Source organism: Diadema antillarum, unplaced genomic scaffold (genome assembly GCF_040938485.1).
Source record: "Diadema antillarum isolate AM-2024a unplaced genomic scaffold, OU_Dant_1.0 seq00000550_RagTag, whole genome shotgun sequence".
Lineage (NCBI taxonomy): Eukaryota > Metazoa > Echinodermata > Echinoidea > Diadematoida > Diadematidae > Diadema > Diadema antillarum.
The window spans coordinates 2,948,037-3,092,215 of record NW_027271495.1 but is presented as its reverse complement, the minus strand read 5'-3'; positions in this window follow the sequence as shown (position 1 = coordinate 3,092,215).

Genomic DNA, 144,179 nt, shown 5'->3' with positions numbered 1-144,179 from the left:
ATCTTTTCCATAATGTCGTGTTTTGCTGCACTTGGATGAACAGATGGAGACATGGATTTTTATTTATTTTTTTTTAGTCAACCGTCAGCACACAAGCCTCAATTGATAACAGTGCTATCACAGTTTTTATACTATTTTTCATACTGTCCATGTAGATCCTATCTCGAACACGTTACTCACAATCATGACCGTCGGATACATAAAATCAATGTGTATGCAAGCCTTGATCAAACGCGTAACCTTCTTTAATGGATTACCTGTATGTCGCTTCTTTCAATGTCTTTGTGCTACAAATGAAGTGTGTAATTCAATTGGTGAAATAGAAACCAATAAATCAAGTCAAGTAACATAGCGAGAGACAAGTAAAACTTTGCATTTATTTCAGTGTGGCCAAAGACTTCCAGGAAGACAACGTGAGATAGAGGAGAAGAAGGTGAGAGAGTGGGCGGGAAAGCAGACAGACAATGATAAGAGTTAGGAAACAAAAACAACTACAGTTATCGAAGCAACTTCACACGAGACGTTGGTAAGAATGTCGCCAAAATGTCGCAACTTAATAATAATAATAATAATAATAATAATAATAATAATAATAATAATAATAATAATGATAATAATAATAATAATAATAATAATAATAATAATAATAATAAGGTCTTATTTACCAAGGGTAGCCTCTTCAGTGTTGCCACTGCTCTACCAGAGGGCCCTGCTATTATTATCACCCTAGCGTCGCCAGGTACCCATTTATACACCTGGGTCGAGAGGGACATTGTGGGTAAAAACATCTTGTCCAAGGATGTAAGCACTGGGCGGGATTCGAACTCACGGTCCTCCGTTCGGGAATCGGAAGTCTTATCCACTATGCCACAGCGCCCCCACAGTCAATCAATATGGACTCCGTGTGTGGAGTATGGAAACCAATCAATATGGACTCCGGGTAGGGTGACACAACGTCTGCATTTTATTAAATTGCTATTTTGAATATTACATAAACATGGAAAAGTAAACAACTTCGCCCAGCTTCTTTTTTTTTAAAATAATCTGGATGTGTAAATCGTGTCATCCTTTCAACAATGCAGTGTACATCCGTTATAATGAAGACGGATAGGTCTACAACGAAATTATCGTTGCAACGAAGTCATTTTCTTTTTGTCCCAAAATAATCGCATATGATATATGTGTATACAATTATCTAAATTCAGCTACATGTATTGCGAAATTTCGATTTAAAGAAAACTGCCCATGAATGACGTGACCACTTTAATAACATCAATAATTACATTTTCTCTTCGTCTTTCTCATGACAGAATGAATAACAAAAGATGACACAGAAAAGATTTGTTATTCACGTTACATTGGTGACTCTGCATCACAAAACCATCAGTAGGCCTATTCCCTAGATATGGATTTTAAGTTACTGACACATTTTGCAAGAGCAGACTCCAAGCTGTGAAATGATGTATAACTCATTAGCTTTCGTAACCTGTCTAAATAATGAACAGAAAGTACATGCTCTAAAAAAGTTCGTACAGAAAAAAAGAGGCTTTGACAGTGAAGATTTATTTATTTATTATTTATTTCTTTCTTTCTTTCCAGCAATAGGGTGGATAGCCCTTTCAGCACAGCTGATTTTCAAAGGGGTCCACTTGACATACATGTACATATAAAATTCATATAAAAAACAACAACAGCGATAAATACACATTTTAACTTGTACAACGTGGGTATGAAATCATTGTAAAAAATTTAAAAATGTGACTTACAGTCGACTAATTAATAAATTCATCAAAATTATTTCAGTGGCAAGTAGAAAAAGATATGCACACAATGACTCACAGTCGACATGTTAATATCATATATTGAAATAATGGCAGTAATAGAAATAGCCGGACAAAAACGATAAAAATATGCTCTGAGAACTAAACTTAACACAACTAAATACCTAATCAAAATACTAATCAACGACAACAAAAACGTATTTTAATGTGTGTGTGTGTGTATATTATGAAGAAGGGGATATCTAAAACCGGAAATTTGGAACCGGTGACCAAATGATAAATAAAACAATACTTTATATAAAAACAGATATGAAAAATATGAATACAAATAAATCAAATTACAACTAAAGAAGCCTGGATCTCATTTTTCATCTTCTTACAAAAACAATGTATATCTTTTGTGTTTCGGGTGACCAATGACAATGAATTGAATAAACCTGAACTTGCATATAAAAAACTTCTTTTCATAAAATTTGTTTTAGGTTTGGGTAACCAAATTTGAACCTGAAAATTATATAACTGTGTTCTTTTAAGTGTATTCTTGACGAAAGATGTTGTGGAGCAAAGCCGTACAAACATTTATGTAACAAAATCACATTTACTCTTTTCCAACGAATATATATTGAATATATACCTGATTTACTAAGCAGTATCGAGGTTCTTTCTAGATTATCTACCCTTAAAACAATACGTAAAACCCTTTTCTGTAAAACAAAGAGCATGTTCAAAGTGGACTTTGCGGCATTACTCCATACAGGGGAGCAATAATCCAGATGAAATTGAATAATAGAAAAATACAACATTTTTGCAACTTTGAAATTCACACAAAACCGGATTTTCCTCAGTAGGAACAAATTTCTCAAAATTTTCCCTCTTATATAATCCACGTGAAGTTTCCATGTAAGGTTTGGATCAAATACAACTCCTAGAATTTTACATTTATATACTTCTTTCAATCTTATACCATTTATTTGAAGAATAATACCAAAATCATGAAAATACTTCGACTTCTTCCTGGAACCCAAAATCATATATTCTGATTTATCAGCATTCAAAACCAGGTTATTCGCCGTCAACCACATAGAAGTCTCTTTCAAATCTTGATTTATACATCTTGTCATATCAACAGGATTATTGGAGGAAAAATACATACATGTATCATCTGCATAAAGAGATAAATCACAATGTTTGACCGTGCTCAATATCATCAAGCTGCGCTCTGTGCAATACACCAACGAAAAAAACAAAACAAAACACACACACACAAAAAAAAAAACCAATCCAGGATACAAAACTTTGAGGAAACCACAATGAAGGATTATCTGATTAAGCTGGAATTTGTTCACACTTTGTTAGCACATTATCTGTTTTGAGTTATCACGCGAAATCCTGGCATGTGACCATTTGTGATGCACGAGCACATTTGCAGTCTGTTCAATAATGACCTTTTACATCTTTGTCTGTTTCTGCTCCTAACTTTCTTTTCATTGCGTTTGACACGAAACAGCAGAGACTGTATATCTACATGCATTTGTAGAGCTAAGTATAGGCCTACATGACAATCCGGTGGCAATGTTTAGACCTATGGTATGGCTGTACAGTGCACTTTTAAAAAACTGTATCTTCATTAATGGTTGTTTTTTGCCAGAGGAAAAAAAAAATCATGTGTCTATTTTTTCCTCAAAACATATACCCTCATTAGACTATCCATTATCTGTACTATGGCAGAAAGATGCAAGTTTTGATCTCTTAGCACTCAGTTATCATTTATGACCTTCTGCCTCTACTGTCGGACGTTCCAGTAAGTGACTTATCAAAAATGGAACCAAATTCTTAGTCATATTTCATATTTTTATCTGGCCAGCAGCTGATTGGAATCACGCCATCTATTGACAGACAGCGGAAAGATAACATAATGGCTAAGAATACGTCACTTTTTTGATCCATCTGTGGCTTCAGTCACTGCTGAATTTTCCGCCCGCCTGCCCCATGAAAAAAAGTGACAAAATTAAACTCATAAATAGACGATACGATATCATCACGAGACACATGAAGTACATAGGCCTCAGAGAACATGCACTGGTATAGCTAGCCTGCTTCAAAAGGTCTCAAGTTAAATCAATCTGAGACTCTCATCCGAAACGCGGAAGCATTCGCTTACTCACACAAAACTTGTATTTTGTCATAACTCTTAATGCTACAGAACGGGAGGTCTATACGAATATGCTATCAAAAGACCGTATCAGTTTTCTCTCTTTAAACACCCTGCCTTTCATAGATAGATCATCATTTGACTGTGAAGAGTCACTTATGATACCACTTGACAAGCGAAACTAATATTCACTGTCATTTCTCTTTTGTTTACGAGAATGAAATTTTCTTTAATGATAGATAGATGTCCTTTGTCGAATGAATGTATGATAATATAGTGGCCATGTAAAGCTGTGCAACTTACATCTCATCACGTGCTCCCACTTTACAGACCACAATGTAACGGGAAGTGCAGTAAGTCAATGTAAATATATATATATATATATATATATATATATATATATATATATATACATTTAATATGTATGTGTGTGTTCTTGTTCGTTTGTTGGTCGAAATATTCCACAATCCATATCGCTAAATTTCCTTATCAGGGACTAATAAGCTAAACAAATCATCCTTAATCACAAACATTGACAAACAACAACAACAAATATAGCGTATATTACAAACATATACCAAACAACATATACTCTGTTCTTCAATATATAGTATATATAGTTGTTGAATTGTATATGTAAATGTAAATGTATCTATATATACTTACATATCCGTTTTTGCATCAGAATACTTGAGAAGATCTTAACATGTTAATCGTCCAAATATTTTAAATGCCTCAACATGTCTCATGGCAATATCAAAAAACGAAAGGGAGTTTATAAAGAGAGAGAGAGAGAGAGAGAGAGAGAGGAAGAGAGAGAGAAAAAAAGAGAAAGATACAATGTGGTTTCTGTAGACTCCACGATCTACTAAAAACTACGCTGGCTCTGATCATAAAAAATAAGAATATTTTATTGCATTCCTCGTCAAACAATATTGCATAAATCACCACCTCATAAAATCATGTTTATCATTTCCCTTTCGCTTAATCAGAAACAGAAAGGAATATGTTTATGTTATGTTTTGCTTCAGAGTCTAGGGGTAAAGTATGTTTTATCGCATCTACAATCTCAAAATATGAATAAAATTTGGGCAACACATTACTTTTCTTGATAAAGCAAAAAAAAAATCAAATAAAAAGACTCGGTTTGCTGCACCTCGAACTCAAACAGTTTTGGCCGCATTGTCATTTACAGCCCTCACCTGCTGTAAATATCGAAATCATCTTTTCAACGCTATGATTGTAACCATCCTCAATTGAAACGTCACGTGCTACGTATGTATCCATGAAGCTATACATACAAAATCTCACTCAACAACAATTTTCGTTCGACATTGTTCGATACTGTGTCGGGGCCCTGCATCCATTATCATGCCTAATGATGATACCATCAGTAATTTACAATATCATGTCATATATTTACTACTTATAAACCATGCTTTCGGTCGAAACTGAGAATTTAATATAAAGAGTTTTTACTAAACTGTCCTGACCTCCTGCACGGGTGTGTATTCCTCCTTATGAGGTAATTTTGCTCTATTTCTCCCTCTTTCAATTATTCAACAACTTGGATGCTTCCCGAAAAAAAAAAAAATCAGTTACCCTCTTTAGATAATTCTCCTCGGTTTTCATTTCATTTTATTTCATTTATTGTCCATAAAATGGAAAATCTTCAAAAATCAAGTGCATTATACATAGTTACACACACATAAAACGCATTGATATTTGTGATTTGAAAAGATTTCATAAAAACATCAGATTACACTCTATAAATAGCTCAGACATCATTTTACGTAGATTGATCTTATTCTGATAGTCATCCTCAGAATGCAAAATAACAACAACAATAACAACAATATTTGTTTTGATTGGATTTATTGGTTCCTGCATTATCTCATTGTCACGCAGATACATACACATATTATATACGTTGCTGGTCCCATACATATAATAAACATTGTACATTAATATTAATTGTTAACAAAGTAAGTTTCTTCATTGCCTTAACAATGTACAATAACACATATCAGCGAATCAGATGCAATGACTAACACAGGAGGGCTACAGCTTAAGCATTGCTAAATTGATTTGCATGCAGCCCATGTACATAATACATAACATATAGGAAAATAGGAGAGAGGGGTGACTTGCATACAGATAGGATAGAAGAAAGAGAAAAGGAGAGGTCTGTCTGCTTTCGCTTATACCAGGGAGGTGAGTCACCTCCTCCCTGCTTATTCACAAAGTAAGGGCCCCGTTCAAATATTTTTTTTTTTGTACATGGAAACGCTACAGGACATGAATTATTCATAAGTTTAGCTGAAATTTTGAAGTGCGCAAGCGCATGGGCCAACTTGTACAATTGTACACAATGAACGGACTCGACTCGCACATCCCTACTCTCTGTGTACACATGCAGCGCAGGGAGGTGGGAAGATATTACAACATGTGTAGTAGCAAGGAGCTAGTAGTAGCAGTAGCACCTGTGTAGTGTGGATGTGTGTGTACAGTATGTGTATGTGCGTGTATGCGTGTGTGTGTGTGTGTGTGTGTGTGTGTGCGTGTGTGTGCTGTGCATGTACATACGTTCGAGCGTAAAGATGTCACTGCACTCACGTAGTTCGTCCGATCAATGAACAACGATAGCTCTCCTACAACACACATCACATTGCACACACATATCACCTTGTACGTCTGATACAATCACGCCGACATATCACCTACTTCTAATTAACTACATGTAATCAGTTTGAAAACACTGAACTAGACTCTACTGAAGTTCGGTCTACTATTACTACATGTTTACATGTGGATTAGTAATGATCTTATCGTTGTAATTCGAAAGTGCACTCGAGATGCTCGTTGCTATCATTGTAATTCGAAAATGCACTCGAGATGCGTCGAGTCACCATGTTCACTGGCAGCACTAAGAAGTCGATTGTGAATACACGTCCGTTTCATAATTCATAGCCAAGCATTATGCAAGTGGTACGGAGTATAGGCCGACTGTAGTAGCGGTGTAAGTTACGAATACTAGTACCGGATATGGTCCGGATCCACAAAAAAAAAAAAGGTCGTGCAAAAGATTTTGAAAGAGCTCTTATTTGGCCATTTATGCATGTACGAATAGTGGTAATGTGGCATCAATTCCACAAGCCTATGGCCTATGTGACTTCTGAAGGTGTACATTTCACGTGAACTACGCATGTACCTGCTCTCCTATCCACGCTGGCCTGCCCTGGCTGACAATCACGATGCTTTCGGCTAGCTGCCCGCATATTTCCAGCTGGGTTACGTAGGGCGCTCATGAACTGCGAATCGAATGTAAACTGAATAGCGAGCACGTACGTACGCACGCAGTAATCACACGTGATCATGTATGTAAATAATGTACAGTATGCGAGTCCGTGCTTCCTGTACAAATAAATTGGCCAAGCCATGGACAGTCCACGCGCTTGCGCACTTCAAAATTTCAGCTAAACTTATGAATAATTCATATCCTGTAGCGTTTCCATGCACGAAAAAAAATATTCGCGTCCAGGAAGTGTAATTGACACCAGATACATAGGTTGTCTAGTTTCAGGAGTGATATCATGTTGCAATTACGGGATCTGTAAGGCCTCAGTGTGAATAAATGATATCAGGATATCCCAGTAATTGGTCTTGGATTAGCACAAAAACTTGCCTATTCACTGTGTTCACCCCTCCTTGCCCATAAAGATGGACCACTTCGTGGGAAGGCGGGGACTGAGGACTACAGCCTTCCTTTTCACGTTCTTCTGCTGCGCTTTAGACCGTAAGTCTGCCTTTTCATCTGTAATGGCCTGTGTCTTTCTGTGCAACTGGAATCTATAATGGATTACATAGACGTACATAACTCCCTCTCACTCAGTAGTATCAGAATTTTACAAAAGTGTCTTTTTAAATTTAAACTCATCGGATCTTGATACAAATTTAAATCTATATAGTTAGTTTTTTCTTTAGTATGATTTTGCAGTAGTTGCTAGGCCAGCGGATTGAGGCTGATTTGGGGGGTCAACTGGCAACTATCGTATAACAAACAAATTTTGTATTTTTTTGAAAGTATAATTGTGTCTTAATAAACTTACCAGCAAAATTTACCCTGAATTTCTGCGTCGGAACATGCCCAAATGACGTCATCATTATGGTCACCCCAAAACCAGAAAAATGAATGGGAATTTTAGGATATCTACAAGTACAAGTGACGTTAATCATGAGATAAGCTGCTCGTGTGTGTATATCTTATTTCTTGCCTTTCTTCAAGCAAAATTGGGCCCATTTGTGACCTCTTTTTCAAAAAATCTAAGCCCAATTCAGGTCATTTCTATGGCAACTTTATGCTGAAAACATTTTTTTTTTCTCAAACAAAAAATGCAACACCCTCTCAACGATAAACACCAGTTTGAATTTATATAAGTATGTAAATTTAATTGACTGGAGTTGAGACCTAACCTGTGAGAGACCATAGCTACCATGGGTAGATATCACAATTTTCATTATTAGTGGTGTATTATGAGTATTCCATCTCAATAGCTGGATTTTTTGTTGTTTTTCGTTTTTCATTTGGCACAATCATAAGACAAGTTGACATTTCGTTCAAGCCAATTAGGCATAGAACATAGATTAAGTCATTTTCTCATAAAATGAGACCCTCCTCCACCTAAACCCCCACTCCCAATAAAAATGGTTAGTTCATGGTTGTTCCTTTCTTGCAGTCCTGTAGGGTGTTTCACCAAACTTCTCAATAGTTTCAGTGTCACTTCAATGGTTTCAGTCTCGCTAACTCACTTTTCTGATTGGTATGTTTCAATCACGAGGACTTGCTAAGTGAAACTGAAAACACTAAGTGACACTGATCTCACTGAAATCAATGTTGGTGAAACGGGTCTTGCATGGACTTCAGTACGATACCAAAGCAAGCTCATTATATTCGATGGACTATACTACAACAAATAATGTACTTCTGAAATTAATGAAGCACTGTTAACAGAAACTGGATACACATTTTGTCATAGGTAACATTAGTCCAGTCAAATTAGGGTTTCACCCACTACTAATTGCAGTAGGAAATTCCACTGCAGTGCTACTTGTTATGGGCTCCTAAACACCATACTCAAAGTCCCAAGAAATCCAGTGGGGCAAAGTGGCTAAATTTCCATAATATGCAAATTAGCTCCCAATATGATAAAAATACAGTATTTCCATGAAAACTATACTTCTAGGTTAGATTGGAACACCGAAAGTGTTTAAACCTATGTTTACAATGTCAGTTAGTGCGATCACACATTCACCATGGACATAGTCTGGGCCTCATTTGCATAATATGCAAATTAGCTCCCATAGGCCTAATGATAAAAATACAGTGTTTCCATGAAAACAATGCTTCTAGGATTGAGACTGGAACACCGAAAGTGTTGAAATCTATGTTTACGATGTCAGTTAGTGCGATGCAAACATGTCCATGTATATAATCTGGCCCTCATTTGCATAGTATGCAAATTAGCTCCTATAATGATAAAAATACAATGTTTCCATGAAAACTATGCTTCTAGGTTTCAGACTTGAACACCAAAAATGTTGAAACCTATGTTTGCAATGTGAGTTAGTGCGATGCAAACATTTCCACGTATATAATATGGGCCTCATTTGCATAATATGCAAACGGTTCCGAGCCAACGGAATATTCTAATGCATCAAAGTGCCCGATACGAGCATATCAAGAGTGTTCAAATATGATATTTCAGTTTCTTCACCAAAAACAAACTTTACAGCATTAGTAAATTAGCATGAATAATATCATAAGATTAGAGTTTGTTATCAGACAGATAATTATAGCTTATCCATTAATCACGTAGAATCAAAGTACGAAATTAAACAAGAGTCAACATCTATAATTTGTCTAATTTTGTTATGAATGAACTCTATTTGGAGGGTGGTTTGCTCGAATCTTGATGATTCATCTTTTGCATCCTTGAGGGTTTTGAGATACTGAAGATGGCACAGTCAAAGGAAACCCTGTGGTTAGTACCCAAAGTCACCCCAGTCGATCATATTATCCCCACGACCATTTTTTACACAACATGCATCAACCAAAGCGATTTCCGTTGTTCTAAGCGTACAAGATTTTATTTTTAAGTCGTTTGGCCGTCTAGCAAAGACTCTTTTATTTCCATGAAATAGAATTGGCATTGACAGCGGAGACATTTTTCTCAAATGTGTATAATTATCTTTACAAAGTGGTACACAGTCAAAGCGACTCGTAAGGAGGTACCCGAATTTATCCCTATACCATCACGGCCCGGTTCAAAACATAATCATAAGATACACACGTGAATACAGCTGTGTGAAGCGAAAAAACTCTGTACATAACGTCCTTTTCATTTCCATTAAGATTCAGTGGAAGTTATAGACGAATTTTTGTTCTACAATATATATATATATATATATATATATATATATATATATAAGGTGAAAATGGTTCACATACGAAGACAACCACGTGGAGGGTGCCAAAAATTACCCCACCCAAAGGCAGTCTAAGACATGCAATAATCATGTACCAACGCAAATACACAATTATGTTCTATTATGCTTCTCACCATACATAAGTGTATTCAAGGTATATTGTTGATGACGTAAACCTTGAACGAGCCAAAAGAACTCCTTTTCATGTAAATGATGATTTGAATGAAGCGAAATCAAGGAAACAATATTGATGGAATTATAGTGAATACAGAAAAAAAAGGATCCGTCGGAGAAACAACATCATAGTAGGTCGCTGGCGGTTCAGTGTTGGCATATTTTTGTGAGAAGCAAAAGAATCAAACAAGCCTGACTTTTGTCAATCAAAGATATGAACTGATGTCAAGATATTCAAGTCTAGTTGTGATAATTGAGTGTATGTGTTCTATGGGGCTGAAATTAACGTTGTTGTAGTAGTCATTATAATTATGCCAATGTTGTGTGGCAAGGATAGGAAACGCTTTTATAGTTGTGTACACAACTGATGTCAGCATCTCTAGGCTGGAACGAAAAATCTTTCGCATGGCGCATAGAGAATTCAGAGGATTAATGCAAGCGTCTGCAGCTTGGGATTTATGCTGTTGTATTCATTATTGTCATATTCCGGCTACATTTCACGTTATGGAACTGTACAAGAAAAAAGTAATTAAAAAAGCGGATTGGAAAGCCTGAATATGGTACATTTTTCGTTCTTTATCAACATTGGTTTTAAGGGGAAAACACTTCAATAGCTTCCCCTACATTTTTAACATTTTGCAGTAAATAGTAAGTATGTATTTTCGTCAATTTATTGCGTTTATAGTATGTTTTAATGTATATGGATGTGACGGAGAACCGTGATGTGCCTTGGTGAAACCAGGGTGGGGTGGAATAAAAGTGTCCATCCGGGACATTCGGCGAGTTGGAGTTGGCAAACATGGCGTAAACGGCTGTAGTCATTCGGTGCTGATCCAGGAATGTTTTGTCGGTGTATGACAGATGTTATGTCGGTGCTGACGGGTGTTCTGTTGGTGCATGACATGTGGGGAACATGTCCGGGAAATGAATATACAAGCAGGCCGTCGTTTGGTAGTATTTCGGTATTTGGTACATCGTTGTAGTGATTGATGCCCGATGGAGGTATGTGTGGTGTTCGCACTCATATTGTGAGATGTGTACACAGGGTAGGGAACGTAACGGTGTCGTTGGTTCGTAGCGGTATTGTACTGCGTGACATTGCATGGTATGTGTATATGGGGCTGTGTTAGCAGTGATTGTGAATGGAAGTGCGATTCGCGAAGCGATGCGATGAGTATGTTTTGCGCACTTGTACTGGTCTTCTCGCTAGCTGAATACCAGGGTTGCAGCAGTGATTGCTGGAAAGGAAGGGTACGTATTATCGTTTCCGTTATGTCATTCTATCGGATTAGTGTGTCACTTTCTGGTTATTTGGATTAGCATCGTTAGATGTGGCTTTACGAGGAAATTGGCCTCGAGATATACGAGTGTTTGTCCGGTCTGAATTGCTTAGACTATTCTCGTAGTTCGGTACGCAGTGGAGTGTACTGTAGGAAGTTACGTTAGCGACGACGTCTTGAAATCTAGTCGGAAAGCCAGATGTGAATAAATCATGGCAGCCAAGTTCGATGCTGCAGAGTTTGTGAAAGACGTCACTCTTGGTAGGTTGAGAGGGTTAGTGAAAGCCCAGTTGATTGAGGTTGCAACTCATGTAGATGCTGATATCAGAGAGTGTAGTCGAAAAAAGAAATCTTTGCAGTTCTGGTGAAGAAGCTTGAACTGGGTGGTGTAGAATATGAACACACAGACCAGAGTGAGAGTACAGATGAAATTGAGAATGCTGGTAGAAAAACTGCTCCAAGTACTACTACTATTACTAGACCTAGTGAGATGAGGGTAGATTCCACACAACTAGAACTGGCTAGATTGGAGTTAGAAAAAGAAAAAATTAAGGCAGAAAATTTGAGACTCGAACAAGAGTTCATGCAACGTCAAATTGAGTTGACTCAGGCACAGGCCAGTAGTGCCCCAGGGGATAGGCCTAATGTTACTATGTCGAGACCAAAGATGCCCGACATTGCAAAAATGGCAAACACAGTCCCCCGCTTTGATGAAGAGGATGTAGACTCTTTCTTTTTCTCCTTTGAGAGAATAGCCAGGAATTTGGAGTGGGAGAAGAAATATTGGTCTATGATAGTACAACAAAAGCTCACAGGCAAGGCACATTCAGTATATAGTGTCTGCTCTCTCGGATGAAGAGGCAAATAACTATGACAGTTAAGGAAGCAGTCCTTCTTGCCTATCAGTTAAGTAGTCCCAGAAGCCTACAGGCAAAAGTTTCGAGGATATAGGAGAGGTTCGGGACAGACCTACGTAGAGTTTCAGAGAGAAAAAGAAATTCTGTTTGATCGATGGGTTCGATCAATGAAAGTAGATCTCACTTATGACAATTTGAGAGAGATAGTGTTGATGGAGGAGTTCAAGAAATCGACACCTCCAGATCTGAGAACATATTTGGAAGATCGAAGAGTACATGATGTAAAGAGTGCAGCAGTCACCGCTGACCAGTATGAGTTGACACATAAGGTGAAAACAAAAGTCCTGCGGGAAAGAGGAAGTTTGATCAGTTGAGAAATCCTGACACTCAAAAGTGGCACGGTAGTCATAGGGATAAAGTAAAGACTGAATCACAGAAAGAGCGCCCGAAATCGCCTCAATACAAAGAAGTGAGATGCTTTTTCTGTGGGAAAACAGGTCCCATTAAGTCTGAATGTAGGCGATTGCTGGAACAGAATGAAGCAAAAGAAAAACAAAAGCAAAAAGCAACACATGGTTTAGTCCATGCATACACACGTACACAGAACAGTTCAGATACTGAAACAAGAGAGAAACAGTACCAGACAGCCACCAATGGTTTTGTTAAGTCAAGTGTAAGTGATGAACAGCGTCATCCAAATGGGAAAAGCAGTGTTTCAAAAACGACAGATACGTGTTCAAGTGGTCGTGTGGATGAAAAGTACAATGACTTCATTTCCAAGGGTACAGTTACCATTGCAGAATTTATAGTACCGGTTGTCATCCTTTGTGATACTGGAGCTACACAGTCCCTCATGGTAGGAGATGTGAAGAGTATGCCCATAGAATGTAACACGGGTAGAAAAGTACTGATACATGATGTCAATGGAGGAACGCAGGCGGTCCCTCTATTCCGAGTGAATTTGAATAGTGAACTGATTTCAGGGGAAGTTATTGTGGGAATTGTTCCATTTCTCACTATGGACGGAGTTTCCTTTTTGCTTGGTAATGACCTTGCAGGAGGGCGAGTGAGTGTCCTTCCGGTTGTTTCTGAAGTCCCAGTGTACGAGCATGAAAGCGAAAAACTGGTCGATGAATTCCCAGAAGTATTTCCAACATGTGCTATCACCAGATTTCAAGCAAGTGAAGCAGAGCGTGAGAGAAAGGAGTCTGAAAGTGAAATTTCTCTTGATGATACATTCTTTGGAAAGGTGACTAGTGAAGGTGAAAGCGAACAAAGTTGGGAAGAAGGTGTGTTCAGTCAGTCGGCTTTAATCAAAGCACAGATGGAAGATGAGGAATTGTTGAAGTTGAGAGAGGGTGCATTGACTGTAGATGAGGCGAAGGGAGTGCCAGAATGTTTCTATGTAAAGTCTGGTGTTTTGATGAGGAAATGGCGTCCTCCAGATCGTCCCGCAGATGAGGACTGGACGGTTGTCGACCAGATAGTTGTTAGCCGTATAGCCGTATCGAAAGGAAATTCTACGTCTTGCACATGAAATTCCAATGGCCGGACACATGGGTGTCAAGAAGACTTTGTGTAGAATCAGAACTCACTTCTTCTGGCCCAAGATGAGAAAGGATGTGTCTGAATTTTGTCGAACGTGTCATGAATGTAAAGTGGTAGGAAAACCACAACATGCCATTAGACCTGCGCCGTTGATTCCTATTCCGGCTTTTGAGGAGCCATTTAGCCGTGTGATGGTAGAAGACGTAGGTGCAGTTGTGAGTGAGAGTGTCCTACACAGTGCAGAGAAAAGTGCAGAAGAGTTTGAGCCTGATGCTCCAGATTCGCAGAGTGTGAGTTTCAAGTCAGGAATGATTCCACGAGTAGAGAACTCAAAGGCACTAGAAAATCCACAGTTACTGCTCAATCATTTGTCAGATTCAGAGAGGCAAGATGTTGTCGACATCTTCCAGGAATTTCCTGAGGTTTGCAGTGATAAATTGGGCTGTGCGAAAGACACTGTTCATACAGTAGATGTTGGTGACAGTGCGCCCATAAAGCAGCATCCATATCGGATTCATCCTGCTAAGAGAGAACAGGTGGATAAGGAGATAGATTTCATGCTTGCAAATGGAATCATAGAGCCTAGTAACTCAAACTGGAGTTCCCCAGTATAGTGCTAGTCCCAAAGGCAGACGGAACGCCCAGGTTTTGTGTAGATTACAGCAAGGCCAATATCATAACCAAGACTGATTCGTTTCCGCTTCCTTTGATTGAGGAATGTATTGATCGGGTAGGAAGTGCGGAGTATGTCAGCAAATTGGATTTGATGAAAGGGTATTGGCAGGTGCCATTAGACAAGGATGCAAGAGAGATCTCGGCGTTTGTCACGCCCTCCGGGTTATACCAGTGTCGTGCCATGCTCTTCGGGATGAAAAACTCCCCCGCCACTTTTCAACGGATGATGAATCGAGTTATTGCTGGTCATGATAACTGTTGTCTATATAGACGATGTGTTGGTTTTCAGCAATGCGTGGGAAGAGCATGTTGCTCATCTTCGAGAGCTGTTCCGGAAGTTGTCACATACAGGACTCGTGGTGAATCTGGCCAAATGCGAGTTTGGGAAAGCTTGTGTGACTTTCCTCGGTCACAAGGTAGGCCGAGGTAGCGTCGCACCACGAGATGCCACGGTCCGAGCCATCGCAGACTTCCCAGTGCCGGCATCCAAACGGGAACTTCAGCGCTTTTTGCGAATGAGCGGATTCTACCGGAGATTCGTTCCCAATTTCAGTCACTTGGTGGTGCCCTTGACGGACCTGTTGAAAAAGGGTACAACGTTCCAGCGGTCGGCGAGCTGCCAGGATGCGTTCCAGAAGCTGAAGGTTGTCCTCATGAACGATCCCGTACTCATCGGACCAAACTTCGAGAGGAGTTTCCAGCTGGCTACGGATGCTAGTGACCGAGGAGTAGGAGCCGTGCTACTTCAGGACGACGACAACGGACACAGCAAACCCGTGTGTTTCTTCTCCAAAAAACTGAATCGCCATCAGCAAAAGTATTCAACTGTGGAGAAGGAATGTCTCAGTGTCGTTCTAGCCGTGCAACATTTCGAAGCGTATTCGGACAGTGGGAGAGACATCGTGGTGTACACTGACCATAACTCATTGACATTCTTCGAACGCTTCAAGCACAAAAATCAGCGTCTCTTCCGTTGGTGTTTGATTCTCCAGCCGTACCCACTGAGAATTGTGCACATAGCAGGAAAGGACAACAAATTAGCAGACGCTTTGTCGCGAGTTTGAAACTGTGCACGCGCTGATAATGTTGCCGAACGATAACAATCTCAAAACTACAGTGAAACCTACATCAACCTGAACATTTCAAACAAGACTCAAAACAGAGAAGAAACTGATGTTGATTTTTTTTTTGTGTATATGACAACGTATACATGTGTTTATGTATTCTCGTTCAGTTTTCTTCCTTTCCCAAGGATTTGTGAAGGAAGAAATTGTATTTATGCTAATCATGTTTGTTTTAAACGAAAACAGTAAAACTGAGTGATGCTAGGAAGTATGAGAAAGTACTAGTACACAATATTCTGTCTTAATAAGAAGACATCACTTGAAAAAAAAAAAATTCATGATGTGTTACACGCCAAGCAGAGTATGATATTTTGAAAACCCAGCATTACAGGAAGCGCTAGGATACAACATTTGGGGTGTGTAAGATTACAGTGAAAGCTGTGCTTCAGATGCATACTGCTATTCTTATTTCATTCAATGTACCCCAAAGAGTCAAAAGATTCATATTTGTATGTATACCGATACATTACAGAGTTAATGCTAGCCAATGCGAAAACAGTATAGCAAAACACAACCGGCCAGTCACAGGAAAACTGTTGATCAAATTTTGATTTTGATGTCAACCGATTTGTGTTGAAACAAAAGAATTTATGTTGTTTTGTGTTAATGAAAAAGTTTTGAGTGACAGTGAGGCATAAAGAAGCCAAAATATAATGTCACTTTGTAAACTAATAACCTGTATGTATTTCGTTACAGAGTGACAGAGTCACATTTGTGTGTCGAGTATGATCTCGATATATTCCAGAGTTTGCACATACATTGTATATTATAACATGCTAACGAGTGACAAAACAAATATGTGTGGAGGGACAAAATGGAATGTCCGATGGTTAAGATTTCGTTGTTTTGGCTAACTTATGACGCAGAGTTGACATAAGTATAAGATTTATGAGCCAGTACATTGGGTACTAGATGTACACATGTGTCACAATGTTTAAATACGATGTTGTTATAATCAAGAGATGCGTGCTGTTACCTCATCCAGTGAAACTGCAGTGTAAATTTGTGTTGGAGAAACAGACATATCTATGCAACAGTCAGAACAATTTCAGGAAGAAATTGTATGTTTGGTTTTCACATTTAAAGATGAAGTGTATGTTACAAATATATATATATATATATATATATATATATATATATATCATACCATACATGCCTGAAGTTATGTAAGTGTATTGGTCAAGTATGTGAGATATATGATTACAGTCGAGACTACCAGAAAGCACAGTCTCAGTGAAAATATTGATACTACTGGAGAAATAATTGATAATATTAAATATTAAATATTAAATGTGGGGTGCCACAGGGACGTTTATTAGGTCCCCTGTTGTTTACTGTTTACATAAATGATTTTTGTAGATCATCAGATGTTCTTTCTTTTATTCTTTTTGCAGACGACTCAAATCTATTTTTTTCACACAATAATCTTCTTACCCTTGTTAATACAATAAATTTAGAATTAGAAAATGTTGCCCAGTGGATAAAAGCAAATAAGCTATCTCTTAATCTTCAAAAAAAAAACCAAAATATATGCTCTTTAGTAATTCTACTGAGGCATTACCTGTTGATATTGTTTTAGATGGTACTCCACTCGAAAATGTTTCCCATATAAACTTTTTTTGAGTAACAGTTGACAATAAGCTGTCCTGGAAATTTCATATTGACAGTATATGTAAAATTATTTCACGTAATATTGGTATAATTAATAAGCTTAAGTTTTGTTTTCCTTTGTCGTCCCTGCTCGTATTATATTCATCCTTAATATTGCCATATTTAAGTTACGGTATTCTCGCGTGGGGAAATACTTATAAAACATTCTTAGATAAATTACTTTTATTGCAAAAGAAATCACTCCGTGTTATAGGTCATACTGCATTTTTGTCCCATACTGACCCACTATTCTATGAGCAAAAAATATTGAAAATTAATGATTTGTATTTGTTTAATCTAGGACAATTTATGTATAATTATAATAAAAATAATCTCCCAAATATATTTGAAACAATGTTTCAAAGAAATCAATCCGTTCATAATTATCCAACACGACGATCAAATGATTTCCATTTGCCACTTCTGAGAACTTTGTTGGCTCAAAACACATTTATTTACGATGGGCCAAAGTACTGGAATTCACTTCCCAGTAACATTACAACAGCTCAATCTCTGAATTCCTTCAAGAATAAATTAAAATCATTTTTATTGAAATTTTACAACATCCAACAGAGTTAGTTTCCTAAGTCCTCCTAAGTATGTCCCTGTCTGTGTTCTAAATATAACGATGTGTTTTTCTCTTTCTCCTGCATTCTTACCAACATAACTACGTATAAAAAATGTTTTGCATTACATTCAATCCAGCTTGTATTTTATCACTTATTTTACATTATGAAATCTAGATTGCTTGCGTCCACGATGGCACATGCTGTAGTTCCCTCTTTTTTCTCCCTTTTTTTCCTCTCTTTTTTCCTCTTTTTTTTTTCTTTCCTTTTCTCTCTTTCTCTTCCCAATCATTTTGATGTCAGTTGACATCAGTTCGTTTATTGTGTTTTATATTGATGTTTTGTGTATTTTCTGAGGGTCCCATATCGTACAAGCTTTGCTTCTTAGTGGGACCCTCCACTTCCATCCTCATCCTTAGTTGACTTGCATTATACGCTTTATGTATTTAATAAAGATGTAATCGCATCTACTTTTCATTTTCATAATTTTCTTATGTACCTTTTCAAATTTTGTTCTGTATCACAAATATCCCGTGTATATGCAAATGTACATAATTTCTTTGTTCATTTTGATGGAGGTGAAAATAAAGTTGAAAGTTGAGAAGTTGATTACATTTGGTGTAATCTTTCCGGATTATGTGCACCCGTACGTGCACCCGTTGAAACAGTTTCACATATATATTACTGTAGACACATTGCGTAATTATTGTATCTACATGTTTTGTAGGGGGCTTGTCAAGTTTTTATATATTGTTCTAAAAGTGGACAATTGATGCCAGAGTTATGTGATTCTGATAACGCTCAAGATCAGTAATTATAAGTTTAGTATGCCAGGTGTGGTTTTAAGAAAACAACACAAAAAACTATTTGAGTTTGTAATCGTGTAAGCTGACTATGTACGCAAGAACAGTGAAGTAAGCCGTACAACGAAGGTGTTTATAGTCGAAAAGTTACATTCATAACTTTCCTCTTGTTGGGGGGAGGTGTGACGGAGAACCGTGATGTGCCTTGGTGAAACCAGGGTGGGGTGGAAAAAAAGTGTCCATCCGGGACATGAGAGTTGGAGTTGGCAAACATGGCGTAAACGGCTGTAGTCATTCGGTGCTGATCCAGGAATGTTTTGTCGGTGTATGACAGATGTTATGTCGGTGCTGACGGGTGTTCTTTTGGGGCATGACAATGGACATAATGTTTTGTACACTGACACCTTTTCTTGAAAATGAAATCAATGAAATAAGATGAAATGAAATGAAATGAAACAGTCGATCAGTGCAAGCTCGAAGTCACTGTTTGTTTCCTTGTTTTCTTGTTGTTTTTTTTTTCTCTGGTGGTTTTGTTTTAGGAAAACCTGTCCGGTATACAACGTTAAGATTAAGAGTATTATGTATACGTTTATTGGTGTTGTATAGGTAGAGTGAAATTTGCGTTGTGATTGGTTGGATAGTACCACGTGATCGTGCAAAAATTTTGTTATAGTGGCACGACCGTTCCACTAAAACGCTTACAGTACGCGCGCGCCTACGCTTTTGTGTACGAACAGATTCGCGCTAGGCCTATGGAGGGCGGCCGATGGCCAAGCATTTCAACGTCATGCGCACGTAGAGCTCTGGATCATGGACGCAGAATGTAGGAGTCTATAAGCGAGTCTGCTCTGTGATGTGCAATACGCATACACGGCTGTACGTACTATCGTCGCACGCTAGCGCTGTGTACAGTTTGTACGTAAACTACGGTAGGTTGCGATTAACTGTGCGTGCACCAAATGTGTGCCGGTGTAGCGGCAGATAGCGTTGCGCGGCGTTTTTTGCTCTCAAACAGTATCCGCCGGCGGTTATTGTTTCAATCAGCAGTTATCGTTCCGACATGGGCTAAAATCTGCCGCGATTACGGCAGATACTGTACAGCGGCGGATTTTGTACATACAGGCTACTACGTTGTAATAGCGTTGCTCAACCTGCCGCGTGCACGTGATCTTCGTCAGGGACTGTCAAAAGAGTTCCGCGCTGCGGATTAGGTTCCAAGTGGCTACTGTATTCCTATAATCTTTTTGATTCCTACCAATAGTTGCGCGAGCTTTACGGCAGCCATTTTACTCTCTAAAAAAAATCGAGTGAAAATTTTCACTCTAAAAAGAGTGAATACAAAAAAGAGTGAATTTCGAGTGAAATTGGAGTGAATTTTGAGTGAAAATGCTCATTTTCACTCATTTTGGAGTGACGTCAGGGATCACTCCAAAATCTTCGAGTGATCCCCGACGTCACTCCAAAAACGCACTGGTTGTTTAACCACCCTGCCGCTCACCAGTAACGGTTACATTCACTGTGATATTAACTGTTGTATCATTATCATTAAAAAATACTCTCATCAATTAACGATTTAGAGACTACAGCATTTGTTGTAGTGAATCTCACTTTTGTTTATTGCACCTTTTATCGCCACGCAAAACAATCTACCCATTTGATAAGCATAAGGTTAGATGAAATATTCTTTTGGTATAATGTCCAGCGACTGTCTTTTTCTAGTAAAGAAAGAGCACACAAATGTATAATGGAACTCTAATCTAGGCCCTTCATTAAATCATCATTCACTAAACTCCAGAAATCGATTGTTAGTGAAGGGTAACCTATTAGACGTGCATTTGAATTTTACACATTGTATAGTTGCGTCGATCAGTATCACTTAAAAACTGAAATTACGTCTCAAATGCCAAGTCTTTTTTAATCAATTCAGTTCAATTCAATTTATTTTCATATTTCTCAATGAAGAAATGTACATTAAATGTAATAAAAACATAGTGAATCATAATATCGGGATTTGATGCACAGTAAATTAATGTAAGCATGTAAAACATAGCGGTCAATCATCGTGCGTTTGGTTCTCTGACGTATAACGCTATAAGAAATATGATTGAATCTACTTAAAAACGAGCTTGTTAAACGTAGGTCCCAAATTCTGAACAGTGTAAGCCTGGAGCACGGATTCAACGTAGGACCAAAATAAAGAAAAACAAAAATGAAAGGCAAAAATACCTGGGACACTAACAATCTTGTCAATACAAAATCATCTTATAATTCGAACAAAGACGATTTGAACATGCTGCTGCATGCCAATCTTGTTCTGATGTATTCTTTAAAAGAAAATTCAAAGCTGCTTTCCGGAGTATCTTCAATGTAACTCATCCATTTTTACGTGAACTACATATTTTGATCTTTGTGCATATTAGAAATAAAACCATGATAAATCAATAAAATGTGTTGCCCTCATGACATTTCACAATTCTGAGCCAATATCCTGTCATTTTACAGCTAACATGACTGAACAAGAGCGCCCAGTTTCTCCACACTCCATTGCATCTGGAGTATAATCCTCTTAACCTGTCAGTGAAAATTTTCAAATTGAGCAATATCTTCATAGCCTTATACTTCACACCCGTATATCAGTATCTATAAACGTGTATGAAGCTCCATCGCTTTACCATGGAGGGTACAATCATCGAGAACCTCTCCTCTTCTTACTTCCAGAATACAGATCGCGGTTGGTGCAGACAGCTACAGTGCCAAATGATTTGTACACGCGTACACACACACACACACACACACACACTGGGAGCTACAAGTGTAGCTCCACATCGACAAGGGAATACCGGTCTGGAGTGTAAGTGGAGGCAGCGAAACAGCAGCAGCGAGGGGCGGAAGCAGCAAATATAGAGGTATTGTACGTGAAACTCGAAATGGAAGCAGCGAACAAGCAGGGGCGCATTGGCAGAAGCAGCGAAAAGAAGAAACCACAGTGAGAAGCAACGATATTAACGATACCTGCGCTGCTTCAGAACAGTATCCGCAAGTGTTAGGACACGATCTGCCGGCGGATACTGTTTGAGAGCAAAAAACGCCGCGGAACGTTATCTGCCGCTACACCGGCGGTACGGTGAGTCTTGTTAGATCTACACATGTAAATTTGGGCCTAGACCTACGGAAATACATGTAGATGGAGGGACCTATAATTTACCATAATAATTAGTGCATGTTCTATTGATGCACCAGTACTGGACTATAGAACTCCAAATGTGACCCTGCACCTCAAAACAAACAAAAAGTCGCCAGACATGAATTTTTAGTTAAGACCATATTTTGAAAGAGCAGATTTTAAGCTTTAAAATGATGTATAACTCAAATCAAATGGACTCTCCTAACCTATCTAAATATCAAAAAGAAAGCACAAACTCAGGAAAAGTGTGAACTGAGAAAAGAGGCTCTGAAGTATAGTGTCTATTCAAGCGCTTTTTAAATCTTTACCAAACCGTGCTGGCTGTGTGATGAATGGGACAAAAAAACAGGAAGTAAACCACCAGAGTAACAACAATGAAGGGATTATCAGATTAAACTGAAATTAAGCATGCCTTATTAACACATTCTGTCCATAATTAATGCCAACTTTGAAAGCAGTAGCACTATCCTTTCTAAAGTTATTAGAGTTGAAAGTGAAGAGTGTGGACAAGGTTTTTCAGAAATGAAAAAGGGATTCTAAAGACACACCTAATCACACTATTCTACCAAAAATGTTCGAGACAAACTTACTGCAAAAAAAAAAAAAAAAAAAAACACTTTCCTACCCGTTTTATGATACCAAATTTTAGCATAATGTAAAAGAAGACCCGCTCTTTCAGAAAATATGAAAAAGTCAAGTTCGGCTAGGTTGACCCATTTTACTTATTTTCAGTCCTCACGCAAAATCAGTGTGTGTGACTTTATGTTCGTTTTGAGGTGCACGGTCACAAATACTAAATTATCTTTCGTGCAGTTCTATTCACCTCGGCCTGCGGCCTCGGTGAAACAAAACAACACTCGGGATGATTTAGTATTTGTCGTTCTCTAATCCAGTATAGTGCATCATAGAGCATGCACTATTTATATAAAATATAGGAACTCATCCGCGTCAAGCTGGGCTTACGGTCCCCAGCACTGATTTCTCCTAGGGTTAAAATGCGAATGCAGTGTGTCTTAATATGTTGCTTTAATTGCATATGTTATTAGAGTTTGATCTTATGAAATTGTTAATTCTTGTATAATGATTATAATATACCTATTACTCTCCTCTCTCTTTTTTTTTTTTGGATTTTTTACATACTCTACATCATTTTGTTTTCATCTGATATTTTACTTGGAGAAAGAAAATGCAAAAATAAAACCAAACCGAACCAAACCACATCTCATAGTTTCTGAAGGGCAGCTTCCAGTTACAGGTCATCTATGGAAGAGTTTATGCAAACTGCAGATAAGGCAAACGCTGTGGCATTTGTGATTTGCAGTTGCAGCCAATAACAAATCCAAGTTTCTTAAATGCTATTACTCTGAGAGATAAATTTACGATAAATGTAAGGCTTCAAATGATCACAGTGATTTTGTAAATCTAATTGTAAATGATGACAAAAATCCAATCGCTCAGGAATACTAGTCATTATCTAAATTCAGCCTTTGAAATGATGTACAATGTAAAAAGGCCCTTGAACTCTGGCTTTCAATCACTTGCCTGGGTTAATCGACGGGTGTTGATATCTGTTTTGTGCTCAATCATACACGGTATTAAGATCTGTGTCGTAGTAGCTTCCGCCGTGGGGAAAATTGCGAAATTCTAACAAACACTGCTCTCCTCCTCCTCCTCTGAGCTCTTTGAAAAAAAATGTGTCCCAGATCTCCGTCTATACCTATATTTATGGGTATACACACATAGGAACTCATGGCTGTCGGAAAATATTATGTGAAATATTCTCCTTAACGTGCACTTTATTATTACTGATAGTATACAAATGATGCACAGGATAGAGTGCGTTTGTGAAGGTGCGGCGCACTCGAGAGTATTGACAATGGTGCAACATGCACGAGGCGCACACACGAAATAATCCTGTGCATCGTTTGTTTTATAAAATGGGTCGAAAACTAACAGCATTTTCACGTACCTTTCTGGGTCAATACCAGTCAGCTACATGTAGCACTCGCTCAAGAGTCAAGATGTCCGAAGATGTTCGTCCCAAACATCTACGCACGTCGCACTCGGAAATCCCGCACATTAAGTACTGTACGTATAAGAGTATACGTACGCCACATGTTATGCACAAGAAAGGCCGGCCGGCAGCCCGAACTAGAAGTTGTTTACAGGATTGACAGCGCGTATAGTAGCGCGCGACGCACTTGTAACAACTGATTGAGTGTGCACTGCTAGTGTAAACATTGTGACGTCAGGCCGTGCATGTTAGTAAGAAATTAATGCACGCACACGTGACTCATTTCAGCGCTTCTAAGTGGCTACATTCTGGAACCCATTTTTATAAAATTCAATTAATAATGATACATGTTATTTACCTAATCTGCGAAGAAATAATACTGTTACTTGGAATTTTGTGTTTTCTTCAAAAGGACGAGCGGCAGGTCACCAGCTACAACCAGAATGCATAATAAGTAAGTGATTACACTAATGAATGTGAACATTTGCCTGATTAACAATGGGCTATTGAATAGGCTATATAGGTAGAAAATGGCCTATGGGTGTATTTGTGAGTGTGTATACACTATGCTAAATACGTCCGTCAAATATATGTTGATAACAATTTTGTCATGATGTTCATTGCTAAAATGAATGCTTGCGTTTGCCATTATCAATTGGCAAGATTTAATGAAATGCGTGTATTGTGTTTACTTGCAAAATAGGAGTTAGAGGGATCGTATTTTTTTTCAATATCAATCTTTTGCATCTCATTACCGTCTAGAAACTAGTGGTAAAACAAGCATTTGGGGTATATTTTGATTTTGATTTTGATGTACAGTTCATTCAAGATTAAACACATATGAATTACTGCTCCCAATCTAACATTTATTTGGTATTTTTCCTCAACGCAAAAAATAACGTTAAACTTGGGATTCGATTCCTTAGCAATGGGGAATGATTAGTGCCATGGATCAAAGTGGTATTTGTCACAAACACACACACACACACACACACACAAACAATACAATTCTGCAAACAAGGAAATGCTTACCTATGCTCTACACGCAATGTAAAGTATTGTTCTATGTACACTTGGAAACAGTTGCACAGGACTACAATTTATATCTATTCAGAAAATATGATAGCTCGTTCAGCCTTATTTGTCGTCAAAACTGGAAGATTTATAGGAAGAAATAAATTCTATAAAATACATAATTCGCAAGGCAATATTGATTGTAATTTTAATTTTGATTCGATATCGCTTAATTTGTGAAAGTTATTATGTCGCCTATTATAAGAAGCACTTATAAAGTTGGCTTGTCTATGCAGCAGCCTTCCATTATGTTTTTTTTTTTTCAGATATTGCTCAACCTGTTCATCTGTCGCCTCGTCAAGTAACAATTTCTTGGTCTGCCACCGGTCAGCAGTGCCCATCTATCTATGAACACGTGGAGTGGCATGTGTTTCACAAAATTGCAGCTGCAGATCTTTGCCAAGATGAACATTCATCCTTATCTCAGTGGACCTATTCCTCTACAACTCATTGGACTGATTATGCCAGTCATTATGGTCGTTCGAATGGATATGGATATTGGCATAATCATCTTCGTCATAATGGAAATGGAACTTTGAAGCACTTGAATCCACTTACCACTTATAACGTCAAAGTGACACTGTCAAACCCAGAGACGGATTCATACATCTCGTTTACCACAACGGCAGAAGATGACGGTAAGCTAAACAGAAATGCAACAATCCCTCCATATCTAAAAAGCGATCTAGCAGGAAGCAATATTATAAAGATTGGGGTTTAGGGCGCAGGCATCCCCCGCTTTTTTTCTTTTTATTTCTTTTTTGAAGAGATAATAAAGGGGGCGCGCTTCCCCCTGGATCCGCCACTGTTGTATCACATTCGGGGTTAAAACAAAAGCTGTGATGGTCAGGTAGTAATGTAATGTTTTTCAAGCGAATGTTAGTTTTTCAACTGCTAATGACCACTCCTGAATCCTATTGCTTAATAGTACGCTATTCATTTCCCATTCACCTTCGTTATTTGTGCAAACGCTAATCAAGCTATGATAGCATTTCCAAATGAGTAGCTTAGTCATAATAAATGAATTTTTAACCAATTTGGTCTCGTTTTTATATCCCTATACTTCTGAATCGAAACTAACCGCTATACAAATACGAGCACTGCCTTCTGTATGTCCACAGGTGTTCTGTTGTAAACTCGGTGCGCTTAGTCTTTATTCAAGGCAGCGAAGGGAATATCCAAAGGGTTATGATGTCCACAGCTGTCACGCGGTGCGCTTAGTCTTTATCTAGAACAATGTACCGTTATCATATCTAAAGTTCCTAATAAAAGGGATTATCTATACTGTTTTTATACCACCCTCTCAACAAATACATCAGTTTCAAACAAAAATCACTCTGTTCATTTACGACATTATTAATTATAATGTATTGTAGTGTACCGGTACATTGTTTTTGCATAATCTTTCATTGTTGGATGGAAATAAAGCGACATTGGCGTGGTATTAGCGTTTTCAACGTTGCGTTTTCACCGGAAAATGATAAATAAATGAAAAACAGCTAAAATTCACAATAAATTGATTTTGTTGTTGTTTTTAGATAAAGTGATATACACTGTATTATAGGCTTTGGATATTCCCTTCGCCGTCTTGAATATTAGACTAAGCGCTGTGGACGTCATAACCCTTGGATTTCCCTTCGCTGCCTTGAATAAAGACTAAGCGCACCGCGTTTACAACAGAACACCTGTGAACATACAGAAGACAGTGGTCTTCTTTGTATAGCGGTTGGTCTCGATTCAGAAGTACAGGGATATAACAACGAGACCAAATTGGTTTAAAATTAATTTACTATGACTAAGCTACTCATTCGGAAATGCTATCATAGCTTGATAAGCATATCTATGCCCGACAAACAAAATGACACCAAAAAGGTATTGCCACCTCAGATGGTACCAATATCTGGCCTGACTATTGGTTGTGGTCATGATTGCAAGAGTCATGCGAACAAGGGTTCGACGGAAATCATGGCTGCAGAAGCATGAACGTTTTTGTTGCATTCCACGCCATTCTGTGTTCCATATTGGTGTAACTCAGTGATCATTATATTCGTTTTGTCAACGTCTGTAAGTGCTATCGAATATATATATATATATATATATATATACATATATAAGTGCTATCGATCGTGCTTTCAATTATATATATATATATATATACATATATATACATATATCTATATATATATATATATATATATATACATATATATGGGTAATTCCATGGGGTTGGGACTGAAATTGTGACATACAAGTTGAAAATTCAAGTTGGGTAAATTGAAATTTCCTTTTTCCCCCTGATTTGTTACTCCCATTCTTCAACATATTCCACTAGAAATCTGTTTATTACTTCGCACACTTTCAGTCAGCATGGGTAAACAGGTATGGCAAAATACCTATGTTACACGGACTTCATTTGTTGACATCCTTCATCATTTTGTGTTCTGAAATGATAACAATGAACACATCCACGTTTTTTTTCGTCCATAGCACATCAACATGTTATTTAACAGGCGCATGAGATCATTATTAGTAAGATTGTATGTTCTGATGTCAACTGCAAGCCACTTTTATTAACATGTTTTTTTCTACAAACCATTAACAATTTCAATCAAAGGTTTAACTTTTTCATCAAGAGTGATACAATGACAATATTCTTAAAAGCACCACAATTGAAGCAAGTGATTTGTATGGGTATTCAAGTGAAAACATGATTTTATTGTTATAATCAGGGGTTTTCAGACAACAACCTCGCCTACGGTGTACTACCTACGTTACACGGACAGTATGTCTTTGTAACATAGGTACACTACGACATATCAACTGATTTCCTTTATTGTGGTGTGAGATGTTAAAACCTACACATATAGACTTTATGTATGTTCCCACAAATAACACTATTGTAACAGTTCTTTGGAATTGTATCTACTGCACACCTGTGGAACAATACCTATGTTACACAGACTTCAATTCTTTGTAACTCTGATATGAAAGAAGGCAGACTTAATCAGAAGAAGAAGAAGAAAGTGAAGCTTTACACAATTTGACCTAATATACACTAACAACATCATCAACTAGTTGTCAACTAACTAAGAAAACTAATAAAGAGAAATCAGACAAGTCTTCTTGTCTTCTCCATGTTCTTTGTTTGAAATTAATTTCTGCTCTTTTGTCCAATGTCCATTTAGCCCACGATTTTTGTTTTTCTTCTGTCCATTTTCCCTCTGTGCAGTTTTCTTCTTGTCTAGTTTGTTACATTCGCTCTTCTTGGGTGTTGCTTTGTCGGCTTCCTCTCTGTTTGTGGAGTGCTGTGGATGTGTCCTTTTCACTCTTTCATGTAGTTTAACACGTAGCGGTGGTAGAGGAGGAGCCATGGCAGATTCATCAAAAAACTGAACAAAAGGTGTAAAGAGAAATAGAATAAAAAAATTAAAAGAAAATTTTTATCGGGGTTGACTATATATTCCTGTTGATGTATCTGTGTGTTTATGAATGGAATTAAATAATTTTAACAATTTTGCTTACATTTCTACCTCTTGGCATACCCATTAGTTAGAGTTCCATGTGTACCTCCCACCAAAATTGAAAAAAAAAATGGGTTATGCTTAAAATGATGTAAATATTAATAATAATAATATAGCATGTAAAACATAGGAAAATATCATTTTCATACTCTATGCTAAAAACTTGTTTTCAGATGCAAGCTACACTGTAGGAAGGGCAGGTCGCTGCCCCCAGTGTCCTAGCTAAGGTTAGGGCTAGGGTCAGGGTTACGTTTACGGTTATGGTCCTTAATAGACTCCCAAAATAATACTAGGCCCTATTTTATATTCATCCCCCATCGAAATTGTCGCCCTCTTTTTGAATGATAGTGTAGAGCAATAATAGTCCAATTTTGATTGGGGTTCATAATTTTATTGAAGCCTTTCCTACCCACTACCCACCCAAACTGAATAGGACACTGGCATTTTAGCTTTGAGACTTCACAGTGGGTGAACATGGAATGGAAATGGTGAATCCTTGTGAAATGTTAACAACTTCATCAGAGCATCTAACAGGTCAGTGAAATCTTGGAAGGAAAACATTGACATTTTCGAAGTAAATCTGTTAAAGAGAAAGAATTTCACAGCTCCTAGTTCCCTCAATATCACCAGCAAAATAAGGCAAACTCTATTTCTCTAGTTCAGATGCAGTCTGGACATCTACGTTTTCCAACTAGTATATAGTGATTAATACTAACTCTAGCACGTCTACCTTGGTAGATACCTAATGACAAAAGGGTCCAAAAATTCACAATAATCGGGAGGTAAAGCAATTTTATATTGCAGTGAAGATACACTGATATACTTTTGTATGGTTTTCTAAGAGAGGAATATACGCTCCTTTTGCAGAGACCCGCATGGACGGAAAATTTGGCAATCAAAATTATGAACATGAACCTGTAACAAATATCTCAGTATGTGGGACTACAGTATCATCGTCCACAGTATTTTTGGCCAGTTCAGAGGTTTAGATGTCGTTTTTTTTCCTGTAATAGAGTTACAGAATGTGACAAATGTTATTATTTTCGTAAAATAGCGTAAAAGCTTACCAATTGACATCAGAAACATTAAAACTCCTATACCTACGTTACATGGACAACGGCAGAAAAACAGATCTTGCGCTGTCCAGGTAGGTGTATATTGGCTGTGAGTAGTTTTTCTGCCATTGGGGGAGGACTGCCAGTGACATGAATATGATTGCTGAAGTTAGTAGCTCTTCTTTTTATCGCGAGACGAGTCTTTCCTTACCTACGTTACACGAAGAGGCCGGACATCGCACTGAAGTACAGTGATATGTTCCGTATTTTCTCGTTTATTTGGAAGATTTTGCTGCTAATTTTTGGATAAGAATACTCCTGAAATATAAATCTCATTATAGAAATAAAGTTTCTAATCATATTATGATTGGAAGTGTATGTAAAACCATGCTATACCTATGTTACAACAAAAATTGCCATGGACATCGTTTGTAACATAGGTATGAGGTTGCTTGAAGATGCTCTGGTGTTCTTATTTTGTGACAAATGTTTATGTGCCTTATAGTCTTTGTAGAAGTCACCTTGCCTCTCTTAATTATGATAGGCATAATGCTGAAAGGTTGTATATTCCTGTTTTACATTGCCATGAAAATGGCATATATTTATGTCACAACATAAACCACAAAAAACCATGGGACATCATTAGTGAAACAGTCATAGACAAAATACATTTGTACACAGGCTTGTTTTTTTTTTCATCAAATAATTCTTCACACATTTCTCTCCAAGAATAACTGCAAACCACCGACAATTATTTGATAAATTTTTCAGAATATGACTTTTATTCCCTACACAACATGAAAATCTAGAGAAGACCCAACCCCATGGAATGACCCATATATATATATATACATATATATATATATATATATATATATATATATATATTGTTATAGATACATGTGCATTGTACTATCATTTCTGGGCACTTTATTGCTCCGCGGAGGAATATGCAGGGCCTAAATAAAGAGTTCTATAAGATGACCGACATCCACCATACACCTTGTTTGAGAGTCTGGGTATTTTTGGTGGTTATGATGTTTCGTTAGTCAAGTTAACCTTCGTAACAAATTCATGGGAGCAAGTCACGAGAGTTCGGCAGGGTTTCTGCGGACCTAACGGTGATGTGGTCGGGCTTGAAATGATCCCAGGAGTGTTTTTTCTTTCTCGCTTGGCCGATGAATTTCGTTGAGTAGCGTGGTATAGCACTCTTAGTCCAGCGGATGTAGAGCACATATAGGGTGAATCATACACATTATGGTAAAAGCACCATACTTGATACACATGTACATGATGCCAATACAAGTCATTTCTGATATGGAAGCTACTCTGATTCTGCGTGTGGCGGCCGTGGCGGCCATTTTTCGAAATGGCCGCCATGTGATATAACAATGCTGTGTATTTTGGAAACTATAAGTCCGATTGTCGTGATTCTTGTACCAAAGTATAGGTTTTGAGGGTCAAGGATTCCAATAAAATAATTTTTGAGAGGATAAAATCACGGCAACCTACTTATTAGCGGCCATTTTGCAAAAAAAAAAAAAAAAAACATGGCTGTCGCTCTACATTCTATTCATATATCTTTAAAACCAATGGATGCATGTTCATGATTCTGGTACAAAAATATGTTTTTGAGGTTCAATTATTTAAATGGATACATCTTTTCGTGTATCCAACCATCACATCCTATGTTTTGGCTGCCATTTTAAAACATGGCCACCGCAATATGTACTATACTGTAGGCATACGTCTTTGAAACTAATTGGGGTCAATGATTTGAAACAAGCATTTGTTGATGAATAGAACTAACACATTTCGTTTTCATGTCCATTTTGATAAATATGACTGCCGAACTACATAGAGTATGCACACACACACACACACACACACATTATATACAGTGTGGCCTAGAATTAAGGGAAACGCGAGTTTTCGCAAATATTTTCACATTTGCATTACTTTGATGCCAAAATGAATGACACAGAGTTATAGAGAATTTATCTAGAAGAAGAATGACACCAAAATCATCCGATATGGTTGAGTAGTTTTCATTCTACAGATGTTTTTATAAAGACGGGTCGAGCGTAAATTTCTTAGCTCAAATCAACAAATTTCAGCATCGAACAAAAGCCACTGCCTTGGGAGACTAACAAAGAATTGAGGCCGCACATCACAATGTGGAATACTTGAATAGGATTATTGTCGAAAATTGACCTTCAATTGTTGGGTAGTCTCCGTTGCTGAGCTTTGATAAAATAAAGTAAGAAATTAAAGGGATGATACAGTATCGGTGGAGATGAGAATTTGGCTTATTTAACTTTTTTGCGAGATACCAAGAAAACGCTTATGATATAGTACAGAGCATACCATTTTAAGAGGAATTCAAAGTTTATTTGATGAAAATCGGGTTTGGAATGACTGAAATATTCAAAAACAAGGTACAACAAAGCGATCGTAGTAAAGTGTGGGTCCCACACTTTATTAGAATCGCTCTTTTTTGGATATCTCAGCCATTTCAAAACCAATTTTCATCAAATAAACGTTGAATTTTTCATAGAATTACATGCTCTTTCATATTTCATAAGAGGTTTCTCATTATTTCACCAAAAATTTTTAGAAACCTGAAATTAGGTCTCAACCAAAACTGTACGATCCCTTTAATGATCAACAAAAACATGTCTAGAAAGAAAAATACTCAACCAAATTGGACGATTTCGTTCGGGTTTTGAAAAAAAATATTCGTTTCCGTTCTCTGAGGGGCCACCGTGTATACACCCTCACTTGCCATATGCATTGTCCCATTGACAAGAATCGTTCACCTGTTATTGGTAAATGAACCTCCTTTGTTGTTGCGGCGTTTAGTTTTTTATTGTTCATTGGTTGTTGTTGATTGACCATACCTCTATCACATTTACTATTCACATATTTATGTATTGAACATCACATAAGTACAATTGTTGCATACCTTGAATACTAAAGATAATTATGTTGAATATCAAAAGTGGAATAAATGGTGAGAATGGAATAGAAGACTTTCCCCAAAATTTTGGATGCATAGACAGGAGAGTACAATTAGTGTACTGTCATAGTTTCCAGCCACAAAGACATGATTATTGCAGTCTTATTAGACCTACTGATTTCTAAAGTTTGTTTTCAGTTCTTGTTCACTATTTCATAGCATGACCTTGTCAAAACTGTTACACAAAATTATAAGGAATCATATGACATTGTATGATGGAATCGAATGAGCTCTGACAATCCAAAACAATTATTGTTCCTGATCATCCATTGATGAGCGGTGATGAACGTGAATGCATAGGTGCAGGTGCGCTTTAGAGAACGTCTTCAGTATTTCTACTGGTGCCGGTAAGTATGATCGATTTACTGAATATTTTATTCTGCAGTTTTATCTTCCAATAATTATCCATGGACCTAAAGATTTGTATTTCTTTGAGGTTTTCTTTAAATTCATAAGTTAGCATAATTTTTCTTGTAGTTTATATTTTGGATGGGCGCTGTTACGTTATAAAATTGTGTTGAAATGCCCACTGTCCATTTACCTGTAGAAGTTGCTTTTGAATTATGAAACCTTAATCCTTATTCCACAAGAGAATGGCAAATGCATCAAATATATGTTTGTATAATTTCTTTGGGGTTAGGGTAGGGTGAAATTCAGTTCAAGAGGCTAAAATCATTGATAAAAATTAATGCATAGATCAACCCTGACAACTAATGTATTCAGAGTAGAACTACACACAGAAACTGATAATTTGATTTTTCCTACTTCTTGTTCTTTACAAATTATTGTACATCAAAAGGTAAAATTCACAACCACAAATCCATTGAAAGAAAATGTCACATTTCTAGAAAAAAATGTACACATAAGTTTTTTGCTTTACCTCTGTTAAGCACATTTACATAATGTTATCTTCTTAAGTAATTGGTAATTGGGTTTATTTGTAGGATAACATGGCTTCAAAAGTAAAGCTTATTTCAACCGAGAAACCAGCTCCCAGGAAAGAAACAGATTGGACCAAGTGCATCATTATTATGTCAACATGATGACACGAAAAACCAATCATGTCCAGCTTTGTCTAAAAGAAATGATGTTGGCACAGGATACAAAACTTTGGCAGAAGATCTGATTTCTTTTCATGAGGCCGATTCTTTACCCACTACGCTGCAAATGACAAATGACAATTAGATGTAAACCTACAAAGATGTATTGTATAATACATATTATATTTACTTTATCCTTTGATGTATAAGATTCAGTGAAGTTGTAAGTATCAGAACAGCCTGGTCAATCATGGATTTTATAGACATACATAGTGTGTTTACATTTGATGTAAGTGACCCAAGAAGTTTTAGAAGTTTTCTCACACTTAGTGTCATGTTTCCAGAGAAAACAGATGTACTATATTGGTTGGAAACTATTACTTTCATTCCATGGTCCAGGGACCAGAGAAAGCGAAAGTCCATTTTTTCTAGAAAATGTATAATCTTGATTAGTATGTACTTCAGACATGAAATTGTGAAGATCATGTTTTTCACATACACAGTACACACAGAAATCCTATAAAGGAAGTTGAGCATATCTTCCAAAATGCTTACAAAGTTAACTATGTCAAGATGTTCCATATTAGAGTACTAAAAATGAGTGAACAAGTAACTGTTGACCCCTAAAACAAACGCTTACATCAGAATCAATCCACAATGGGCATCCCGCTTTCTTAACACTCGTACGCTATATAAGTAGAGGGAGGCCATATTTATCAAATGGCCGCCAAAACAAAGGATATGATGAACCTATTCACTTTGCTTAAACATCATTATATTGAAAACCTTCACTACAAAACTATACTTATACACTTGAATTGTGATTATATATCTTTTGAGTTCGAAGATATACAATATTCATTATCTGTTGTATGGCAGCCATATTTATTAAAATGGCCGCCAAAACGTAGGATGAAACGATTCATATTCACTTACAGTTGAATTTATCGGAATCCTTGACCCCAAAAACATATAAGTTGGTACCAGAGTCATGACCCTTTGTCCATACGTTTTAAGCATATGTTATATCTAGCATGGTGGCCATATTTTTCCAAAATGGCCGCCAATAAGTAGGTTGCCATGGTTTTATCCTCTCAAAAATGATTTTATTGGAATCCCTTACCCTCAAATACCTATACTTTGGTACAAGAATCACGACAATCGGACTTATAGTTTCCAAAATACGCAGCATTGCTATATCACATGGCGGCCATTTTGAAAAATGGCCACCACGGCCGCCAAAGGGAGAATCAGAGTGGCTTCCATATCAGAAATGACTTGTATTGGCATCATGTACATGTGTACAAAGTATGGTGCTTTTACCATTAAGTGCATGATTTTTTTCTATATCCGCTGGACTATCTATGCTATGTCGTGGACACCGGCGATACAGTTTACGTCGCGTAACTGCGTTAGTACGTATGTGGTTTGCATCGTGATTGTTAGAATACTGTATGTGCAGGTGTTACGATTTGAGAAAGCATGGTGCGTTCATGGTGTAGTGTACGTGTGTGTGTGTGTGTGTGTGTGCACGCAGATGGACGCGGAGCGATATGCTGTACATTTTCATGTAAATCGGTCGTCTTTCTCTGTCTGCGTGAGTGAAGCTCACGGTCGTATATCTCTCGGGATCGAAAGGGTCAATTTGACTCGCGCGTAAATCCGGATACGCTGCGTGTATGTAGTGTCTGTGCGTGGAAACATTGGTCCCGTACGTGGTGGTTCGTGTGTGGTTCAGCATACGGGTTATTCTACGGCGGTCTGTATGTGGTTCAGCATTGTACGTGTTATTCTACGGCGGTTTGTGTGTGGTTTAGCATACGGAATATTCCATGGTGGTCGTGTGTGGTTTAGCACACGGGATGTTCCACGGTGGTCTTGTGTGGTATAGCATAAGCGTTATTGTTTATAGACATCCCAGTTCGACTGTTTTTTTGGGGTTTTTTTGAAAACGTTTTTTTTTTTTTTTTTTCAGCTGGCGGGTTGCTGAGAAGTCACGTTTTCTTGTTGCACTATTAACTGTACATTACTGGTGCATAATGAGAAGTTTGTGGATTCACCCACAGTTGAGGAGATGCTAACCTTGAAAAAGGTTTGCTAACCTTGAAAAAGGTTGATTTGTTGCGTGTTGCAGAAAACTACAAGGTTCCTGCTGTGAAGAGCGCAATGATAAAGTCAGAGATTACGCAGCACACAATCAAATTTCTTGTAGATGAAGAAGTATATCCCCTCAAGGGATTGCGTAGCATATCAGGTAGTCCCCTGGTGATGTGCAAGGGAGTGTAGAAGTACGTCTGAAAGAGCTTGAACTTGAGAAAGCGAGAATTGAGTGTGAAAGAGAGAGAGAGAGAGAGTTTCTCTAGAAAGGGCTCGTCAAGTCGGTGAGAGAGAGTATGGTGTAAGCGTCGGTGGTGGGCTTTTTGACATCACCAAAAATGTCAGAGTGGTCCCTGAGTTCGATGAAGGAGATGTAGATAGATATTTTCTGCATTTCGAGCAAGTACGTGGCAGATAGCATGGAGTGGCCGAAAGAAAAATTGCCTCATCTTTTGCAGACAAAGTTAAAGGGAATGGCATGTGCTGCTTATGCTTCACTGTCGCGTGAAGAAACTCAGCATTATGCAACAGTAAAAAAGGCGATCATGAATGCGTACGCATTGGTCCCTGAAGCGTACAGACAAAAATCAGGAATAGTAGAAAACTAGAGTTACAGTCATTCAGAGAATTTTCACAAGTGAAGGAAATTGCATTCAATCGTTGGCTGCAATCAGTAGGCGTAGCTACTGTTGAAGACTTGAGGGAACTCGTGTTAGCAGAAGAGTTTAAGAGGTCGCTACCTCAAGAGGTGCGCTCGCAATTGAGAAACGAAAAATGAAAACTTTGTTGGTATCTATATAGTACAATGGCTGATGAGTATACTTTGTCCCATAGTCATGGAAACATGTATGTAGGAAGCAAATATGCAGCTCCTAATCGTCTAAGTGTTGGCAAGACAAATTCTAGCAGTAAGACAGAGGTGAAAGCTGGTCTAGTGGTAGAAAATGAGACTGACAAGAAAGGTAGGAACACAGATAAGCCTATTTTGTGTTTCCATTGTAGGCAACCAGGGTATATGTGAAGTCTAATTGTCCCGTTCTAAACGAGAAAAAAACAGGAAAAAGACAAAGAAAAAAAGTGTCATCCCAATGGATTGGTGAGTCGTTCAGTGGAATCGGCAGGTGATTGGTGTGAACAAGTTCAGAGTGTGATTAAGTCAGCTGATAAAGACAAGATTAAGTCTCAGTGTGAACCATTCACTTCTGTAGGCTATGTGTCATTGGTAGGGTGTGATGAAGCCAGAAAGGTTACCATCCTGCGAGATACTGGTGCATCTCAGTCATTGATTCTTGACAGTGTTTTGCCTTTTGGGCAAACGTCGTCCACAGGCACAAGTGAACTGTTACAAGGTGTAAAAGGAGGTTACGTTGAGGCTCCTCTTCCGCACAGTCGATTTGCAGTCAGGCCTAGTTTCAGGAAGGGCGAGCCTTGGTGTTAGGAGGTCACTTCCTATGGATGGTGTAGCATTGATATTAGGCAATGATCTTGCAGGAGACAAAGTGACTACTCTAGTGGTCAGTGCAGTCCCTTTGCATAAAGAAGGAAATGAGACAGCTGCATTGGTTCAGGAATTCCCTGACGTTTTCCCAGCTTGTGTAGTCACACGTTCCATGTCTAGAAAATCAGAGGAGTCTGAAATGAAGGCTAGTCCAGAGGATATCAGTCTAGAAGGGAGTTTCTTCTGTTGGTTTGATGATGTAGAAGTAAGTACATGTAGAACCACAGCATCAAAATCACATCAGATAGGGGATGAGTCTCAGCCTGTAGATGAAATTGAGATTGGGTTGAACAAGAGCTCTTTGCTTGACGCACAGAAGAATGATCCACAGTTGGTAGCATTGTGTGACAGTGCTCTTGCTGAAGAAGAAGCACTGAGTGAAAGGACTTGCTACTACATGAAAGGAGATGTGTTGATGAGGAAGTGGATGCCAGTTGACTCTTCTAGTGATGAAGAATGGTGAAGAGTTCACCAAATTGTCATCCCAACAGTATTTCGTAAACACATCTTGAGTCTGTCGCATGAGTCAGCTCTTGGTGGTCATCTTGGAGTCAATAAGACGGTTGACAAGATTTTGAATAATTTCTTTTGGCCCGGCTTGAGACGGGATGTTTCAGATTTCTGTAGGACTTGCCATGTTAGTCAAATGTTCGAAAAACCTAATCAGGAGATTCCTCCTGCTCCCCTAAACCCATACCAGCATTTGATGAGCCGTTTAGCACAGTTATCGTAGACTGTGTTGGTCCTTTGCCAAAGACAAAGGCTGGACACGAGTACTTGCTCACTATGAGTGCGCTTCTACGAGATTTCCAGAAGCTGTGCCACTTCGGCGTATAACTGCTCAGAACGTTAGCAAGGCGTTAGTGAAGTTCTTCACAACGGCTGGCTTGCCAAAGGCGGTGCAATCAGACCAGGGTTCCAACTTCACTTCAAAGATATTTCAGCAGGTGATGCGTGAGTTGGGTATCAAATGTGTTACCTCGAGTGCCTATCATCCACAGAGTCAAGGCGCTCTAGCCTCTGGAACATTTTCATCAGACGCTGAAGAACATGATGAGAACATACTGCTTTGAGGTCGAAAAGGACTTGGATGAAGGCTTGCCGTTGTTGCTTTTCTCGTTGCGGGAATCTGTGCAAGAGTCCTTAGGATTTAGTCCCTTTTATTTAGTGTTTGGACACAAGGTTCGTGGTCCATTGAAGGTCTTCAGGGAGAAGCTGTTGTGTGAGGATGAGTCACCTGGTTTGTTGGTTTACGTGACCACGTTCCGTGGTAGGCTGACTCGTGCACACGAATTTGCAGCTGGACATTTGAGAAACAGTGAAAAGAACATGAAGCAGTTGTTTGATAAGAGGTCAGGGAAAGGATGTTCAGTCCCGGTGAAAAGGTATTGATATTGTTGCCCATTCCTGGTAATTCCCTGTGTGCTCACTTCTCTGGTCCTTATGTCGTGGAGGAGGGATTGAGTGATGTGAATTACATCGTGCAGACTCCAGACAGGAAGAAAAAGAAACGGTTGTGTCACATCAACATGTTGAAGAAGTATGTTGAGAGAAGTGCAGGTGAGAGTGTGAAGCCGATCATGTGTGTGGTAGGAGAAGAGTTGAATCACACAACAGATGATCAATGTGCTGAATAAGAAAGGAAGTATTCAAGTGTGAAGCTTAAGAACTCGGATGCTCTTTGCGATCTTGACAGGAAATTTGATTATTTGTCCCATGGTGAGAGCCCCATGGTGTAACTCCACAGGGCCTTCTTCAGTATACCGTGATGCCGTTTGGCATGAAAAATGCCCCGGCTACATTCCAACGCATGATGAATGAGTTGATATGTGGATTGGATGGCTGTGAGGTATACATCGATGGTGTGGTGGTTTACAGCGATTCTTGGGATGACCATGTGAAAACGGTGAGGGAGTTGTTCAAGCGGCTGCCAGCGGCCTGTCTCACAGTTAACCTAGTGAAAAGTGAGTTTGGTCATAGTGAAGTGCAGTTTCTTGGTCACGACGTTGGTCATGGTCGAGTTCGTCCCGCAGCTGCTAAAGTCCAAGCAGTCCAAGATGTCCCTGTTCCCAAGACGAGGAAGGGCTGATGAGATTCATCGGTATGGCCGGATACTACCGTCGCTTCTGCCATAACTTCTCGGATGTTGTGGCACCCTTGACTGATCTTCTGCGGAAGAATGTGGAGTTAAGTGGTCAGCCGCATGCCAGTGCGTTTGACCAAGTGAAGGCAACCCTGTCGAGTGGTCCTGTATTGGCAGCCCCGGACTTCAAGAAAGGCTTCAGCCTAGCAGTCGATGCCAACGATGTCGGAGCAGGCGCTGTGTTGATGCAAGCTGATGACGATGGAGTGGACAGACCGGTCTGCTACTTCTCAAAGAAGTTCAATACGCACCAGCGGAGGTATTCTACCGTTGAGAAGGAGACCCTAGCGTTGATTCTTTCGCTCAGCCATTTTGATGTCTACGTGGGCAGCACAACTCAGTCGGTTGTTGTGTGGGCTGACCACAACCCACTGACATTCGTCTACAGAATGAGAAACAAAAACCAGAGACTGATGCGATGGAGTTTAATCCTACAGGAGTATAACCTTGACATTAAACACCTTCGCGGAAAGGAAAACATTGTCGCAGACACACTTTCACGTGCTCAATTGAGAAATCTCAATATTTTGTCTCGTTGCCAGATGCGACAATTGTGCAAATGTATTTTATGTTTGTAACACTTTTAAACAGGTGTGATTTTGTTTTGCAAGTACACAGGACAGTGTGTGTACATCATGTATATGTATGTATCTTGCATACACTATAATTGTGATGCAAACAGCATGAATGACACTTTGAGTGTGTAAATAACAACACGGAATTATCTTCAGACATGTTTGTGTTAATAAGGAAACACAGCAAGCTATATTCGTGCTTTGAGTCACTCTCCAAAAGAAGACATTATGAAGGCTGTTTTTAGTTGCGCTAGCCATCAACAGTTGTCAAGAATGTGAGTTGTTGGTAAAATAACTTTAAACAGGTAGTGTTGCTGTTGGTATAGAAAATGTGGTGTATCGAGTAATGCAGGTACGGTTCAGGTATTTGAAGTTTCATACTTATACATGTACAGGTATTGGTTAAATTTGTTGTGGCAGATACCCTAAGTATATTGGATGTTGCCTTTTGGATTTAATTAGCATGTATACTGTATTAGGTACAGAAATTATATAGTTATACATATACATAGCTTTTGCTTTTTATTGTAGTTCAATCACTGCCTTGGCAAAGGTGTCCAGTATTTTACAGTTGATCCAACATACCAAAAGGCATAATAAATTATATTTAAGCTGACTGTGTTATACCGGGATGTATACAGGTATACACTCACTTATTAAGCTTAGGTGTACACACAGGTTATCATCAAGGATATCTCATTCAGGTTCATTTGATACCTTGTCAGGCAGGTCATACTCTTGGTGTCTTGTATGTTGACAGGAAAGTTTTCAGAAACATAAGTAGGGTATGTGACATTTGTTGATGTTTCGACATTTCAATAGATGCTTACACAACGTCTACAGGTATATGCAAGTCACATATCATGGAATATGATGTTTTGATTGTAGGTAATATGATTACATCAGTTGAATTATATGCAGTTGCTTCTGGAAGAGATGACGTGTTTATGATCTCCGCACACAGGTTAATCATTTGATATGACAGTGTAAAATTGACTTACATGTATGTTCTAATGAGGAAACCATCTGATTTTGGTATAATGTGCATTGTTTGTATGCATGACATGACATTGCAGTATTCAGTGTTGCACAACTACATGTAATTCCAGTATGCTGCAACTAACAGGCAGCAGTAACTCATGAGAGTGTTCGATTGGTACACGTTGAATGGTACTAAAGTCGTACATGTTTTATCACAGGCTGTGATGATGATATAGCCATAGCATACTTTGTTTATGTGTTCCTAATAAAAACGCAACCATGGTAAACTTATGGATTTATAAGAGTGAATTGGAAGAGGAATGTACAATACTTTTCCAAAATATTATGCCAAGGAAAGAGTCCATTTCGGTTGAAAATGTTAAATGCACTCTTTTAGGGGGGAAGTGTTTTATAGATACATGTGCATTGTACTATCATTTCTTGGCACTTTATTGTTCCGCGGAGGAATATGTAAATAAAGAGTTCGACAAGATGACCGACATCGACCATACACCTTGTTTGAGAGTGTGGGTATTTTTGGTGGTTATAGATGGTTCATTAGTCCAAGTTAACCTCCGTAACAATATATATGGGTGAAAACGTTGGACGATGTACAATTGGCCATTTTCGGGCTTTTCGATATTCAAACCCTTGTAAAATTGTCACCTGGGAGGTGTTTTTCATGGTTTTAAGTATCATTTGGTAGGGGAGGGTTGTACCTTTCAGAAAATAATTATATACTTTGTAGTGTTCTTACTGCATTTTCTTTAAAAAAATAATGCCTTGAAGCTCAAAAAATTGACAAGAATGCATATTTTGCGAAAAAATCCCAGAATCACACGTCTTAATTTTTTTCTAATGCAATTCTACAGCTTTGTTTTTCCTTGTGAGTAAGCCCACACACTCCAACTATTTAATCAAGTACTTCTGCCATGAACGTGTGTATTATTTATCTTATCAGGAAATGTTGAATTCACTTATGTCTGAAAAAGAACGTCTCTGAATTAATTATCTTTTCCTTGATGCCAAAAATTCAGGATGACTATGAAAACATAGAGGGCCATATTCATTTAGCGTCTTATCCATACTACCATTCCATCAAAATTTGTGAATGAGCTGTGTGAAATAATCGTGTGGTGGCTCATTAAAGAAAATTATACTGAATAACCATCAGAGATGTTCAGTTGTTTAATGGTGTCATTAACGAAAGTGGATTATGTTTGAGATAAAAAGTGGTTATCAGTTTGTCAGTATGAGCCAGGCGACTATGATGATTGGCAACTTTAGTAGCATATTGTCCACAAAAATGAGTTCTGGTTGAAAACTCGAATTGGCGAATGTCTCTGACTGAAAGGCTCTGAAGGGATATTCCCTCATCTGACACTTTCGCACTGCATGATACTTTATTTGCGTGATTATTTTACGCACTGACGAGCCATCCTGGAATCGAGTCAGCAAAATTCAACGACAGATAGCCCACAAATCTTGAAAATGTGAGTAATAAGAAAAACTTTCCTGGTGTTTGTGCCGATTTATTAGAATTATTATTCTGTAGATTTGCCAATGGGTATCATTTGTGAAATTATGTATTTTAATCTTTGGATTAGAGGTAAATTAAAAAAGGATAGACAGTAAATATGTACGAATCTGCACGAAGATCAAAGACCGCACGTCTCTAAGCAAAATGAAAAACGTCTCTGAAAATTACTGTTTCATGAAATAAAGACATCCACTATACAAATTATGAGAACATTAAAGTAAATTTATGTTTGGATGGGCTCAGTTAGTATAATAGGAATAAGTAGAACCAAGTTAACAAGGGCGTGTTATAATATTAAGAAAAATGAAGATTCCTGAAAGATGTTGAAAATATGTAAAAGAGTTTCAAATTTAAGATTTTCTGTTGATTGAGCAAGTGTAAACACACTGCCAGGACAGAAACTATGTTTTATGACTAGTAATAGGTCAATAGTCTATGATTATTATGTAGTAGTCACTTTAGTTTACATATTTTTTTTTTTTTTTTTTTGTGAGAGAGGCAGAAATGTAAGAAAAACAGGTTTAGGTCAGAGACGTTCTCTGAACAAATAGGATCTGCTCTCAAACCAATATCAATGACCCATCATGGCGAATTGGTGCCTATGTTTGTAGCACATAGGTTCCTCAATCCAAATGTAATGCCAATATCTTGTAAAAATCAAACCCATTAAGTACTGATAAGCAAAGAAGTTTACGTCAGAGACGTTACACTGAATGTTTTGCATATTTTCAACTACATGTACTACAATAAGGAGTTGATCTTTCATTATTCCACAGTATATGGCACTCGTATACATACATCGTTCTAGGTAATTTACGCAATCTAAAAACAATGTTGATTTTATAATTTTGATCAGAGACGTTCATTTGTGCGCACATTGTTCTTCCAGTGCATGATAAATCTATTTTAATATCATTTTAACTCTATCTTTCTTTCTTACAGCAAGATGGGAAGACCGGATGGATTTTAAAGGCTCCGAATATTAGAATTTCTTCCTGCTCAGGATCTTTAGGCTCATTCATGTTCGTGGAGCCTACAAGTTCCAGACAATAGCCGTGGTACTGGCAAGACAGGACGGACATCTTGGAGGTGCCATCTGTTTACAAAGACTATCCCAACCCCTGTTTCAGGTAGCAAGCGACGCAGTCGGTACCATGCACTGATTGAGGACATGGAATATCAAGTGGAGGGGAAATACAATTCAATGTTTTTAATGCACATCAATACGTTTTCTTTTGAGCCTGTAAAATCTGAGGCTTACACTCTAAGAAATAAATGTTCAAATTTGCACCTAGTTTGTAACAATAGCAGCACACCTGCGGTGCATACTTGCACCCTTGATTAACTGCCTTTTTGAAGTTTTGCAAATTTCTGCAAACAAGTTCTCGTACAGTTGATAAGAATATGCAAATGAGTGAGCTAACCATGTCATAACCTCACAATTTTCCATTGATCGTGTACAAAAAATAACGAAAATTCCATTTTTCTGTTTTTGAAATCTGAAACATGATGCTATTCCTGGTTGATTACCTTCAGAATAGTGATCAGTTAGATATACACGGATTTAAGCCTTTGGCATAATTATGTTGGAATGAAAAACTGAAAATTTCAAAATGTTTATGTGCAAACATCATGGCAAGTTGTTAGGGAATGACAAGCTCAATTTGCCATTTGCGTATTCACAATGACCGTTCAAAAACTGTTTCCTGAAAAATTAGCGAAACTTCAAAACGTCATAACCTCCCTTTTTTCTTGAGCCCGTAAGATTTTGTTCTTTCTTAAGGCCGTGTCACACCATTCCGGGCAAGCTTGTGGCGAGGAGGTAGTTTCCAGCACGTAGAAGATTTTCAGCGGGCGAACAAGAATGTTTGCAATTTTCATTCATGCCTCGTCATACCGTTCGGGGGAACTACTGCGGCTTGACTTGCGGGGAAACAAATTTACTCCCCGGAGCTCTCCGCAGTTGGTCCGCACCTGACAGTATCTAGCGCGTAGTTGCCCGGAGGTGCTCACGCAAGTCCGATTTAACCGCAGCCAAGTTTTGAGCATGACCAAAACTTTTTCCGGGTGAGTCGCGGGAATGCCCGTAGAGGTCCACGCAGAATGCCAGTAGGAGACCCTTAGCGGCAGTACTCGGTACTTCCCAGGCAATTCCCACGCAGGTACTTCGCAGTCCCGTATGCAGCCAAGATAATGAAATTCTGTGAGATTTCAGCCATTCCATTAGAGGAATTCCTTCACTGAGTTGTCAGCCCCCACGCGACTGGTACAAAGGTCACACAGTATACTCGCAAGTATAACGCGTCCAGCAAGTAAGACACATGCGCTGACTCGCACAAATCCTTTTCCACCCTCAGGAATGTCCGGTATGCTAGAAAATCCCTACACGTAACAAGCCCAAGTAGCTTGCCCGGAAAGGTGTGACAGGGCCTAAACACGGTTGCGGGTAAAAAAATATGCGTGCGCACCTCCGGGCGACTACTTTTGAGATACATGCTAGGTACTGTCATGTGCGGATCATCTACGGGGACCTCCGGGTAGTCAAAATTGTTCTTTGCAAGTTGCACGCAAGGCTGGTGTGACACGGCCTTTATCAGCGGCTAGCTCATATTTGGGCTGAATTTCCCCTGTAATGACTTTTTTCTCTTAGAAGTAAGGTGCGATATTCTAGTGGTATTATTTTTGAGGTTTGTAAGCCAAGTATATAGAGAAAAGGAAAAATACTAACATCTGTGATGAAACAAGAAAACGTCTATAAAGAATGTCCCTTTACTTAGTTTCCTCTACAACACTACTTATGTATCGCCTTCGGGTAGAAAGAAGGATTGATAATCCCCTACCGATGTGACAGGTAAAATGTGATATTGTAATGTTAACATTGTCAACCTCTTGAAAGAGGTTTTCAATTCATTTTTGGTCAAACGTTTGCTGTACCACACCGTTGATATTCTTTTGAGTTTGGCGTTTACAATTTATATCTGCCATAGGATACAAAAAGCACAGCGGAATTTGATGCTTCTAAAATGAGTATAGGTTAATCACAGCTTTCTGAGACGACATCACAACAGTGGCCCAGGTACGGTCCCTGATAAAAATCCGAACTGGCCTGACATACACATACAATCATAATGTTATTTGAGGTATAGTGGTCAAATTAAAATAGTATTAGCAAATTTGTGTTTACCTTTGTTATAGATTTGAACTACATTTGAAAGAAAACATACACAATATTGATAGCATGTGGGCACACCTTCGTATACACCGGAAGGTGAAATACAAAGTAGTGGTCATCATAAACAAAAACAATTCTTGACACATATGCCTAGGTAAATGATTTCTCAATGAATGTGGAACGTTGAGTTACGAGCATCTTTTAAAATAGGGAGTTTGGTGTTTAATTCTAGTGATAACTTACAGCTGAAACGTCCCTGATGGAAAAGCAAATGTCTGTGATGTAAACAAATGATTTAGGTAAGGTAGTCAAAATTGCAAGTATTTCATGTAATTTTTATTTGTCTGTCATTCAAAAGTGTTGTAAGATATGAATGATATAACAAGGACAGGTTTGTTGTTGATTTTTGGTGTAGAAATCGAAATTCCTCTTACAATTTGGAGGTTTGTGGTTACAATCAGTTATTATGAAAATTAATTCAAGTTGAAATTACCATTCTGAATTGTTGACAAAGGATAAACATGTGTTTAATAAAAGAATAACGTTGTTTGTTCACAAACCTCGTAATTATGGATCAAAGGACATCGTTTTTATTGTCTATGTCTGAGGAACGTCTATGAGTGAAACCTGAACGTCTCTGATCAAAACATGGCTTACTTTCAGCATCTGTAAAGGGCTTTTATGGGGATTTGACCGAACGAAATGCAATAAATTAATTATTAGTATCTACTGAACATTAACATTTATACAAATGAGACCCCTGCTATATGTTTTGTTCAAATGAGATGAAAGTGAAGATAAGAACATAAAAATCTCTGCTTAAAGGGACTGTACAGTACTGGTTGAGGTAGGGATTCATGTTTTGAACATTCCTAAGTGAGATAATGAAAAGCCTCTCATGAAATATGAAAGAGCATGTAATTTTAAGAAGGATTCAACGTTTATTTGATGAAAATTGGTTTTCAAATGGCTGAGATATCCAAAAAAGTGCTAATAATAAAAGGCGACATGGCCCAACTTTATTAGTATCTCTTTGTTTCACCTTGTTTTTGGATATCTCAGCCATTTCAAAACCGATTTTCATCGAATAAACTTTTGATACCCCTTAGAACCACATGTTCTTTAACATCTCATAGAGTGGTTTCTGAATATCTCACAAAACGTTAAAAGCTAAATCTTCACCTCGACCAGAACTGTACACACCCTTTAAATGACAAAAACTCCACTTTTACTTTAACTTTCGTGTGTATTAGCTTTTGGAAACTTCACAGGAGGTAAACAATATTTTAGGAACAAATTAACACAGTCTTCAAAAGCATGAACAAGATGAAAATATATTCATTTGAATGTTTTTTTCTACCCTTCATTTGAATTTTCACTAAAACAATGTTTATTTTAGCCAGAGACGTTCGCCAATATGTCACAGTTCTATCTAACCTTGAATAAAAACAACACCCTTGGAGATATCCCAGTATAATTGGGTTTGCAAGAAAGCTGATATCAATGACATTTGACTGAGATATATTTGTATCAGTGAGTCACGTTTTTTATGCCTCCGCCACGAAGTGGTGCCGGAGGCATTATGTTTTCGGGTTGTCCGTCCGTCCGTCCGTCCGTCCGTCCGTCCTTCCGTCCGTCCGTAATGAATTTTGTGGACAAGGTAACTATCAAAACCTGTTGAGGTATCCTAATGAAACTTGGCATGTATGTGTATTAGGGGGTGAAGTTGTGCCTATCAACTTTTGGGTGCACATGTTCAAGGTCAAAAGTCAAAAGGTCAGGGTCAAATACATAAAATTTCACTATTTCCACCATATCTATTGAATGCCGGAAGATATTTTCTTGAAACTTAGTGTATACATGTATTACCCAATTAAGATTCTCTGGTGAAAGTTTGGGTCATGAGGTCAAAGGTCAAAGGTCAAAGGTCAGGGTCAAATACATAAAATTTCACTATTTCCCCCATATCTATTGAATGCCTGAAGATATTTTCTGGCAACTTAGTGTATACATGTATTACCCAATTAAGATTCTCTGGTGAAAGTTTGGGTCATGAGGTCAAAGGTCAAAAGGTCAAGTAAAAATATTAAAACTTCCCTTTTTTTCTACATACCTTGGAAAATTGTTCAAGGTATCTTCATGGAACATAGTATATACATGTACTGACTGGAAGTGATTATCTAGGGAATGTAGGGTTCATGGGGTTAAAGGTCAGGGGTCAAAGGTCAAGTGCAACACTTCAAAATTTTACTATTTCCCTCATATTTATGCAATGCCAGCAGGGTTATTTTTTTTACACTTGGTGTATGCATGTGTAACCTAATAGAAATTCTCTGTAAAGCTTTTTTTTTCTTCTTTTTTTTTTGCCTCAAGGGTCAAAAGGTCAAAGATCAAGTGAAAGTGCTGAACTAACTTTTTCCTCCATATCTCGGAAGTGGCTCAAGTTATCTTGAAACTTAGTACATATTATGCATGTTTTACCTGAAAGTGATTATCTTATGAATTTTAGGGTCAAGGGCCAGCTGAAAATGGTAACAATTTACTATTCAATTCAGAAATTGCACTTTTTCTCCACACCTGTACCTTGAAAATTACTCAATGCCTAAATGTATGAATGGGTCAAAGTCAAGTTAAAGTCCTTAAATCCCTAGATACATGCTCTCCTATTCATCCAATTAAACCTAGGTCAAGAAAGGTGAACATTCAACACATTTGTGACAAACTTGTCATTTCAATATTTTGCCAATTTTGTGAAAATGTAATCACACATTGTCCACATGTACTATCTAGACCTATTGGGAAAATCATGCATTATGGCGGAGGCATACCAGTCGCCAAAGCGACATTTCTAGTTTAATTTTGATTTGCCTGATTTGCCCAATTGTACATCGTTCAACGTTTTCACCCATACATATATATATATATTTGTATAATATATATATATATATATACAATATATATATATATATATATATATATATATATATAATATCATTATTTTTTCAATTTTTACAGTTAACCCAACGCGTGGTATAGCTTAAATCTTATGTTTCTGATCTGACCGGGCCGCTACTGCTTATGCTATACCCTGTCGCCTACTGCTTATATCTTCTCTATTTTGCAATGACGACGTTTGTCTCTGTGATGCTAGTCACGTGTCATGGGTTTTGTTTTGATTGGTTTTCACAGCCTCGAGCTCCTTAAGTCTTGTGATGAATTCTTAGTGTTTGTAGGGAAAGCACGTGATCTTTCCAACTTTGAAATAGGTTATTATCGATTGATCATAAATTCTTGTGATACTCCAACATATTGAAAGTAACAAAATTGACCGTCGACGAAAAAACCTCTTAAGCATCTCATTTACTTATTTTGTAATGATTTCTTGAATGCAATACATGTATTTATTCGAAGATATGGATTTTCGTTGAGGAAAGCGTGATACTGACTCCCCCTTGTTAGATGCAATTTTGTGTTCTTTTGTTTAAAAATTGAACTTATTTGGATCGCCGCTGCATAGTTTGTGTCAGTGTGACAGATTCAGTTTGAATATATATATATACATATCTGCTAATGTGGCTGTACATTAATCAGCTTGCCTTCATTTACGAACACTTTCGCCTATTTTACGCTTTCACTTTTCTTTTCACGTATTTCCCATTCAATCTAATTTCCTGTTACCATGTCATTTTCTTCTGTGTTCAAATGGGAATGATATTGCTTCCATATATCTAAATGTCCATTGTATATTGGCATGTTAGACAGCAAATGAAAATCCCCACCCTTAATACGCATCTGTTTTTTTCTTTGTTTGTATGTGTGTGTTTTTCTAGCTCTCTTTTCCTCCTAGAGAATCATCAAAGCATTAATTGATTTGTTTTTTTAAATCAAATATGAGGCTTCCTGTATCAATTTTCACGTGTTTTGTTCTTGTTTTTTCTGTAGGTATCCATTATACACACATTTGCTTCTACTGACCAAAAATTGGAATTTCCTGAGTTTGTATATAAAATTGCCCCTCCTATTCATTGGTACGAATTTTGATGATAGTTATTGATTCCAAGTAGCTGCTACCGTCTTGTAAGTAGGCTCTCTTCGCCAGTGAGTCTGATCATGGCTTTATAATGTTTGGAATGCAACGTTCCAGGCCTCGCTTTCCCTTCCCTCGCTTGTTTATTCTATCCACTCCGTTCTCCACAAATCTCTCTCTTCCCAAATCCCTACAATCTTCCCCGACTCTTTGTATTGCTTCTGTTATTTTCCCTTCAAGACCACTGTCCTTACTTCATTTACTATTACAGCGAGATGTTACACCTCTGAATGGTACAAATATCGAATCCTTATAGAAAATTGGGGAGACTGAAACTCGAGAGGGAGAGAGAGATGTTGTTCAAAATCTCGGTGAGACTGGACAAACGGGAGGTTGTTCGAAACTCGAGTGGCTTGACAGACTACGAATAATGCCCAGAAGATATTGTCTCCACTGGTGGTTCTCAAACCAGTCTCACTGAACTGCATGGTGTGCTGTGTGGTGCTGAGTGATGATTTGCTATACACCTATGATCGCCCTATGTACCTGATAGCAGAATACCGGTATTCAAAAAAGAAATTGAACTTTTCTTTTTTTACAATCTTATGATTCTACAGAATCGAGCTAGCCTGTTTGGCACATTTTGTTACCCTCTTGAAGAATATGTGTTGCCACCTATATATTCCATTGCCACTTTTATTGTCTGACGCACTTATAGAGTCGGGATTAGATTTTTAAGTCATTTCCGCAATTACTCCACTACTTTACTTGTCCTTTTCACACGTCGCAATTTGTTCTTGTTTTTTTTTATCTTAGTATTTTGTTGGTATCGACAAATTTTGCCTTGCATATCAGTCTTTTCTTCAGTAGCAGTGTTGTTGTCTCAGTCTTGCTTCATGCTTTTTTTTTTCGTTACTCTGTCTTTCTAGTGGCCTTCCATAACTTTTTAAAAAGATTTCTGTGGTTCAATATATACTTTTCTATTGATCTTCTTCTCCAGAAGTGCCAACAGGTCCCTCCCTTTTTTCCGCGTATTGCATGATTGTTTTCTTCATTGGTCACTTCATGATTCATTACAATGTATCAGTGCTATCAGGTTTCGATACCGTTGTACATGTATCATCTTTTCATTTCTCATTGTCTTGTTTACTTTTTCCTCTGTTATGAAAGAAAGTGGTATTTATGTTCTTTTGTCTGAAAATGAGTTCAGTTTGAATTAAATGTCATGGAATTGAATTGAATAGGCTGCATTATAAACTCGTATACTTATTTTCATAGTGCGTTATCTTTTCCCTTTTCTTACGTGATATTGACCTTTTATCAAACTACATTGTATTCATTTTGAGCAATACTCTGCGAAAGCAATTGGTTTTGTTATATTTCTAGCCTTTTTACTTGAAATCTTAGTTGCTGGATATGGTCTATTTCAAGTGGTCCGCTTAAAGTTGATCTATTGTTTTCGTATCTCAATAAATAAAGAAAGCAGTGCCCATCATTCACGTTGTTTGAAAATCCTCGAAACAGTAAAAGCCTTGAAGAATCTATGCATACAGCTGAATAAACTGTGCTTTTCCACATAATCTTTTTAAGATTGTCATCGGAATGCACGCACTGGCGTACGCCTGCCGTAGAGTGCTTTTTATTCGGTCAACAATGTACCAACTTTGTTCTCCCATCATCAACTGTTTGCGCCTTACAACATGATGCTGTCAACTCTCTCACTGTTCAGGTATGACAGTCTCTGTCTATTACTCTTTTGTTTGTCTTGAATATAAAGCACCTGGTAGGATAACCTTCAGCTCCATCAAGAGAACAGAAGGCAAAAAAGTCCGATGGGATCCCGTGAGGCCTGTCAACAGCTTTGAGGCGTATGAACTTCAGCTTATGTTGAACAATCGCCCTGTGACATGTATCGAAATCGACGACGCTTGGAACACCACCGTCACCTTTTACCACGCCACACCGTGTGTCAGCTATGTGTTCAGAGTTCGTGTTCGAAAATCCGGGCAGAATTTTGGATATTGGCGAACGAAGTCTATGATATTTGAAAGAAGTGAAATCCCAGAAGGTGATGAAAAGACTGTGATGAGACTCCATAACAATCCATGATAATCTTATCTGCCAACTAGTATCTTGTCGAGTATAATTGTTTCATATATTACATTTTCAGATGAATGACATGGAAGACGTCATGAAGTTTTATTAGCACTGGAAAGTATAAACAACACCAAGTCAAATATTCATAGGGTAAAATGTTCACTGCCAGAATCACTGTTGTGTTAATGTAGTCAGGCATGAGTGCTAACTTGCATCTATGACTTAGAATGCAAGTTCCTTTATACAAAACAAATTGTGAAGCCGAACACGATGACACGAAAGACAAACTCAATTATCATCTTCTTAATATCCACACACATGCCAGGGTCGGCAGTACGATTATTTTTTTTTTTCAAAACGAGTTCTTATATATCTTATATATTTATTTATCATATCACTATATGGAATTACACAGGAGATATTTTTATCTGAATTCTGTAGTAAACATTGTTGTTGTTGTTGTTTTTGTTTGTTTGTTTGTTTGGTTTTTTTTTTTTGGGGGGGGGGGGGGCAACTGATTGCCAAATTGCCCTACATAGACCTTAATAAGCTCTGAATTTATCAATGGTTAGTAATAGCCATGACAAGAAGTCGTGGACATACATACTCGGGCAGGATTCGAAACTGCAACCCCGTGATCACTGGAGAGACGTCTTATGCAAGATTTATTGACTCTATTAGCTCGACCCCCTCTCGGGGTATGAGAGTACAAACATATTTACAATTTGTGAACACAAAAATATACGTGATAATGTACATACACATGTGAAAATAACAGATATAAATAAATATGTTTACAAAACAAGGCGTAAAGGACGTTTAACTACTCTACCACTACGTGCACAAACATTCACATCTACTTTACTTTTTACAAAACTACTGTCTTTCTTCTGTGGTATTGAAGAGAACTGAAACATAATACTTCAGACAAATTTGGCTATTTTTTTTTTTTTTCAAATGACAAGCATTACCTGAATTGAATAGTTTGGCCATATGTAATGCACTTGGTCTACTGGCCGTCTCTCTTTGTGGAAAAAGGGACAAACAAAAATATAATGAAATTCATTCCCTATATCTTCGGATGAACATCAAGTACAATGCAATTCATCTGTCAGGCTTGCATCAAACCTGCCCTTATTAACGGGTAATCCATTAGACCGACATCTGAATTTACTTAATCAATATAATCTTTCTTACACAAGACCTGTAAATACTTCTCAAACATCAAATTATCCTTAAGCATTCTATAATTTGTACAGATTCTATTTGACCATGTTGCTGCTCTCCACTTTTGAATAAACATATCAAAAAGTCTAACTTTTGAGGTGTGTGAAATCCATGCAGCACTAAATCCACCCCCTTGTGCTAACCACACATTCCCTAGCCCTACATAATAAAAAAAAACATTTGCGATAGATAATAACCATTGTGATTTTGACGGGGAGTGTATGTCTCCTTGTAAATGCAGAAGAAATTTGAAAATTGTACATGAATGTTTGGTTTCTTTTCCCTTGACTAATCTAAACCAAAATCCAATCATTCGACATCTAATATGGTTCAAAATTATTCCACGTCCAGTTTCACCATAAACCATACAATCAGGAGTACATTTGTTCACAAGCAAAACTTTTCTTAAGAATTTCTTATGGAAAATTTCAATTTGGTCTAGGCACTCATAACCCCAGACTTCACAACCATAGAGTAAAACAGGTAAAACAATATGATCAAATAGATGGCACTGTGTGTCCACAAAGAGCTGTTACTTTTTAGCCTTGACCAACATGCTATAAAATGCTTTTCTAGCTTGTGTGACTTGTTTAGAAATTGCCTTCTTATGCCTCCGCCACGAAGTGGTGCCGGAGGCATTATGTTTTCGGGTTGTCCGTCCGTCCGTCCGTCCGTCCGTCCGTCCGTCCGCATTCGTTTACGCGTAACTTGAGTAATATTAACTGGAATTTTACCAAACTTGGTCCAAGTATAAAGTATGATAGGGCAACGACTTAATAAGATTTTGGGTGAAATCAGCCAAGGTCAGAGGTCAAAGGTCAAGGTCAAATCATGAAATTGTATCTGTTTACGCGATAACTCAAGACTGGATCAAGCAAATTTCACCAAACTTTGTCCAAGGATGATGTATGGTGGGACAATTACTTGATTAATTTTTGAGTGAAATCGGACAAAGGTCAAAGGTCAAAGATCAAGGTCAAATCCTAAAATGTATCTTTTAACGTAATAATTCAAAACTGGATGAAGCAGCTTTCAGATTTTAGTGACATTGGCAAGAGGTAAAAGGTCAAAAGGTCAAGGTCTAATGCTAAAAATGTTGCTATTTCCCTATATTCATGCAATGCCCAAAGGTATTTTCTTGAAACTTAGTGTAGACATGTACTACTGCATAAAGATTCTCCAGAGAGAGTTTCATGTCACAAGGTCAAAGGTCAAAAGGTCAAAGATTAGGTGAAAATGTTACAATTTCACTTTTCTCACAAATGGTTCAATGTATCTTCATGGAACTTGTTGGTATATACACATGTACTGACTGGCAGGGATCATCTAGGGAATTTAGGGGTCATCGGTCAATTGTCAGGGGTCAAAGGTCAAGGTCAACTCTTCAAAATTTTAGTATTTCCCTCATATACTAGTATATGCAATGCTTGCATTATTTTTACCTCATAGAAATTCTCTTGGAAATTTCCTGCCAGAAGGCCAAAGGTCAAAGGTTAAGGGTCAAGGCCAGGTTTAAATGAAAAAAAAATACTGTAATTACACACTTTCTTTATACCTTGAAAATTACTCAATGCATAAACTTATAAAAGGGTCAGTCAGAAGTCAAGTAAAAATCCTCAATTCCCCAAATACATGTACCTGCACTCTTTAATAGACAATTATAGCAAACGTAGTTCAACAAAGTGAACATTCAAGATATTTCTGACAAACCTGTCATTTCACTATTTTGCCAATTATGTGAAACTGTTATCTCACTTTGTGAAGACATTATACTATACACCTATCGGGAGAATCATGCATTAGGCCAATGGCGGAGGCATCAGTCGCCATAGCGACATTTCTTGTAAAAATTACCGTTATAATTACATTTAACTCCAAGGCACTATAGACCAACGAGCTTCCGCCCGACAACCATTGCTGGTTCTAATCCCTATGTGTGCAGCGGGAACTGCGTAATTATTCACATTGATGAAATTCTTGCGTCGAGTTGTTTTTATTGCAACTGACTGACAAATTGCCGTGGATCGACTTGACTAAGCACTGAATTGATCAGTGTTCTAGAAATAGCCATAACAAAATTCATGCCCATACATACTCGAGCAGGAAAAAAAAACAACAACAACTCGTTGCAAGCATCTCATCATTTTGAATGATATTGCGCATACCTGCTGCGTGCTACAACGAATTAAAACACTGATTGTCGGGAGGAAGCTCCGTGGTCAAATGGCGCCTGACAGAAGGGTTCAAGTTCGAATCCAGTTCGTGTACGTATGCCGATGATTTCTTATGTCATGGCTACTACTGATAAAATACTGATTCATTTCAAAGTTCATTTACATTGATGCAGGGTAATTTTTTCAACCAGTTGCATAAAATAATTTGACGCAAGAACTTAATAAATTTAAAGACTTACTTTGTAACTAGAAAGTCATTTCATGAGAAGATGTTCATATAGTCCAGCGGATATAGAAAAAATCATGCACTTAATGGTAAAAGCACCATATTTGGTACACGTGTACATGATGCCAATACAAGTCATTTCTGATATGGAAGCCACTCTGATTCTCCCTTTGGCGGCCGTGGCGGCCATTTTTCAAAATGGCCGCCATGTGATATAGCAATACTATGTATTTTGGAAAGTATAAGTCCGATTGTCGTGATTCTTGTACCAAAGTATAGGTTTTCAGGGTCAAGGATTCCAATAAAATAATTTTTGAGAGGATAAAACCATGGCAACCTACTTATTGGCGGCCATTTTGAAAAATATGGCCACCATGCTAGATACAACATATCCTTAAAATGTATGGACAAAGGGTCATGACTCTGGTACCAACTTATATGTTATCAGGGTCAAGGATTCCGATAAATTCAACAGTAAATGAATATGAATCGTTTCATCCTACGTTTTGGCGACAATTTTAATAAATATGGCTGCCATACAAGGGATGATGAATATTGTATATCTTCGAACTCAAAAGATACATAATCACGATTCAAGTGTTAAAGTATAGTTTTGGGGTGAAGATTTTCAATATAATGATGTTTTAGCAAAGTGAATAGGTTCATCACATCCTTTGTTTTGGCGGCCATTTAATAAATGTGGCCTCCCTCCAGTTTCATGTTATGAAAGCGGGATGCCCATTGTGGATTGATTCTGGTGTAAACGTTTGTTTTAGGGGTCAACAATTACTTGTTCACTCATTTTTAGTATTCTGATGTGGAACATCTGGGCATAGTTAACTTTGTAAGCATTTTGGAAAATATTGCTCAACTTCCTCTATAGGATTTCTGTGTGTACAGTGTATGTGAAAAACATGATCTTCACAATTTTATGTCTGAAGTGGGCCTACATATTAATCAAGATTATACATTTTCTAGAAATATAGACTTTCGCTTTCGCTGGTCCCTTGACCATGGAATGAAAGAACATAGTTTCCAACCAATATAGTACATCTGTTTTCTTTGGAAACATGACACTTAGTGTGAGAAAACTTCTGAAACTTCTTGGGTCACTTAGGCTACATCAAATGTAAACACACTATAATATGTATGTCTATAAAATCCTTGGTTGACCAGGCTGTTCTGATACTTAAAACTACACTGAATCGTATACATCAAACGATAAAGTAAATATAATATAGGTATTATAAAATACATCTTTATATGTTTATATCTAATTATCATTTGCAGCGTAGTCGGTGAAGAATCGGTAGCATGAAAAGAAATCAGATCTTCTGCCAAAATTTTGTATCCTATACCAACATCAATTCTTTTAGACAAAGCTATACATGATAGTTTGTGTGTGTGTGTGTGTGTGTGTGTGTGTGTGTGTGTGTCATCGTCTTGACATATGCACTTGGTCCAATCTGTTTCTTTCCTGGGAGCTTGTTTTTCGGTTGAAATAAGCTTTACTTTTGAAGCCATTTTATCCTACAAATGAACCCAATTACCAATTACTTAAAAAGATAACATTTTATGTAAATGTGCTTAACAGAGGTAAAATAAAAATACTTATGTGTACATTTTTTTTCTAGAAATGTGACAAACATTTTCTTTAAATGATTGTGGTTGTGAATCTTACCTTTTTATGTACATTAATTTGTAAAGAACAAGAACAAGGAAAAATCAAATTATCTGTTTCTGTGTGTAGTTCTACTCTGAATACATTACTTGATATGATTGATCTATACATTAATCTGTATCAATGATATTGCCTCTTGAACTGAATTTCACCCTACCCTAACCCCAAAGAAATAATACAAATATAATTTGACGCATTTGTCATTCTCTTATGGAATAGGGATTAAGGTTTCATAATTCAAAAGCAACTTCCACTGGTAAATGGACAGTGGGCATTTCAACATAATTTTATAACGTAACAGCGCCCATCCAAAATATAAACTACAAGAAAAGTTATGCTAATTTTTGAATTTAAGGAAAACCTCAAAGAAGTACAAACTTTTAGGTTCATAATTATTGGAAGATAAAACTGCAGAATAAAATATTCAGTAAATCGATCTTACTTACCAGCACCAGTAGAAATACTGAAGACGTTCTCTACGGCGCACCTGCATCTATGCATTCACGTTCATCACCACTCATCAATGGATGATCAGGAACAATATTGTTTTGGATTGTCAGAGCTAATTCGATTCCTTCATGATTATGATTCCTTATAAATTTGTGTAACAGTTTTGACATGGTCATACTATGAAATAATGAACAAGAACTGAAAACAAACTTTAGAAATCAGAAGGTCTTATAAGACTGCGATAATCATGTCTTTGTGGCTGGAAACTATGACAGTACAGTAATTGTACTCTCCTGTCTATGCATCCAAAATTGGGGGGGGGGGGGGGGGAGGGGGGAGTCTTCTATTCCATTCTCACCATTCATTCTGCCTTTGATATTCAACATAGTTATCTTTAGTATTCCAGGTATGCAACAATTGTACTTATGTGATGTTTAATACCTTATTGAATAGTGAATGTGATAGAGGTAGGGTCAATCAACAACAATCAATGAACAATAAAGAACTAAACGCCGCAACAACAAAGGAGATTCATTTACCAATAATAGGTAAACGATTCTTGTCAATGGGACAATATATATGGAAAGTGAGGGTGCCCCTCAGAAAATGGAAACGAATATTTTTTTTTTTCAAAACCAAAACGAAATTGTCCAACTTGTTGAGTACTTTTCTTTCTAGACATGTTTTTGTTGATCATTGATTTCTTACTTCATTTTTATCAAAGCTCAGTAACGGAGACTACCCAACAATTGAAGGTCAATTTTCGACCATAATCCTATTCAATGGACATGAAAACGAAATGTGTTAGCTCTATTCAGCAACAAATACTTGTTTAAAATCATTGACCCCAATTAGTTTCAAAGACGTACAGTATGATGTATTGAAGTGGCCATGTTTTAACCCTATAAAGCCCAAGGGGGGGGGGCACATTGTGCCCCCTACCATATTTTCGTTTGCCACGCCTACACCCTTTACCCGATTTCAACCAAATTTAGTGACTTTTCCTAATATCTTATTACAAATATATTGATATATAATTTAGCTATGTCCGATACTGCTGGTTGCCATGGCAACCGTAAACTGACAACTATGTTCGTCAGATTTTGCACGATTTTCTGTTCCAATTTCAGTTAACAATATGATAATGGATGAAATGGGAGTTTTCTTGGCTCTAATTTGCTGTAGGACCAAAATGTGATGTAATTATGGTTGTGAATTACCCAAAAATGGTCTTCTTTGTATTTCCTTTATTTTTTATATGACATAGGCATCACAGAATAGAAATAATCGAAAATACAGCATTTTTCAAAGATTACCCTTTTATTTTGTGTTATCTTCACACAAGCTTCTCTTGTAATATCATTTGTTTATCATATTATCAATCTGCAAACTCAAAATTCAATATTTTGAAAATATGAAACGTGATACCAATATATATCAAGCACTATTCCAAGCAATATGTCATGGGTTTCATTATATTTCTTTATATTTTAATGAATGGTGCCCCCACATGTTGACCTTGAGAAATTTCAACCGTAACTAATAGTCAAGGTTGACTTGCTTTTCCTTTGTGGTGAATATGAAAATGATTTATATAAAATAAAAACATAGATACTGGGGATAAAGAAATAAAAAGAAAAAAAACATGATTTTAGCGTATTTCATATGTATTTCTTTATATTTTGGTGAATAGCACCGTCAGTGGATGACCTTGAGAAATTTCAAAAATTGGGTCATGTAGAGTATGAGTTGCTCTAACCATGTGCAAAATATGACGGTCATACATCATATAATAAAGAAGTCATATGGGGGGCACAATGTGCCCCCCCCCCCCCCTTGGGCCTGGAAGAGGTCAAAATAGCTTGGGCTTTATAGGGTTAAAATGGCAGCCAAAACTATAGGATGTGATGGTTGTATACACGAAAAGATGTATCCATTTCTATAATTGAACCTCAAAAACACATTTTTGTACCAGAATCGTGAAGATGCATCCATCGGTTTTCAGGATATAGGAATAGAATGTAGAGCGGCAGCCATGTTTTTTCAATATGGCCGTTAATAAGTAGGTTGCCATGGTTTTATCCTCTCAAAAATCATTTTATTGGAATCCTTGACCCTGAAAACCTATACTTTGGTGCAAGAATCACGACAATCGGACTTATAGCTTCCAAAATACACAGCATTGCTATGTCACATGGCGGCCATTTTGAAAAATGGCCGCCACGGCCGCCACAGGCAGAATCAGAGTGGCTTCCATATCAGAAATGACTTGTATTGGCATCATGTACATGTGTACCAAATATGGTGCTTTTACCATAATATGCATGATTCACCCTATATTTGCTCTATATCCGCTGGACTAACATTCCTATTGATTACTTACAGAATCCCACAACAATGAAGCATAAAGTGATTTCTGCACATGAAATCATGAAACATTCGTTTATATCAATACATATTTTGCATATAAAAATCACCTTTATCAGATATTTTGTAGTGTTTAATGTTGTTCAGTTTTAAATCATATGATACAAAAGCAGTGTCTAGTTGTGATGCCAAATTCTTCTCAGCAGCTTTATGTAATGTCTTTGCTTCTGAAATGTATGATTTCATTACATGTCAAATCACTTAAAAGTACATGTACTACTGTTGTATATTTCTCTTTCTCAGTGTCTGCAAACGCAATATCATCGACAACAGCGAGAGTTTCATGGACACTCGCTCTACCATGTAACGGTAATAGGCCTTCTGGACTACTTTGGCGTCTCCACTACAGAATCATGTGCCCCGAGGAACGTCAAACTGACACTGAATGGATGAAGACCAACGAAACAGCCGTTACTAGTAGAACATCATACAGCACAGAATTACAAGATCTCGAGTCTTTAACAAAGTATGACATCACAGTCTTGATCGTGGGACAATATGAAAACACTATGTGGTACAACATATCTGTTTCACCTATCGTCTCCATTACGACGTTTCCTTCGGAAATTGGTAAGTCCTTTACGTTCAATATGTCAAACAGATAACTTACAACCTTCGGAAAATGGAGGAAAAAAAAAACTCACACACACCTTAGGCCAACTTAGGCCAACTGAAATTATTAAGAGAAGGCGATTCTCAATTCTTACATGAGACATGATTGTTACGGCACATTTTGGTAAATTACCAAAATGTGCCGTAACTAAGGTACGGCACATTTTGGTAATTTACCGAAATGTGCCGATAGTGCACCTATCTGACGGGATCAACTGTTACCAAAATGTGCAGTTAAAAGTGGATTGCCTGCACATTTTGGACAATTTGCATATTTTGGTAACTGAACTAAAAACCCACAGAATGTAATTAATTTGGCTGCCTACGGGGGCTGCGAAGTACCTGCGTGGGAGTTGCCTGCGAGGTGCTGCCGTTAAGGGCCTCCTACTAGCGTTCTGCGTGTACCTCTGCGGGCAATCCCCGCGACTCAACCGGAAAAAGTTTTGGTCATGCTCTAAACTTGGCTGCGGGTAAATCGGACTTTCGTGCGCACCTCCGGGCAAATACGCGCGAAATTCGCGGTAGGTACTGTCAGGTGCGGACCAACTGCGGAGAGTTCCAGGTAGCAAATTTGCTTCCCCGCAAGTCAAACTTCCCCAGATACGGTATGACAAGGCCTTGAGCATGCTCAAAATATGTTCCGAGTGAGTCGCGGGGGTAAACGCAGAACACCAGTTAGGAGACCCTCACCGGTAGCACCTTGCAAACAACTCCAAAGCAGGTACTTCACAGTACCCGTAAGTCGCTCGTAACAGAAAACGGATCGGTTTCAAAGTTCTCACACAGGTCAAACGGAATACACGCAATTAGAAGGTAAGTAGCACGCGTCTAGCAAAAAAAGACACAAGTGCGAAACTCGCACGTTCCTGTCCGCCCGCAGAAAATGTTTCCTGCGTGCTGAAAAATCCCTTCTCGCAACAAGCCCGGGTAGCTTGCCGGGAAAGGTGTGACACGGCCTTACAGTCACCTAAAAAGTGGATTTGCCTCCACAGTTTTGGACAATTTGCACATTTTGGTAACTGAACCCAAAACGCATAGAGTTGCCTGCAAGGTGCTGCCGTTAAGGGCCTCTTCGCAAGTCGCACGCAAGGCTTGCCCGGAAAGCCTTGCGTGCGACTTGCAAAGAACAATGTTTACTACCCCGAGGTCCCCACAGATGACCTGCACATAACAGTACCTAGCACGTATCTCACCCGTAGTCGCCCGAAGGTGCGAACGCAAATGCCTTTTAACCGTAACCATGTTTAGGCCTTGTCACACCTTTCCGGACAAGCTACGCGGGCTTCTTGCGTGTGAGGACTTTCCAGGAAATCGGACAATTTCTGAGGGCGGACAAGAATTTGGACGAGTTCTGCATGTGTCTTACTTGTTGGATGCATACTATATATGTTCTTCTCGCTGGTATTCTTGTGACCTGCGTGCAAGACGCATGGGGGCTGACAACTCAGAAATTCATCTGAAGGAATGGCAGAAGTCCAACAGAAATTATGTTGGTCGCGCTGGCCGCATACGGGGACTGCGAAGTATCTGCGTGGGAGTTGTCTGCGAGGTGCTGCTCAAAACTTGGCTGCGGGTAAATCGGACTTGCGTGTGCAGCTCCGGGCAACTACGGGCGAGATAATTTTCCTACGTGCTGGAAAAAAACCTTACTCGCAACAAGCCCGCGTAGCTTGCCCGGAAAGGTGTGACACGGCCTTTGGCTACCGAACTCATTAGGCGGGGACAAAAACCAACTGCACTTACAATTTGTTTTTGTGATGATTTGTGGAGGAGCAGAAAGTTACCAAAATGTGCCCTCAATGTCCTGCACATTTTTGATAACTGCACATTTTGGTAATTTACCAAAATGTGCAATTTACCAAAATGTGCTGTGACACACGATCCTTACTTTGCGAATACATATTACAAGCCATAATTTTTGTCTCATGTCTTTTTGCTTTTTGTTACATACCACATTAAGTGGGAGGAATAACTTGCCAAACCGGCTACTCTACACTTGATATCCCTCCAAAATACAGTGTACTTAGTATCGTTTTATCTTGTCACGTTATGTTATTTTGTCACGTGTTATTTTGTTATTTCGTCACGTGATGTCGGAGTAGCGGCAACGCTCTGGTGGAAATGCGCGATATTTGGACCATATTTCTCCACATTATGGATGTAAGGAGGAGAGATTATAATTTCCGCTTTCAGACAAGTGGAAAACCTAAGCAACCATCATCTAATACGAGAAAGGAACCGTCAAATCTCAGTAGTTATGTTACTCGAAATTTAAGCACACAGTGAGCTATGCAGACCAGCGGAGCTACTTGTGACGCCACGAGCAGCACCATGGGCGGAGCCTCACCCGCCAACACTTCAAACACGTCCACGGCTATCAATGTGTCACTGCTTGAGTCTTGCGACCAGCCGGTCGCTACCGCTGCCGCGCCTCCTGAACTCTTCTCATTCATGAGGGAACTTAAGAACATGTTTCTCTCCTTCACGAATCAGGTAAACACAAACTCGACTCTGTAGTGGATGAAATAGCTTCGCTCAAGAATGACCTTAAAGCACGAAAAATACGGTTTCTAATCTGGAAACGGGTCTAACTGATGCTTCTGATCGGCTGTGCACAGGAGAGAGGGATACCTTTCCGCAGCTGCGAATCTACATCGACAACAAAATCGAGGACTTGAATGAAAAACTTGCCTTGAGCAAAATACATGCCAGGAAACAAAATCTCCTTGTCTATGGAGCACCACTTAAACACGACGAAAACATTCATGAAGTTGTCACTGAAATACTTACCAACTTCCTGAACATCTCCACAAAGGAGGCCTCGTCGATACCCATCATCAATGCTCATCGCTTGCATTCAGCTAATCGTGGACCCCAAGACTCTGGGGCGGCCGCACAGAAACGTTGTTAGCGCTAACAGCGCACTAACAGCACTGGTAGCAACGATTTGGCCGCACATAAGCGTACTGTTAGTCAAAGGCTGCGTTTATCAACTCCTTTTCTCGGCAGAAACAGGTTATCCAAACAGCTTTCAAGGAATTTTTACGAGTTGACAAACGCAAAGCTGTTTTGAAAGCCCTTTAGGAAAGCCTTTTACGAAAGGGTGCGTTTATCAACTCTCCTTTCTCGGCAGAAACAGGTTATCCAAACAGCTTTCCAGGAATTTTCACGAGTTGATAAACGCTAAGCAGTTTTGAAAGCCCTTTAGGAAAGCCTTTTCGAAAGCCCCAAATATGTGACGATCCAAACAGGTTTCCTAAACAGGTTATCAGAAACCTGTTTGTAAAAGCCTTTCGAAGTTGATAAACGCAAGGCTGTTTTGAAAGCCCTTTAGGTCGCCCTACTGCGGTTACGCAACCATGCGTTTCCGGTTTCTGAAAAGACGCGCGCCACGTAAAGTGCACACGAGTACGTGTACACAGGTGTATACAGCTGTGTGTAACGCACGCATATGCTTGGAACAAGGAGGTGTTTCTTTCACCAACAAGGTTTGAGAAATAGAGTAATAACAGTCTCATTCCCTTTGATCCCGTGTCTCATGCCGCCACTCAGAAATATTTGAAGTATGTGCTAAACTGGAGCTGCCTCACAGATAGGCCAGACAATTGATTCATGTGGCATTGTATCATGACTCGTCACTCTCAAAGGAAGATAATTATGTCTTTATGATGGTAATTGCTTTTCGCCGTCCCGTCTTAGAAAACAAGCGGCACATTAATAATACAGGCAGTCAGGGCTTTAGGGGTCTCGAAAGGGCTATGGAAAGGGCTTTCGAAAAGGCCATCGAAAGGGCTATCGAAAGCCGTTTAAACAGGGGAAAGTTGATAAACGCAGCCTACGAAAACAAGCGGCACATTAATAGTACAGGGGAGTGGACAGGGCTTTCGAAAGGGCTATCGATAGGGCTTTCGAAAGGGCTATCGATAGGGCTTTCGAAAGTCGTTTAAACAGGGGAAGTTGATAAACAGCCCAATTCACTAACAGCGCGCGCTGTTAGCCTAACATCGCGAGGCCGCACAGAAGCTAACAACAGTGGTGCTCTTTTATCAACTCACTGACAGTGCCAGGGGCACCGATAGTGACAATGTTAGTGAATAATTTCTCGCGTGCGCTGTATCTTAAATTGTCTCCTTTTCTATACCATGTGGACATGCTCCAAATAGATCGACCTTGAGACCTAATTAAGAATGTGGCGGGGAGTGGGCGACTTAGATTTTGCTGTGAAAGTTTTTCGTGAAATTCTCTCTATATTTCCTATATCGTTCTACGCATGCCATACACTGCAGCAGTCTTCTCATCCAGCAGTGACTTCAAAAACGTAAAAAATTCACAACTTTTAAACCGATTTTCTGAGTTTCCCCACACTTTCACTTATCATATAAATGTGTAATATTTCTGCATTCACTCGATCCACATTTATAGGTAGACTTGTCCTTTAATAGTGAAATAGGCTACATACCCATTAAAGCCAATGACGATGGACTTTTTTTAGGCCTACAACTGAAGAGTTTGTTCGAAAACAACGATAAGTCCATTTTTGAAGATTTTGACGTACGGTCTCTATCATAAAGTACAAAATAATACCTTTTAAATGATATATTGCTCACTACATATTAAGGTACATTTTTGAAGTTATGGTCCAAAGAAACAAAAATTGTCTTATCATTCTCTTTAATTTTCTTGACCATTATTCGCAAATATCTCCATTTGGCAAATATCTACTTATCGGTTTTTGCGAACAAACTCTTCAACTGTTATGTACATAATAATAATTTATGTAACTAGAAAAGCCGCTATGGCGACTGGGTTGCCTCCGTAATTATGCATGGTTCTCCCAATTATAGGTCTAGAGTACCTCTTGACAAAGTAAGATGGCTGTTTCACATAACTGGTAAAGAAATGAAATTACAGGTTTGTCACATATGTGTTAGTTGAGTATGTTTCTTTTCCTTGAACTGAGTTTCTTTTATGTGTGTAGCATCATTGCCTAATGCTTCCTGACAGGCGTTGTGCCTTGTAAATAAAACTTTAGTAGGTCTACTGCATGTACCATTTAATCCTTCGTTAGTGTAGTCTGGAGTTTTTTTGTTTTGTTTTGTTTTGTTTGTTTGTTTGGTTTTTGTTTTGTTTTGTTTTGTTTGTTTGTTTGTTTGTTTGTTGTTGTTGTTTTTTTTTTTTTTGGGGGGGGGGGCTTTCTCAAAAAGTGAGCTTTTTGACATTGTAGGTCTTGCTCGGGAAACACTACGGTGAGTGAGTAGGTGCCCGCGCCACTTTTACCGTATCACACCCTAAATATAATCAATGCAACTTAAAGGAAAAGACCATATTCATATAAATGCAGATCGGGTGTCTTTTTTTTTGGGGGGGGGGGTGCGTCGGTATACATTGTTACGAAAACAGGTTTATTGGTGATGTATCATATTCAAATACAGCTCTGCAGGGCCGGTGGAAGCGTGGGGTGGGGGGGAGAGGTTTTTTTTTTTTGCACCCGTGGGACAACATAGGAGTAGGGCCGACATAGGGTGTCACCAATTATGCCCGGGTCACCCCGGAAGTGACGCTAGAAAAACTAGAACCGGAATTTGTCAACACTGACAAATTAGGTGATCCGATCTCTTCGAAAATCAATGATTTGAGTCCTGATCCCAATAGGCATGACCATACCGGTTTCATTTGTGTCGAGGAGACATTGGCCGTGTGATGTTTGGATTCTCATTTAGAAAAGGAAGTCAGACTTGCCATCTTTGGTACCGAATTCCGTATCCACTAACGAAGATACAGAATGAAGTATATTTGACCTTTGACCCCACTTTGCACACCCAAGATGGCATCTGAGAAAAAACTGGTTACTTTGTGAAATGATCCTGGTAACGTGGTCTTTGTGTGTGCAAAATATTGGAAAGATAGGACATGTATTCACCAAGATACAGGATGATACATTTATGACCTTTGACCCTAATTTACCTACCCAAGATGGTGTTCGATCAAGTAGTTGTTACCTTATAAAATAATGTACGTCACATGAACTAAACATGTGCAGAATATGGGGGTACCAGGGAATGTCTTTCATGTGTTATTGCAAAGAAATTTGCAAAAAGAAAGAAATATGAAAATACATCGAAGCTAAGCTTTAATTTAAGCGAAGTTTTTCGACGTGATTTCGACGTCGTATGAAAAAAAAAAACCGGAGAACACATTAACGATAGCGCAAAGTCTCAGCTAACACATATTAAAATCTGGGAGAAATTCACCGTAGGATAAGTGAGATAGTGCTCGATAAAGACAGTCATGTTAATTTTCATTTCAAGAAAAACTGCACGCCTATAGAGATAACTCGCAAATGGGTCAAATTTGACAAGGTTACCTTCAATCTATTTTTACGAGGTAAAGACTTCATCCAGCGAAATTTTGGATTGATTAAAACTGATAGAGTATTAAATTAGCTACAGCATACTAAAATCTGGGTGAAAATTGGGCAAGGATAAGTGAGATACGCTCGAGTAAACTTGAAATTTGATGACGTCATTTTGAAAATTTACTTTTTTTCTTTTATTAAGAAATTTGATAACTTTTCATCATTTTTCCAGCATTGCCAACCCATGAAATGACATGTACAACTCATCAGCTTTCAAAATATGTAAAGAAAATGGGGGGTCATTGTCCATCCTGGCGAGTAAATTCGGATTAAAAATTGGCGGTTTTTTAGCATTGTTGCATTGTATATCGCCATTGACGCGCGCGCGGAATTTCAACTTTGACGGGCCCGTATGACGTCATATTGAGTCGGATTGACTTGAAACTTGGTAGAAATATTGCTTGATATTTCAAGCATCCGATAAGGGTGAAAAACGGGAAATTTGTATTGCATATGAGCTGTGCGTGCGTATATGTGTGCGCGCGTACGCGTCCGTCCAATTTTTTTCAATTTTTCAAAAAAATGCTCCAAATGGTCTTAAACGTGTGCAAAAAAAGTTTGAGCTCGATTTGAGCATTCAAATATTTCAACGCGCGCGTACGCGCACGATTTAAGAGAAAGTATGAATTTTGAGAACATGAGTAGAATGCGCATCAGTTGAAATATATGTGACGTAAATTTCATTGAAAAATTCCATTCCATTAATGAGATATGATTGAGAATGTGTTTTCATATAATGACGTCATAGTGACATCACGGTCGACTAATCACAATGATTTTACAAGATTTGTCGTCATTGCAACACGATACATATATGGTATAAGTTTGAAATTGATAGGCAGAGGACTTTCTGAGCTAACCTCTGCACAACTTTTGTCCAGAAATAAAGAAATAAAGAATCCGTACAGATACAGAAGGTGATCCGAAGGATACTCGGATCACCTATAAAAAGAAAAAAGAAACCTCTGAGCGTGGTAAGGCCTTCGTTTTTGCCCTGAAGACCTCCCCCCCCCCCCTTTCTTTTCCTTTTTTTTTATTTGTTTTATGGGTTGTTTTTTTTTTTGCCTTTCAGCAGAAGAAACCCGGAAGTGGAATGAGAAAGATGCGCTGAAGACCTATATTTTCATCATTATCATCATTAGTATCATTATCATTATTATTATTATTATTAGGTGATCCGAGTATCCTCTCGGATCACCTGTTTCTGTACGGATTCTTTATTCTTTCTTTATTTCTCCCCAAAAGTTGTGCAGAGGTTAGCTCAGAAAGTGGTATGCCTATCAAGTTCAAACTTATACCATGTATGTATCGTGTCCCAAAGACGACGGATCTAGTAAATCATAATGATCAGTCGACCGTGACGTCACTATGACGTCATTATATGAAAACACATTCTCAATCATATCTCATTAATAGAACAGAATTTTTCAATGAAATTTACGTCACATATATTTCAAGTCAAGCGCATTCTACTCATGCTCTCAAAAATTCACCTATACCTTAAAACGTGCGCGTACGTGCGCGTTGAAATATTTGTATGCTCCAATCGAGCTCAAAATTTTTTTGCACACGTTTCAGACCATTTGGAGCATATTTGGAAAAATTGAAAAAATTGGACGGACGCGTACGCGTGCGCGCATATACGCACGCACAGCTCATATGCAATATAAATTTCCCGGTTTTTCACACGGATCGGATGTTTAAAATGTCAAGGAATAATTCTACCAAGTTTCAAGTCAATCCGACTCAATATGACGTCATATATGCCCGTCAAAGTCGAAATTCCGCGCGCGCGTCAATGGCGATATACAGTGCAACTATGCAAAAAAAAAATCGCCAATTTTAAACCCGATTTTACTCGTCAGGATGGACGGTGACCCCCCCCCCCCCCATTTTCTTTACATATTCTGAAAGCTGATGAGTTGTACATGTCATTTCATGGGGTGGCGATGCTGAAAAGATGATTAAAAGATATTAAATTTCTTAATGAAGTAAAAAAAGTGAATTTTCAAAATGATGTCATCAAATTTCAAGTTCATTCGAGCGTATCTCACTAATCCTTGGCCAATTTTCACCCAGATTTCAGTATGTTGTAGCATATTTAATGTTCTTTCAAACGTAAAGTAATAAAATTTTGATTGGATGACGGCATCACCTCGTAAAAAAGAATTGAAAGTAATCTTGTCAAATTGACCAGTTTACGTGTTATCTCTATGGGAGTGCAGTTTCTCTGGAAATGAAAATTTACATGACTATCTTTATCGAGCGCTAGTTCACTTACCCTTCGATAAATTTCTCCCAGATTTTAATATGTTGTAGCTGTGACTTTACGCTACCGTAAATGTGCCCTTTTTTCATACGATGTCGGGATCACGTCAAAAATTTTGGTTGAAATTAAAGCTTATCTTCGATGTAGAGATATTTCTCTCTTTCTGCAACTTTCTTTGCAATAACTCAAGAAAAACAGCCTCTATCACTTCCATATTTCGCACATGATTAGTTCATGTCACGTAAATTATTTCATAAAATAAGAACTACTTGATCGGACACCATCTTGGGTATGTAAAGTAGGGTCAAAGGTCATAAATGTTTCATCCTTTATCTTTGTGAATACATGTCCTATCTTTCCCATATTTTGCACACGCAAAGACCATGTTACAAGAATCATTTCACAAAATAATCACTTTTTGCTCGGATGCAATCTTGTCTGTGCAAATTGGGGTCAAAGGTCATAGGTACTTCTTTCTGTATCTTCGTTATGACGTGTTATCTCTATGGGAGGGAATTTTTTTTTAATGTGAAAATTGACATGATTGTCTTTATCGAGCACTAGCTCACTTACCCTTCGATGAATTTGTCTCAGATTTTAATATGTTGTAGCTGTGTGCCTTCGTTTTTTCAAACAATGTCGAAATCATATTAAAAACTTGATTGTAATTAAAGCTTATCTTCGATGTATTGAGATTTATTTATTTCTTTCTGCAACTTTTTGCAATAACTTAAGAAAAATAGCCCCTATCACCCCCATATTTTGCACATGTTTAGTTCATGTTACGTACATCGTTTCATAAATTACAACTGCTTGATTGACACCATCTTGGGTATGTAAATTAGGGTCAAAGGTCATAAATGTTTCATCCTGTATCTTGGTGAATACATGTCCTATCTTTCCCATATTTTGCACACGCAAAGACCATGTTACAAGAATCATTTCACAAAATTACCACTTTTTGCTCAGATGCCATCTTGTCTGTGCAAAGTGGGGTCATAGGCATATGTACCTCTTTCTCTATCTTCGTTATGACGTGTTATCTCTATGAGAGGGAACATTTCTAGATGTGAAAAATTGACATGATTGTCTTTATCGAGCACTAGCTCACTTACCCTTCGGTGAAATTCTCCCAGATTTTAATATGTTGTAGCTGAGACTGTGCGCTATTGAATGTGTGCCTTCGTTTTTTCATACAATGTCGGGATCATATTAAAAACTTGGTTGAAATTAAAGCTTATCTTCGATGTATTGAGATATTTCTTTCTTTCTGCAACTTTTTGCAATAACTCAAGAAAAACAGCCCCTAACACCCCCATATTTTTCACATGTTCAGTTCATGTCACGTACATTATTTCATAAAATTACAACTGCTTGATCGGACACCATTTGGGTATGTAAATTAGGGTCAAAGGTCATAAATGGATCATCTGGTATCTTGATGAATACCTGTCCTATCTTTCCCATATTTTGCACACGTATAGACGATGTCGCGAGAATCATTTCACAAAATAACCACTTTTTCCTCAGATGCCATCTTGGGAGTGTAAAGGTAGGTCAAAGGTCATATGTATTTGTTGCTGTATCTTCGTTATCTAGTGTATACAGAATTAGTACCAAAGATTGCAGACATGACTCCCTTTTCTAAATGAGAATCCAAAAATCACACGGCCAATGTCTCTAAACAGAGATGGAACCTGTATGGTCATGCCTATCGCGATCAGGACTCGAATCATTGATAAAAAAAAATCGGATCACCTTAATTTGTCAGTCATGACAAATTACAATCTCTAGTTATTATTATTATTATTTTGCTTATCAGCTGAAGAAACTCGGAAGTGGCACCTGATGTGCGTTGAAGTCCTTTTTGTCTTGTTTTGTTTTGTTTTTATTACCTCATGAAAACCCAGAATTGTGCCCCTCCCCCACCCACTTTTGAAAATGTGGCGCCGGCCATGCTCTCAAGAAGGCGAGAATGAACGGATGATATCGAACTGTTTAAATATATGAATACACGTCACTCACGAAGAAAACAATACCCTGCGTTGTGCTGCCGCTGCATCAACAAGATGCATCAATCTATCATTACGCACAAATCGCATAGATTTTGCCTAACTCTATTAGTCCATGGGCCAGGCCAGATATTGGTACCACCAGAGGTGGCAAAACCTTTTTGGTGTCATTTTGCTTGTCGGGCATAGATATGCTTATCAAGCTATGATAGCATTTCCAAATGAGTAGCTTAGTCATAATAAACGAATTTTCAACCAATTTGGTCTCGTTGTTATATCCCTACACTTCTGAATCGAAACTAACCGCTATACAAATAAGAGCACTGTCTTCTGTATGTTCACAGGTGTTCTGTTGTAAACGCGGTGCGCTTAGTCTTTATTCAAGGCAGCGAAGGGAATATCCAAGGGTTATGATGTCCACAGCGCTTAGTCTTTATTCAAGACGGCGAAGGGAATATCCAAAGCGTATGATACAGTGTATATCCCTTTATCTAAAAACAACCTTTAAAAAAGCAATTCGTTGTGAATTTTACCGTATTTTTCAATTATTTATCATTTTCCGGTGAAAACGCTACGGTGAAAACACTAATACCACGCCAATGTCGCTTTATTTCCATCCAACAATGAGAGATTATGCAAAAACAATGTACCGGTACACTACAATACATTATGATAAATAACATTGTAAATGAACAGAGCGATTTTTGTTTAAAATTGATGTATTTGTTGAGAGGGTAGTATAAAACAGTATAGAAAATCCCTTTTATTAGGAACTTTAGATATGATAACGGTACATTGGTCTAGATAAAGACTAAGCGCACCGCGTGACAGCTATGGACATCATAACCCTTTGGATATTCCCTTCGCTGCCTTGAATAAAGACCGAGAGCACCGCGTTTACAACAGAACACCTGTGGACATACAGAAGACAGTGATCTTCTTTGTATAGCGGTTAGTTTCGATTCAGAAGTATAGGGATATAAAAACGAGGCCAACTTGGTTAAAAATTCATTTATTATGACTAAGCTACTCATTTGGAAATGCTATCATAGCTTGATAAGCATATCTATGCCCGACGAACAAAATGACACCAAAATGGTTTTGCCACCTCAGGTGGTACCAATAACCCATTTTTCGGGTCTTGGCCCATGGACTATATGGCTCAAATCCACTAACAGCACCGTTACAGCGCACGTGTCGAAGAGCGCTCAAACAGCGCTTTTTGTGCGGTCATTTTGCCCGTGCTGTTATTGGCTGATTTGTTAGTGACTTGTTAGCGCTAACAAACCTCTCACTAACAGCGTTTCTGTGCGACCGCATGGCAAGCCTTTCTCACATTTAAAGTTGATTTCTGATATCACGAATTCCATTTTGTGATATAAAAATAGTCAAATTTCTGATATCAAGAATTAAATTTGGGATATCAAAAATTAAATTTGTGATGTCACAAATTCCTGTAAGTGTAGCACATAAACTTAATTTGTGATATCAAGAAATCGAATTTGTGATATCACTGAATGAATTTGTGATATCAGAAATTCGAATTCTTGATATGAAAAATAGGTTTCACGTGAAAAACGAATGGTAATTCAAAATCAGTTCTTGATATCACAAATTCGAATTTGTGATATCACTAATTTGAATTTGTGATATAAAAAATGCTTATTTGGATATCAAAAATGCGAAATTCTGATATCACAAATTCCATTTTGTGATATCACTAATTGAATTATTGTTATCACAAATTCGAATATGTGATATCAGTAATTCACAAGGAATTCGAGCGTTAGTTTTGCGCTGAAATTCAACTGTGAATTCGAGCGTTAGTTGAGCGGAGAAATACACAGGGAATTCGAGCGTTAGTTCAGTGCAGAAAATCGCTGCGAATTCGAACGTTAGTTGAGCGCAGAAATACCCAGGGATTTCAAGCGTTAGTTCAGTGCAGAAAATCGCTGTGAATTCGAGCATTAGTATAGAGCAGAAATACATACGGAATTCGAGCGTTAGTTTTGCGCTAGAATTCAACTGTGAATTAAAGCATTAGCTTATCAGTACAGTTGATAAAGTACATTTATAATGCACCGCATCTATCATTACTGATACTCTCCGCGCATGAGAGCCTGCATACTTCAACACATACTGTGTACACATAAACAACTTACAGTATAACCCTCCAGACCCAGTCCGTATCCAATATTACATTAACATTAACCAAAACTACAATTAAACAAATATGATTTAACTAGAGTCTTGAAATGAGAGTATGAAATTTCCTGACGGATGTTGAGTGGGAGACTGTTCCATAGATGAGGTCCAATGTATGAGAAAGACCGTGCCCCCAACTGTGATGTATGCGTGGAATGTGAAGCAGACTTAGAGGTTGAGGCGCGTAGTTGCCTTGGTGGAGTGTAGAGTTGTATTAAGTCCTGGATGTATTGTGGAGCTGTGCCATGTAGTGTTTGGTATACAACAAGGAGAATCTTGAATCTTGAATTGGATGCGGGCGTTGACTGGAAACCAGTGGAGCTTCTTGAGGATGGGTGAGATGTGGGATGATGACTTGCTTAGCGTGACCAGTCTGGCAGCGGAGTTTTGAAGACGCTGAAGTCGGTTGATTTGATAATCAGTGAGGTTGGCGAATATTGAATTACAAAAGTCGAGTCGTGACGATATGAGAGAGTGCACAACCATTTCCGTTGCTTTTTGGAAAGAAACTTACGGATTTGTGAAAGGTTTCGAAGTTGATATCTCACTGATTTAGTGACACATGATACATGACTATTAAGAGTCATGTTGCGATCCAAGATGACGCCAAGATTTCTGCAGTTCTTCTTTGGCTGTTGTACAGCGCCTGCGATGATGAAAGAGGGTGTATGAACTTTGTTTATCATTCCCCTGGAACCAAGTAGTATGACCTCAGACTTGGATCCATTAAGTGTCAGGTTGTTGTCTGTCATCCAAGCCCGGATGTCCGTCACACAATCTTCCAGCTGACTGACAGCAGCAAGGAGGTTCTCATCTCCGGGTGGACATGCAATGAAAAGTTGGATGTCGTCAGTATAGCAATGGTAATCTACCTTGTGAGAGCGGATCAGTTCTTCGAGCATGGCTGGATATACACAGAAAACAGGAGCGGGCCGCAAATAGAACCTTGCGGAACACCATATTTGAGATTTGTAGTACTTGACTGATCTTCCCCTATGGATACACGCTGGTGACTGTTGGAAAGATATGACTGGAACCAGTCCAGGGCTTTACCAGTCACTCCAAAAGTGCTGAGTAAGACAATTATAAGCAGTGTTGTGTGGCGGATAGTTTCAAACGCTGCTGAAACGTCCAGCATCACAACAACAATCAGGTTTCCATTGTCCATTTCATGTAAGACAAAGTCACTCAGCCCAGCCATCAGAGTTTCGACACTGTGATGGCTCCTGTATGCTGACTGACGATTATCGAGCATGTTGTTGGATGATAAGAGCTCATATAGACGACAGAAGACTGCACACTCGATAACCTTGGAAAGAAACGGTAGATTGGGAACTGGTCTGTAATTTTGCAAAGAGGTTCGATCTAAGCCAGCCTTTTTTCGGCAGCGGCCTGACAATGGCAGTCTTGAGGGAATCAGGCGCGACACCTTTCTCAAAGCTAGAATTGATGATGTTCGTGATGGATCGAATCATGACTGGCGTACATTTCTTCAGGAGATGCTAGGCATAGGGTCCAACTTACAGGACTTTGTGGCTGACTTTGCAATGAGAGATTGGACTTCATCAGGACTGACAGGATGACGGGATTCCAGGACACTTGACTTGTGATATGAACTGGGGATGGACGTTCAGTTTGAGATCCTGATTCGGTAGCCAGAGGTGAACAAACCAATTCAACTCTCTGCTGATAAAACAGTTTAGAGCAGAAATACACAGGAAATTCGAGCGTTAGTTTTGCGCTGGAATTCAACTGTGAATTCGAGCGTTAATTGAGCGCAGAAATACACAGGGAATTCGAGCGTTAGTTCAGTGCAGAAAATCACTGTGAATTCGAACATTAGTTTAGAGCAGAAATACAACGGTAATTCGAGCGGTAGTTTTGCGCTAGAATTCAACTGTGAATTAAAACGTTAGTTTAGCGCAGAAGTACACAGGGAATTCGAGCGTTAGATTTGTGCTAGGATTCAACTGTGAATTAAAGCATTAGTTTAGCGCAGAAATACTCAGGGAATTCTAGTGTTAGTTTTGCGCTGGAATTGAACTTTGAATTCGAGCGTTTGTTTAGGGCAGAAATACACAGGGAATTGGAACATTAGTTACGAGCTGATATTCAGATGGAATGTATACTACTGCTAACTTTTGTAGAAGAAAAATAAAAAAATCAAAATACAAATATGTACGTGTATTATATAGAGACTTACACATCCATCATTCCTTAAATGATCAACAAGGTATGATATGCGATGAATTATTGATACAAATCAATGTTTTGCAACATTATCATGAATTCAATGATACTATGCTCACTTAGGGCCTACATTTAATTCATCGTTCTGGTCCTCAAATTGTCGTCTATTACTATACGTTATTGTTACATTATGCTACATTTTGCATGTGGTAATCCCTTACACACTAAGAAAAAAAAAGTTCAGTTTCAGTTTCAGTTTCAGTTTAGTTTATTTTGCACCAAGCATTACAAATATACAGAGCATACAATAAAACATGAGTGTACAAAATGAGATACAAAAAGACAAAAATTCATAGGACATACGACATAAAAGTAAAAATAATGTGGCGGTATGACTACATACAGAGACAATGCCATTGGTGGGGGAAGCAGCAAGAAAGGAAAAGCCCTTGTGAGTAGCTGACCCATTTTACTGTAACATACATACCTTTGACATATTTAAGAAAAAAAAAGTCAGTTAAGTTGACAAAACAGAACAAGTCAAACCAATGCAATCATTACAAAAGAAAACTACGGAGGTATGGACGATAACAACACAGAAAACAGCAACAACAAGAATACGCCTTGAATTAACTATGTTTGTAATCTTCCAATAAAAAGTGTTTATATCTAATTTTGAAATTATTTATGAATTTTGAAGCTTTAATTTCTCTAGGGATAGAATACCATATATGAGGGCCCTGATATATAACTGAATTTTTGAAAAATGAGGTGCGCATGTGATATAGATGATAGTTTGCAGAATTTCTTGTTTCGTAATTATGGATAGTGCTGTTCAGCGAAAAATAATCTAAAAGGGATTCTGGAAGGAACTTTTTGTAACATAAATACATAAAAATACCCAACTGTAAAAGATAAATATCATAAAATTGCAGCATCTTATACAAATGAAAGATTGGTTTTGAATGGGCAAGATATGAAGCATGGTGTACAATACGTATTGCACGTTTTTGTAAGACACAAACTCTGTTCAACTGGGTTTTTGATGCATTGCCCCAAATTATGATCCCGTATGACAAATGTGATAAAACAATTGAATTATAAATCATTTTTAAAAACACTTTAGGCATTGACTTTAATTTATACATAACACCAATATTCTTTGCCAACACATTACAAAGGTTATTTACATGAGCATTCCAGGTAACATTTTCATCAAGTATTAATCGTAAAAACTTCAAAGCCGACACACGTTTTACCTGAGAGGCACAGATATTGACAGAAAAATTATCAATATTACATTTTCTCTTGGTAAATAACATATAATTAGTTTTTTGAACATTTAATTGTAAGTTAATTTGAATAAAACCACTTTGTCATCAGATTAAGTTCTTGGTTCAAAATAATTTGTAACTCTAAAATATTCTTGTGTGAAAAAAATATGCTCGTATCATCGGCAAAAAGAATAAGCTTTAAAATTTCAGAAACATTAAAGATATCATTGATATATAACAAAAATAGTAAAGGTCCCAAAATAGAGCCCTGGGGCACTCCACATCTTATGCCTAAATTAATCGATTTATCATTACAGATGCTTACATGTTGTTTATGTTCACACAAATAACTCTTAAGTAATTGTAATGGTAATCCTCTAATTCCATATGCATATAATTTACGTACCAATATACTATGATCAAGCGTGTCGAACGCCTTACTTAAATCAAGAAATACACCAATCATATATTCTTTATTCTCAATCGCAGTTACAACTTCATGCACAAAATTCACCATTGCAGATGATGTGGAGTGCCCCGGCCTAAAACCATATTGATTTTCATGTATTATATTGCACTGTGTAAGAAAATTAAAAAGACGATTATACACTTTTCTAATATTTTTGAAAATACTGGCAAGACTGAAATTGGCCGATAATTAGAAACAAGTTCCGGACTTCCACTTTTAAACACAGGAATCACTCTAGCAATTTTCATATTTTCTGGAAAAATACCAAATTCAAAACACTTATTAAATATCAAACACAAACGTTTTGCTATCACATGTATAACTCTCTTTATAACTTTTATGTGAATATCATCATATCCGGCACTGGTAGTTGATTTTAAGTTACAGACTATGTCTATGATTTCTTTCTCAGTAACAGGGTTAAAATAAATAGTGCGTTCATTTACTTTCACATATTGCATAAAATTATCAGTCAGATCTTGTGTAAACTTTGAATTCAAATCATATCCAATATCAACGAAGTACTTATTCATAACATCACATATTTCTTTCTTATCAGATACTTTCTCACAATTCTTTAATATTCCATTGCACTTGAATGTGTTATTTTCTTTGCCCATTGCTTTATTTATAATATTCCAAGTTTTTTTCGTACTTCCATTACATTTGTTTAACTGTCCGACATAATATTGTTTTTTGGCAAGTTTAATCATATTTGTAACTTTGTTTCGACATTTCTTATACACAGTCTCATGATGTTCACTCGGATTCTTTACAAATAATCTATACAAACGACACTTTCTTTTACACAACTTACGAATTTCATATGTTATCCATGATTTACCTTTCATAAATTCTTTTTTGTAACACACTTTTTTAGGTAAACAAAAATTGTAAACATTTGAAAACTTAATCAAAAAATCACTATACATACTATTAACATCATTTGCGTCAGGTGACCATTCCACATTCTCCATCATACGTACACAAAGAGTGATAGTGGTCTCGTTGATACCCCGCTTTTCATAACTTGTCTTGCTTTGGGACTTAATGCTTTTATCAGAAATACAAAATACCGGTAAATGATCAGATATATCTGTAAAAAGGGCTCCTGACTGAATAACACATGTATCATTTGTAAGTACATTATCTAAAAGAGTGGCAGTTTGTTTAGTGATTCGCGTGGGGCATTGCACAGAAGGGAACATGGAGTACAACATCAACATATCTAAAAATTCATTAACATCTTGCACTTTCCCGGCATTCAATAAATTTATGTTAAAATCACCCATCAAATATATTATTTTCTTTTCGTTATGTACAACGTCTAAAATATGAGATAGATAAAAACGAAACTCATCAGTACTTTGATTTGGAGGTCGGTAAACAACGCCAACTATTGACGAATTCTTATAATTTTCAATTTCCACAAAAATACTTTCAATGAAATCATTGTTTACATCTAGATCAATGCGTCTCTTACAGTCAATATCATTTAATACATACATACCAACTCCTCCTCCACGCTTAGTTTTTCTATGATTTTCCTCAAATCTATAATTATCAATATTATACAAAGACAATGAAATATTATCATGAAACCATGATTCAGTTATGCCTACGATAGAGGGCTGTACAGACAGAGAGTCTAAAAACAATGCAACCTCATCATAGTTATGACACAAACTGCGGGTATTCACATGTACACAAAATATCTTATCATGAAATTGTTTAAGTTCAAAATTACTATCTAAAAACTTATTAAATTCATTAATTGTCATATACCCCTGCGAGAAGACATTCTCCTCAGAGTCAGAAGGAGTTAGATAATCCTTATGAATACTTAAATCAACATTGTCAAGGCGCTGAAAATGACGATAATCATCCTTACTGGACATTACAATGAAACAACGAAAATACACACAAACATAACTACAGAGTGTTTGAAATAACTATCACACAATTGGCAAGTTGAGGAAAAACAAAGAAAAAACAATGCAAAAATTAGAATGGTGTAAACCTAGATAGTATTTTAGCTGTAATCAAGAGCAAAGAAACACCAGGAGAAAACACCTTTCAATTATTTCATTAGACACTAAACTTGTGAGATATGAGTGGTAGTATTGAAGTTTGGATCCTTTATATTGTCAGACATATAAGAAATCAATCAGCAGAACCCAGTTTACATAGAATCAATAATCTATTAATCACTTCATATGTTGGTGGATCTTCAGAGCTTTTGCAAGTCAATCTTGCTGTAGATTCTTTTTGTGATTGTTTTCCCATTTGATGCCCTCATGGAAATGATGATCCTTCCATCTATGGTCCAAGCTGACAGGACCTTGGTATTTGGTCTTTTCATTTCAGCGGAAGGCATCCCAGAGAAGTGCACGATTTGTGTCAGTAAGATCCTCATATATGCTGATTCCGCTTTTTTGTTCCTTTAGCTTTTTTCTGTTTCTCAGCAGGGCCTGACGATGACGATACGATGCCAGTTTTACAATGATCGCACGCGGTTTGGGTGTAGTACCAGCAGGTGGTGGGTGACGACGACTGATGCGATGACATCGATCAATGTCTCCTTGTTGAAGGCCAATTCCCAGGTTGTTATTGGCGATACGAAGAACAACGTCGTCTGTCCTCTCCTGTGCATTTTCTGGGACACCATGAATACGGAGACAATTCCGGCGAGAATACTGCTCCAGGTTATTCAACTGTGAGTGTAGATTTGAGATGGCATCTTTGTTTTGCACTTCCTTTGTCTTCAATGCTGCAATTTCTTGCTCAGATTCCACCACTTTTGTTTGCAGGTCCATGATGAGTCCCTCCTGCTTTTCCAGACGATCACTAAGTTCACATAGTTTCTTTGAGATTATCTCGGTCACTGCCTCCTTGATTGTGGACCAGACTTCGTCATCTGTCAAGAGTTCTTTCACAAGGTTCTTTGTTGTTCTTGTGACTGCCATTTGGCCTAGATGTTTTCAGTGACACTCACCTCATCAAAGATGCATTGAAAGACACTGCTATTCAGGTAAGTACTCTGGTATGCACAGTATTCGAAGTCTGTTAGATACAAACATCTTCAAGGCATGGTTGAGCGAATAAGGTGAGTATGCATACGGTACATGCACTGAAATGGTAATGGTACTGTTCAACTTACAAAATGCCCAGCAAGATATCCAGTTCGTGGGACTAGAAGTGGAGTAACTCCAGTGACACCCAGTTCAGAAAGTTTGGAGGATATGGCAAGATGAGGCAGATGATTCGAGATAAGGTTCAAAAACTACCACAATTCATTCTCCAGGTGTAACAGATATATATGCTCCAGAGAGATATCACATTTTGGTGGTATAGAGTGAAGATACAAGTCAAATTATCAGAGCTGTCGTTAGAGTTAGAGCTGTACCTCTCCCTCACTCACAAGTTCAATAAGGGAGCTAGAAGGGTTCGAAGTCGCGGAAATGGGTGCAAACTACACGATTTACGAAAATGGTGGAACTTTGCTTCTTATAAGTTACATTTGGTGTTCGATCTTGCCACTGTCATTGACGGTGCAATATTGCGCCCCCAACTAGTCTCAAACAGAGACCTCCTATGGTGTTGCTCGACACTAAAATGCAAATTACATATCCTCGTGCTGGTATTATGAACATATATTTTTTGATATCAGGAAACTTAGTTTTCTTTCATATTCCATAATCATTCATCGAAATTATTTTTTCAAATTAAGTTGAGTCCATGATGAAAAGGGTCTGCGAAAAAAACTAAGGTAGAATACCTGATTGCTTGTCTGGTATTGACCAATCACATTGTACGCATAACCTTGGAGGTTTAACAGATGAAGTTCCTCCTGGCTGTAATTATTAAAATAGTTGTCAGTTTTCTATTCCTGTATAAAACAATTCCACAGGTGCATTTGTGCCTTCGCTGATCGGGATTCGATGCCGCCGTCTCACTGAGCAATCTGAAGATTCATTTTGAACGTTAACATAATGTTGGCTATATTTTGCTTGTTTATCTATTAAATGAAATGAAATCCTACTTTAAGATAAAACATATAAAGCAAAAGTCAATTCTGAACAGAAATATTATCGTGCAAAAGTGTATATCAGAGCTGTTTCATGTGAAAGTGTTTAAACTGTACCCTATAGCCGGTTTTATTTTATCACTTTTCCTCATGATTCTGACAAATCAAACTGATATGAATCTTCAAATAGAATTCTTTATCAATAGATATATCAAATTACTGCCCAGACATGCCTATTCGAATAATATTAGTTTTATTTCATTTTTTTTTTTGCGCAATTTCTATCCGTGCATCCCCGTGTCTTTAACATTCACCTAACCTATCTCTTATTGGTTGGGATGTCGAAACGTAACTATGCTATACCATTAAAAAGACATATCTTCCTATTTGTGGTTCATTCTTGCTATGGTGCAATATTGTGCCCGTAACTAGTCTCAAAGAAAGACCTATATGGTGTTGATCGACACTTGAATACAATATTGCATACCGTCGTGGTGCTTATGTACATGTTTTTTTATTAAGACATCATAAGAAAAAATGTTCTCCCATAATTTCATAATCATTCATCGGAACATTTTTTGAATTAAGTTGAGTCCTTGATGAAAGGGTCTGCGAACAAGCTAACGAAGAATACCTGACTGCTCGTCTGGTATTGACCAATCAAAATGGAATATGTTACAGTATTCCCTGCATGCTTACTGTGCTATGATGGAGTCAAACCCTACTTCACGCTAAAGATTTTCTTTGCGACTCGATCTCGGGACAGCAAAAAAAAAAAAGTCAATATTTTTTCAAGGCCCTCAAATCTGGAATTCCATCCACTCTGAAGTGAAATGTAATAACACACGGGTACAAAGTTTTAAGAAAGCTTTCAAGCGTATTTTACTTGAAAGGTATTCTGGAAGTTACCAATATCATTTTACGAATTTATAAGAGACTAGCAAGATAGGATGTGTTTGTGAAAATGGCATCTTGTGTATTGTTAATGTGCTGGTGTATGTTTTTGTCTGTGTGTGCATGTGTGTGTATGTGTGAGTGTTTGTGTGTGTGCCAAAGTTTTTCTCTGTATTTACGCTGTATTTACTTTTCCGGGGTTAGTTTTAAATAAGGCCCATTGCCTTCTCACTCACCCCTTCACTTGATATCTTTGGTTGTTTGTTTGTTTGCTTTGTTTGTTTGTCACATTGTCATGCTATACTTGTCATACCATTGTCACATTTTATGTATGCATGTTTTATTAAGTGAAAATAAATGAAATGATAAAATGAAATCATTTACAGAGCAAAATCGCGGATATGCATGGATGGAAAGTACACGATTTATTTCTATGGTTTGATTTTTTATTTTTTGTTTTTTATTTTTGGGGTCTCTTGTAAGGTGCATTTAACATTTTTCCCAGGCTATTATTCATGGTTCAATATTGTAGCATTAACAACTTTCGAACAAAAATCTACGCCTAACACCGTGCCCTGCGCGCTCGCTCTGTGAGGCTATAGAGACACACTGTACGCTGCCATTTCTTTCTGGTGACGACAACACATGCACACACACACACACACACACACACACGCACGCACAGTGCAAAAAGAGTGCAATGAGGGAGACAAGCTCGGGATAACTGTGTAAACTACTCAATTGGGATAAGCAAGGAGGTTTCAGAAATGGAGTTCCAACTGGCTGTAAACATTCAAACAGCTGTCAGTTTTCTTTTGATGTACAAAATAATTCCACATGTGCATTTGTGGAATTTTTATTCGCACATCCCTGTGTCTGTACCTTTATGTACCGCTCATGTTTAATAAGATGGGACAGCGAAAAGTAATTACCATCATAAAGACATATCTTCCACTGATTACGGTTCTTACGCGAAGAAACAATCGCAGATTTTCGTCGGTTGTGGCTCGCTTTCTCGATAGCAACACCTTCAGGGTATAAAAAGTGTGTTAACAACGTGATTTGGCGATATTAAGGGTGCACCTTCGTTTCTTGTAAAGGTATACTTCAGGTTCAATCTAGCTAGGGTGCAATATTTTACCTTTTGTTCATCTGAAAAGAAGACCTTCGTGGGCAAGGACGTACCGAGGGGGGTGTTTTGGGTGTTCAAACACCCCCCTTTACCAAAAGGGGGGTGTTTGAGGTGTTCAAACAAGATGAAAACAAAACATTAATTCCATGTTTTGTAACGCTGAAATATAAAAATTTTCGGCTCGCTCGCCAAAATTTATCAAAAAAAAATAAGAAGAACAAAACGTAATGATGACGTGGAAATATAAAAATTTCGGCTCACTCACTCGTAGTAATTTAGAGTGTTTTTCCAAGTCCTTAGTTTGTTGGCATAAATCGTTATCTATGAAGCCGTCACTATATCTTGATTAGAATTGTAAGATTTAATAACCAGAAAATGACAAGAATTCCATGTTTTGCAAGGTGAAATACAAAAATTGTCGGCTCGCTCGCTGCGCTCGCTCGCCAAAATTTATCAAAATTTATCACATTTTATATCACCCTCAAAAAAACCCTTTTAAGTGCTCGAAAAGCATATCAAGTGGACTTTTTTTAAGTCCCTACCGGGATGGGATTGGGGTTGAACACTGCTGGTATAAATTGTTATCTATAAGACCGTCACTATATCTTGATTAGAATTGTCATTCGAAGATTTAATAACCAAAAATGACAAGAATTCCATGTTTTGTAAGCTGAAACACAAAAATTTTCGGCTCGCTCGCTGCACTCGCTCGCCGAAATTCTTCAATATCTATTACATTTAAATGACCCTCAAAAGACCCCTTCTAAGTGCTTGAAAAAGCATATCATGTGGACTTTTGTTAAGTCCCTACCGGGATGGGGTTGGACACTGTTGGTATAAATCGTTATCTATAAGGCCGTTACTGTAGTTAGAATTGTAATTCGAAGATTTAATAACCAAAAATGACAAGAATTCCATGTTATGTATAAAGCTGAAATATAAAAATTCTCGGCTAGCTTGCTGCGCTCGCTCGCCAAAATATATCAAAATTTAGGGTTGCCTATTACATTTAAATCACCCTCAAAAGACACCTCTTAAGTGCTTCAAAAAGCATATCATGAGGACTTTTTTTAAAGTCCCTACCGGGATGGGGTTGGGGTTGAACACTTTTTCAGAAATTAGTGGCGCAATTTTCGCGCTTGCCCCGGGCGCCGTTTTCCCTAGATACGCCACTGACCACCAAGTACAGTCAGTATAGTAGCCTACTGGAAGCAGCAAGCTCTGGAAGCTCTGGGAGTAGCAAGTTACTTGCTACTCAATGTAATTAGTAATAGCACATGGACTTGGTAATCTTTAGTAATAGTAGATATGAATTTTTTCAATGACTGAAAGTTAAAACTGAAAGATAACTGAGTGTGAGTCTACAAATTGTGGTTGGATGACTTTATTGCGCCTAAAATTCACTAGATATCTAGGTCTAGGAACAGTGGCGTAACTACGGGGGGCATGGGGGGGGGGGCACGTGCCCCCCTCCCCAATCCGCTGGTAAAAAAAAGAAAAAAATTAAAAAAAGGGAAAAAAGAAAAAAACCTACGAAAATGGTAATTCAAGGGTTAGTAAACTGCTTTTGAAATCGACATGAAAGAATGATCAAGAAAAAAAGATATTTTTCTAAGATTTCTTTTAACCATAATAAAGAGGTATAAGATTGTTCAAAAAGCCCGGAGTCGACAAAAGATTGTGATTCAGCGTGATTCCTGGTTGGCATTTTGAATACAAGCAGGATGTGCGCAGTGACTCAGAATATCGGAATGGCAAAAAGAGTCGCTGCAATGTTGCGCAATGTGATGTTTGATAGGTTGTACACATTTGCTATCAAAGCTTGATCATTGATTATGTAGTGTTGCTATACATACTAGTCTATATTAAAATGCCTTGCATTGCCAATAATAAGACTTGACCTTGGCTATTTCCTAACTTTTCAATCTATATGAAACACACACACTCACAAACACAAACAAATTAGGGGATGCTCTATATAAAGTACAGATTTTGGACATCCTTCTTCATCCTTGTTCACTTCGACGCCCTCTCGCTGGTCATACCTCCCCCAATCATGAACATAAACCGACACCCTTGACTACCAGTGGCGGATCCAGGGGGCGCGCCGGGCGCCCCCTCCCTCCAATGCGAAAAAAAAATATACATGTAGCTACAAACGACAGTTTTTGGACGGTAAAATGTCAAGATTTTTAAGCTCGCTCGCCTCGCTCGCTCGCATTTAACCGTTATATGCCATTCTCCTGATGTTACTGCCAGTAATTGCCAGCAATTGCGCCCGGTGCGCCCCCCCCCCCCCTTAATTTCCAAAGCGAAAAAATATAGCTACAAACGGCAGTTTGGGGACTGTAAAATGTCAAAATTTTCAAGCTCGCTCGCTTCGCTCGCTCGCATTTAATCGTTATGCAATTCTCCTGATGTTGCTGTCAGTAATTGGCAGCAGTAATTACGCCCGGTGCGCCCCCTCCCCTTAATTTCCAAAGCGAAAAAATATAGCTACAAACGGCAGTTTGGGGACTGTAAAATGTCAAAATTTTCAAGCTCGCTCGCTTCGTTCGCTCGCATTTAATCGTTATGCAATTCTTCTGATGTTGCTGTCAATAATTGCCGGCAGTTGCGCCCGGTGCGCCCCCTCCCCTTAAATTCCAAAGCGAAAAAATATAGCTACAAACGGCAGTTTTGGGACTGTAAAATGTCAAAATTTTCAAGCTCGCTCGCTTCGCTCGCATTTAATCGTTATGCAATTCTCCTGATGTTGCTGTCAGTAATTGCCAGCAGTTGCGCCCGGTGCGCCCCCTCCCCTTAATTTGCAAAGCGAAAAAATATAGCTAGAAACGGCAATTTGGGGACTGTAAAATGTCAAAATTTTCAAGCTCGCTCGCTTCGCTCGCTCGCATTCAATCGTTATGCAATTCTCCTGATGTTGCTGTCAGTAATTGCCAGCAGTTGCGCCCGGTGCGCTTCCTCCCCTTAATTTGCAAAGCGAAAAAATATAGCTACAAACGGCAGTTTTGGGACTGTAAAATGTCAAAATTATCAAGCTCGCTCGCTTCGCTCGCTCGCATTTAATTGTTATGCAATTCTCCTGATGTAACTGCCAGCAACTGCCAGCAGTTGCACCCGGTGCAACCCCCTTAATTTCCAAAGCAAATATATATATATATATATATATATATATATAAAATACATATTATTACATATAGCTACAAACGGCAGTTTGGGGACTGTAAAATGTCAAAATTTTCAAGCTCGCTCGTTAGTAATTGCCAGCAGTTGCGCCCGGTGCGCTTCCTCCCCTTAATTTCCAAAGCGAAAAAATATAGCTACAAACGGCAGTTTTGGGACTGTAAAATGTCAAAATTATCAAGCTCGCTCGCTTCGCTCGCTCGCATTTAATCGTTATGCAATTCTCCTGATGTAACTGCCAGCAACTGCCAGCAGTTGCACCCGGTGCAACCCCCTTAATTTCCAAAGCAAATATATATATATATATATATATATATATATATATATATATATATAAAATACATATTATTACATATAGCTACAAACGGCAGTTTGGGGACTGTAAAATGTCAAAATTTTTATAAGTTGCAAATATGGTCTCAAAAATTGCGTAAGACTTGAACAAAACAAAGTCAAGTAAGTTTTGAGGAGTCCTCTGGGGGGGGGGGGGGTGCACGGTGACCCCCCCCCCCCTTAGGTACCCTACTATGTAGGCCCTACATGTAAGCACATATTACATACATACATAAGGACGGGGGGGATCCGCCCCCCCCCCCTCGAAGTTTCGCGCTATAAATCTGTCGCGAGGCTTCTTGACTTTGTTTGGTCAAGTCTCGCACAACTTTTGAGACCAAATTTGCAACATCTGCGTATACTTTTGCGAGGTCACGCCCATTATTGTAACGGAATGTCCCCCCAAAACGGGCACAATTTTGTGATTTTGTGTACATTTCCTATGGAAAACAGGTGCTCTGTCATGAAAGTCATGAAAACCTGATTATTTTTACAATTAATCACTTTCATTGATTAGTTTTGTGCTAATTATAGTAGAAAAGTGGTCAGTGACAATTTCCAATAGAAAAACAAAGAAAAAACAAAAGTTGAAAAAGTTGCAAAACAAAGAAATACATAAGAAATTATGAAAAACAATAGAATACATTAAATTTCACCTAGAACAGCCACTTTTCGTTCCTGTTAACATCTTGATTATGTTTTGGTATGTCATGAGGATCCTGAAAATGTAAGTTTCGAGGAGTCCTGGGGGGATGCACGGTGACCCCCCCCCCCTTAGGTACCCAAGTACTTGCATCACGGACAAAGTACAATTTGAGTAAAAAACAAAAAGTTACAAACACGGTAACAAAGAGGGAACATAAGATATAAGTTCATAATATAGAGCGTACAAGAGAAAAGGATTGTACACAAGCCAATGAAACGAAAATGGACAGAAAAAAAAATACAATCAAATCCGGTTGAGGAAAAAAAATAATGGTATAAGAAAAGACCTCACTTACCATCGGCGTAAATCCGTACTGAGGAGTGGGGGGGGGGGGGGGGGGGTTGAAGCATGGTGCCCCCCCCCCCCACAAGCACACTTTACAGGGATCGGATGTCCCACTCTTTTGCATGAAATATAAAGTGGGAGGAAAGTGGCAGCAAAAATATGAAGACATTTTGTTCTTGTTGTTGTTTTTTTGTTTTGCTTGTCAGATGACTATATAGCGGCGGAAGATCAGACCTTAAAAGTATGAAGACATTTTTTGTTTTTGAAATAACTGTGAGAGGGAGCGGAGCGACCGAAGGGGGGGGGGTGTGTATGGGGGGGTGTCCCTCTCACACACGATGAAGATTTTGCATTTTCAGACCTGAAATTCAGCGATCTGGTGCACACTTTTGGTGAAATTTGTGTTTTTCTTTAAAAAAACCAATTGAAAATGAAATATTCACAATATATTATTGAATGACTAAATCGTGGTATTTCAGCTCTTGCTCCGCCTTTGCAACATCACTGCGAAGGCCTACTAAATAGTGGGGCCCATCACCGGCGTAGACAGGATTTGATCTTAGGGGGAGCGGTTATGAGATCGTGAGGGAGCGAAGCAAGCGAGGGGGGGGGGGGGGGTATGGTATTAGACCGGGGGCCCAGAGCATTTATTCAGCTGGAAAGGGTCACACTTTTTGATGGTCTCATCATGTAAGGATGTGGCCAAGGGTCAATAAAATGAATTGCTGGCAAGTCACATCCCGTACCGTAAGCCTAGGGGCCACAAAAAGGGACCCCGAAAATGGATTTATTCAGCCGAAGGGGGTCACGGACAAAAGTTGGTGGATATTGTTCCTTTGGGTGTACTTATCATGAAAACAGCAATGCCAGCTATTTTATCCTGTACGGGGTCCCAGACAGTAGCCCCAAAGGGCCCCACAAATATGGTGTTATTCAGCTGAAAAGGGTCACGGCTAATTTCTTTTGCAATGGAAGTAGTTCCTATCAGAGATATCCAAAACACCAAAGCCAGCTATTTTATCCTGTACGGGGCCCCAGACAGTAGCCCCAAAGGGCCCCACCCCCCATAGGCCTACGTACAAACACACACAAACATTGATTTTATTCAGTTCAAAGAGTCACGGCTAATTTCTTTTGCAATGGAAGTAGTACCCATCAGAGACATACAAAACACCAAAGCCAGTTATTTTGTCCTTTACGGGGCCCAAGACAGTAGCCCCAAAGTGCCCCCCCCCCCCAACACACATACACAATAGTTTCATTCAGCTGAAAAGGCCTGGTCACGGCTAATTTCTTTTGCAATGGAATTAGTACCCATCAGAGAAATCCAAAATACCAAAGCCAGTTATTTTACCCTGCATGGGGCCCCAGACAGTAGCCCCAGACAGTAGCCCCAGACAGTTGCCCCAAATTGCCCCCTTACCCCCTCCCCCTCCCCCCACACACACACATTGATTTTATTCAGCTGAAAAGGGTCACAACTACTTTCTTTTGCAATTGGAAGTAGTACTCATCAGAGATATCCAAAGCACTAAAGCCAGTTATTTCATCCTGTACGGGGCCCCAGACAGTAGCCCCAAAGTGCCCCCTACACACACACACACACACACACACACACACACACACACACACATAATATGTATATGTATATTATATTGGTTTCATTTAGCCGAAAAGGGTCACGGCTAATTTCTATTGCAATGGAAGTAGTATCCATCGGATATCAAAATACCAAAGTCAGATATTTTATCCTGCACGGGGCCCCAGACAGTAGCTCCAAAGTGTTTTGCTTTATTCTCTTAATTGTTTGCATCTCTTCTTCTTCTTAATCGTCTTCATTTTCGCGACAACGACAACGCGTCCTCCTGATCCTCATCAGTTTTGCTGTTCTGGCAAGCATTTTCCAGCGTATCGCATAATTGCATGCATAATTGAGTCTGGGAAAGCGTAAGAACAGCGTAGCTAAAGCGGCCAACAGCGTTATCGAAGCAGGAATGAAGCGTCGTAGGAACAGGCCTTGATTTTATACGAGAGTAGAGAACCCGTCACACTACAGCGTATAAATCAGCGAATGACTAGCGGATGGGCAAAATTTGGCAAAGTCCAGATACGCTCGTATCCGCTCGAATTCGCAAGCAAAATGTGGTTTTCGAACGTTCGCCTGACGAATGATGAGTATATGCTGACCGTGTAACGAGCGGATAAAGTAACGAATGAAAGCAAATGCGTACAGTCCATCCAACAGATGCTGAGCGGACAAAGCGAATGAGCAGCGAATGCCCAACATATGCAGAGCGATACTGCGGCAATTACGTGACGGATCTCGGATGACGCACACGGTCTTTACCAAATCATTTTGAGCAGTGACAGTGTCAAGTAATGTTGTCTCTCTAAAAAAAGAAAAATGAAATTGTTCACTCATGAAGGAGTAAATAACAAAAAAGAGTGTGTTTCGAGTGAAATTGGAGTGATTTTGGAGTAAAAATGTTAATTTTCACTAATTTTGGAGTGACCTCAGGGATCACTCGAAGATTTTGGAATGATCTTCTTTTTTTAGCTAGTTGTGACTGCGAAAATGGCCCCAAAAAGAAGGAAGCCGAAGTAACCACCAAGTACTCCTGATGTCACTCATTCAAGATTCCCCTAAAAGTGTACTTCCTTCTGATGATCACGTGACGATGAGGTTGGTAGTCCAACATCCTCCATTGCGTCTGGTGCCTCCAACTGGAGTCGAACTTTCACAATTCCCAATTTCCATTCAGAGATTCCCATTTACTACAGGTTGACTTTTATAGCAGTGGTTTAGAATAATGATCTCTTATTACTTAATGTCAGAATACGTGTAATGAAATGTCATGTGGGGAGCTGTGGCATAGTGGATCCGACTCCCGAACCGAGGACCCGGGTTCGAATCCCGCCCAGTGCTTACATCTTGGACAAGATTTTTTTACCCACGATGTCCTTCTCGACCCAGGTGTATAAATGGGTACTTGGCAACGCTGGGGTAATAATAATGGCAGGGCCCTCTGGTAGAGCAGTGACAACACTGAAGAGGCTACCCTGGGCAAATAAGACCCTTTTTTTATTATTATTATAATTATCATTATTATTATTATATGTGCTATATATGAATATCTATTTTTTTTTAATCTACGTTTGATTAATGTGTGTTGCTGTGCACATTTGCTGGGCGAATTTGGCCGAACGGCGGACGAATGAGAAACGAATGCAGAGCGAGCAAAACTTTCAATCAGCGGATGCTAAGCGAACACAGGGCGGATTGTCATTCCGTTCGTCATCCGCTCAAGATTTTGGACATGTCCAAAATCAAAATTTTGCTCCGGCGGATCTCTGTGAATCTCTGCGAACAGCTAGCGGATACAACGAACGTCAAGCGGGTCACGAACGACGAGCAACGGATGTGAGCGTATGTCCAAATTTTCGGATCCGCTGGGCATTCGTTGGCTCGATCCGCTCTAGTGTGACGGGGGCGTCGTTAAAGCGGGAAGGTCGTGCTTTGATCAAGAAAGCGGCGCAGCAGCGGGACCATGTCGTCGGTGTCTAGTTTAGACTATATTTCCCGTTCTTGTGCCGCTGTTACTACCGTCAGAAAAACCTGGAATTGTTACGCTCATCTCGCGGTATTTACACTGTCACTGCTCTCTCCCCGTTTGAGCTACGATTCAAAATAGGTCAATCTTGATGGGGAGATGAGGAAGAAATTTTGAACCAGTTCAAAATTTCTTCCCGATCTGTAAAATTGCCAGATCCAACCCCATCACCTAAACGCTGCTGCTACGATGCTTCCGGTCCCCGTACACTTTTGCCGCTCTCTCCCGATCTGACAGATTGAATAGATCGGGATGCAGATCTTGATAGTGGAATTACATGTGGGGACACTTTAGGAACACTCCGTAGGGCCCCGTACAGCTATATAACTGGTTTCGGTGTTTTTGATAACTCGTTGAGTACTACTTCCATTGCAAAAGAAATTATAGCAGTGATTCTTTTCACTTAGAATAAAATAATACGGGAGCACTTTCCAGCTACTGGCTGGGGGCCCGTTAACTGGATGGGTTTGTGTTTTACATATCTCAGCTGTTAATTCCACTAGCTGCCAAGGAAAATAGGCATACATGACTCTTTTCACCTAAAAACATTTAATTCATAATTATGGGGTGGGAATACCTTGGGGCTATACCTGTCAAGGTCCCTGCATCCGGGCCAATATCGCACCTCTTTTAATCGAATTCTTTATTGTTGAATTAAATTTAGCAAACATTTCGCCTAGATGACATGGTAGTTCAATGTCATAATAATCTCTTCATTCAAATTTATTTTGAAACATTCACATTACCTCTAACCTTATTCTAGATAACACTTTTTCAACTGAAATCCATATATAAGACAAGTACAATTCCACTATCCGTTCATTCATAAATTCATAATGATATAGTCACGTGATTACATGCTGCGCTCGTTCATTCAAATTGATTTCTGACCATAATTTAACATGTTCTGCAGTCAATTAAACAGATATGTTCATGCTTGGTCTCCAACCTTATTTTCTTTCATCGTAGTTATCATTTTGTAAGCATCATAGCATTTCATGTTTTCGTATTCGTTTAAGAGACTTTGACACCATATTTTTAACGTGCTTTTTAAATTCAAAGAAGTAAGAAGCCACAAATTATCTGGCCGTTACGAGCACTTTATTACGAGCGGTCGGCCAGTTCCAAGAAGTCAAGGTTATGATCCTCAAATGTTTTGTTTTTTTTAATAATTCTTTCTATGTCTTCTAGAGATATACGTCTGTATTTATTGTGCTGTCATGACTATAAAAAATGAAGTTAATCTGCATTACTGGTACACGTATAGGCCTATAATGACATGTATATGAAAGAGAAGGAGCGTTACCAGTCTGGTTACAGAACAACCTAATCCAGTTATACTAGATAAGAAATATGATACTTTTACTGCTTTATAACAGTAATTCATAGATGAAACGAAAACACACATAGAAAGACATGTTAAAATGATCTGAAACAAAGAAATAGCATGATTTGAATTTGAATGAACACGTTTGGAATTTGACTGTCTTTCGCGAAATTTAATGGCTGAAATACCCTTTTCGGCAAATCAAGGCGAATTTGAATGAACGTAGGGTACCAGCCAATTTGAATACCCATTTTACGAATTCGAATCTTCTATCAAATGAACCAACAAAAGTGCGAAATTGGCTGGGAAAACCTAACTGGCTTTGATGTTTTGGGTATCTATGATGTAAACTAAGGCCTACTTCGATTGTAAAAGAAAAACAACTATAACTCTTTTCAGCTAAATGATGTCATAATAATTATGTGGGCGAGGGGCACTGTATGGCTACTGTAACCTGGGCCCAGTACAAGATGAAATGACTGGTTTTCGTAATATGGTCATCTTAGTTGTGCACTATACAGAAGTATGCTTCCTTTGCAAATTTCTTGAGTGTTTTGCTTCTGTAACCTATTTATATGGGACCCCGTATACAGGATAAGATGACTTGCTTTAGTGTTTGTGATATCTCTGTTCAGTAGGCCCTGACATTAACGCTACAAAAGAATTTGTAAGACCATTTTCCACTGATTCACAGTACATGTATAATGGATGGGACACTGTGGAGCTACTGTCTGGGGCTCTGTGCAGGATAAAATAACTAGCCTTGGTGTGTCGAATATCTCTGATAGGTACATGTACTTCTTCCAGTGCAAAAGAAATTACCCGTGTTTGGGGCTATACTGTGCGGGGCCCCGTACAGGATAAAATAACTGGCTTTGATATTTTGGATATCTCTGATGGGTACCACTCCAATTGCAAAAGAAATTAGCCGTGACCCTTTTCAGCTGAATGAAACTAATGTGTGTGTGTGTGTGTGTGTGTGTGTGTTGGGGGGAGGGGGGTGCACTTCGGGACTACTGTCTGGGACCCCGTACAGGATAAAATAACTGTGGCTTTAGTGTTTTGGATATCTCTGATGAGTATGCCTACTACTTCCAATTGCAAAAGAAAGTAGCCATGACCCCTTTCAGCTGAATAAAATCAATGTGTGTGTGTGTGGGGGGGGGGGGGGACGGAGCAATTTGGGGCTACTGACTGCGGCCCCGTGCAGGATAGAATGGCTGGCTTTGGTGTCTTGGATATCTCTGATGGGTACTCCTTCCATTGCAAATGAAATTAGCCGTGACTCTTCTCAGCTGCACGAATGAAATCAATGTTTGTGTGTGTTTGTACGTATGACCTATGGGGGTGGGGCACTTTGGGGCTACTGTCTGGGGCCCCGTACAAGATAAAGTAGCTGATATTGGTGTTTTGAATATCTCTGATGGGAACTTCTTCAATTGCAAAAGAAATTAGCCGTGACCCTTTTCAGCTGAATAACACCATATTTATGGGGCCCTTTGGGGCTACTGTCTGGGGCCCCGTACAGGATAAAATAGCTGGCATTGCTGTTTTCATGATAAGTACACCCAAAGGAACAATATCCACCAACTTTTGTCCGTGACCCCCTTCGGCTGAATAAATCCATTTTTTCGGGGTCCCGTTTTGTGGTCCCTAGGCTTACGGTACAGGATGTGACTTGCCAGCAATTCATTTTATTGACCCTTGGCCACATCCTTATATGATGAGACCATTAAAAAGTGTGACCCTTTTCAGCAGAATAAATCTTCTGGGCCCCCGGTCTATGTGGGGGTTTCCCCCTCCCACGGTGAAATCGTTTTACATTGAAAATTCTGACATTTTACAGTCCAAAAACTGCCGTTTGTAGCTATATTCTTCGCTTTGGAAATTAAGGGGGGGGGGGTGGCACACCGGGCGCAACTGGTGTCAATCACTGGCAGCAACATCAGGAGAATGGTATAGCGATTAAATGCGAGAGAGCGAAGCTAGCGAGCTTGAAAATTTTGACGTATACTTTTACAGTCTAAAAACTGCCATTTGTCGATATACAGTCAAACCTGCCTTAGCGGCCACCTGTCTATAGCGGCCACTGAAAAATCCCCCCGAGAGAAGAGCCCTGTTAAAGACCCTGTGTATAGCGGCCACCTGTCTAACGCGGCCAGCGGCCACAAATTTTGTTTCCCGCGGTAGATTTTAACCTGTTTATAGCGGCCGCAGAGCCGGTAATTCAGCGTGTTTATCTGATTTGTGGTCATGCCAGACATTCATGGGCAACGTTAAGTGATCGCCACAGCTGCATTCATCACTTATTCAGTCATAATAATGCACTAGTGTAAAGCTTTCTTCACGACTGTACACATGCTACTGTGCAACTATTTACCGGCATTGTTCAATGCATGAAATACACGTGTGTATACTTACGTATACTACGTTATGAACATTAAATACTTATGATGTATCCAACGATGATAATGTACATGTATAGGCAATGCACATTAAGTTGGATTACCTGTCTATAGCGGCCACCTGTCTATAACGGCCACTTTTTTCGTTTCCCTTGGATGGCCGCTATAGACAGGTTTGACTGTACTTCTTCGCTTTGGAAATTAAGGGGGGGGGGGGGCCTTACCGGGCGCAACTGGTGTCAATCACTGGCAGCAACATCAGGAGAATGGTATAGCGATTAGATGCGAGCGAGTAGAGCGTGCGAGCTTGAAGATTTTGACATTTTACAGTCCCAAAACTGCCGTTTGTGGCTGTATTTTTATTTTTTTTATTTTTTATTTTTTGCTTTGGAAATTAAGGGGGGCGCACGGGGTGCTACTGCTGGCAATTACTGGCAGCAACATCAGGAGAATGGCATAACGATTAAATGCGAGCGAGCGAAGCGAGTTAGCTTGAGAATTTTGATATTTTACAATCCCAAAAACTGTCCTTAGTGGCTGTATTTTTTCGCTTTCGAAATTGAGGGGGGCGCACCGGGCGCAACTGCTGGCAGTTACTGGCAGCAACATCAGGGGAATGGTATAACGATTAAATGCGAGCGAGCGGAGCGAGTGAGCTTGAAAATGTTGACTTTACAGTCCCCCAAACTGTCGTTTGTGGCTGTATATTTTCACTTTGGAAATTAAGGAGGCGCACCGGGCGAAAACTACTGGCAATTACTAGCAGCAACATCAGGAGAATGGCATAATGATTAAATGCGAGCGAGCGAGCTTCAAAATTCTGACATTTTACAGTCCCCAAACTGCCGTTTGTAGCTCTATTTTTCGCTTTGGAAATCAAGGGGGGCGCATCGGGCGAAAACTGCTGGCAATTACTGGCTGCAACATCAGGAGAATGGCATAATGATTAAATGCGAGCGAGCGAGCTTCAAAATTCTGTCATTTTATAGTCCCAAAACTGCCGTTTGTAGCTATATTTTTCTCTTTGGAAATTAAGGGGGCGCACCGGGCGCAACTGCTGTCAGTCACTGGCAGCGCCCGCAACATCAGGAGAATGGCATAGCGATTAAATGCAAGCGAGCGGAGCGAGAGAGCTTTAACATTTTGACATTTTACACTCAAAAAACTGCCGTTTGTAGCTATATTTTTCGCTTTTGTTTGTCCCACTTTTATGGGGGAACCACCCCTCCCCCATCGACGCGTCTGCATATGCCAATTGAGGGTGCGCTTTTGTTAAGCGAAAGATCTGCTGCACACTCTTTGATAAATTGGGGAAATATACGTCAATCTCAAAAGTGTACAAAGTCTATCGAAAGGGATCCTGTTTAACGGAGATTTTGCTTGTTTATGATTGCAATACAACGATCTGGTGCATAGTTCTGGCGATATTTTGACAATTTTCAATTAAGAAAGTTCGAGATTTGTCCTCATCTCGGGAATTGCGTGGGGGACAAATGATTTGTCTGTCTAAACACTTCCGTAGGGGCGGGGCAAATGCCCCTTTGCCCCCTCCCCCCCCCCCCCCCACCCCGAGATAGATTCGACGCCCCTGTGATCTTCCCTGGGTATGCCCATAGATGTATCCTTACTGAGTCACCAGTCACTATCGTTTCTCAGGAATGATTCCGGAAATGGAGGGGGTTCAATTATGGCGATATATTTTTTGTTATTGATTGTTTGTTTGTTTTCGTACATATTTTGCAGATGGTTCCCAGTTACTCGCGTCATAGCATGTTTACATGTAGGCCTATACTATTTGACGTTGTCAACGTCTGAGCCATACCTTACAGTGTATGTCGATATTACTTTCTTCGCGAGCGCTTGAGGAAATTATGTATACATTTTCCTATAAAGATAGAATACTGTTCAGCTCTGTGTTACCTGTCTGAAGGCCGGCGTACAAACGTCATGCAATATGCCAAAATTGATACAATCACAATTCTGTTAAGTAGTTAAGTACTAATCGCGCGAATCTGTTCTGTAGCTTCTGTAACCTCGTTATGTAACAACTGCATGGCTGCACTTCCCCATACAACATTGCAGTAATCGAAGAGAGGGAAAATCATGCTATAGTATAACACTCTAAGTATTTCACCCGGTAAATAACTCTTTGTCCTTGAGAGGTAACATATCGTCCTAGAAATTTTCTGCACTGTGTGGTCAATGTGCTTGGCCCAATTCAAATGACTGTCTATTATCACCTCAAGGTACTTAAAATCATGCACTTGTTCAATGGGTTCGTTCCCATGCATCACTGAAAGTGAAATGCCCTTTTTTTCCGTTTGGAACCTATTAGCATTACTTTTGTTGTCTTTGTATTTAATGAAAGGACATTTTTATCCAACCACTTAAAGACTTTTTCATTTCCGTTTGAAGCAGCTCTGAGATAACATTGTCTTTCTTTGAGCGGACAAACACGGCTGTGTCGTCGGCATACAAACATACTTTGATATTACAATCAAAAGGCAATTGACACATGTCGTTGATGAAGACGGAAAACAACATCGGGCCCAGGAGAGACCCCTGTGGTACACCTGTTTGAACAGACTTAAAATCCGACAGTACCCCATTGACAGATACGCATTGTTCCCTTTCGGTAAAGTAACTGGTGAACCATGAGAGCGCACTCTCTGTAAAACCATACTTTATTGACAGTTTATCAAGCAACCATGCTTGCTATGACTTACCGAGTAAAAACACGTTTAAGGTCAAGAAAAACTACACCGGTCAGATACCCCTCATCAATATTTCTCAGAAAATAATCATTCAGATCAATTAGCGCAGTGTGTGTGGAAGTTATTGGTCGAAATCCCGACTGTCAATTGCTCAACAAATTATTGTTTTCAAAATAAGTGTACAACTGACCATAAACAAGATTTTCTAACATAGGTTTTCCAGGTCAAATGTCCATCGAGATAAACCATATGTCATGAAGGTAGTTTAAATGTCCATACAGCTGAATAAATGTTTATGACAGAATATGGTACCAAATTAGGCAATTCATCCACTTTGGTATGAAATATCCACATAGCATATGCCAAATATCAGACAAGAGATCATGCAGTTCAAATGTTGCAAAGCAAAATATTACAAAGAAGAAACAATGCTCCGGGAAACCAATGTCAAATAATGTTTTCAAATGTCCATTCCCTACTAGACAGTGATTTCTTGAATCACAAAGTCATAATTTCACATGTGTAATTGTATCGTTTAGGACATGTTTTCCAAGTGAAATGTCCACTGGCTCAAACCCATTGTTCAAATGTTCATGTGCATTGTGTATTCGGGGCTCGTTTTCGAGGGCACGCGAATAGCTTGAATCGAACGATAGGATTTCCTAACACCGGTTCACATAAGAGGGCACTATTCAAAAGTACCGAAGATCATAGACTAGCACAGCAAAGTGGGAATCGAGCTTGTTCGATTTTTTTTTTTTTTTTTTTTTTTTTTTGCAGCGTATACCGTCTCTCGTTTATGACATAATGACAATTTTGGTCTGGATTTGCCCTTTTGATAGCAAAAATAAGCATGTAGACTGACATTCTGATGCAGTTTAGAAATTGTTCATAAGAGGAAGAAATCCTCACTGCATGGGATGGTGAGTTGACGGTGCGGGTGATGGTGTACTGGGTTCCCGAATAGCGAATAGCGAATAGCGAATACCGAATACGGTATACTTCTATGTGAACGCAGCCTATAAGGCTGCGTTCACATAGAAGTATTCGGTATTCGGTATTCGGTACTCGGTATTCGCTATTCGAGCACCGAATACACCATCACCCGCACCGTCAACTCACCATCCCATGTAGTGAGGATTTCTTCCTCCTACATCGCAGCAAATCTTATTAACAATTTCTAAACTGCATCAGAATGTCAGTCTACATGCTTATTTTTGCTAACGGGCAAATCCAGACCAAAATTGTCATTATTTCATAAACGAGAGACGGTATACGCTGCAAGAAAATCGAACAAGCTCGATTCCCACTTTGCTATACTTTTCGCAGGTATTCGGTACTTTCGAATAGTGTCCTCTTATGTGAACCGGCGTGAGGAAATCCTATCGTTCGATTCAAGCTATTCGCGTGCCCTCGAAAAACGAGCCCGAATACCCGAATAGTATACTTCTATGTGAACGCAGCCTTAACCCGTTGAGGACGGACTGATTTGGCTACAACACGCATTTCCCATAGACACCTGCCCGAGTATACTCGGGACTCGTCCTCAACGGGTTAAGAACGTTTCACCGTCCTCTCAGGTTTGTACATCGGACGGAATTCGAAAGTGGAACGGTTTCAATGGGAGCTATCACCCTTTATCATTTATCACTATTTTATTTTTTTCCTTCTTTCACACGCACAAACACACACGCACACAAACACACACGCACACACACACACACACACACACACCATACACTGCGTCCTGCGTAATAAATATTCATAAACGGCGCCCACTCTATTGCCGAGGAGAATGGTACATTTGCGGCTGCGCGTAATGAATAATCATGAGATAATTTTCTCGCTTGGTTATGGAAAAAAAAAGGCGCGAACCGGAGCTCTCTGCAGCGAAGTCTGTTTGTGTGAGGAAAAACTGAACTGGTTTGTGTGAGGAAAAACTGAACTGGCTTGGCACGTTTTCAGGGGTTTCTTATTCTGGCCTGCGCCCAAAGTGAAAGCTGTATCTGCGTTGACATGGATCAACGGGCTTACACAACTCACCGTATGGAACGCGTGTCGCACCCAAATTATTCGCTCATACGTCGCAAAAATCCAGCGAAATTTGAAAATGACTGCATTTTAACAGAAATTGGCGTACAAATCACTGGCGTAGCCGGGGGGGGGGGGGGCCCTAAGATTTGGACCGGGGATTTGGGAGGCGGAAAAAAAAATGCGTGTATACTATATGCATGCACATGAAGCGGGTCTCCTTTGCAACCTTTCATCAAATAAGATATTTTTGTGAATATTTCACTCAAAGTGTGCACCAGATCGTTGAATTTTAATTCAAAATATGCAAAATCTCTCGTGCTTGGGAGGGGGTACACCCCTCCCAAACCCTCCCCTCTGTGCCTCTTTCCCTAGCTTAGTACACTTTTTAGATTTACAAAAATATTATGAATAATTCTGAGTGCACAAGACTTATCACTTATATTCCGAAAACTGAAGGTTCCCTCATGTATAAGGGGAATTTACCCTTATCGACCCTTTCCTCCCTCAGTCCCCCCCCCCCATTAGTAATGTGTGTTTTTTTTTATTTCCCAAATGTTGATTCCATCAAATATGCATATACGAGATTTATCAATTTCAACCTTAAAAAGGCAAAAGCTCCATCGGAAGGGAAGGGTGGAGATAACACTCGCCCACGCCTTCTCCCTGTTCGCCCGCCCCTACCCCCCCCCCCTTCCGCCATGCATAGAAGTAGACTGTGGCTATACCCAGATCGCTTTATTTCAATTCTAAAAACGGGGGAATCCCCCTTCCCTAAGCTCTACCTCACTAGACTTTATACATACACACAGACGGTGCACATTCGGAATAAGAGCTAAATTCCGTGATTTTAACACTTCGATGAAAAAGTATTGCACCAGAAATTTGCACCAGATCGCTGAATTTCAGGTCTGAAAACGCAAAATCACCTTCGTGTGGGAGGGGATATGCCCCTATCTACACCTTCGTGTGCATGCTTTTTCTGTTTGATTGCTGAACAGACAGCGTTCATGATATTCAGTGTAAGAATAAATACAAGAAGATTATTCAAATGATACCATTTTATAGGCAAATTGTTCAATAATAATCTACATCAAAATATACTGCCCCCTTAAACAAGTGGGACTGTTTCAACTCGTTAAAACACGCAAAAACATGCATCAAATTGCACCATTTGCAACATCAAAATGCAAAAAGTTCTCACCGTGGGAGGGGGAACACCCCCTCCCACACCCTCCCCTCCCCCTTCGCTCGCTCCGCTCGCTCGGGTTCAGTCGCAATCATGATATTCAGTGAAAAGAATTAGTACAAGAAGATTATTTAAATGATACCATTTTATAGGCAAATTGTTCAATAATAATCTACACTAAAATATACTGCCACCTTAAACAAGTGGGACTGTTTCAACTCATTAAAACACGCAAAAACATGCATCAAATTGCACCATTTGCAACATCAAAATGCAAAAAGTTCTCACCGTGGGAGGGGGAACACCCCCTCCCACACCCTCCCCTCCCCCTTCGCTCGCTCCGCTCGCTCGGGTTCAGTCGCAATCATGATATTCAGTGAAAAGAATTAGTACAAGAAGATTATTTAAATGATACCATTTTATAGGCAAATTGTTCAATGATAATCAACATCAAAATATACTGCTACCTTAAACAAGTGTTACTGTTTCACGTCGATAATACGCGCAAAAACATACATCAAATTGCACCATTTGCAACATCAAAATGCGAAAAGTTCTTACCGTGGGAGGGGGGACACCCCCCTCCCACACCCTCCCCTCCCCCCTCGCTCGGGTTCAGTCGCGTTCATGATATTCAGTGAAAAGAACTAATACAAGAAGTGTATTTAAATCATACCATATTACAGGCAAATTGTTCAATGATAATCTACATCAAAATATACTGCAACCTTAAACAAGTGGGACTGTTTCAACTCGTTAAAACACGCAAAAACATGTATCAAATTGCACCAATCGCAACATCAAAATGCAAAAAGTTCTCACCGTGGGAGGGGGGGTACACCCCCTCCCACACCCTCCCCTCCCCCTTCGCTCGCTCCGCTCGCTCGGGTTCAGTCGCGTTCATGATATTCAGTGAAAAGAATTAATACAAGATGTGTATTCAAATGATACCATTTTATAGGCAGATTGTTCAATAATAATCTACACTAAAATATACTGCTACCTTGAACAAGTGGGACTGTTTCACGTCGATAAAACGCGCAAAAACATGCATCAAATTGCATCATTTGCAACATCAAAATGCAAAAAGTTCTTACCGTGGGAGGGGGGACACCCCCTCCCACACCCTCCCCACCCCCTCGCTCGCTCCGCTCGCTCGGGTTCAGTCGCGTTCATGATATTCAGTGAAAAGAATCAATATAAGAAGTGCATTTAAATTATACCATTTTATAGGCAAATTGTTCAATAATAATCTACATCAAAATAAACTGCTACCTTAGGATAAACAAGTGGGACTGTTTCACGTCGATGAAACGCGCAAAAACATGCATCAAATTGCACCATTTACAACATCAATATGCAAAAAGTTCTCACCGTGGGAGGGGGGACACCCCCCTCCCACACCCTCCCCTCCTCGCTCGCTCCGCTCGATCGGGCTCGGTCGCTTCGCTCCCTCGCAGACTAACCGCCCCCCTAAGATGAAATCCTGGCTACGCCGCGTACAATATAAAGTACTTAACCAAATTTGATAACTCTGGTATCATTCTCTTCTGCGGAAGCTGCTCTTTCTAATGATGTCAACTTGCGGTTAATTTCGGATACTTACGACGGACGCAAATTAACGCACATGGACGGGAGGTAAAAAGTTTTGCGTCCAAGCTACGGATAATTACGTGAAGTTTACGTTAAGTTACGTTTAGTTCGATTAATAGCGTAGTTCTGCATCCGTGGAGTCCCTCTGCGAAAGCTCCAACATTTCAAAATTTCGAAGGCTTGCTGACGCCGTCTTTTTGTGTTTCTTACAGATAAGTTACGGACAGTTACGTCTGCATACGACCCTGCGGATGCCTGCGTCCACGCTGCTTCCCCCTGCGTCCACTTATCCGTATTTATCTGCGCCGGATGTAACCCACCGTAAAGGCCCTGTCAAACCTTTCCGGGTATGCTACGCGGGCTTGTTGCGAGTAGGAATTTTCCAGCATGCAGGAAAATTTTCCGCGGGCGGACAAGGATGTTGGCGAGTTTAGCACTTGCGTCTTACCTGCTACTTGAGGGTATTCCGTGTGACCTGCGTGAGAGCTTGAAACCGATTCTTTTTCAGTTACGAGCGACATACGTGCGCTGCGAAGTACGTGCATTACAGCTGCGAAGTACCCTCGTATAAATTGCCTGCGAGGTGCTGCCGCTGGAGCCCCAGTCACATAATGCTCTGCATCCGGCGATACGTCCAAAAAAAAGTCATTTTTTCTGCGGACTCCTGCGGATTCCTTGCCGTCACCAGAAAATTTTACAAAATATACGGGAAAAATCCGGGCGATACGGACAGATACGGATACTTGCGTTCACTCTTGCGGATGATCTTACGAATTGACACGTAATTTGTTTTTTCAACTTGCGTTAACTTCCGAATACTTCTGAACACTTGCGGAGAGTTGCGAATATTTACGGAGAGTTCCGAATATTTTCGGATAGTTACGGATAGGTACAGATTGTTACAAATAATTAAGGACAATGTGGTTTTATGTGCCGTTCCCTAGCAGTCAGTGTATTCATGACAGCAAGGTTATCACATATTGGACTGTCTTATGTACATTACTGGGGAAAACTGAAATCATATTACGAACAAGTTGTGAGGACTTTTAGTATTCATTACCTCCGCCAAGGGAAGAGGGTATGTTTTCGTTAACGTTGGTTTGTGTGTTTGTGTGTGTGTGTGTGTGTGTGTGTGTTTGTGTGTTTGTCGTTAGTTTGTCTGTGTGCAAAATAACTCAAAAAGTAGTTAACGAATTGGGATGAAACTTGCAGGAAAGGTTGAAGATGACACAAGTAACAAACGATTAACTTTTGGTAATGATCCGAGAATTCTGGGGGAATTTATGAAGGATTTTTTTATATTTTGGCATGTATAGGGTCAATGAACTTGGAAGCTCAGGCTGTGCGTATTTCAGGTTTGCATGCGCGCACTAAAATGCGTCCTCCACTTTCTGCTATCAAGGCGAGGCGCGCCGCGCAGCTGAGGTTTTATGACGTAACTAAGGCTTTTAATATTGGGAAATCGGGCAATTTTTCAGCATGTAGACCTATGGGTGGAAATCACAGATCTCTTTGGAAGAGCCCACAGAGCTTTTTCACAGTGGTAGGGAGGAGAAAAAATCTCTTTGGGAAGAGCAAGATCATCGGTGGAAAGTAACTGGATGCTTGGCGGAGGTCTGCGCTCTCAAGAGCAGTGCTTTTCTAGTTAAATATGTTTTATAGCAATAAAAGAAAAATGAAATTTGAAGCTTGAATTCTATTAATTTAACTCAAATATTGATATATATCATTAATGTACAAAATACAATTATACCACAAATAAAATACAATATTTATTGATAAGTTAAACAATACATAGAGGAAGAAGATAAAATTTACAGTCATGGAATAGACAAACTTTGGTTACGTTTTCATTGTTCATCGATATTCATGGTTTAATGGGTTGGAGACTGTTATGATAAAAAGATGCTGGATAAATTTACAGATTAAAAAAATGAACTTTAAACACCCCCGCCCCTATCCACAAAATAATGTAATCCACATTCAGGAGTGTAAAGTGGCTTAGACTGTAAGAGAAATACTAAATTCGTTCTCATTTTATATAGTTTATCGCTGTCCCACACCCTCCTCGGCCAGAGAAGTAAATAAAATGCTGTCACCCCATCCCCTACCCTAAATATTGACCTTTTTCGAATAATATACATTCAAAGAGTATAAGAAAAAAGTTCAGCACCAGTGGTCAACCGATGTCATCTGTATGGGTGCCGCCTAAAACGACCATTTATGGGAGAAATTTCATAACTCGACCATGCGGTTTTGCCACTCCATCGCTCCGACTATGTTGTAATATTCCTTCAGGTACGTGCGTTGCATCTTGGCAACACGGGTGGTGTGGTTTCCCACGACTCTCTGTTCCCATGGGAGTGGAAAACGGAAAACGTCAAGGGACGCAATCGCCCACAGCATCCGTAACTGTCCGTAAATGTCCGTAAGCGGACGTGAGTGTTGTGATACGTTAACTTGCGGTTAATTTCGGATACTTACGGTAGACGCAAATGAACGCAAATGGACGGGAGGTAAACATTTTTACGGATGGTCTGCGTCCAAGCTAAGGATAGTTACGTTCAGTTACGGATAGTTACATCTAGTTCCGGTTACTTGCGTATGGCTGCATCCATGGCCGTTTCAAAATTTTGCAGGCTTGGCGCCGTCATTTTGCGTTTCTTTACGGATTAGTTACGGAAGGTTACGTCTACATACAACCCTGCGGATGCCTGCGTCCACGCTGCGTCCCCCTGCGGCGAACGTAGCCCATCGTAAGGCACTGTGTGGCTGGGGCATAAGGGCCTCCTGCTGGCGGTCTTTGTGTACCTCTGCGGGCAACCCCCGCCACTCACCCGGAACGAGTTTTGAGCATGCTCGAGGCATTGTCATACCGTACCTGGGAAAGCATTGCGGGGTTGATCTGCGGGGGAAAAAAATTACTACCAGGACCACCCAGCCTCCCACCTGACAGTACATCGCGCTTACTGTAAAACGAGAAATTTTCGCGTGCATTTTAATTTCGCGAATTTCGCGAGCGCCAAAATTCGCGAAATTAAAATGCACGCGAAAGTTTTTGTCTACACTACATGCATTGAACACCAGTGGCAATTCGCGAAAATTTCATGCCACGAAAAGGGCTGTCGGCTCCAATTCGCGAAAATTTCATGCCGCGCATATATCATGTTTTACAGTATCTCGCGTATCAGTTTCCTGGAGGTGCGCGAGCAAATTCGATTTTCCTGCAGCCAAGTTTTGAACATGACCCAAACTTTTCCAGGTGAGTCGCGGAGATTGCCCGCAGGGGTCCACGCTGGACACCATTAGGAGGCCCGTAGCCGCGGAAAGTCACAGGCAGTTGACCCACTTCAAGTACGTAAGTTGCCCGTGAATCTATGCTGTTGCGCCAGAAGTGTGCGTCATTTGCATGACATTCTGCGGGACATCTGCCATATCAAATTCCTTCAGAGGAATTTCTTCACCGAGTTGTCAGCTCTCACTCGCCATCCATTAGCCTACACGCAGGTCAAACGGAATGGACATAAGTAGAACATAAGTCGCACGGTTCTCCTGGGTGTTCAAAAATCCCCATATGCATCAAGGCCGCGTATCTTGCCCGGAAAGATGTGACAGGGCTAAAACTTGGCTGCGGGTAAAGAGGACTTGTGTGTATGGGCAACTCCGGTTAACTACGGGTGAGATACATGCTTGGTACTGTCATGTGTCATGTGCGGGGAGCTCCGGGTAGCAAAAATTGTTCTCCGCAAGTCGCACGCAAGGCTTGCCCGCAAAGGTGTGACTGGGGCATAAAACGCAATTGTCTGCGTTTCCATGGCGTCGAGGAGTCCAACGGAAAGAACACTGACGATCGTGTGTGTCGGATAAGCCCCTTTTACATTTTCACGGATCGCATCACGGATGACCACGGATCGTCGATCCGGGATCATCCGTACTGTTTCCGGCATGACCGTGTTGACACCTTCAAGTCATCCGACATTATCCTTGATCATCCGTGATGTCCGCGGAAAAAATAAGCTTGCTTAATTTTTCATCCCGGACATCACGGATGAAAATCAATACGAACTCTTCCTTGTTGGCGCCGTCTACTCCGTGTTGCCTCCGTATTGCTTCCTTGTAGGCACCGGCTATTCCGTGTTGCCTCCGTACTCATTCCTGGACAATCCGTGAAGACATCGGGACGTCCGTATTAGCATCGGCTCCATCCGGGATGAAAAATACGTGTATTTTACCAACACAAGCTCATAAAGTCCATGAAATTTGCTCACACCTTACCCCATCAGTGCAGACAGCAACCCCTCATACTGTTTGTATAATGGTCGTCTGAGAAGCTTCAGTGGCCCACACACATTTCTTTGATGTTGGTTTTTTTTTTTTTTTTGGGGGGGGGGGTGTTTTGATATATTTTGTTTTGTTTTGTTTTGTTTTGCTTTGTTTATGTCATGATGTGAATGAGACTTTGCAACAAGAGATTTGCCTGATGTCGACAAGCCGAGGCGTATAGGCTGCTGTAGATTTTCTGGTGTGCTTGTTATTAGCTCTAGAGGCATTTTGCCCGAGAATGATAAAGTATCAAAAGCAAAAGTAAATGTCATCTGTCATTATTTTGGAGATATCCGTGTAGAAACCGAGAAGGGACCCAGTTGCATCCGTGCTCTTCCGTAATATCCGTGTTAGCTCCGTATCGTTTCTGCTGTGGTCCGCGTTCGTTCCTTGTCTGTCCGTGTAGGCACCGTACATGTCCGTGTAGCCTCCGTACTTCTCCGTGTAGACACCCAGTTAGGATCGTATTCACACCGGCGTAGAGAGGAAAATCGATATTTTGCATGCCGGAACACCACGGATGACGATCCGTGGTCATCCGTGAAGCAATCCGTGAAAGTGTAAAAGGGGCTTAGTGATGGAGGTTCTCAAAATTCCTATCACCAAAAGCGAAATAGAGAGATCGCATCGCGCGTCGGCTCTGTGCACGAGGAGGTTGGAGCAAAGGTCTCGAAATACTCGCACATCATGGGACACCAAAGAAAGCTGTTCTTGTATGACAATGACATTCATATTTTAGCCTTAAATGACACCTTATTGGATGAAACCATTAGTGACAACGAGTAAAAGATTGAAGATTATGACTTGATTCGTAAAGATCGAATTCGCAGTGGGGGGGGGGGGTTGTTGCCATCTTTATTCGGAACTGGATAAGTTTTTTGTTTGTTTGTTTGTGTGTTTTTTGCAAATGGTGGCTCTAGTTTTGCTTCAGAAATCCATTGTGTTCCTCAAGGATACACGGGTAAACTTACTTGTTACGTTACTTCCAATTTTGATTTGAGCCTCTTCAGAAGAAGATGGATTTAAAACAATCTTAGTGTTAAGTAATAAGAAATCTGCAGGTGTTGGTAATAATTATTACATATTACTACATTAACGCTTAAAATGGCTGTTCCTACTGTGATACCTTCATTGACGAAAATATTCAACAGGTCCTTATGTAAACGTGCTTTTCAAGCACAATGGAAACAATGTAAGATATTTCCAATCTTAAATCTGGTAAAGAAAACATTTGTCAACAATTATAGACTCATATCTAGATTACCATCTGTTTCCAAGGTTATAAAAAATCATTCAACTATTTCCACTTTACTTATAGTTACTGACGACTTGTTCACTGCAATAGATCGCGGTCTCTTTGTTGGCGCTGTTTTCGTAGATTTACGAAAAGCATTTGGTACCGTAGATCCAATTGTCCTCTTGGACAAACTTTCTCATATCGGTGTATCAGATGATTGCTTAGTATGGTTCAGGAGTTACTTGACTGGACGTCGTATATGTTCAATATTCAATTCAACAACGTCAACTGAATCAAGGATAGTTTATGGTGTGCCCCAAGGGTCTATTTTATTCATCATATACATTGATAACATGGTTGAATATTTGGATCAATGTTCGGTGCATCTATATGTCGACGACACGGTAAGTTACACATAGAGATAAATATATGTTATCGAGTCTGTTTAGAATCGAGAATTACAAAGTGTTTTTGCATGGTTGGGTATTTCTAAACTGAGTCTCAATTATGATAAAACTGTTTGCATGTTTTTTGCTTCTCAAGGGATGTTGAGAAAAATGATTCATTTACGTATATTATATGAATATTCGGCCAGTGTCATCCAGGAAGTATCTTGGTATGATTTTGGGTCCTACTTTAAAGTAGAATTTGCATTATAGAAAATTAATCATTCGAATGAGTAGGCTGATACGTTTATTATGCCGTTTAAGACACTCGCTCACGCTATCTTTATAACGCAATTACACTCCCAATGTTTTGAATATGGAGACATATCATACGGAACAGCAGCTGCTAAGTATATAAACCCTTTACAAAAATTACAAAAGCGAGCTATTCGCATTATTCTTGGGGTGAGGCCCTATGAACACGTTTCAATTTAGAGAGCTTTATATATAGACTATAACTCTTTGGAATCTAGACGTTGTCAACTAAACACCATGGCATGTAAAGCACTTAATGAATTGGCCCCTCCTTATTTACAAAATTTGTTCAAATACAACCAATATTCCTATTCTCTTAGGTCCCACGGAAAATTATTTTTATCAAAACCCAATACGGATTATTGCAAAAGAACTTTTCTTATAAAGGTGCTTTCCAATTTAATTGTCTTCCTTTTGAATTAAAGTTGTGTGATAGTTTGTATATTTCAGAAATAGATTGAAAAAAAGTCCTTACTTTTCATAATTGTGACCGTGCATCGCAAAACGAGCAAAAATTCGCACACAATGATTTTGCGTGAGGGCTGAAAATAAGTGAAATGGGTCAACCTAGCCGAACTTGACTTTTCCATATTTTCTGAGAGAGCAAGTCTTCTTTTGCATTATGCTAAAATTTGGGATCATAAAGTGGGCGGGAAAGTGTGTTTTTTAGTAGTATATCTCGAACATTTTTGGTAGAATAGTGTGCTTAGGTGTGTCTTTAGAGTCCCCTTTTCATTTCTGAAAAACCTTGTACACATTCTACACTTTCAACTTTAATAACTTTTGAAAGGGTGGTGCTGCTGCTCTGAAAGTTGGCATTAATTATGGACAGAATGTGTTAATGAGGCATGCCTAATTTCAGTTTAATATAATAATCCCTTCGTTGTTGTTACTCGGGTGGTTTACTTCCTGTTTTTTGTCCCTTTCATCGCACAGCCAGCACGGTTTGGTAAAGATTAAGTGCTTGAATAGACACTGTACTTTAGAACCTCTTTTCTCAGTTCACACTCTTCCTGAATTTGTGCTTTCTTTCCAATATTTAGATGGTTAGGAGAGTCCATTTAATTTATGTTATGCATCATTTTAAAGCTTAAAGTCTGCTCTTTCAGAATATGGTCTTAACTAAAAATATATGTCTGGCGACTTTTTGTTTGTTTTATGGTGCAGGGTCACAATTGTTCATTTTGAATACAGCGTATTTCGTACAGAATCTTTACGAGTCATTTCTTATGTGTATTTTATTGAATTAGTTGATTATTCATATGAACATTTTTCGTCGCGTCAATACTCTCGGGACCCCATGGAAGAATAGCGATGTCCTCGCTGACGCAGCTGAATGGGCAATCCCTCCGTATCCATGTATATACCTAATCTCTTTTAGGTACTGTCTCTGTATGTGCTATATCTTAAGATTTGTTTGCTTGTTTGTTTGTTTTTATTCTGGTCTTTGTGTTACTTTTTTGTTCATGGTTGAATGCGGAAATAAATGAATACAAAAAAAAAAATGTAAAATACAAAACTGTGCTATAGGTGGCGCTGTTCATCCTGTCGGTCTCGTGAGCCTTTTAAGCGTAGTGTCGGTCTCGTGGGCATGTTTGCGCAGTGTCGGTTTCGTGAGCCTTTTGTGCGTAGTGTCGAACTCACGGGCTGTATAACTCGTGGGCTTATTTTACTTGATGTCGAACTCGTGGCCTCTATGACTAGTTAGTTGTATGACTTGTGAGCTGTATGACTCATGGGCTGTATGACTTGTGGGCTGTATAACTCGTGGGCTGTATGACTGATTGGTGTCGGTATCGTGACGTGCACCCTTTATTCGTTTATGGCAAAAAGCAGGGAGCTATAACCACTGTGAATTGGTCCACCTTCCTATTCACATACGATCAACGGAAATGACAATTTCGAGACATTCTTTTTTTTTTTGACATCAATTCCGTCGACGAAATAACTATTTTATCACAAGCTTATCCTCGAAGTTAAGGATCATCGTCTGAACGAAAATAATACAAAAAAAATACCAAAGTGGATCTTTGCTTAGATTACTCAATGACTATTTCGTTAAGCGAAGACTTCATAGAGCGTTTTCCACGAGGCTTACATAGTCTTTTAATAGTCTTAGATATTCTAAATCATTATTGTAACATCACAATTTAATTCAGCTTCATTAAATCAAAACTTTGTCATACTTCGAGGAAAATCTTTTGACAAAGAATCAAATAAAAAATTTTTTTTACGCAATCTAAATACGTCATCTCGATGTATTGCAGGCATGTATCACAGGAAAAAAAAAATCAACATTCTGTTGCTCTGGCTCTCCCAATACTCTTATGATGTGCAACTTTATTAGTCAAGGCGCTAATTCCTGTACGGGCCTTAATTAAGGAGTTCGTTCAACCCACCCCGCAGAAAAGGTTTGACCACACAGAGTGGTAGATGGGACCTCCAGGAACACCCCCAGGTAGTATGTGAGTCGAAATTGTGGTATCAATAAAATTTTACAGGCCATTTTAGTTACGACAAGACCTTATTGTTCGAAAAAGAGTCTGCGCACGCCAAGACTACTACACGCACCACTAGCACTGCTACAGGCGCCAGTGCCAGTGGTGCGTGTAGTAGTCTTAGCGCACGCAGACTTTTTTCTCGGCAAACAAGGGTTTTTGCCAGCAAACTCACTAGCTGAGGTCAGTGTAGTTTAGTTTCTAGCCGTTTTTATTTCGTGTATATTTTTTCCGAGTTGCAGCAAGCCGAGTGAGGTTGCATACCCAGTGATTGTGACCCCAAACCGTTCGGGCGTCGCAATCACTTGGTATGCGCCTTCGCTCGGCTTAGCACAATAAAGTGGGCTTCTACACATGCGCAAGCTGCAACTCGGAGAGATGAAAACGAAATAAAACGACTAGAAACTAGACTGGGGTCGGTTACGGCTGGCACTGAAAATTACAACACAATCACAGTTTTTTGCAGTTATTTCATGAATAATTCCTCAAAACACCGTAAAACCATATATATATATGTTGCTAGAGATGTCAGCAAAACAATGGGATACATTGTAAGTTAAAATATTGTGCATGGTTACCATGGTAACCAGATGTATACAGGTGATTGATAATCCAAAAAATGCCTCCAACTGCTGCAAACTTTGGTATTTTTTGTTCAGTTTTTTTTTTGTAGATAGGTGAATTAAAAACAAACATTTCTATTGATTATTGTCCAAAAAAGTTTTTTTCCTGTTGCCATGGCAACCAGTAATATCCAATCAGGATTCAGCTGTCAATACTAGAACTAATGCCCATATTTTCAAAAAGCTCAATAAGCATGTCATTCTGCGTAATTGTACCATTTACCGTACTTTTAACACATATTTGACTTCAAATTACAGGCAAATGTTGTTTCCAGCAATGTATGGACACAAAATTCCTTCAAAATCTATGTTAATACAGAGAGCAAAGCCGACGATATTCTGATATTAGCTTTTTAGAGTATATATTTACAGAGAAATGGTTATTCGAAACAACCTTGGCAAAGAGCAGAAGAAAGCAATTGATTGTTCTTGTTCTTAAAGGAAATTCATTCAACAATGCAGATAAATTCCTTTCTAAAGAAGGAATATATACGTACACTGCATTATCCATCAATGGAATTAAAAGCGTACTTTTACGTTGGTAAGCTAGGGTTAAAAATAAAAAAAAAAAATAAAATGAAAAGTCATGACATGTAAATTTGTATTAAAACGTGCAGTAATGAATTAATGCTATTAAGGAGAGAATGAGGGAAAATCTTAGGGGTCCTATCCGTTTTATCCAGGTTAACTTTGTAGTGTTGAGGTGGGTAGTTTAACCCAATAAAGCCCAAGGGGGGGGGGGGGCACATTGTGCCCCCTACCATATCTTCATTTGCCGCTCCTAAACCCTTTACCCGATTTCAACCAAATTTGGTGGCTTTTCCTAAAATCTTATTACAAACATTTTGATATATAATTTAGGTATGTCCGATATTCCTGTTTGATATGGCAACCGTAAACTGACAACCATGTTAGTCAGATTTTGTATGATTTTCTGTTTCAATTTCAGTTAACAATATAATTATGGATGAAATTGGGGTTTTCTTGGCTATAGTTTGCTAAAGGAAAGAAATGTGAAGTAATTATGGTTGAGAATTACCCTGAAGTGTTCTTCTTATTATTTCCTTTATTTTCTATATAACATAGGCATCAAACAATAGATATAATAGAAATAATCGAAAATACAGCATTTTTCAAAGATTACCTTTTTATTTTGTGTTATTTTCACACAAGCTTTGCCTGGAATATCATTTGTTAATCATAATATCAATCTGTAAACTTAAAATTTCAGTATTTTGGAAATATGAAATGTGATACAAATATGCACCCATTCCAAGCAATACGTAATAGGTTTCATATATTTCTTTATATTGTAATGAATTACGCCCCCACATGTTGACCTTGAAAAATTTCAACCATAACAAATAGTGAACGTTGACTTGCTCTTCCTCTGTAGTAAATATGAAAACGATTAATATAAAATAACAACATATTTACTGGGGATAAAGAAATAGAAAGAAAAAACATGATTTTAGCACATTTTCTATGTATTTTTTTATATTTTGGGAAATAGTGCCCTCAGTGGGTAACCTTGAGAAATGTTGGGTCATGTAGAGCATGATTTGCTCTACCCATGTGCCAAATATGACGGTCATACATCATATAATAAAGAAGTTATGTAGGGGGCACAATGTGCCCCCCCCCCCCCCCCCCCTTGGGCCTGGAAGGGGTCAAAATAGCTTGGGCTTTATAGGGTTAAGACCCGACCTACAATGGGTGATCATGAGCACGTAAGGCAAAATAAACAAACGTGTCTGGATTCCAGATATTTTTTTTTTACTTTATCCTACTTTGTTGTGGCAAACTTATAAATGACTGTGGAAAATAGAAAGTTATCTGAGCCCGAAATGTCCTTAAAGGTAGGGGATACCTTTTACAGACCTCCCAAAATGCAGCAAAACATTAAATATGAACCTCAGGGGACTTGCTTAGGCCACTGCTTAGAAATTTGGAAGTCAACAGTTATCTAAAATTTGAATAATGCACAAAACTCAACTACTCAGTAGTTCTGTGTGTAAGCCTCTTTGTTGCATTCTTCTGTATTTGTGATCTATAAACACAAATCTAAAAGTACAAGAGCTGATGTAATAACATATACAGTGTGTGGTAAGAATGTATATAGAAATGTTTGTAAGTGTTGATGAACTTTCTTCACAAAATATACATGATGGACACACATGCAGTACATGGGTCTGCAAAGGTAGCCTAGTAATGTACTGGAATTTACGGTGAGCCCCGAAAACAATTCAATTCAAAATCTAACCGTCAAAAAAATGTACTAAATGTTACCTTCCACTTTCAATACTTTATGGGAGTTTCAAAAATGATATTCTCTTCAACATGTACTGTATTTATACAACTCTTCATTTAAGGCGTGCAAATGGGAATCCCTACCTTTAAAATACCCTGATCCACAAATAAAATTGTTAAACAAAAAAGTTACAAAACTTGTACTGTAATGTATAACAAAGTACTGAAAGTCAGTCACACTGTGAGCTCTAGTAACAGGCATAACAAGAAATTCATATTTAACAAAGAACTGACGATTCGAACTTGGTTATGAAATATCACCATAAGTTGTCCAAATAATGATACCCTATATCGACAGAATGAATCAAATTTCGTGCACTTACAGTCCACGAAAAGCACAAAAAAATGTATCTACACTTTAGATATAGCCTATAACAAACAGAATGATTCAAATTTCGTGCACTTACAGTCCACGAAAAGCACGAAAAAGTATGTACACTCGAGATATTTCTTTTTTCACTTTTATCGCACGCTGGTGTGGTACAAACATAAATGCTGATGGTATATTTGAGACGGAAAGTTGTCTGATTGTCTGAATTGTCTGACCCTGAGACGTCCTTAAAATACCCTGATACACAAATACCTTGATTCACAAATAAACTTGTTGAAAATAAAGCTAAAATACTTGTATATATATATATATATATATATATATATATAACGAAGTACTGAAAGGCAATCCATCACACTGTGAGCTCCAGTAACAGGCTTAACAAGAAATGAAAAATTGAATTCATATTTAACAAAGAATTGGTAATTCGAACTTGATTATGAAATATCACCACAAGTTGTCCAAATATATATAGCTTACCAACGAAAAGTACGCTTTTAATTCCATTGATGGATAATGCAGTGTACGTGTATATTCCTTCTTTAGAAAGGAATTTATCTGCATTCTTGAATAAATTTCCTTTAAGAACAAGAACAATCAATTGCTTCCTTCTGCTCTTTTCCAAGGTTGTTTCGAATAACCATTTCTCTGTAAATATATACTCTAAAAAGCTAATATCAGAATATCGTCGGCTTTGCTCTCTGTATTAACATAGATTTTGAAGGGAATTTTGTGTCCATACATTGCTGGAAACAACATTTGCCTGTAATTTGAAGTCAAATATGTGTTAAAAGTACGGTAAATGGTACAATTATGCAGAATGACATGCTTATTGAGCTTTTTGAAAATATGGGTATTAGTTCTTAAGTATTGACAGCTGAATCCTGATTGGATATTACTGGTTGCCATGGCAACAGGAAAAAAAACTTTTTTGAACAATAATCAATAGAAATGTTTGTTTTTAATTCACCTATCTACAAAAAAAAAACTGAACAAAAAATACCAAAGTTTGCAGCAGTTGGAGGCATTTTTTGGATTATCAATCACCTGTATACATCTGGTTACCATGGTAACCATGCACAATATTTTAACTTACAATGTATCCCATTGTTTTGCTGACATCTCTAGCAACATATATATATATATATGGTTTTACGGTGTTTTGAGGAATTATTCATGAAATAACTGCAAAAAACTGTATGTTGTAATTTTCAGTGCCAGCCGTAACCGACCCCAGTCTAGTTTCTAGTCGTTTTTATTTCGTTTTCATCTCTCCGAGTTGCAGCTTGCGCATGGGCATTGTGTAGAAGCCCACTTTATTGTGCTAAGCCGAGCGAAGGCGCATACCAAGTGATTGCGACGCCCGAACGGTTTGGGGTCACAATCACTGGGTATGCAACCTCACTCGGCTTGCTGCAACTCGGAAAAAATATACACGAAATAAAAACGGCTAGAAACTAAACTACACTGACCTCAGCTAGTGAGTTTGCTGGCAAAAACCCTTGTTTGCCGAGGAAAAAGTCTGCGTGCGCTAAGACTACTACACGCACCACTGGCACTGGCGCCTGTAGCAGTGCTAGTGGTGCGTGTAGTAGTCTTGGCGTGCGCAGACTCTTTTTCGAACAATAAGGTCTTGTCGCAACTAAAATGGCCTGTAAAATTTTATTGATACCACAATTTCGAATAACATACTACCTAGGGGTGTTCCAGAGAGTCCAACCGACCACCCTATGCAGTCAAACCTTTTCTGCGGGGTGGGTTGAACGAAGTCATTTTTTCTGGGTCCCTGCGCCTGGACTATATTGCTAGTCTCAGTATGTACCTTTCTTTATCGAATAACCCATTTCAATCAATTTTGTTCCCCCGTTTCAGTATTGATATCAGCAAATGCAACTTCTTCGACAACAGCTACAGTAAGTTGGTCATTAGAGGAGAGGACTCCTTTGTGTGGTGCCTACCTTTACAGGATATCATACACTGTTGTTCGGAGTGAATTCTGCCCTCACGCCAGCATCCCTATACAGCACATGTCACCTCGCATCATGGCCACCTTACCTCTTCCATCAGAAGAAATCGTAAATGAAACCCTTACTGGCCTCGAAGCTTATACAAGTTATCTCATCACTGTAGACATATTGGAGAACGGGAACGTTCTTGACTCACTCAACACTAATGCGACAACTTTTAAGAACACATCTGGTGAGTAGCGGATGATTATATCTGCACGCTAAGCCAAACATTTATTTTATACCCACAAACAAAACCCAAACCCTAAGTCCGTGGAGAAAATAACATAGGAGCCTTTGTCGCAGGAGCAATTAATGTTGTATCACCAATAATGCCCGAAGTGAAACAACTGGAAAAGTGTGATTTTTCCTTTTAGTGTAATGACGAATAAGAAGAAACTTAGTAATAGTGAAAGCTAACTTTGTTATAATTTTCACGAAAGACGAAGTGTCAGACTTGGGACGAGAAGGAGGCACATTCTTATTCGCATTCTAAACAGATTGTAAACTACTATCGTGTCTCTGCCATGAACTCTCTTTGTATGGGAGCAGCGACTCACTGTATAATACAAGCTATTCTTGATATTTTAATAAACTTGCACTGTAGAAAATACTACAGTTCATTCATAACTTCTGGGGTGTTATGTCGATGAAAAATGTATTACTGACGACGAATAAGAAACACACATTGGAGGAAATTTTAGACGTAACCAAAAACTGTAACTGGACTTGTGGATATACTTGGGATTGATAACGCCAGTGACGTGCCTTTGGCTTGACAATTACTTGTGCCAGTAACTATAATCATCATATTTAAGTATTTTCGGATAGTATAACCGATGAAACATTTGAGTGTTAATGGTTCGACTGATCCCGAATTTTTAGCTTTCAAAGCATTCACTATTCAAAAGAAAGATGCAGCAGTTGTGCAAAATAACTTCTCAACGATATTTAAATGTCGCCTCACTATTGTTGAGAGGTATGTTATTATGTTTATGGAGGGAGCCAATGTGGGTGATCCAGATGTGGTCCCCTCTATGCCTTCAAGAATTGGGGCACCTCTGATTTTGGCTATCAATACAGCCTGTGAGTTAGGTGGTATTGTTACTGTCTGTTTAGAGAGAAAGGAGGAAAAACGAAGAGTGATCGGAAAGGGGTACCTACGCAGACGCGACAACTGGTGGAGAACCCGGGCACGGCAGAGAATTTTAATGATCGTTCTAAAGTAACTTACTGTTGAGTGTTAACTGGTTACACAGTGGTGACTGTAATGGAGCTGAGGTACGTACGTGTAACATTGTTAATGGCAATGCACGTAGAGTCGACGTAGACCATTGGCTTATTAACAAGTTAGAACTCTAACATTAGTTCTGCCGGACTGTTATGCGGTGAGTGGTGAGTCGGTGCCGCCAGACATGTCTAATCAATCGTTAGGACCCCCATTCTATGATGGGACGGAGAACCCTGATTTGTGGGTGGATTCATTTGAACGCTATGCAAAATTTGCTGAATGGGCTCCAGCCAAAAGGCTTAATGCATTCAAAACTATGTTGCAAAACCGATCAGCGAGGTGGTTGAAAGAGCTACCACCCAGGGAGGGTGCTGAACTCGAGGACAATAATGAATATGAGTGGCTGAAGGCACGTTTCTTGGAAAAATTTCGTCCCTCAGGAGCAAGCAGATTTCGTCTTCGGACTGAACTCATTTCAACTAAACAGGAGAGACATGAAAAGGTAGACATGTACTTAGAGCGACTGGAGTGCAAATGGGGTGCCCTGTCAGATTTGACTGATCAGAATAAAATTGACTTTTTTATTCAGGGCCTATTGGGCCCCATCCAAGCACACGTGTTGAGGACGCAGCCATCAACTCTCGAAGCTCTCAATGCTGCAAAGGTTGTTGACGCCCGATCGGGACCAGACTTGGACTTGGATGCGCTGGTGGATAAATTGGCCAAGAAACTGTCAGGTTCTATCGTTCCATCATGTTCAGGTGCAGCAGGTGTACATGCAGTGTCCAGCACAAAAGCATCAACAAGGTGTCAATTGTGCAACGCTGAGGGGCACGTAGCTACTGCATGTTCCCAGTTCACATATGATGTGCGAAGGCCTGCACCGGGGGCAGTGCTGTACCCACGTACTCACCACCCTACCAGTATGGGCCATCTCCAGTTTCGTTAACAAGGCAGCTGCCACAAAGACGGTTTCGAGATCCTACAAATGTTCAGTGTTATCAGTGTAAACAGTATGGTCACTACCAAAATGAATGCCCCCAGATAACCGCTAGAGCATTTTTTCGAGACCCATCGAGCATTCAATGTTACCAATGTGGGCGATATATGGACACGTCCAGAAAGAATGTCCAGAACAGACAGGATATTCAGAGAGACATGCGTAAATGTGAAAACATGCAGGAAGGTTGTTCAGGTGTATTTTTGTCCAGTGACTCCAAAAATAACATTGAATTTGTGCAACCTGCACATAAGGTCAAAATAGGTAGGGCTGCTAAGGTCTCATCTATTCCAGCACCAAGATTGAATAATTATGTGGACGTGGTAATAAACAATGTAAATGTTTGTGCTATGGTTGATTCGGGTGCAGAAATTTGTGCTATTAATCCCAAATTATTGCACAGGATTGCAGGATGTTTCACTGAGCTTTCACGCGAGGATATGGAGTACAGTTCTATTGAAACAGCAACCGGAAACAAAACTGATATAGACGGTTTGATGTTTGTTTAAGCAAACATTGCAGGTTATCAGGTTAATCTGAAACTTTATGTTGTTCCTGAATTAACTCCTTCCTTTATTTTGGGGCAGGATTTCCTTTGTGACAACAGTGTTAATGTTCAATTCAGTAAGAATGTTATGTCTCTCACCATGAACCCTGTGAGAAGGGTGGTTGCTAAACAGACAGTAACAATACCACCTAATTCACAGGCTGTATTGATAGCCAAAATCAGAGGTGCCCCAATTCTTGAAGGCATAGAGGGGACCACATCTGGATCACCCAACCTGGCTTCCTTGGGATTGTTGCCCACAAAATCGTTGTCGCGTCTGCGTAGGTACCCCTTTCCGATCACTCTTCGTTTTTCCTCGTATCTCTCTCAAAGTCCATCGTCTATTAGTACACAATATCCAACACAATCAGGCCTTCCAAATCCATATCTCGTAGAGCGAGCGTTTCCCGCAAGTCTCCATTTTTATTCTCTCTTTTTCTTGCCGAGGAGGGCTCCCTCCATAAACATAATAACATACCTCTCAACACTATCATAGTTTCACACAGAATTCACGAAAAGTAAACGTTATGATATCAAAAGCACAAGAAAAAAATCTTCGAATTCAATTTCAAATTCAAATTTAAATCTATTTTAATTTCTATCGAATAAACAAAGAAATTATGATCAATGTGTAAGCAGAACATATTCGTGTCCTCGGAGCAGTTGTCGGCGGAGCAATATTGTCGGGAGAGCAAATGCCGGTGGAGTAATTGTCAGCGGACCAAATGTTGGCTGAGCAAATGTCGCGGAACGTTAACTTTTTGTGGCGGAACATTTGGCTTTTTTTGTCGCGGAGCATTTATCGCGATTTACGGAGAAATGTAGGCTGAGGATATGTGGCGAATCTTTGTGTTATAGTACTGGCAAAACTGCTAGCATGTAATTTTGAAAGTGAATCAGGTCGTGGCATGATACCAATTACTGTCATACGTAGGCAGCCACTATACCCTTTCCTATCAGCAATAATTCCTATTCAACCGTGTTTTTATATCAGGCTCACTGCCAATCAACGACTCTGGTTCATTTACACCATCCTTACCTCTCTCTCTCTCTCTCTCTCTCTCTCTCTCTGTAGTGTCCGTGACAGCTCATAGTTACCAATTGTCACTGAACTGGTCACTAGCTCCTCTATGCTCTGGACTGTATCAACTGCAATATAGCCTCCTTCGTCACGAAGCCTGTCCAGATCTTCCAGTCAGCCACTCATCGGACGTCCCATTCTCAACACTGTTTCCTCAAACCTTTGATACATTGGATGGTTTGGACCCCTTTTCAACATACAGTGTCACAATTATCAAGAAACACGATGGAGAAGAAATTGTTCGGCATTCACTAAATTCAAGCACACTGTCTTCAGGTATCGTATCGTAATGATGCCATTATCATTACTACATTTAAGAGCAAAGCACTACAGTATCAATATGTTGACTACAGGACGGATGTATTCCTATCTATTCCTATGTGCATTCATATATTCGCATTTACACACACACACACACACACACACACACATATATATATATATATATATATATATATATATACGGCGTGTAGATATAAACCACAGACACAACACACCATCCAGTTACGGAACCAACAGCCACACCATGAGGAATATTGACAAAGCCACGAAAGGCATGTCATGGCCTTTACACTAATTCTTCACCTACTTACATGGCTGGACTTACGTCATTTCATGAATTTCCATATGTATCACGATTACACGTTCATGCATCATTCATATGATTTGTAAGGTATGCATCAGTGACATTATGTTTACAATCCCATTTATGATTTCGTTTGTTGTCCAACCAATTAGTGCGGTAGAAAGCTAAGTCACTGGATATAACAGCTTTCTTCATCCTTATACTTATTTTGTATTAATGGTTAAGATAAAAACATTCCATTCGTTTTAGCACGAAAAATTAATTGCCGAATATTATGGAGCCTTCGACTTCTGCAATGGTATGACTAACAACCATTGATTGCCGATTGTTGGGTAAATCACATATATATGTATATGTATATTCATATGGTCGATTCCAACGAAAAGTGTACAAATGATGTGGCGATCAATATGATTTTTCTGTGGCGTCTGACAGTATTGCAGTTGTGTTCAGGTGAAAGAGCTCGATGAAACTTTTCGGGCCATACCAAATATGATGTGATGGCCATATAATCTTGGTTTTATGAGTAAAAAACATGCTAATTTTGGCCATTTTGGAAAAGTTTTCTTAATACTTTTTCAGAAAATTTACAATTTAGATATGAAGATGTAACTCAAACTTGATAAAAACTTGCCACAATGTTAACAATGTAAGCCCGCTCTTTTCCTTAAAATTTCATGATGATTGAATATATTGCCGATTTTTGTTGATTTTTCTCCCCGTGGTAAAATTTAGTTGTTACCTACGAATACATTTTTCAACATGCTCACAAATTAGTTTGAATTCATAAATACAATACGAATTAAGTGTAAAAAGTTACTCACATGTGCCCTCCAGACAAAAAACATATGCCTTTAAAAAGTAGATAGAACTGTAAAATCAAGAGATAACAAAAGGGATGAAAAGTGCCATTTGGTAATAAAAATAGCGTTACCTACGAATACATTTTAAAATGTTGTAGTTTGAAAGTGCTGGTCAAATAAGACCAAATACTGAATGGAAATATGTAAGACCACTCCCTCCTGATACTTGGAAAGTTTCATCGTAATTGCATCACAGATTTTTAAGATAATGCAACATATGTGTATTCGTAGGTAATTTTACATGTCAGAGATGTTACCTACGAATACAAGATTACAACCATTTACTTAGTGACCAATTCAGCACATTTTTCGGAACCGTATGTCACAATTATTGTACTAAATGTGTTCAGAAGACTATGGGTGTTTTGTTTAATATTGTTTTTGATTGTTATTGTACTTAAACCAAAGTTGAACTACAATATGTGGATATGATACATTTGACAATCGATTAAAAAAGAGAGGCACAAAGTATATTTAACGCAACTCACCCACTTATTAAGATTCCTTGGCTACATTAGTGTAATTATAGTTATTTATCATATACAGACACCTCTTAATTATAGTTATGGATATCAAATTTAATGCAAAGTGCTCATTTTAATGAATAACCTCCCCAATTATTCAGATAATAATGTTGTATACGTAGGTAACAAATGTATTCGTAAGTAACGTAGTGACCATCATTTTCACTCCTTATTGATGGATGTTTGCCCAAATCTCATATATTTGAATTTAATGAGTGACAGTGGATGTTGGGCTTCTTCACAGTAGCAAAGAAATAAAGAAAAATGAATATAATAATAAAAAATATGGTGATTTAATATGAGTATAATAAGAATATAATCATCCTTTCATAATTAATACTTTTCTAATTGATGATTTGATGATAATGAGTAAGAAAATCGTTTCCTGTGAATGTAAAAGTTTAGAGCCTACATATGAAAAAGCGATCAAAAATAAAACTTTAATATTTCATTCGATATAATTTGACTTATTTTCGATTTTCAGTGTATAGAATATTCAACACAATTTTGATTCCTTTTTGGAGGGGGGTTGGTTGCTGAAGAAGCATGTCAAAGTCAATGTCACACACTCAAACACACCCACACACGTACATCCTTATGACGACGCACACACACACACACACACGCAATCACAAACTTTTGTTTCTGATTGTGAATACCGAAACACACACACACACACACACACACACACACACATACACACATAAATGAAGGAAAATATGACACAAACAACAGAAAAAATCAATACTACCTCCCTCAACTCCCCTTTTGTCACAAAAAAAGATGAATTGAAATTCATATATAAATAATGGAAAGTTCTGATAATGTACTTTTATGTGAATGGTTAGATTAAATGCAGTAAATTGTTCTTTCCCTATGATGTTCCGGGGGTGAAGTATTTGAACGGAGGATGGTAGGATAATGTACATGGTATTTTAAGTGAATAACATTAAAAAAAAACTGTTACCTACGAATACATCTGTAACCATGTGAATACCTTCTGTTAAACAATGTCACACAATGCTAACCTGTTAATAAGATTAATATTCCTTTATTTCAGCAAGAGCTTTGTTCAAATTTTGATTTTGATATTCTATACTTTATGTTTGGAGGTTAATTTTACATTGTATTTTGTACATTTAGAACATTTAGAACGGTAAAATGATATTTTTCTTTCATATCCTGAATTAGTGAGATCCATAGATAATTCAATGTACCTTTGTCATTTCAAAAGGAGGAATCCACCCCGAGCCATTATTATAAAACTTTAGAAACGTCTCTTCATTGACTAAAGGTTCAACAGAAACGACCAAAATGCCAAAGTTACCTACGAATACAACGTTACCTACGAATACACAAGATTGAAACTGATATGATCATGTAATAAAATGTGTTGATTGCCTCCAAACTTTAACTTGTTAGAAATCACTCTTCCTCATCTGTAAGATATGAGAGAAACTTTCTTCATATATGTCATATCCACAAAAATATAGGAAGTTACATAAAGTCTACTTTCAAAATTTACAAATCTGAAATTCGATCGATGTGTATAACATGCCCGAAATTTCAAAATATAGTAGATTTCAATGAACTAAACATCTTTTCACAAGTACATATTGGCCCCCTTTTAATTAATAGCAATTATTTAGAAGATATGTGGAAAATAAAGAATCCAGGTGTACATTTCTAAACTAAAATGCTTGTATTCGTAGGTAACATTGAAAATTACCAGTTTTACTTCCAAAGGTTCTAACTTTGTTTTTAGTTGAGATTAGTGATGGCAAACTCTCTCCGTATTAATATGCTCAATATGTCTACTTTGAGCAAGCAAAACTAGAGAAATGTGGAACCATTTTGAAATTTGGAAGTCATAAACCTCATTTTGTACACTTTTAGTTGGAATCGACCATATACATACGTACACACATAGATGCATATCAACATGAAATATGATGTAATAAGAAATATAACAATATGGTATACAGTATTATTACTCACTGGGAGCTCAAGTGCTCGGATGCTATATTCACCTCGTTTTTAACACGCAAATCCCATAGGCGTTTGCCAAAGCGGGGAATATGGAAAATTTGCTCCTCTTCTTCCTGCTGGCGCGTAATCCCGAGCGTAGTACGAGGGAAATACAATTTTGTAGAACCACAGCTCAGACGCCTGATACGGGTAAAAATAATATGATATGGACTGGCCTTGAGGGGGATACGACATTTATTGCTTAAGCTAGACCTGTATTGCCCGAGTCGAAGACGAGGGCAATACAATTCTAGTGAGGGAAATTAATGTCGTATCCCCCAAAAGCAGACATTGTCCATATTATTATCATTATCATTACCCATTTCAGGCATCTTTAGCAGCAAAATAAATCATTACAATGTAACTTTTTACAACTTTCCAATACACTGTAGGGTACTGTAGCATTTCACTCGGCCCTAGCTCAAGGTCTACACCACAATGCGCGCTACATCCCTATACACAGCTCAGGTACGCGGCGCGTATAGCAGCCAGCTCACACAGCAACAGCGATCGTCCTTTAGTTTTACGTGTAAACCTAAGGGAATTTACCCTTCGAAACCTCTCCGCGAGAAACTGTCATCAACAGTAAATTGTACTCACTGGGAGCTCAAGTGCCCGAATGCTATATTCCCCTCGTCACGCAAATCCCATAGGCGTTTGCCAAAGTAGGGAATATGGAAAATTTGCCCCTCTTCTTCCTGCTGGCGCGTAATCCCGAGCGTATAGTACGAAGGAAATACAATTTTGTAGAACCACAGCTCGTCTTCGACTCGGGCAATACAGTTCTAGTTCAGGCAATAAATGTATCCCCATCAAGGCCAGTCCATATCATATTGATACCTTATGATACAATACAATATGCACTTGCATTATGTGTGTGTGTGTGTGTGTGTGTGCGCGCGCGCGCGCGCGCGCGCGCGAGCGAGCGACCTTAAGACTATGTTTCTATGCGCTTGAATACAGTCTTGTATACTTTAATATTCGGTGCATAATTGCATTAGGGCTCATCTGAATCTAATATTTTATTCCACAGCTTCTCGCTTGACTTCCTTCACATGGAACTTGACTGGTCACAAGTTGTCATGGACCCCTATTGCCTGCAAGGATATTGGAGCTAAATTCAAATCATACGTGGTGTACCTATATGATGATAACGATTCGATAAACACTTTCACTGTGCGTAATCGCAAAGAGACATCTGTTCTTCTCTCTGGAACATACCCATGTACCGATTATACGCTGCATATCTCAGTACACAGAGCCCACGAGTCTGGTAATGTACGATGGAACGGTGTAGAAGGTAAGAAAAAGAAGGGTGTCATGACTTTTATCTTAAAAGCTTCTTAAAATAAAAAACAACAAACGAAAACTCCTAGAGTTTGGAATACATAATCATTTAGCAGTGGCGTCGATCGGGAAAGGACGACGGGGGGGGGGGGGAGGACACATCGTGTTGCCCCCTCCCCCTCCCCCTCCCACCCTAATGATTCCCAAGATGTGGACAATTTTCTTGCTTTTATGCCCAAAAACACTGCGAATATTTCACCCAAAGTTCAAGTTCAAATTTCTTTCATATTTCCATTTCTCAATGATGACATTACAAAATTATTGACAACAAAACAAGAATACAAAATATATACAATCATGTCTTTTGATTGTAGAAGAAAAGAAAAAGAAAATATACTTGACACAAATGTACAAGGTCATATCGTGTGAAAATGTCACTAGTAAGTATAAGAAAAAAGATGGGGCCTACATAAAAGCTTTAAAGCCGTGTAAAACTGTAGGTTCCCGAGTTCATAGGCATATAATTTTACACGGAGAACGGATATGTTTGTCTTGACCAATTAAAATTACACAAGTACAAAAAATCGATGAGTAATAAACTAATGAACCACATAGATATCGCACAAACCAGACTGCATACAAATCTCGCAGTGTTTGAATAACAAAAATGCTATATTATTAAAAGATGTATCGGTACCATGAAATAACTTGAGTGACTTGGTGCTGCGGACAAGGACAAAAGAATGGGAGCATAAAAGGGTGGCTAAAAACTTGGTAGTGTGTATCCACTAAGTAATAACTGTTTTAATTTGCGTTTGAAGGTGAATAAAGATAAGGAAGAAGTGATATCTATATAGAGGGAGATCATTTCAATATCTGGGTCCAGTAAATATAATTGTTTTCTTTGCAAAAATAGTGCGAGTACGGGGAAGGTGATAGGCGTCACTCTGGCGAGTGGGATAACAGTGGATAGAACGATTCCTTTTGAACATGTGGATAAAAACAGATGGTAATTCATTAGTTGTTAGTTTATACATGAAAATTCCGAGATTGTAATAAAATAGGTCTTGAATTTTCAGAATTCTGTTTTGATGGAAAAAACAATTTGTATGGGCAAAATATCCGGCGTGGTTTATGATTCTTATTGCACGCTTTTGAAAACGGAGAAGGGAATCTAGTAATGAGTGAATTGCATTTCCCCACGCCAAAATTCCATGAAATTAAAGTGTGGAGATATTAAACAAGAATATATACTCTGCAAAATATGAACAGGAAAGAAATGTTTGAGCTTATTCAAGATTCCAATATTTCTAGACAAAATTTTACTTACAAAATTAATATGAGTTTTCCAGGATAATTCTTGGTCAATCCAAAGCCCTAAAAACTTTGTATTATTAACCTGCTTTAAACATAAATCATTTATTTTGATATCATATGGAACAGCATTCAAGGAATTACTGAATACCATATAATGAGTTTTTTCTATGTTCAAAGATAATTTGTTCGCATAAATCCAGGATTGCACAGACCTGAGCTCAGTATTCATCATATTTATTAATGCATTGGGGTCTCGATGTGAAAAAAAAAAAACAAGCTTGTGTCATCGGCGAAACAGATAAATGACAAAATTTGCGATGATTTTGGAAGATCGTTTATGTATAAGATAAATAAAAGTGGGCCCAAGAGGGAGCCCTGCGGGACTCCACATGAAATAGGCTTTAATTGCGAATCATGGCTATTGATATTAACAAATTGCTTTCTTTCTGTTAAATAACTCTTAAACCATTCTAAGGGGGTCCCGTATGCACGAGACTTTGTAAATTTCAATGCTGAAAATTCAAAATTTTCCTGCCACACTCTACCCCGTTCTATCCTTTTCTATAGACTTAGAACACTTTTAGACTTAGAACACTATGACATCTATGTAACATGTCCTAAAGACGACAGATCTAATGTATTAGGTTGATCGGTCATTCGTGACGTCGGTATGACGTCATTTAGTAAATTCACGTTATTATTCATAGCTCTTTAGGGGAACAAATGTTTTTCACTGAAAGTCATAGAGTTCAAGTGAAGGTGTATCCGTTCATGTCAGTGACGTCGTCATAGTAGTTATAAGCTACTGAAATCATTGCATCTGATTGACTTAGAGCAAATATGTTATAGAAATGGGGCAGTTGTCACTGATAACAAGTTTGATGAAGCGGGGTCTACATCCCTGAATTTCAATTCTAAAAATGCAAAACCTTTCTAAAGAATTCTGTAAGAAACAATTAAAAAAAATCCTTCCTTATCTATTATTGTATTTCAGTCTTGTCCATGAACGTGGAGCTAACATCACCAACATCTGTACTGGTCACATGGGAGCTAACAAGTGGCGCGGCCAGATGCGCTGACTATGAATATAAGGTTTCTTATAAAATTGTTCAGAGACTGTCCTGTCCACATATCCCTGCTTCTGTGCATGAAGAAGCTACTATCCCGTTTTCCCCGGGTGATACAGGTACAATGGACATTACTGGTCTCGAAACAAATACAGAATATATTGTCACGATCTTGATAACTGGACAACCGAATAGCACGGTTACAAACTTCAGCAGGCTAATAACCACAGACAAACAAGGTGAACGCGCTGGTAAGTCTCATGTCATATTTGTTATGATTTCTCAGCTAATATCATCTTTTATTGATGTTTTACAAGAGTGATGCGAAAAGGATACTTATGGTTACAAAATAGAAAAAGACATTTACGGCCATTAAGCTTGAAATGTCACGTCATAGAAGTTACTATATAATTCAAGAAAGTACAAATGCTTCTCAGTTAAAACAGTGTTCCTAATAATATAGACTTCTTCTTTATTACTATTGCTGTTATTATTATTATTATCATCATTATTACATATTATTATTATTATTATTATTGTCATCATCATCATTATTATTAATTGGTTATTAGGCCCTTTTCTCGTCATTATAGATACAGTAGTGCAGAAGCAAATCGTTCGCAATCAATCATGCTCTCTTATCAATCAGTGCAATACTACCACAGTGCATTTGTTTTGCAGGTGTCGTCAAGAAAAGCCCGGATGAATTGGTGGTTGTGTGGTATTTAGCTCCTTCTTGTCCCGGCAGATACAGGGTGACCATCGAACTTATTCGACGGAATGCCTGTCCAGATTCTCCTGTCGCACTGTTCAATGAACTACGAAAGCTAAAAGATGTCAGAAATTCTAATTCTACTATATTTTCATCGCTCTCGAGCTTTTCCTTGTACGGGATTAAAGTTGAAAAAATGTTTGGCAACTTCACTTTTGCTGCTATCTCGACAAATACTTCAACACGTAAAGGAGGTTAGTTATTTCTAAATTACTTTTTGTCAATTCTTTTTTCCTTTCTCCGTTTTAATTTGGTAATGTCTTGAATGAAAGTGTGCCCAAGAACCCCACAAATATATCACCACAACACTAGTACAGCTATTTTTAACATCCATAAATAGAATGTGCTAAATGAGTATTCAAAGTCAGTTTATTACTTAGCCATTCTTTTATACCACTAGAGTATAGTTTATATACTCCAAAATGCCTATAGTTTTGTAATGCTCAAACAAGGTTGGATTATCTCAATGATTTTCATAGGAACATCCAATTTGACGATATACATGTATATATATCATATATATATATATATATATATATATATATAATATGTGTGTGTGTGTGTGTGTGTGTGTGTATGTGTGTGTTGTGTGTGTTCGGCTTCTACAGCAGTCTTGCTAAAGAGATAAAAGAGGAGAAAACGTGATTGACTATTTGACTTGTAGTTGACTATTGACTGCAGAAGTATTTTCCTAGAGTGTAGAGCATTTGAATTGTACATATTTGGCAGAGCAAGAAAGAAACAAAGCCTTTTCCGCACTTTACTATCGCTTTGATTTAGAAAGAAGGCGGTTTATATGATCTTCCTGACATGACGGTCTAAGGATAAAGTTCCTATTTTGATCGTATCAAATTAAAATACACAATGAGATCTTCATCAAACTTGGTAGGAATCATTCTGAGGAATAGAAATAGCTGTTCGAATAGTTTCGCTAGCTATTAAAAGTAATACCTCATGAATGCACTTGGAGGTACATGTGTATACTACGCTGTTCGTGCCACTTTCACACTGGTGGCCCGTTTAGGGTGGGGGGGGGGGGGAACAAGTTGGGGTATGAACAAGTGATTATATGGACATTTTAATGTGTTTTTTTTACCTTAAAGGGACAATCCATTCACATGGACTAAAGTTCAAAGATCTTTTGCTGCCAATTCAGGAACACAACCAAGTTAAAAGGAAAGGTTTAAAATTCTCGCCTTCATTGAAATACCTGATCAAAATTATTTCACCAAACCCTGGCATGAATTTTTACGACATATGTATTTTGAGGTCATTAGTTTGCCTATGCTATGCACTTCTATACATGCCGCTCTCGTCAACTTTAAAGGAAGTTACCGTTATTGTTGTTTCCATTTCCCTCTTTTGAGTCCACTTGCAATGTACTATTTGTACCTTTAACTGAGCGTGCACCCAATGCAATTTACGTAGATCGAGGTTTTAATCGATAGTACTAATCTATAATCCACAGTGTCTCGTGTTGCATTTCAAGGGACCCTTACCCTTGGCTCCCGTGGAGGCAACCTGCGCCATTTCAATAACTTAAATTGCATCCCTATCACTAGCAGCAGTTTCATCCAAGTTTGTTTTAAATTATGAATTCTATAGAAGGCGACAAAGGACTCTCGATGCTTGATGGACGACGAACAAAACATGATCGTTATAGCTCACTTTGCCTACAAAATCTGTATCAAGATTACAAGTAATGATAAACGGTCATACCTTATAATCGCGCTTTCAATGGCACAGTGGAATTTGGCTAAACAGAACTTGTTTATATTTGTGTTAGTTGGTTTTCGGATACTTTAAGGTCACTTCTAAGTACATTTGTAATTACGTAAACAGTAACAGTAGGTGGCAGTATTACAGGATGATGGGAGAATCTTCGTGAAAATATCTCTAAAAGATGATGAATCTACCCTATACTGATTCATACTACTGACTCATTTTCTTTTTCAGCTCCCGCTGCTCCACCTGTCAATGTCACAGCCACCCTCGGGAATGAAAATTTAACATTTCAGTGGCAAAAACCTGAATGTCCGTTCCGAAACGGCCCGATTACGCACTATGATTATGTCTTTTCAAAGGATACACGACTAGTCGCTAGCGGTACAGTTGATTCATCGGTTGGGGAAACAACGATTGTTGTTCTTCGTGATCTTCAGCCTTATTCTGAATACGCATTTAAAGTACGAGCATGGAATTGGGATTCTCAGGGAATGTTCTCATCGCCAATCTTCGTTAGGACCCCGGAAGCAGGTATGTTTATACTGTATAATTATACATGTGTAAAGGCGGTAGACGTAGCTTTTGAATCCTCACAATTTGATTTTACTTCTCGAGCTTTCATCGGGCCCTGCCCTTTATCAAGACTGAGGACAAATCGGACAAAATGCAGAACATGGATATCATATACAAAAAAAAAATAATGATGATCAGGGCCCTGTTTAATAAAGCTGTTCGTAAAGTTACGAACAACTTACGAACGACTGGTGATCAGTTCTTATGTGCTAATAGTACTGCTATACCTATCAGAATTTCCATAATTCAGCACAAGAACTGATTACCAGTTGCTCGTAAGTCGTTCGTAACTTTACAAACAGCTTTATGAATCACCCCCCAGGACAATAGTGAAAATAATAGCGACAATAATAGAGGCAGAGACGGCAGAAAATAAATATACCAATATGAGTGTATATATGCGTCAATCTTACATAATATAACATACATACATACTAGGTGTTTCAAAAAACATTTCCCACTTTTGATTCTTAATAATTCAAAAACTGTATATTAGATAACACTGTCATTGATATGAGTGATAGCTGAATAGTGTGCAATTTGGTTGAAGGTGGTTTAAATATGAAAGCATAAATAAGTTTCATGAAATCCATGATCAATTTCACAGTTAGCTTCCAGACTTTGCTCTATTTTCAACCCTCTGTACAAAATTCCACTTTGCACAGGGGTCAATGGGTGTGTATGGGAGTGTGTGGTTAACACCCTGACAATGGTCCTGAACAATGGCCAGGGTTTGGATACTTCATTATTCATTCATGAGAAATTACACTATCACAGCTAGTCTTTATTCAGCCTCTGGCAGTATCTGTGTAAAGTCAAACGCCTGTCGATACTGTCGTTGAGTCGCGTCAGTGCTCTCCCTACTTCTGAAAAACAAAATTACAATGAATACCTTCTGTTCTATCGTAAACGTGGTGGCAGGAAGTAAAAAAAAATCAATTAAAGTATATATACAGTTGTGTATATGGAGCCTTAAATAAATCTACTCTGAAACAAATCGCCCCAATGATAAATGCTGCTGAACTCTTTACCAAAAATAATCTCTTTTTATCGAAAAAGCGAAAAATTTGTCAGACTATTTAATTAGTAGACAGTTGTATCAAAATGAGGAACTCTAGATAATTTATGCTTATTTATATCCCAAATTTAGTGATATGTGAAGCAAAATTTGAAAATGATTGCCAGCTGGAATGAAATGTGGTGTTTGCAAGCACTTTACCGTGCATGAATTCAGACTAGCAGTGCCCAGAGCAATACATGAATTATTGATTAAGCATTCATGTGCCAGGGAGCGCCAGATGGATGCCTAGTCAACAGGTGGTTCAGGCATGTCCATTGTTCAGGGCCATTGTCAGCACACACTCACATACACATCATTGGTTCCTTTGCGAAGTTCAATTTTTGTACAGAGGGTTAAAATTTGACCAAAATCTGAAACCTTACTTCAAAATCAATCTTAGGTTTAATGAAACTGATTTATGCTTTCACGTGCAAATTACCTTCAACCAAATTGTACACTATCCAGCTATTACTCATATCAATGACAGTTTTATCGAATGACTAGTTTTTGAAATATTTATGATCAAAAGTGGGAAATGTTTTTTGAAACACCTAGTACAATCACAAACAAGCATACATATAAGCACTTAAAAACACGTAGGGCCTATGACTAAACAACTGCGCACACACATGTACATAAAGATACGAATATGTACGCACATACACACTTGTAAATCTCCTCACACATGTGAAGATACAAGAATGCTTAAATTGGTTTTCTGCGGCTGTCAACTTGGTGAGTTGGGCATCACTGACGTTGCACCCTTTTTGCAGGCCCTTACACGATCGCTTGCAGGAATTATTTTTCAAAAATCACGTACGGAGACAGTGTTTGCTTTCCACGTGTATAAATTGGTGAAAGGTTATCTTTTTTTTTACTCTTCTTAATTATCAGTGCAGTGAAAATTCTCAGGACTGCCTCCCTTTAAATAGTCAATATGAATATGGAGATGGCAAAGTGAGCATGCTATACCCTCACAACGTATCATATAGTTTGTACATAAAATCTTGAAATCTCCAGTTTTTTTCATTCAAACGCAATTATGTCCAAGGCTCAAATCCTCGTAGGCCTATATCTAATCACTATATCTGATCACTATTCTGAAGTTATTAACCGGGAATAACATCATGTTTCAAACTTCAATGACAGAAAATTGAATTTACGTTTCTTGTACACGACCAATGGAAAATTGTGAGGTATGACATAGTTAGCTCACTCATTTGCGTATTCATAGTCACTGTACACACTTCAAAATCACATAACTTCCCTATTTTTTATCCAATTTCAGTCATTTTTTTACCATTGAACTCGATGATTTTACTCTTTTTTTTATCAGACAAAGTATATTTGGACTGGATTTCCTTTTTAAACTTGGTTGAAGCGGTATTACGAAACCGAATCGTGGCAAATTTGGGATCACCTTTTGAGGTTACACTAGTCTGTGCCGCACCTCGATCTCTCAATTTGGCACATCCATTCCGTAAAGGCTCGATCAACCTTGCAAGTTGTATCAGAGCATCTGCTCAACTGCATGTCCATCATGCAAACATATTATATACAGTATACGCTGAGCGTTGTTTGAACAACAAAGTTGAGCGCTTTTTGTGTATGTGTATTACAAACGCTATAATCCCCGACAAGTCTTAAGGGGAAAAAAGGAAGTATTACTCACTCTCGTTGTTGTATAATTCTGTCCTCCTATAATTCGGAGTGGAGTATATTTGAAACGATCCGGGCTTCTTGCCTCTATAGAGTTAACAATCTTCAGCCATCAAAAATTTGCAGTTAACGTCGCTATCCCCATTTTTTCTTGAATGTTACTCTCTAAAAAAAAACCGAGTGAAAATATTCACTCCTAAAAGAGTAAATACAAAAAAGAGTGAATTAAGAGTGAAATTGGGGTGAGTTTTGAGTGAAAATGTTCATTTTCACTCGTTTTAGAGTGACCTCAGGATCACTCCAAAATCTTCGAGTGATCCCTGAGGTCACTCCAAAATGAGTGAAAATGAACATTTTCACTCAAAATTCACTCCAATTTCACTCTAAATTCACTCTTTTTTGTATTCACTCTTTTAAGAGTGAATATTTTCACTCGATTTTTTTTTTTTTTTTTTTTTTTTTTTTTTTAGAGCGTAGTATGGTCCTGAATTTTTCATTTAAAGCTATGATTACAATCCACAAAGTCGCTCTTCTCGGCCACCGTTCGGCAAGTTTTTAGCCATTTTCGGTTGGGCACCAACCGATGACCGACAAGTAACCGAACAGTAACCGACTGTTCACCACTGATTCTTAGCCATTTTCGGTCGGGCACCAACCGGTGACCGACCAGTAATGGACCACTAACCGACCGCGGGCACCACTGATTTAAATCTGGTAGAGGCAGGGGAGGGATAGATGCAAGGAAACCACACCAACTACTCCCCTTGAAAGAAGAGACATGTAGCTGGAGCTTTTATCTGACATTCTCAAGTTGATGGCGCACGCAGAAGAGGGCGTTGTTATGTATAGATATGATTATTTAGGCCTATTGAATGAAAACTTAACAGATGACAAAGGAAATGAGGAATGAATATATAAAATTATAAATTTTGAGAATAGCAAATATAGTGAAAATATCGTAGTAAGCAGAAATATTTTGAACATTTTTGTCGAGGAATGAATACAGACTTTTGTTTTCTTTTCAGCTTGGGTTTTCCTCTTTTTTATTTGATTTCCTATTATTTTTTGTACAACTTAATTATCTGAGGTTTCACATAGCTTAGGTTGATAGTTCGCAATTCCAGTTTTATGTTTATTAATCAATAAGTTTCTAAATAGCGAATATAGCAAATCAATATTCCCTATGCTCTTTACAATAATCCAATTCATTTCAATTTGATTTAATTTAATTCAATTCAATTCATATAATTTATTTTCAAGTAATGCTTACATGGGTACAAATGTTTTAAGGAACTTTGCATCGCATTAGTTTCAACAAAACATCTCTATCTTTCAACAAAATAGTATCTCTGACCATTAATATTATTACAAAAGTGTATTTTGCAAATTACATGAACCATAACCAAAAATAGATTTAATCACAGAACAAACAAGTGCGGTAAACTATGCATTATCAATCAATCAATCAAATTTGTTTCATTTTCCATTAAATAAACAGGGAAAATCATATACAATGCATTAACAGAACATATTTGTAATAATTTCGAAAATGTAAATTGACAAAATACATTGATTACGAGTAGCAACTTAAATTCACTTTTTTAAGGTATATACATTATAGTGGGGGGCGCAAGGGATTTTTGGTTCAAAATTTTCCAAAAGCACCAAAATTTGGCACACATGTAGCCCAAACCATACTATTTCGATTTTTGATGGGCGCCAAGAAGGGCGCCCTCTGGGGCGGCCATATTGGCAAAATCCAATATGGCCGCCATATAGGTTTAAAGGTCACTTGAATTTGAAAACATAAAAGGGTTACAATCATTTAAAAAGTCAGGTTAAGAGGTTTTCCGGGTCAAGGAATTCGAATCTGAAGTTGTTTTTATGGTCTGAAGTCAATTTTTCCTTATAAGGTCACCTTAAGGTCATTTAGGAGGTCAAGCCATTGTATTCATAACAGTTTATTGAAAAAATGGCTTGCCCATGGTCAATATTCCAGGAATGCTAGCCTTAGTAATAGAATTGCAGTTGTCGACGGCTGAAAAAAGGCGTATTTCTTGTGAAGGGCGCCCTCCGGGGCGGCATATTTGCAAATCCAATATGGCTGCCACCTACGTTTAAAGGCCAGTCCATAACAAAAAACCTTTAAAGTGTTACAATAATTTGAAAAGTCAGCTTATAGAGGTTTTATGGGTCAAGGAATTCGATTCTGAAGTTGTTTTTATGGTCTGATGTCAACTTTTCCTTATAAGGTCTCCCTAAAGGTCATTTGAGGTCAAACCATTATATTCACAATAGGTAATTTAGAAAATCCATTAATTATTTTTACATTACAGGCGCTATTAAAGAGGAAATATCCTCACCGACTGGTCATATTTACGGAATTCAATATATTTGCATTTGCTTTAATGACAGCCAAAAGAGCTAGTTAGAATTATGGGTAATGCCCTTTAAAAGAGTTTTCAAGATTTGATTATTTGATTATTATTTTCATCTTCATCTGCAAGGAATGCAATAAAAACACACATACATGAGAAATAGAATCCTATCGCTACTTTATATATTAATCGTTTAGCAATAAGGGGGGGGGGGACCACTCTCTATATTACCAGCGTCCTTGACGTTGCCATTTAAAAGAGAAGTGTATTTATTTCTCTGTTGCAGTTCAGGAATCCTCAATCACAATAGATATTCATAATTCAGATTTGAATTCAATGGAATAATAATTATGAAGATCACTCCTAATCTGGATGAAAAAATAAAAATCTGTCGTGTTTAAGAGAGTTTTTAGTACATCAGGTTGGCATCAATTTGCTATTTTCGAACTTGTGTAAGAAAGTTCGATTCTAATGTCCTTCGATAGGAAATTTATGTGCCTCCACAGCTAAATATGCCGTTCAGAGAACGTGACGGTCCTGGTGACGTCATGTAGGGAACAAGCATATTTCACAGGTGCCACAGTGACACCATTAACAGGGCTCAGATTAGATATGCTATAGTACAACTTTCATGACACCTTCTAGGGTCTATCAAGATTCTATCCAAAGTGCTTGGACGCAAATTGGTATGATATCACAAGACTTTATAAGTTGGTATCTCGTTAGTCTGAAAACTATAGGTTGCAACTCTACTCTCCGCAACATCTCTACGACACACGTCTCCTGGAGACGAGCCCAATCTCCAAGATTCGCAGGAGAATCGAACATTTCCGATTTTTGCAGAGACTATTTCCGTCTTCCAGCTTGTCTCCGAGACGTCTCTGCGAAGTCTCACTGTGGCCATGTCATGGGGACTAAATATGTGTGCAACATCTTCAAGATGTCCCAGCATCTTGTGGAGACCGTAATAACATAATTGCGACGAAAGGGAGAAATCGCTGAGATAAGACGTCTCTGATAAGTCCCTGCGACTGCAAAAGCTGCGCCAACATCCCCGTGACTTCCAAGCAAATAAGTTGTCCCTTTGTTTGAAGACGTCTTGGACGTCGCCCTGGAAATCGCGTTGTGACAGCGAAAATAATTTCTTCGAGACGCTGGCATTGCGACAATGTCTCCTCCCGCCAGATAGGCCCTCAATCCCCTCCCTCCCCCCCCCCCCCCCCCCCACTTTAAGTTTGCAGTAATATCAAACTACTGAACATGGCTCATCTGATACCTGCTGTACATTGTGCATTTCACCTTCATTCATTCATTCATTCATTCATTTATTCATTTCATTCATTCATTCATTTCATTAATTTTTTTCCATTTCCATGTTTTCCACCTCCCAATGCATGCCTTAAAACAGCTGCGGTGCAGAAGAATGAAATTTGCTACTGAAGCATTGCGGAGAGTGGCTGATAGTACTAGTAATTGCCATGTACCTGTGCCATCTTTCCTCCAACTCCACTCCCTGAAGTCAGGGATCACATCAGATAGGGTGGTTTCTGATGATCTGCTCCCACGTTATGACGAGATGATGCCTACCCTCGTTGACGCAGGCTGCCCCATAAACCTTGTTGCTCATCAGTCCTTGCTGGACATGAGCACGATTATTTAAGTTGTTAATGTGTCAGTGAGCTCTGGTTTGCTGACCCATACTACTTAGGCATTTTGCATGACACATCAAAGCAAGTCTGAAGTAATGTCGCACCCTGTCAGTGCCTGATGTTGGGCTCTTGAAGAGAGGTATGCTGTACAGGAAAGAGCTGAAAAGGCCTTTATCTTTTCAATACCACGACCCACCCGTAACTCCCTCAGATCAAAGGGATTAAAAAAAAAAGCACACTACCGAAAATGTGATGTTATGCTCATCCGTGCGATTGTATACTGTTTTCAGAAAGTGCTTTCAGAAAACATCATGTCATCCTTTGTAAGGATATCTTTGCTTAGATCGCATCTAAGTTGTTGGAAAGCTGAAGGGTTGTGAGATCACAATTCCTGTTGGATATTTCCGTCTCGAATCAGGTGCTCATTTATTCTTGGATATCTGTGCGCTGATAAATGAGGGCAGTTCTTTATTTTTCAATCTTAATTTTCAGGAAGCCGCTACGCTCTTCCGATCATAATTTGAGATTTGAGTGGTGCCATCACCATCTCTTGTCAGAGGACTTCACAGTGTTGCTGCGCAAAACTGTTAAGATTATTTTCTTTAGGATCAGTATCCCATACAACATCAATAGGTGTTCAGTTTCCCTAGTCATTTGCGCTTTCAGTAAAGAAACGGTTTCGTTTGATAAGAGAATAAAAAAAGATAAGAAAAACCCTTCAGCTAAATTGTCTTCACCTACTCAGATACGATACTGCCATTAAAGGACTTTAATGATCGAATTTAGTTAACTGCCGCTAGAATACTGGTCAGACCTGGATTGAGGAGCTCGATTTCCCGTAAGCAAGGGAGAGCAGGCATACACCAATTTCAGCACGAGGAGAATCATATCGCTTGCCAGCTGGAAAGTTATATAATTGACTATGAAAGGTGACGAGGTGGCTCAGTCGGTAGCGTATGGCTTGCGGTCTAAAGACTTGCGTTCCGGCGCGGGTTCGAATCCCACTTATCTCAAGTCTAGCTGAGCAATGGTGTGTGTTGTCATACCGTCCCCTCTAGTGGAGGAACAACACTTTGCACCTCATCACTTGGATATAAAAAGTGTGTGAAAGAATCACAAACCCAGACACATGAAAAGATCCCGAATTGGCATTCCGTTATCGGAAAACTCAAGGTGCATAAACCGGTAAAGTGGTCCACCCCAAGTACATACAACTGTGACCGTGCACCTCAAAACGAACATAAAGTCGCACACACTGATTTTGCGTGAGGACTGGAAATAAGTGAAATGGGTCAACCAAGCTGAACTTGAATTTTTCATATTTTCTGAAAGAGTGGGTCTTCTTTTACATTATGCTAAAATGTTGTATCATAAAACGGAAAGGAAATTGTGTTTTTCTAACAGTTTATCTCGAACATTTTTGGTAGAATAGCGTGATTAGGTGTGTCTTTAGAATCCCTTTTTCATTTCTGAAAAACCTTGTCCACACTCTTCACTTTCAACTCTAATAACTTTTGAAAGGATAGTGCTACTGCTTTGAAAGTTACCATTAATTATGGACAGAATGTGTTAATGAAGCATGCTTAATTTCAGTTTAATCTGATAATCTCTTCATTGTTGTTACTCTGGTGGTTTACTTCCTGTTTTTTGTCCCAGTCATCGCACAGCCAGCACGGTTTGGTAAAGATTAAGCGCTTGAATAGACACTGTACTTCAGAGCCTCTTTTCTCAGTTCACACTTTCCTGAGTTTGTGCTTTCTTTCCAGTATTTAGATAGGTTAGGAGAGTCCATTTGATTTGAGTTATACATCATTTTAAAGCTTAAAGTCTGCTCTTTCAGAATATGGTCTTAACTAAAAATTCATGTCTGGCGACTTTTTGTTTGTTTTGAGGTGCAGGGTCACAACTGACCAGCTAGTTGCATACGGGCTATCCAGCTATCTCCTCAGAAGGAAAAACGAAGACAAAATAAGATTAGGCGTGTTTATTACCCTCTTTGCCATTGCACCCTGATTCGGCACCTTAGAATAGGATGGCGGCCGTATTTAAGCATGTATATGTATATATATATATATATATATATATATTGAAACAAAGAAAGGAAAGACCGACCAGCAACAATTGATAAATAGTGAAAACTTTGAGCAAAGAAAATGAGAAAAGAAAACGAAACCATGGAAGCCCATCTTCTGTGCTCAAAATTTCAACATAATTATGTATATATATATATATATGTATATATATCTTAAAAATATTTTTTTTCATTTATTTGTCATAATCATTATTGATATGGAACCCCTCTTGGCCCTAATTGACCATTGAAGGAGTATTGAAGAGATGCCAAATGGTACAAAATAGGGGTACCAGTGAATTGCAGTTGAATGCTCACAGACGCCATTTCGAAAAATGCACAAAATGCCTGATTTGACCCTTATTTGACCTTTAAAGTGACCTTGAGAGGTGATAGTGACCTTGAATTGCAGAAATGATATTTAGAATCAAATTCTCTAACCCCGTAAAATCTTCCACATGGGATTCATGACATTAATCAACCTTTTCAATTTGTAACTGCAGTTGACCTTTAACCAGGATGGCGGCCATATTGGATTCAACCAATATGGCGGCCCCACGGGTTTTTAGTCTTGGCGCCCATCAAAAATCGAAAGAGTATGGTACAAGGGACCTATGAGCCAAATTTGGTGCTTTTGGAAGAATATGAACCAAACAACCCATTTTGAGCCCTTAGGCCCCCAACTATTATGCATAATACAAAGATTGGAATGGAAATGGAGGGTCCTACTAAAAAGCAAAGCTTGTAAGATATGGGACCCTCAGAAAATGCATAAGAGAACGAATAATAACTTAATGAAACTTCAAACATTATATGAAACAAAATCAAAGAAACCAATGTCAACTGACATGAAATCAACTTCGGAAAGAAAGAAAAAAAAGGAAAAGAAGAAAGAGAAACTACAACACGCGCCATCGTGGACACAAGCAGACTGGATATCATGATGTAAGTGTAATGATAAGACGTCACGCACCCTGGATTGAAATTGCGAAGGATTGTGTGCATATACCAGTAAGAATGCAGAAGAGCGGATACACAAAGAGAGAGAGAGAGAGAGAGAGAGAGAGAATAGACACACTGTTTTACGGTACAACAACAGTAGCATGTGAGGAGGACTTTTGTTTGACAGATTATTTTTCTCTAATGAAAAGAAAATGATGTTATATAATTGATTAATGCTTGTATAATAATGACTTGATTGAGACAATAAAAACGAACGTAATTCTGTTGTACAAGATTTCAATAGAAATGATTTTAATTTGTTCTTGAAAGAATTCAAAGTTTTAACTGTTACTATATCCTTAGGAAGTCAGTTCCAAAATTTTGGCCCATCGTAGATGAAGGTGTTCAGAGCCAGCAAAGTTCTAAAAAACGGCAAATTGATTTCATTCATTCATTAATATACATGACTTTAAAAAAAATGACTATAAAAAATAAACTTGTATTCTAGGATTGTTCCAAAGGGGTTGACATGCGATATTATCTACAATGGACTGAGTTAAATTTGAAAAGGCTAATAATATCTCTTTCCAAAATGGGTTGCGCATTGAAATGGCTAATTCTTTGTAATGTTCAGCCCCCCATGAATAAGTGGAGAGATGTGTATGATGGAGGCAGGAATGATTGGAACATATGTAAAATGAAATTTTTCGTAACTTGGATAACAAAAGAATCTTCTTATCCATGATATTCTGAGTGATTTAGAATGTATAAAAATATCTGTCATTTTAACCCCACCATCACTGTATAATTGGCACATTTGTTTCCTACTTATTTTATCAGGTTTATCGTGCCATATAAATTTATAAAAAGATCGGTTAACATCATTCATAATTTCTGATTTTGGTTCTGGAAGAGATAAAAGCAAATAATTCAGTTTGGGTATCAATAAAGATTTTACTATCGTTACTCTCCCTAAGGGAGTCAATGTTCTTTTCAGCCATATCGCTATCTGACGTTTTATCTCTTTAACCTTTTCTTGATAATTGTGATTAACCATTTCAGATAATTTTACTGAAAAATCAATGCCCAGGTACCTGAAATATCCTTCAGATATCCAGTTTAATTTGTACTCGTGTAAAATCTCTTTTTTGAAAGTTCTATTCTTCCCAATCCATATTACTTGAGTTTTAGTTACGTTAATTTTGAGGTTGGACATATTTGCAAATTCATTAAGTATTGTAACAGCACTTTGTAAATCCTGGGTTGAACCGTTGAGTGTCAAAAGGGTATCATCTGCATATTGCAAAAGTTTAAGCGATTTCCCATTCATATGCAATCCAACTAAAGAATCCGAGTGTCGTATTAGGATACCAAGTATTTCACTGACTAACAAAAAGAAGTAGGGGGACAAAGGATCTCCCTGACGACACCCTCGTCCTATTTCAAATCTATCTGTACATTATCCGTTAACTAATACACAAGAAGATGCATTGGCATAAAATAACTTGATCCATTTCTTTACAGATGGACCGAAGTGAAAAAAATCCAGGACCTTGAATAGAAAAGTATGCGATACGGAATCGAAAGCTTTTTCGAAATCGACAACAAGAAGCATGCCTGCTATATCATTTAATTCAGTATAAAGTAGCGTGTCATATAATAGACGTATATTTTCGCCAATGAAGCGACCACTCAAAAATCCTGTTTGATTTTCATGTATTAAAAAAGACAAAACGCCCTTGAGTCTATTTGCAATACAACCAGATGCCAATTTGTAAACTACATTCAGTAAAGTGATCGGGCGCCAATTTTTTAAAAAATGTCTAGGTTTATTTCCTTTAGGAATCAAAGTTATTATTCCCATTTTTTGTAAGTTTGACAATTGTCCTGAAAAATACGCATAATTCAGTGATCTTACCAGAAAGTATTTAATATCTTCCCAAAAGTAACGATAAAATTCTACAGTAAAACCATCCTGTCCGGGAGATTTATTATTTTTCATGAGTTTTAAAGTGGAATAGACCTCATCAACACTAAGTGGACCTTCCAATAAAGAGGACAATTGTGAAGACAACTTAGGAATGTCAGAATGATTTAATAACATTTCCAAATTAATTTCATCAGTTTCATTTTCTTCATAAAGATTAGAGTAAAAATCAAACACTTCCTTAAGTATGTCATTTTGTTTATCTAAAATATCTCCATTTTCAGTCGATAACTGACGTATTTCTTTATTGATATTATTTTGCTTTTCCAAATTTAAAAAGAATTTAGAAGGTTTTTCTCCAAACTCCATCCACTTTATCCGAGATCTAATCGCACTTCCTTCATTTGATTTTAAACGGAGAGCTTCCAGTTCTAATTTCAATTTATCAATTTCCTCTAATATAGAATTCTTATCATTTAAAATTGTAAATTTTCTTTCTAACTCTTCAATTTTCTTTTCTAAATCCTTTTCACTATTCACACTTTGTTTTTTAACGAAAGAAGCGTATGATATTGCTTCTCCCCGTATTATCATCATTAAAGTTTCAAAAAATAACTGATCATTTACAATGAATTCACAGTCACCCACTATGCAATCATTTTGATC